General features: G+C 50.3%; 4 protein-coding genes and 1 non-coding gene across 12 annotated transcripts; 3 read left to right on the top strand and 2 right to left on the bottom strand.

Moving 5' to 3' along the window:
- Positions 1-36,946: 36,946 nt before the first annotated feature.
- On the bottom strand, positions 36,947-59,941 carry PYM1 (PYM homolog 1, exon junction complex associated factor). Of its 2 annotated transcripts, none has more exons than XM_055129351.1 (3): positions 59,777-59,941; positions 39,472-39,565; positions 36,947-37,866 (listed from the first exon to the last, which is right to left on the bottom strand). In XM_055129351.1, the coding sequence occupies exons 1-3, from the start codon at positions 59,811-59,813 to the stop codon at positions 37,383-37,385; spliced, it is 615 nt and encodes a 204-aa protein (XP_054985326.1). In that variant the 5' UTR covers positions 59,814-59,941; the 3' UTR covers positions 36,947-37,382. The 2 variants fall into 2 exon arrangements, with proteins under 2 accessions (XP_054985326.1, XP_012790616.2); XM_012935162.2 differs by lacking the exon at positions 59,777-59,941 and adding an exon at positions 59,150-59,395.
- Positions 59,942-63,139: 3,198 nt separating this feature from the next.
- On the top strand, positions 63,140-96,668 carry DGKA (diacylglycerol kinase alpha). 3 transcript variants are annotated; one of them, XM_055126391.1, is made up of 24 exons: positions 63,140-63,387; positions 72,090-72,234; positions 73,321-73,397; positions 73,728-73,860; positions 74,603-74,677; positions 75,125-75,174; positions 75,733-75,807; positions 76,002-76,121; positions 76,221-76,335; positions 78,032-78,120; positions 78,227-78,346; positions 78,515-78,613; positions 78,743-78,835; positions 79,292-79,365; positions 79,464-79,538; positions 80,343-80,428; positions 80,513-80,602; positions 93,145-93,305; positions 93,926-93,990; positions 94,223-94,313; positions 95,326-95,524; positions 95,788-95,908; positions 96,072-96,132; positions 96,379-96,668. In XM_055126391.1, the coding sequence occupies exons 2-24, from the start codon at positions 72,171-72,173 to the stop codon at positions 96,460-96,462; spliced, it is 2,217 nt and encodes a 738-aa protein (XP_054982366.1). In that variant the 5' UTR covers positions 63,140-63,387; positions 72,090-72,170; the 3' UTR covers positions 96,463-96,668. The 3 variants fall into 3 exon arrangements, with proteins under 3 accessions (XP_054982366.1, XP_054982367.1, XP_054982368.1); XM_055126392.1 differs by lacking the exon at positions 63,140-63,387 and adding an exon at positions 64,042-64,199; XM_055126393.1 differs by lacking the exons at positions 63,140-63,387; positions 72,090-72,234 and adding an exon at positions 64,064-64,199.
- Positions 68,695-68,799, top strand: LOC129402870 (U6 spliceosomal RNA). The gene has a single exon (XR_008628904.1). It is a non-coding gene; the product is annotated as a U6 spliceosomal RNA (small nuclear RNA).
- Positions 96,669-96,849: 181 nt separating the features above from the next.
- On the bottom strand, positions 96,850-111,121 carry PMEL (premelanosome protein). Of its 4 annotated transcripts, none has more exons than XM_055128284.1 (12): positions 111,046-111,121; positions 106,401-106,511; positions 105,756-105,902; positions 102,528-102,665; positions 102,035-102,199; positions 101,125-101,610; positions 100,765-100,866; positions 99,175-99,285; positions 98,672-98,756; positions 98,374-98,579; positions 98,201-98,312; positions 96,850-96,991 (listed from the first exon to the last, which is right to left on the bottom strand). In XM_055128284.1, exons 1-12 carry the CDS (start codon positions 111,119-111,121, stop codon positions 96,850-96,852), a joined length of 1,881 nt encoding a protein of 626 aa, XP_054984259.1. The 4 variants fall into 4 exon arrangements, with proteins under 4 accessions (XP_054984259.1, XP_004601646.2, XP_004601647.2 ...); XM_004601589.2 differs by having other exon boundaries at positions 100,765-101,209; positions 101,327-101,610; XM_004601590.3 differs by having other exon boundaries at positions 98,201-98,288; positions 100,765-101,209; positions 101,327-101,610.
- Positions 111,122-112,258: 1,137 nt separating this feature from the next.
- Positions 112,259-119,577, top strand: CDK2 (cyclin dependent kinase 2). Of its 2 annotated transcripts, XM_012934538.2 has the most exons (8): positions 112,259-112,583; positions 113,343-113,420; positions 113,521-113,641; positions 115,108-115,278; positions 116,617-116,718; positions 117,395-117,538; positions 117,843-118,046; positions 118,311-119,577. In XM_012934538.2, the coding sequence occupies exons 1-8, from the start codon at positions 112,468-112,470 to the stop codon at positions 118,413-118,415; spliced, it is 1,041 nt and encodes a 346-aa protein (XP_012789992.1). In that variant the 5' UTR covers positions 112,259-112,467; the 3' UTR covers positions 118,416-119,577. The 2 variants fall into 2 exon arrangements, with proteins under 2 accessions (XP_012789992.1, XP_004601649.1); XM_004601592.3 differs by lacking the exon at positions 117,395-117,538.
- Positions 119,578-120,810: the final 1,233 nt, after the last annotated feature.

Here is a 120,810-nt window from a genome sequence, read left to right as displayed (position 1 = left end):
TGGCTCTGCACTCAGGAATTACCCCTGGTGGTGCTCAGGGGACCATATGGGATGCTGGCAACTGAACCCGGGTTGGCCACATGCGAGGCAAACGCCCTACCCGCTGTGCTATCATTCCAGCCCCCAAACTTTTTTAATCAATATGTTTTGATTTGGGGGCCACAGCCCCGTATGAAACCCATTCTCTCACTCTCTGAGCTATCTCCTGGGCTTTTTTTTTTTTTTTTTTGCTTTTTGGGTCACATCTGGCAATGCACAGGGGTCACTCCTGGCTCTGCACTCAGGAATTACTCCTGGTGGTGCTCAGGGAACCATATGGGATGCTGGGAATTGAACCTGGGTCGGGCGCGTGCAAGGCAAACGCCCTACCCGCTGTGCTATCACTCCAGCCCCGTCTTTTTTGGCTTTTTTATGTTTTTTATGTTTGTTCTTTTTTTGTTGGGGGGCCACACTTGGTGCTGCTTGGGACCTATTCCTGACTCTGCACTCAGGGGTCACTCCTGGCAGGTCTTGGGACACCAGGGATCAAACCTATGTCAGCCACATGCAAGGCCAGTGCCCTACCCGCTGTCTATCACTCTGGCCTGAGAGTATTTTCTAATGTTCAGGGACTGGTCGGGAAGGTGGGGGGCGGGAATGGTATGGACGGAAGGCAAAGGCTTATCGGGGTCTGTAAGCTCGGGAGGCCCCAATCTCTAAACTGTCTCCCACCCCCCTGACAACCGCTTTTAACTCAGGAGGGGGTCTGGAAAGCCGCGCATCCTGTTATATAAAGGGCATGCCCGGGGTCCAAAACTGGAACTCGGAGGTGAGAAAAACCTTCCATTCGGTCCCAGTGAGGGGCCAGTCCAGCAGCAACCCAGAAAAAATGTGGGAGAGATGTGTTAGCCTCTGGCCTATTTTCCCCTCAAAGCCCTCGCTAGTCCGAGATAACTTTCCCTGGCTGAAGGGATTGAGTTCGCTGAGCTGTTACCCTGGAAACCTCTGTTTTTCAGAGCCAGAGGGCCACCCTCCGCCCCCGCCCCCAGCCCATACACACACACACACACACACACACACACACACACACACACACACACACACACACAGGCCTTTAATTAGTCATGAGTTCCTAGAAGCCAGATGGGAAGACACAGTCAGGCCTGTGTGCAGCTGGAATCAGTTTGTGACCAGGGAAAGGGGCGGGGCCTCGGGGATGGGCTCAGGGCCCGGAGCATTCTGTTCTCAGGATGCCCCAAACTTCCTCAACCCCCATCCCAAATACTTCCTGGCATTCCCACTCACCCCTTAGCCCTCTGACACGCACCCCTGCAGTCACTGGCCTGAAATGACTCAATGGACTCAATGGAGAGGACAAAAGCAAATCTAGAAGCTTGCCGTTCCCATCAAAGGGTGCAGGAGACAGACCATGAGGTCCCTCCCTTCTCCAGATCATGGGAGGGGGAAGTGTTCGGCTACTGGACTTCCCCTGGGAGAGTGCCAGGAGCTGCTGTGCTGGTGATGCCCAGGCTGGTTCTAACACCAGAGGGGTGCAGAAAGGCCCCATTCTCACGTCTGGAAGCGGCAGGGGTGTGGAGGAAAAGAACCGGGCTTTTTTTTTTCTTTCTTTCTTTTTGGGTCACACCCAGCAATGCACAGGGGTCACTCCTGGCTCTGCACTCAGGAATTACCCCTGGTGGGTGGTGCTCAGGGGACCCTATGGGATGCTGGGAATCGAACCTGGGTCGGCCACGTGCAAGGCAAACGCGCTACCCACTGTGCTATCGCTCCAGCCCCGAGAGTCAGGCTCTTCCAGCGTCTGGGTGGAGAGGAGAATAAAGTGTCTCACACCAGACAGCGTTGCTCCTCTGGGAACTGCAGCCTTTCACAAACACCAAAGCTAACCCTCCTAGCCTCCCCCACCCAGGGTGGTGGTGTGGGGCGGGCAGGCCTTCTACCCTCACCCTGAGCTCCAGACTTGTCCTAGGACTGTACCGGGGCTGCAAAGTCTGTCCTTGATTGGATTCGCTTTTTTTTTTTTCTGCTTTTTGGGTCACACCCAGCGATGCTCAGGGGTTACTCCTGGCTTTACACTCAGGAATTACCCCTGGCGGTGCTTGGGGGACCATATGGGATGCCGGGGATTGAACCCGGGTCGGCCGCGTGCAAGGCAAATGCCCTACCCGCTGTGCTATCGATCCGGCCCCGATTGGCTTCGCTTTGTGTTGGCAAAAGGGATTTTCGAGGGGGTGGGTGAGGGAAGAGGCCCAGGGCTGACTTGCCCTTTGGAAGGGTGTCCTGGCCAGAGCGAGGAAAGGGGACCTGGAGAAGGCCCCGTTCTGGTCCCCTGTGCAAGGCTGCCCTGACCGGAGGGGGCCTGTAGTCTCCGAACCCAATCTTTTTTTTTTTTTCCTTTTTGGGTCACACCCGGCGATGCTCAGGAGTTACTTCTGGCTCTGCACTCAGGAATTACCCTTGGCAGTGCTCAGGGGACCATATGGGATGCTGGGAATTGAACCCGGATTGGCCCCGTGCAAGGCAAACGCCCTACATGCTGTGCTGTCACTCCAGCCCTCTTTCTCTACTTTTGGGCATTATGGTCTGCAATACAAGTACTGAGAGATTATCACGTTTGGCCAGCCCTTGCCTCCTCACAGTTTAGTTTGTTTTGGTGTTTGATTTTGGGCCATACCCAGTGATACTCAGATACTGCTGGCTCTGCATTCAGGAATGACTCCTGGCGGGGCTTGGGGGCCCTCTGGGCTGCCAGGGATCGAGAGTAGTGCAAGGCAAGTGTCCTACCCGTGGTACTATTGCTCCAGCCCCTCTCAGATTTTTAATCCAGAAACTATTCCTAGCAGGGTGTGTGTGCCTCCTGTTGACCTTTGTAGTGCATACAGGTGTGTGTGTGTGTGTGTGTGTGTGTGTGTGTGTGTGTGTGTGTGTGTGTGTGTGTGCGCGCGCGGCTTTCATTTGGTTTGCTTTAGTAGTGCGAGGGAAGGAACCCTGAGCTGATAAGGCCAGATTGTGTGTATTGTTTTATTATAGGAGTGATACTTCCTTATTATACAAAATATACAAAAAGCCTAGGAAACCGAGGCATTGAGCAATAAACAGTGTCAGGCTCTGCTCGTTACTCAGGATCACCACTCTGCCCCCAGATCAGAGGAAGGGGAAGAGAAAGTGGGAGGCTGCCGGCCACCCTAGCTTGGCTCTGCCCAGCCCTGGTCCTAAATTGATACACACAAAAGGGATGCCAGGAATCCCAGGCTTAAAGCTTGCTTTGCCCGCCTGAGGGAGACCAGGCTGACCGCTAGCCCAAGTGCGACCCCTACAGCTCTGCCTGTTTGACAGCCCCAGCCTCACAACAGAATGCGGGGGGGCGGGGAGGCAGAGAGGGTGGGAAGGGCATGTCCTGGCACAGGGCCGGTCCGCAGCCTTCCACACGGTCCCCTGAGCACTGCCCGGCATGATCCCTGAGCACGGAGCAAAGGTTAATCCCTGAGCACGGTCAGATATGACACCCCCCCCAATGAACAAACATAAAAAGAAAGTGTGTGCTCCGCAGAGCACCACAACCACGTGTGAATGTACACCACAACTATGTCCCTGGGAAACACGCAGTCAAGTGTCCAAGTGCAGTGAGCAATGCGTGTGACCTCAGTCGTTACAGAAACAACCGTGACAACAAAGGAAAGGGGAGGGGGGAGAAGTTAGACGGTGATGGTGAGAGAAAAGTGCACTGGCAGGAAAGGGTTGAAAGGTCTTTGGGAAGGAAGAGCTGGAACAGGGTTAGGAGAAGAATCATCTGGGGGTCGGAGACTTAGTAGAATGGGGAAGGCACTTGCCTAACACTCGGCTGACCCAGGTTCGATCCCCGGCATCCCATATAGTCCCCCAAGTCGCACCCAGGAATGATCCCTGAGCACTTCCGGGTGTGGTCCCCTAGCTAAAAAATAAAAATTAAGAAAAGCTACCTGATAGTCTGCCACAAAGTTGTCACTGTCCCCTCACCACCCGTCTTTTTTTTTTTTTTTTTTTTGCTTTTTGAGTCACACCAAGGAATGCATGCACAGGGGTCACTCCTGGCTCTGCACTCGGGAATCACCCCTGGCAGTGCTCACTCAGGTGACCATATGGGATGCTGGGAATCGAACCAGGGTTGGCCAAGTGAAAGGCAAATGCCCTACCCGCTGTGCTGTCTCTCCAGCCCCTCACCACCCGTCTTTCATGAAGTGACGGCTGTGGCAAGAAGAGAAGAGAAGCAAATGCAAAAGGCCTGTCAAATGTGAGTTGGAGGGCGTGGGACACCAAACCCCAGCTTGGATTAGGATCGTTTATTGAGGGACCCTTGAAGAGCTTGTTCTGACTAGAGAGAGTATGCTTGCAAGTACAAGGAACAAGTACTGGCGAAAGATCAGCCCTTTGGGGTCTAGGAGATAGTATAGAAGATAAGGCGCTTGCCTTGCATGCAGCCAACCCAGGTTCAATCCCCGGAACCCCATATGGCCCCCTGAGCCCTGCCAGGAGTTAAGTCCAGAGCACAGCAAGGAGTAACCCAAGAGTCAAAAAGAGAAAAACAAAAGATTAGTCCAAAGTATGCCCTAGTGCCACTCCTCTGACCTTTTATAACTTTCTTTCTTTGTTTTAGAGCCAGACCGGGCATACTCAGGGTTTACTCCTGGCTCTGCACTCAGAGATCATTCCTGGTGGCACTCAGGGGAGGGTGTGGGATCAAACCCAGGCTGGGCTGCTGGCAAGGCAAGTGCCCTCCCCTCTCTACTATCGCTCTGGCTCCTTATTTTTGCTGCTCCTCTGTCTTTATGGGGCTGGAGATAGTGCCGTGGGTAGGGCACTTGCCTTGCACACAGCCAGTCTGGGTTCGAGCCTGAGCACCACATACAACCCTTTGAGCCCTACAAGGTGTGTGTGATCCCTGAGCACGGTCAGGAGTAAGCCCTGAGCACCACTAGTTGTGGCCCCAAACCCAACCCTCCTCCCCCCCCCAAAAAAAAATGTAGCTGGATTCATGGGTTATGATTCATGGAAGTTCCAGAAGGTCAGAAGGATTCTTGTTCTTCGTTATCTGTAAACAGAGAGAGGCTGAATAATGCCCCGCAAACGTGTTCTTATCCCAGCAACCTAAGAGTATTATCTTCCAGGGTAAAACGGGCTTTGTTGGGGCGATTAAAGAATGGCTCCGCGAAGAGATTATCCTGGATTATGGCAGTGGATGGACTTAGGGTCATCAGAAGGGGAAGCAGGAGGATCAGAGAGGCAAGTCATGTCAGAAGTAGGGATTAGAATGAGGTGAAGTCATAAGCCAAGAAATGAAGCCGACCTCTAGAACTCTGTGGACTTCTGACCTTAAGATCCCCAGGATCATAATGCGCTGAGGTTTACACAGAGAAGCCACTATAGCTATGGCCACCTTTTAACAACGGGAATAGGAAACTACTACAAACACTTAGTTAGAAGAAATTCTCTCGTCTGCCTTTTCTGTCCCTCTTTCTTTTGCTTCAATGAGTTCAAATTGGCTTCTGCAACTGGCAGCCAGTGATCCTGAATTCATAAGAAAATTTCTATAGAAGCCAGAGAAATAATATGGGAGTTACAGAGCTTGCCTTACACACAGCGGACCCAGTTTGGTCCTTAGTACCCCTTATGGTCCCTTGAGCACTGCCAGGAGTGATTCCCTGAGCACTGAGTCAGGAGTAAGCCCTGAGCACCACCCAGTGCGGCCAAAAAACAAAAGAAAAGGAGAAAGAGATAATAAAAATATACTTCCTTTGATAAGAATTTACGGTTTTTTCCTCTTCTTTCTTTCTTTCTTCCTCCCTCCCTCCCTCCTTCCCTTTCTTTCATTCTTTCTTTCTTTCCTTTCTCTTTCTTCCTTCCTTCCTTCCTTCCTTTCTTTCTCTCTTTCTCTTTCTTTCTCTCTCTTTCTTTCTCTCTTTCTCTCTCTTTCTCTCTCTCTTTCTCTTCCTTCCTTCCTTCCTTCCTTCCCGAGGAGTGATTCCCGAGTGCAAAGCCAGGAGAAAGCCCTGGGCACTACTGGTTGTGGCCCAGAAGGAAAGAAAGAAAGAAAGAAAGAAAGAAAGAAAGAAAGAAAGAAAGAAAGAAAGAAAGAAAGAAAGAAAGAAAGAAAGAAAGAAGGAAGGAAGGAAGGAAGGAAGGAAGGAAGGAAGGAAGGAAGGAAGGAAGGAAGAAAGAAAGAAAGAAAGAAAGAAAGAAAGAAAGAAAGAAAGAAAGAAAGAAAGAAAAGAAAGAAAGAAAGAAAGAAAGAAGGGAGGGAGGGAGGGAGGGAGGGAGGAAGGGAGGGGGAGGGAAGGAGGGAGGGGGGGAGGGAGGGAGGGATGGGAAGAAATAAGAAGGAAGGAAGGAAGGAAGGAAGGAAGGAAGGAAGGAAGAAGAAGAAAGAAAAGAAAGAAAGAAAGAAAGAAAGAAAGAAAGAAAGAAAGAAAGAAAGAAAGAAAGAAAGAAAGAAAGAAAGAAAAGAAAGAAAGAAAGAAAGAAAGAAAGAAAGAAAGAAAGAAAGGGGGGGGCTGGAGCGATAGCACAGCGGGTAGGGCGTTTGCCTTGCACGCGGCCGACCCGGGTTCAAATCCCAGCATCCCATATGGTCCCCTGAGCAACGCCAGGAGTAATTCCTGAGTGTAGAGCCAGGAGTAACCCCTGTGCATCGCCAGGTGTGACCCAAAAACCAAAAAAAAATAAAAATAAAAAAAAAAGAAAGAAAGAAAGGAAGGAAGGAAGGAAGGGAGGGAGGGAGGGAGGGAGGAAGGAAGGAAAAGAAAGAAAGAAAGAAAGAAAGAAAGAAAGAAAGAAAGAAAGAAAGAAGAAGAAAGAAAGAAAGAAAGAAAGAAAGAAAGAAAGAAAGAAAGAAAGAAAGAAAGAAAGAAAGAAAGAAAGAAAGAAAGAAAGAAGGGAGGGAGGGAGGAAGGGAGGGGGAGGGAGGGAGGGAAGAAATAAGGAAGGAAGGAAGGAAGGAAGGAAGGAAGGAAGGAAGGAAGGAAGGAAGGAAGGAAGGAAGGAAGAAATTTATCCTACGGTATAGAAAAGAAAGTGGTAAAGACTTCCGACAGAATGTTCTGTTTAGGATTGTGTAATAGCCTACATCACTGCTTTTGATTTTTATTTTTGGTGTTTGAGTCACACCTGAAACTGTTTAGGGCCTACTCCTCACTCTGTGCTCAGGGATCACTCATGGCAACTCTGAGTACTATATAAGTTCTGGGAATCAAACCCAGGTTAGCCACATGCAAGGCAAGCACCCTACCCACTATATATTTTTTTTAATTTTGCTTTTTGGGTCACACCCAGTGATGCACAGGGGTTACTCCTGGCTCTGCACTCAGGAATTACTCCTGGCGGTGCTTGGGGGACCATATGGGATACTAGGGATTGAACCCGGGTTGGTCGTCGCAAGCAGGCAAATGCCATCCCCGCTGTATTATCACTCCCCCCTCCCCTCAACACTGCATTATCTTTCCAACCCAAGACACTACATTGTTTATTTAGTTTTGGACCACACCCAGTGATGTTCAGGGGCTCAGTCCTAGTGGTGCTTGGGGGACCATATGGGATGCCAGGGATCGAACTGGATCAGTCATAGACAAGACAAATGTCATACCTACAGTACTATCACTCCAGTCCCGATCCTACATGATTTAGGATAACCATCATTTTCAAATTGTTGGAAACAACCTAAGGGGGGGATAGTGTTTCGGTGAAATTAATATTAAAGCCTCTCTTTACTCGTCCTTTCCAATGGTGCCCCATTGGAGGCTCTTACAGGGTCAGGGGAACGAGACCTTAGAAGAGAGGCTTCTAAAATCTCAGGGCTAGGATGAATGGAGACGTTACTGAGCTCGAGAAAGTCAACGATCAACAGGATGATGATGATGATGATGATGATGATGATGAACATTAAAGCATGGCTATCCCTCTGCTTACCCTTTGTTGCATAACAAACTGCAAAACATTCGTGTGAAGAACAGTTTATTGTTTCTCCAATTCTGTGAGTTGGTCGGGTTCTTCTTTCCGCTGGCTGCGTCCCAATGGGAAACTGGCTGGCCCAGAAGTCCAAGATGACCTCAGGCGCTTATCTGGCCATAGTTATGGCTATTGACTGGCCGTCTTGGGTTCTCTCCACCTGGCCTCTTACACTGGTATTTCCCTTGGCAATTAAAGGAAGTTTGTCCTACAAGGGCCAAGTGGAAATTGCTGAAAGTTCTCTGGAAACGTGCACCCCAGACATCACACAAGATTACAAAACCAAGTCTCAGTTTTTGTTTTTTGTTTTTTAGGGACTAATCCCAGCAACTGGGAGAGCCTGGCAAGCTCCCCGTGGCGTATTCATAGGCCAAAACCAGTAACAGTGATGGGTCTCATTCCCCTGACCCTGAATGAGCCTCCAATGTGGCACCATTGGGAAGGACGAGTAAAGAGAGGCTGTTACTGCCTCCTGCCCAAACGAGACCCTGAGCGGTCGCCCATGAACAGCTCCTCCGCTCCTGAACAGCCATGATCCCAGCGCCACAGAAACCAATCTCGGAATGCAGTGGCTGCTGGCAGAAATACCTCTGGACTTAATATCAGAATCCCAAATCTGGGCGGCCACTTTCGAGACCGTGCAACATTATATGCTCTTTGTTACCAACAATAGAAAACATACAATCTAATGATGCCATTCCGACAGGTCTGACTGTGACAGGTCTGACTGTTGGAGGAAAAACTCCAAATAATGACAGTGAGTTTCCTGTTGAAAATTGAATGTAATCAAAGTAAGGAAAGAGTAAAGTGAAAATCATCTGCCACACAGGCAGAGGGGGAGTGGGAGGGGGGGTATGCTGGGGTTTTTGGTGGTGGAACATGTGCACTGGTGAAGGGATGGGTGTTTGAGCATAGTATGACTGAGACTCAATCCTAAGAGCCCTGCAACTGTTCTCACGGTGACTCAATTAAATAATAAATTAAAATAAAATAAAAGGCCAGCACGGACTTGAAAAAGTGAAAAGAGAGTTTTACTTCTGGATGGGAAGATGGCACAAAAAAATATTGCCCAGGAACACGAAGTGTAGGATGGGAGAAAGTTGTGACCATTATTTATTATGGAAGGGCCAACTTCCACTTGGCCCTTTTAGGACAAAATTTATTTATTTATTTATTTATTTATTTATTTATTTATTTATTTATTTATTTATTTGCTTTTTGGGTCACATCCACCAATGCACAGGGGTTACTCCTGGCTCGTGTACTCAGGAATTACTTCTAGCAGTGAACAGAGGACCATATGGGATGCTGGGAGTCGAACCCAGGTTGGCTGCTTGCAAGACAAACGCCCTACCCGCTGTGCTATTCCTCCAGCCCCAGTTGTGGCCATTTAAACAGCAAACCTCTGTGCCCAGTGAGCTGCCCTGCCCACTGTACTATTGATCTGGCCCTTGGTCAGATGTTTCTAAGTTTCTAAGATGTTTGATTTTTGTGAAAAATTTCACTGAGACCATGAAGGCTGTAGGAAAATTAGGCCTAGTGAGACTTAGGGAGAGATGAACTTGCCAAGAAGCTAGTAAGTTGTTTTTTTTTTCTTTCTGAGTCACACCCACCAATGCTCAGGGGTTACTCCTGGCTCTGAACTCAGGAATTACTCCTGGCAATGCTCAGGGGGCCATATAGGACACCAGGGATAAAACCTGGGTTGGCCGCATGCAAGGCAGACACCCTATCAGCTATACTATTGCTCCCTCCCCAAGTTTTAAACTTCAGAGTCCCTTACCTTCAAGAATCCCTTCCCTGAAGTAATCTGAAGTCCCCAAAGTAATCTAGTATCAAAAGTAAGTATTAAAAAAAATTTTTAAAAAAAGGGGGGGCTGGAGCCATAGCACAGCGGGTAGGGCGTTTGCCTTGCACGCAGCTGACTCAGGTTCAAATCCCAGCATCCCATATGGTCCCCTGAGCACCGCCAGGAGTAATTCCTGAGTGCAGAGCCAGGAGTAACCCCTGTGCATTGCCGGGTGTGACCCAAAAAGCAAAAAAAAAAAGTAAGTATTGTGCAGTGGGTAGGGCATTTGTCTTGCACGCAGCCGACCCGGGTTCAATTCCCAGCATCCCACATGGTTCCCCGAGCACCGCCAGGAGTAATTCTTGAGTACAGAGCCAGGAGTAAGCCCTGTGCATTGCCAGATGTGACCCAAAAAGCTTAAAAAAAAAAGAGTATTCTACTAAAGAGGTTTTTTCAAAATGCTTATATATCAAGCCCCATAAAATCTAGATCTGTCCTAAATCCCTTAACTCTATTGTATTCCTTCCATTTTGTTTCCTTGTTGCTGGGTTTTGGGGCCACCCTGATGGCGCCCAGGACTGACTCCTGGCTCTGTGTGCAGGGGTCACTCCTACAGGGACCATTTGTGATGCTGGGGATCAAGCCAGGGTCAACCCAAGCACCTTAATCCCTCTACTGTCTTCCTTCTGGAAGGAATATAACCCCTTATATTCCTTTTGTACTATGTTGTTGCCACACAAAAAAAGGCATCATCATCATCATCATCATCATCATCATCATCATCCCGTTGATCGTCGATTTTCTCAAGCAGTCTCAGTAATGTCTCCATCTGTTCTAGCTCTGAGATTTTAGAAGCCTCTCTTTACTCATCCTTCCCAACGGTGCCGCATTGGGGCTTTTTCAGGGTCAGGGGAATGAGACCCAGCATTGTTACTGGTTTTGGCATATGAATACGCCACAGGAAGCTTGCCAGGCTCTCCCATGTGGGCAGGAAACTCTCAGTAGCTTGCCAGGTTCTCTAAGAAGGAGAACTAGGCTATAAGATGTCCAAGCTTCTGGGAGCTTGGTTTTATAGTCTCTGGATGTTGGCCGTTGATGGGATTACACGGTGCCAAGGACAGTTTCTGGGTGTGACTGCCTAGCTACTGGAAAATAGGGGATCTGGGCGAAAGAGCCCAGTCCCGATCTGAGCAGGCCTGGAGATCTCAGCCCCAGGTCCCTCACACCTGGGTTCCTCTGCTGGTTCCTTCATGCGTGAGGCTCGTCTGAACTTGTCAGAGTCTCTTAAAAGTCTCTCAAAAGTACCTTATTAGGGGCCGGAGTGATAGCACAGCGGGTAGGGCATTTGCCTTGCACGCGGCCGACCCGGGTTCGATCCCCGGCATCCCATATGGTCCCCCAAGCACCGCTAGGAGTAATTCCTGAGTGTAACCCCTGAGCATCGCTGGGTTGTGACCCAAAAAGCAAAAAAAAAAAAAAAAGTACCTTATTAATTATTAGGTAGCCCTGAGATAGTACTTAAAGGTCAGAATAAATACTCAATTACTTCCTCTATTTACTATTTATCTTTTTTTTTTTTTTTTTGCCCCCTTGGAACTACTCAGAACTTGCACAAGGCACTGGAGATTAAGCTCAGGACTCAATAAAAACTGCTCCGGACACTTTCTAAACCACTGAGCCATTTTATGGGCAGCCTCATTGTGAATCTCTAAGGGCAGGGCTGTCAGGGTCACCTTGTCATTTGCCAACAGCACCAGGGTTTAAACTCAGGACCCTGACGGGCTGGAGAGATGACTCAAGAAGCGGGAACATGAGTAGCCACATGAGTAGTCCAGGGTTTGGAAGTTCCAAAGCCTGGAGCCCCAGGTTCAATCTCCAGCACCACACTGTCCCCCCGGAACCTCGAGGATTGTGCCTAGAGTGGCTCCTGAACAAAACAAACCAAGGAGGCTGGAGCTAGAGCTCAGAGGCGGAATTATGGCTTGTATGCCTAAGGTATGGGCTTCAATCCCTGATAACAAGTATGCATGTCTACGCATACATATATTATACACCATATATGTGTGCCTAGATGATAAACCAATAAATGGCTAGATTGTATATTCCACACCACCTTAACATCTAACAGCATTGACTGGTCATACTTATTTTTATATTTTATAATAGAATAATACAGCAGAGCCTGGCAAGCTCCCCAGGGCGTATTCAATATGCCAAAAACAGTAACCACAAGTCTCACAATGGAGATATTACTGGTGCCCACTCGAGCAAATCAATGAGCAACGGGACAACAGTAACAGTGACAGTGATAATAGAATCAACATAATTGGGAGGTTGGGAGGTACACTCAGCACTGCTCAGAGCTTACTCCTTGCTCTGCTCAGGGATCACTCATGGCAGAATTCAGGGGACCATACGAGGTACCAGTGATTAAACCTGGATCGTTTCCATGCACTCTACCTGCTGTGCTATCACTTCGACCCAGCAAGATTTATTTTTAATTTAAAAAGTCCTTCTTGGGGCTAGAGCAATAGCACAGCAGGTAGGGCATTTGCCTTGCATGTGGCCGACCCAGGTTCGATTCCCAGCATCCCATATGGTCCCCTGAGCACCGCCAGGGGTAATTCCTGAGTGCAGAGCCAGGAGTAAGCCCTGAGCATTGCCAGGTGTGGCTCCCCAAAAAAATAATTTAAAAAAAATTTTTTTCCCTAATGGTTAGTATCTCTCAACTCAGGTTGCTTTGAAGCAGACTCTGAGTCAGAAGTGTGTGCGCACAAGATCTACCGGAAGTGAGCTAAGCCCCGAACTTGTGAAACTGTTGGGAGAAGATGAGAGAGCAAGAACTGGGAACTGCCCTCTCAGATTTCACAATCCCCTGGGGAGCTCTGGAGCTGAAATAACCCTCCAGGAAAGTTCCAAACCCAGGCAAGGAAGCTAAGCCTTTCTCCCTCACCCCCACAAATCATTCTGACTAAACTTCCCACAGCCATACCATTCTGAACTATGAAACAGCAGTAAAATAGACATAGGATCTAGGTTGTCTTTCAAAGCAGGAAGAAGCAGCATAGAAGTCAGAAAAGGGGGCTGAAGCGATAGCCCAGCGGGGAGGGCATTTGCCTTGCATGCAGCCGAGCCCGGTTTAACTCCCAGCATCCCATATGGTCCCTCGAGCACCACCAGGAGTAATTCCTGAGTGCAGAGCCAGGAAGAACCCCTGTGCATCATTTTTTGGGTGTGACCCAAAAAGAAAAAAAATAGATAGAAAAGATGTAGCTCAGCAGGAGAGCACTCACCTTGCCATGTGTATTGAGGTTCTAGGTGTGAGCACAGCCCAAAAATATAATATAAATTAAGCTATTAGCATAATCACATAGTAAATCAGAGCAGAGTTAAACAAAGCCACCAATCAAAGAACAGCTACCAGACTCGAGAAGAAAAAGAGAGAAAAAGATAAAATTCGAGTGTGCCTAATTATGCCATCTTGGATCAATTGAGTGGCATTGAAATAAACAAAATCCCAGACCTATGTCATGCCTGAGAGTTGCGCATCCACACCAAAGGATGTGGGCCAGGTTTATCAACAATTTTTATATGCACTCCCATATGCTAAGGACCATGAGAGGCACAAGGTACATTTGGAAAAAAAAAAATAACTGTTTTATTTTTTGGAAGGGCCTTATCTGGCTGTGCTAAGGGATTACTCTTGGTGATCTTGGGGGACCATAAGGGGCGCTGGGATCAAACCCTGGTAGGCCGTGTGCAAGGCAGCACCCTCTCTGATGTATTATATCTCCACCCTGAAAAGAACCATTTCAGTTGAAAGATTCTGTGAAGAGTTTGATATTTTTGTTTGCTTGTTTCTGGGCCACACCTGGCTGTGCTCAGGGCTTAATTCCTAGCTCTTTGCTCAGGGGTCACTCCTGGCAAGCTCAGGGGACCCTCTGCGTGCTGGGGATGGAACCCGGGTCAGCTGCATGCAAGGCAAATGCCCTACCCCCTGCACGATCTCTTGAGCCCCCTGAACAGTTTGACATTGAGGTAACTTTTCACTGAGCTCTGATGGTTAAATACAACGTTTTAAAGATAAGTCTTATTGTGGTTTTTTGTTTGTTTGTTTGTTTGTTTTTGCTTTTTTGGGTCACACCCATCGATGCACAGGGGTTACTCCTGGCTCTGAACTCAGGAACTACCCCTGGCGGTGCTCAGGGGACCATATGGGATGCTGGGAATCGAACCCGGGTTGGTCGCTTACAAGGCAAACACCCTACCTACTGTGCTATCACTCCAGTCCCTTATTGTGTGTGTGTTTTTTTTAATTAAAACACAATTTTAAAAATCACAGCCAGCATGTGGCCCACCTAGGTTCAATCCCTGGCATCCCATATGGTCCTCCGAGCACCGCCAGGAATAATTTCTGAGTGCAGAGACAGGAGTAACCCCTGAACATCGCTGGGTGTGACTCAGAAAGCCAAAAACTAAAAATAAGAATCATGAATAGAGTGGTGTTTACCTTGCACATGACCAATTTGGGTTCAATCCCTGGTACCCCAAAGGGTCCCCTAAGTCCACCAGGAGTGATTTCTGAGTGCAAAGCCGGAGTAAGCCCCGATCACTGCCAGGTGTGGCCCAGAAAAAAAATGAAAAAATAAATATGCATGTTTACATACTAGGGTCTTATATCATACGCAAAAATAAATTTTATTTTATTTTATTGTTTGAGGGGAGGTTGGGCAGCATTCAGCAGTGCTCAGGAGTTACTCCTGACTGACTCGGCACTCAGAATTATTCCTGGCTGACAGGGAATCATGTGGGATCATGGGGATTAAACCTGGGAAACCCTCGTGAAAGACAAGCACCCTACCAACTGTGCTATCTCTCTAGCCCCGTTGCTCATCGATTTGCTCAAGTGGCACCAGTAACGTCTCCAAGTGAGACTTGTTGTTACTGTTTTTGGCATATCGAATACACCAGGGGTAGCTTGCCAGGCTCTGCCGTGCGAGCGAGATACTCTTGGTACCTTGCCGGGCTCTCTGAAAGGAGACAGAGGAATTGAACCTGGGTCAGCCTCATGCAAGGCAAACGCCCTGCCGGCTGTGCTATCGCTCCAGCCCACTAAAGTTAATTTTAAATCAGTTAAAAACGTGAGTGTAGGGTGAGAGAGATAGGACAGGAGGTAAAGCATTTGCCTTGCATATAGCTACATCAGCTCTGACTGATTCAAATCCTCCAGTACCACCTGAAAACAGTGCCAGGGGTCACTCCTGGAAACAAAGTCAGGAATAGCAGCTGCGTGACCCAAACTTTCCTCTTAAAAATATAAAAATTTGGGGGGCTGGAGCGATAGCACAGCGGGTAGGGCATTTGCCTTGACGCGGCCGACCCGAGTTCGAATCCCAGCATCCCATATGGTCCCCGGAGCACCGCCAGGGGTAATTCCTGAGTGCAGAGCCAGGAGTAACCCCTGTGCAGAGCCAGGTGTGACCCAAAAAGCAAAATAATAATAATAATAATAATAATAATTTGAAATAAAAAAAAAATAGGGGCTGGAGCGATAGCACAGCAGGTAGGGCATTTGCTTGCACATGGCCCACCCAGGTTCGATTCCCAGCATCCCATATGGTCCCTGAGCACCGCCAGGGGTAGTTGCTGAGTGCAGAGCCAGGAGTGACCCCTGATCATCACTGGGTGTGACCCAAAAAGCCAAAAAAAAAAAAAACCATTAAAACAACAAGAAGGGGCTGGAGCAATAGTACAGCGGGGAGGGCATTTGCCTTGCATGCGGCCGACCCAGGTTCGATTCCCAGCATCCCGTATGGTCCTCTGAGCACTGCCAGGGGTGATTCCTAAGTGCAGAGCCAGGAGTAACCCCTGTGCATTGCCAGGTGTGACCCAAAAAGAAAAAAAAAAAAAACCCTCAAAGGACTAGAGCACTAGTATCATGGATTGTGTGCCTTTTATTATGCCTTTGCCCACAGCCAGCCTGGATTCAATCCCCAGTATCCCATATGGTTCCCTGAGCACTGCCAGGAGTAATTCCTGAGTTCGGAGCCAGGAGAAACCCCTTAGCATCATTGGCTGTGACCTTAAAACAAACGAACAAAAACTTTCGAGGAGTCAGAGCGATAGTACAATGGGTAAGGTGCTTCTAACCCTGGTTCTATTCCCAGCACCATAGATGGTCTTCCCCACCCCACTGGGAGTAATCCCTGAGCACAGAGCCAGAAGTAAGCGCTGAGTACCATTGAGTAGGACCCATCGCACAAAAAAACAAAACCAAACTTGGATGCAAGACATGAAAGCACGAAGTATGTAGAGGGTAGCACGGCAACGCACTCTTCAACATTTCCCTTAGGGCTAACTTCACCGATTCGTGCCCAGCAGCAAGAGCAAAAATTGAACAAATGGGAGCCAGGGATGTCTGAGGGGTAGAGAGCAAACCTGGCACGTAAGAGGCCCTGGATTCGATTCCTAGTACCATAAAAAAAATTTTAGTTGAAAAATGGGGTAGTACATTAAGCTAAAATTTTCTGCAGAGTGAAAGAAAAACAGAAAGGCAATCTGCTAGGTGGGCGGAAGTTCTGTCATGCATTTGCTTCAGATATGTGAGGTCCTGGATTCCAGCCCCAGCACACACACACACACACACACACACACACACACACACACTCACACTCACACTCACACTCACGCACATACAGACCACTCACTGAATGGAGAAGTTACTGACACATTATACATCCAACAAGGAGTTACAACCCAAAACAAGAGAAGAATTAATATGATTTAACAACAAAAAGGCAAACAACCCAATTAAACACTGGCAGAGGGCCAGGAATGCAGCTCTGTGAGAGTATGCACTTTGCATATGTATGAGGACATGGATTCAATCCCAGCATCCCCACACACACACCACCACCACCACCACCAAAATGTGTGCAGAGGATCTAACTACGTACTTCTCCAAAGAAGACAGAGGTGGACAAGAAGCCCATGCAAAGATAATCTTCATCAAGGCTGAGGAGACGGCTAAAGGACCTTGCATGAGGAGACCCAGGTTCAATTCCCAGCATCACGAGGCCCCTGAGCGTCACTGGGTATGGTCCAAAAATTAAGATTAGAAATCATTCATCACCATTTATCATTTGTGGAATTCAGATTAAAGTCACAATGAGGGGTCCAGAGCACTAGTACACCCAGTGTTTCTCAGGGGTTACTCCTGGCTCTCTGAATTATCCCTGGGGGTGCTCGGGGGACCATATGGGGTGTTGGGGATTGAACCTATGTTGGCTGCATGCAAGGCAAGTGCCCTTTCCTTTGTACTCTCTCCATCCCAAAGATGATGATGATGATGATGATGATGATGATGATGATGATGATGATGATGATTTTGTTTTTTGGGTCACACTCGGTGATACACAGGGGTTACTCCTGGCTCTACACTCAGGAATTACCCCTGGTGGTGCTCAGGGGACCCTATGGGATGCTGGGAACCGAACCCGGGTCGGCCAGTGCAAGGCAAACGCCCTACCCACTGTGCTATCACTCCAGCCCCAAAGATTACCTTTTTTAAAACTTTATTTAAATTCCGTGGTTTTCAAAGTGAGTCATAATACAGTTGCTTCAGGAGCTTATTTCCAACACCAACCCCACCACCAGTCTGAGCTTCCTCCGCAAATGGCCCCATTTTCCAGCCTGCCCTCTTAGCAAGCACAAAATAATTTATTTTATATTGCTTGTTACAACAAAATGACTAAAAGGATTATCGAAAAATACTACAGGGGCTGGAGCGATAGCACAGCGGGTAGGTCATTAGCCTTGCATGCGGCCAACCCGGGTTTGATTCCCAGCATTTCATATGGTCCCCAGAGCACTGCCAAGGGTAATTCCTGAGACCAGAGCTAGGAGTGACCCCTGTGCATCACCGGGTGTGACCCAAAAAGCAAAAAAAAAGAAAAATACTGGGGCTGGAGCAATAGCACAGCAGGTAGGGTGTTTGCCTTGCACGCGGCCGACCCGGGTTCGATTCCCAGCATCCCATATGGCACCTTGAGCATCGCCAGGAGTGATTCCTGAGTGCAGAGCCAGGAGTAACCCCTGTGCAGAGCCAGGTGTGACCCAAAAAGAAAAAAAAAAAGAAAAATACTACAGTGAAAGAAAATTTGTGGAAGTTATGTCTCTCAATCGGATCCTTAAAGTCACTGGGGGTTTACGAATCTGTTTGTTGCTACTGGAGCCTTCTGTATTATTGTTTTTGTTTGAGCTTAGTTAGCTTCTATGCTATTTTCGCATCTGATTTGCTCTGTCCCTACTGGGCTACCAGTATTGTGAAATTAGAAAGTGCTGCAGCTGCATATGTGGCCGTGTGCTTCGGAAGGCCCAGAGTTGTAGAACCAGGTGGTGTGTTTCAGCAACTTGACTTGGCTGGCATTACTTGCAAGAAGACCTCTCAGACTTCTCAGACCAAGAATTTTTCTCCACTCGGTGCTTCTGCAGAGATCAGAGATGAAGCAGTGAAGTGGGGCCATTTGCATGGTCTGCACGTATGCGCGCGGTGTTGGTGTGGGGTGCAGGGGTGGCTGCTGGGACTCAGCCAACCCTGTTCCGGACGGCACCCCAGAGCTTGCAGTCCAAAGACCGGTGTACCTTTGAGTTTTGGTGACTTGCATCTCTTCCAAGATTCGTTTGGGAAGCTGGAGAGCCAGGCTGCTATTTTCCCAGAGATTACTTTTGTTTGTTTGTTTGTCTGTTTGTTTTGGACGGAGTGGCACCCAGACATGCTCAAGGGTTACTCCATCAGGAATAACTCTTGGCAGTGCTCAGGAATTTCTCTTGGCAGTGCTCAGGGGACCGTATGGGATGCCGGGGATCGAACTAGGGGTTGACAAGGTAAAAGTTCTACCTACTATAGGGGCCGGAGCGATAGCACAGCGGGTAGGGCGTTTGCCTTGCACTCGGCCGACCTGGGTTCGATCCCTGGCATCCCATATGGTCCCCCAAGCACTGCCAGGAGTAATTCCTGAGTGCAAAGCCAGGAGTAACCCCTGAGCATCGCTGGGTGTGACCCAAAAAGCAAAAAAAAAAAAAAAAAAAGTTCTACCTACTATACTGTTGCTCAGGCCCCCAGAGATTACATTTTGGAGAGGCTAAAACAGGGAAGATTTTGTGGGAGGAGGTACTGGAGAGAAAAATCAGTCCCTGGCACTGTACACGGTCCCCTGAGCTCAGAGCCTGGAGTAAGCCCCGAGCACTGCTGGGTGTGCCTCCCAACCAAAAATGCTTAAGGGGACAGGAGGAAGTACAATGGTCAGGGCACTGGCCTGGCAGACACCCAACCCCATTACATTCCTGGCACCGTAGGTTCTCAAACACCACTAGGTATGGTCCCGGAGGCCCCTAGTACTGCCCGTGTGGCCCGAGTACCCCCAGCACTACGGGACCAGAATAGCATCGCGTCCCTGACCCCTTACATTGATTTACTGTCCTGTTGGCCAAGAGTCACCGGTGGGGTCTCTAGCCCTCCTGAGCATTACTTGGGAGACACAACCGCCCCCCCACTACGCGCCACTCGGCTCAAATATATGCACCAAGGGACCTGGGGGTGACTCCATGGCCAAGTGCACCTGCTCTATACTCCAACGCTGTCAGTTTGGGCCCAGGCACAGCCCCACGTTCTCAGCACCTCTTGAAGTCCCTGTATACTAATATCGTCCTCTTTGAGGGTTAGGATTTCTGTCGTGTTTTGTTCTTTGGCATCACACCTGGAGGTTGCTCCAGGGGCAATTCCTGGCTCTGTGCTCAGGAATGGCCCTGGATGGATGGACGGTGCCTAGGGGACCACATGTGGTGCTGGACACTTGAGTCAGAGTCGCAACAAAGAGAGCTGCATGCTAGGCAGTGCCTTACTTACTGGACTATCTCTTCAGCATTCATGGGTTAGGGTTTCAGTATATGAATGGGGGAGATGGGAGGGAGAAACACAAACAATCTATACAGGTTGCTATAGCAACGGTGCTATTTGATAAAAATTCATCTATATTTGGATAGACAAAAGGAGATCACTAAGAATTCTGGTTCAATGAAACCATCAATGTTGGGGTTAAAGAATGTAAATCTTGGGGCTGGAGCAATAGCACAGCGGGTAGGGCATTTGCCTTGCACGCAGCCGACCTGGGTTCGATTCCCAGCATCCCATATGGTTCCTGAGCAGCAATACCAGGAATAATACCTGAGTGCAGAGCCAGAAGTAACCCCTGTGCATTGCCAGGTGTGACCCAAAAAGCAAAAAAAAAAGAGAGAGAGAGAATGTAAATTTTGTTGAAGATCAAAGTCTGTAGACTAGACTGGGAAAACTGGTGGTGGGAAAATCTAAGTGGAGATGAGTTAGCTGGTTTTGCAGTAGTTCAGAAAAGGACTAAATATCTACCAGGGTAAAGAATAAATAAGGATGGGGGCTGGAGAGGTAGTACAGCAGGTAGGATGCTTACCTTACCCGTGGTAGACCTGGGTTCAATCCCTGGCATCCCATATGGTCCACTGCGCACCGCCAGGAGTAATTCCTGAGTGCAGAACCAGGAGTAACCTCTTAGCACCGCTGAGTGTGGCCCAAAACCCAAAAATAAATAAATAAATAATGATTACCTTTTCTTTTTCTTTTTGGGTCACACCCGGCAGATGCTCAGGGGTTACTCCTGGCTCTGCACTCAGGAATCACTCCTGGCGGTGCTCAGGGGACCCTATGGGATACTGGGAATCGAACCCGAGTCAACCGCGTGCAAGGCAAACGCGCTACCTGCTGTGCTATCGTTCCAGCCCCAGGATTACCATTTTTTAAAAAGGGAAGCTGGAGAGACAGAACAGTGGGTCTAGTGCTCTCCTTGTACACAGTTGGCCTGGGTTCTATTTCTGGCACCCTTTATGGTTCCCTGAACCCTATCAGGAATAATCACTAAGCATAGAGCCAGGACTAAGTCCTGAGCGCACGTGCGCACACAGAGAGAGAGAGAGAGAGAGAGAGAGAGAGAGAGAGAGAGGTGGGAGAGAGAGAGAGAGAGAGAGAGGTGGGAGAGAGAGAGAGAGAGAGAGGTGGGAGAGAGAGAGACAGGGAGAGAGAGAGAGAGAGAGAGAGAGAGAGAGAGAGAGAGAGAGAGAGAGAGAGAGCCTTAGGCTCCTTTTTCAGTGTTTGTTTTTTAGATAAGAATTTGAAACCCCAGTATCCGAATAATCCAAATAGGATCTACTGGATAGACAGGTTTCAGAGATGACTGGTCAGAGAAAGTCTGGCAATTACTAGCACAGAGGTCAGTACTGAAGTCACAGAAACAAATGAGGTCACCAGGGGAAATGTGAATCCAACAGAATCATGCAGATTTCTTGGATGTTAGAGGGGTCCTATTCATCCTTCCAGAATCATCTCCACCGGATGTCTGTCTTGATCAGTTCTCTCCACCCCCGCAGTTGAGGTTGCCATTCTTCTTCACCTTCTTCACCGTCTTTTTTCCCTTTTTCTCTCTTGTTTCTTTTTCTCTTTTCTCTCTTTCCTTTTTTCCCTTTTCTTCATCTTCTTCACCTTCTCTCTTCTTCCTCTTCCTCCTCCTCTTCCTCCTCCTCCTCCTCCCCTTCCTCCCCCTCCTCACACTGTACCCAAGTCTCGTGCATATACAGGCTCTGTCACCAGCGTCACATTTCTGGACCTCAACCACAATCGTTGTTGAGTGTTTCCCTCTTTTTTCTAGAAAGAAAGTCTCAGAATTTATTTAACTCTGTGTTCTGGGGCCAAGAGACAGGCGAGCTGGCAGGCCCCTGCTTTGCATGCTCCCCCCTGGCTCCGTGACTGGCACCACACATGTTCCCGCCAGGAGCAATCCCTGAGCAGGGTCAGCACTCAGCCCTGACCACTGCTGGGTGTGACCTAAAAACAAAGAAATTTTTTTTTTTTTGCTTTTTGGGTCACACCCAGAGATGCTCTGGGGTTACTCCTGGCTCATATACTCAGGAATTACTCCTGGCAGAGCTTGGGGGACCATATGGGATGCCAGGGATTGAACCCGGGGTCGGCTGCGTGCAAGGCAAATGCCCTATCCGCTGTGCTATCACTCCGGCCCTGAAATTTTTTCTTTATATTCTCCTGGTCTATAGAAAACTCTTGAAAAAATGTTGCCATGGGGTCCAGAAGGTAGTACAGAGGTTAAGGCACCTGCCTTCGTGCCGCCAACCCTGGTCAGCTGGCAGTAGCCCCCGAGCACCAAGGATGTGACCCAGAAATCAAAGAAATAGAAACAGAAGCAGAATGCTGCATAAAATTCAACTCCCAGACTCATGCTTTCCTGGGGAAAAGAACTTTATTGTTTGTTTGTTGGTTGTTTTTTCCCACATGGCAGAGCCTGGCAAGCTACCTGTGGCGTATTCAATATGCCAAAAACAGTAACAACAAGTCTCACAATGGAGACGTTACTGGTGCCCGCTCGAGCAAAATCGATGAGCAACAGGATGACAGTGATGATGGTGACAGTGATACAGTTGGTTTTTATGGCCACACCCAGCAGTTACTCCAGTGGTTTCTCCAGTGCTCAGGGTTTACACTGGGCTCAACACTCAAGAATCACTCCTGGCAGTGCTGGGGTTTTGGGGGAACCATGCGGGATGCCGGGGTGGAGCCTGGGTCTACCGCATGCAAGGCAAATGCCCTAGGAGCTGTATTATCACTCCGGCCCGGGAAAGAACCTGTAGTATCTCCTCTCTCTCATTCTCTAAGCCACTTCTATTGCCCTCATTCTGTTGGTTATGCATTTGGGGGTGTAACCTCCATCGATGTCCCCCCAGTCAGCACCTTTGATCTCTAGGTGAAAACAGAAAAGCATTCCTAATCTCTTTGGTGAGAAAGAAATACTGACCAAAATGGTCCTTTCATTCCCCAATGTTCTTTTAAAAAAACTTTTAGGGGCTGGAGAGATAGCACAGTGGGTAGGGCATTTGCCTTGCATGCAGCCAACCCGGGTTTGATTCCCAGCATCCTATATGGTCCCCCAAGCACTGCCTGGAGTAATTCCTGAGTATATGAGCCAGGAGTAATCCCTGAGCCTCGCCGGGTGTGACCCAAAAAGCGAAAAAAAAATTTTTTTTTAATTTTGGGCACTGTGATTTACAAACTGTGTTTCATAGGATTTTATACTATTGCCAATGTTCAATCCTTGCAATTTCTAAAACTAGGTTTTTATGCCTGGGGATAGGAGGGAGATCTAGACAGACGCCCTCTCCTGGCAAACCTGGGAGGTGCCTGAAGAGAAAAGGTGAACTGTAAATTTAACTGCTCATTACAAGACGAGCCTGCTTCTGGGAATAGCATCGGCCCCTCACAGCACCACCTAGTGGACAATAAGAAACTAACATCTGGGGCTCTGAACCCATAAAGATCAATGACCAGTTCTAAACTAACTCACTTCTAAATCTCTGGAATCATTGTTACTGACACATTAGGAGGGAGTCATTTGCAAGAAGGAAAGAAATGAGGGTGCCGCCAGCAGTTCAATCTGTACCCACAGGGTGAGTGCATCAGCAACCTGATGGTGCCTTCAGACTTCCTCTTACCCCCAAATTGCCACTGTGCCCCTGGCCATACCCCAACAACTCGGAACCAACTTTCCCGAGAAATCAAACAGCCAAAAGTTAGGTATGTGGACGCCACAGCCACAAACCACTTCCAGCTCAGCTATACAAGCTCATTTATCTGCCTTACTTCAGAAACCCATAAATAAATCTCGAAAGAGATCAAAAGCCGCGGTTAATCTCAGACTTGCACAAGACTGAACAGGCCAAGGTAAATTGGAGGGGGGTGGTTCAGCCTGGTGCCCGCCCAAGCAGAGCCCTTGGCAGCCACTTGCTTCCACAATCCAAAATTGTCCCCACGCCCCGACCATATTCCACCATATCGGAATAGACCTCACTGATATATCATATGCTGAAAATTTGGGTATGCAGGTTTTGTGACTGACGTCTCCAGGTTTTCTAGAGGTTGGAATGGGCTACCTCTCCCACCTCCCTGTACTTTCAGAAGCCCTGGCAGTCATGTCCACAATCCAAAGCTGCCACCCAGTTATAAAAGCTACTCCAGCCTTACTGAACTCCCTGAACAAACACAATGACCTCTTAGTACCTGTCTTGCAAACCATAATGCACAAAAGGAGAGAGAGAAAGAAAAGTGCCTACCACAGAATCAAGCATGGAGGACTCGGGGGGCAGGGGTTTGGGGGATGACAGGAAGGAAAAGGGGGACATTGGTGGTGGAAAAGTACACTAGTCGAGGGATGGTTGTTGGATCATTGTATAACTGAAATTCAATCATGAACAACTTTGTAAAGGTCTGTCTCACGGATATTCAAGTAAAAAAAAATTTTAAAGAGAAGGGAAAAAGTGCCAAATAAATAGTGACATAGTGTCCACTGCAGAAAACAAAAGCAGGGAGGCTGGAGCGATAGTACAGTGGGTAGGGCGTTTACCTTGCATGCGGCCTACCCGGGTTCAATTCCCAGCATTCCATATGGTCCCCTGAGCACTTCCAGGGGTGATTTCTGAGTGCAGAGCCAGGAGTAACCCCTGTGCATAGCCAGGTGTGACCCAAAAAGAAAAAAAAAAGAAAAAAAGCAGGGGTTGGGAGATGACTCAAAGAGCTGCAGCACACTTTGCATAAAGGAAACTTGGGTTGGATCCCTTGCAAGTGACCCCAAACACAGCCAAAAAAAAAAAAACAAAGTGCATTGGGGAAGTAACTAAATTAATATCTTTTTATATCACCATATATCCAGGGACCAGAGGGAAGTGGAATACATTAACCATTCAATATTGATTTTATCAGTGACTTTGTGACTTTGAACCTCAATTTCCTGAAAACCAAGATAATGTATCTTACATCCTAAACCAAAACAGATACATATATTCATGTACCTGTATGTATATTTAAGATTATTACCACAGGCCAGAGAGATGGCACAGGGGATAAGGCTCTTATCTTTGTATGCGGCTGACCCTGGTTCAAATTCTGGCCACTGGGGTCAGAGTGATAGTACAGTGGGTAGGGCATTTGCCTTGTACAGAGCCAATCTGGGCTCAATATTCGGCATCCCATATGGTCCCCCAAGCACCCCCAGGAGTAATTTCTGAGTGCAGAGCCAGGAGTAACCCCTGAGCATTGCTAGGCGTAACACAAAAAGTAAAAAAAATAAAAAATAAAAAAATAATTGAGGGCTGGAGCAATAGCACAGCAGGGAGTGTGTTTGCCTTGCACGAGGCTGACCCAGATTTGAATCCCAGCATCCCATATGGTCCCCTGAGCACCGCCAGGGGTAATTCCTGAGTGAAGAGCCAGGAGTAGCCCCTGTGCATCGCCGGGTGTGACCCAAAAACAAACAAAAAAAAATTTTTTTTTGACTACTACATATGGTTCCCTGAGTACAGAGTCAGAAGTAAACCCTGAAGCACCACTGGGTATGGCCAAAAACAGACATATATATAGATATAGATATGCATATGTGTATATATATGTATATATGTACCATATATTTATATGGTACCAGAGCTTCAATTAGGGTACTTATAGAATAAGGTACTTTTTTTTTTCTTTTTGGGTCACACCTAGCGATGCACAGGGGTTACTCCTGGCACATGCACTCAGGAATTACCCCTGGCGGTGCTCAGGGGATCATATGGAATGCTGGGAATCGAACCTGGGTCAGCCACATGCAAGGCAAATGCCCTACCCACTGTGCTATCGCTCCAGTCCAAAAGTAGCACACATTAGTTTGGGTTTAACATATGTTTATAATCTCTTATACAAGGGCCTAAATGGCTCCATGATGAAACACAGCAGTCTTGACACATCTTCCTCTCATGGTGGTGGGAAGGTGCATGGGGGTGGGATTGGTGTTTGAATATTATCTGTAATAAACTATTGCAAACAACTTCATAAAAATAAAATAAATTAATTTTTCTTTTTTGGGGTCACACCTAGCAATGCTCAGGGGCTACTCGTGGCTCTGCACTCAGGAATTACTCCTGGCCATGCTCGGGGACCCGACCATATGGGATGTTGGGGATCGAACCTGGGTTGGCTGCATGCAAGGCAAACATCTAACCCGCTGTGCTATCACTCCAACCCCAAAATAAAATAATATTTTTTTAAATGCTGTACATCACTAATCATCAGGGAGGTGCAAATCAAAACGAGATATCATCTCACACCACAGAGACTGGCACACATCAAAAAGAATAACTAATGCTGGTGTGGATGCAGGGGAAAGGGACTCTCACTCACTGCTGGTAGGAACGCCAGTTGGCCCAGTCTTTCTAGAAAATGATATCTATATTTCTCAAAAAAAACTAAAAATTGAGTATCTATCTGACCAGCAATACCGATGCTGAAATATACCCTAGGGGCCCAAGAACACTGAAGAAAAGCCGTCTGCACATCTATGTTCATTGTAGCACTACTCACAATAGCCTGAACACAAAGACAGCCCATGGAATGGGAAAAATTATTTCCCCATTTGAATCTGGAAATGACCCAAGTGTGGAAAACAGATCAGTGGATAAAGAAACTACGATACATCTATACAATGGAACACGACACAGCTGTTAGGAAAAATAAAGTTATGAAATTTGTTTATACATGGATGGACCTGGAGAGTACCCGCCTGAGTGAAATGAGTCAGAGGGAGAGGGACCAGCATACAATGATTGCATCCTTTGCGGGATATAAAAAAAAAAAAAAATAGGGGCTGGAGCAATAGCACAGCGGGTAGGGCGTTTGCCTTGCATGCGACCGACCCGGGTTCGATTCCCAGAATCCCATATGGTCCCCTGAGCACTGCCAGGGGTAATTCTTAAGTGCAGAGCCAGGAGTAACCCCTGTGCATCACCAGGTGTGACCCAAAAAGCAAAAACAAACAAACAAACAAAAAACCCAAAGCATAGTATGTGAATAATACCCAAAGGTAGTAGAAACAAGGGCCAGGCCATGGTTGGAAGTTTGCCACAAAGCGGGAGGGGAGTACAGTTAGGACAGAGAATGGAGCACTGTGACAATGAGAGTTGGAGATGACCACTCCAGGGGCTGGAGAAATAGCACAGCGGGTAGGGCGTTTGCCTTGCACGCGGCCAACCCGGTTCAATTCCCAGCATCCCATATGGTCCCCTGAGCACCATCAGGGGTAATTTCTGAGTGCAGAGCCAGGAGGCCAGGAGTAACCCCTGTGCATCACCAGAGCCAAAAAGCAAAAAAAAAAAAAAAAAAAGGAAATGATCACTCCAGACGCAAACTAAGGGCTCAAAGGAGGTAAAGTGATATACATGATACCCTTTCAGTAACAGTATTGAAGACCACAGTACCTATAAAGAAAATGAGGGGCTGGAGAGATAGCACAGCGGGTAGGGCGTTTGCTTTGCACGCGGCCGACCCAGGTTAAAATCTCAGCATCCCATATGGTCCCCTGAGCACTGTCAGGAGTAATTCCTGAGTGCAGACACACTCAGGAGTAACCCCTGAGCTTCGCTGGGTGTGACCCAAAAAGCAAAAATAAAAAAAAAGAAAAAAGAAAATGAGAGAGAGAGAGAGAGAGAGAGAGAGAGAGAGAGAGAGAGAGAGAGAAAAAGAGGAAAAGTGTCTGCCACAGAGCCACAGAGGCAGGCTTCGGCTTCAGGGATGGGCTGGGAGTGGGGGTGGGGGTGGACTGGAAGGAAACTGAGGAAATCAGTGATGGGAAATGTACATTGGTGAAGGGATGGATGTTGGAACGTTGTATGACTGACAACTTTGGACTGAGTATGGACAACTTTGTAACTGAGCATCTCATGGTGATCAAATTACAAATTTTAACAATCTTTTAAAATGAAAAATTAAAATTAAGAAAAGAGTAAGGTGCTTGGGGCTGGAGTGATAGCACAGCAGGTAGGGCGTTTGCCTTGCACGCGGCCGACCCGGGTTCGGTTCCCAGCATCCCATATGGTCCCCTGAGCACTGCCAGGGGTAATTCCTGAGTGCAGAACCAGGAGTGACTCCTGAACATCTCTGGGTGTGACCCAAAAAGCAAAAAATAAATGAATAAATGAATAAATAAATAAATAAAAAGAGTAAGGTGCTTACCTTGCAAGTGGCCAACTCCACTTCGATTTTTCGCACCCAGTTCAATCTTCTTGCACTGCATATGGTTCCCCAGACACTATCAGGAGGGCCCCTGAGTATAGAGTTAGGACCAAGCCCTAAGTACAGTGGGTGTAACTCAAAATCCTTCACCTCCCAATAATGTATATATATTGCAGATTTTCAGAAGAATGTTAGTTTTATGTATGAGTTGAGAGCTACCAGAGAGATAGAACAGTCTGTGGGGCACTTTCCCTGCATGCAGCCTACCTGGGTCTGACCCCTGTTACTCCATAAGATACCCCGAGTCCCGCTACGTATGATCCCTAAGCCGAGTCTTCAGTACTATCAGATGTTCCCTCACCCCACCAAAAAAAGAGTCACTGTCACTGTCACTGTCATTCCGTTGCTCATGCATTTGCTCGAGCAGGTATCAGTAACATCTCCATTTTTTTTTTTTAAGACTTGTTACTGATTTTGGCATATCAAATACACCACGGGTAGCTTGCCAGGCTCTGCTGTGTGGGCGAGATACTCTCGGTAGCTTGCTGGGCTCTCCGAGAGGCGCGGAGGAATCAAACCTGGATCGGCCATGTGCAAGGCAAACGCCCTACCGCTGTGCTACCAAAAAGAGACAGCAAATATTTTCCTTCATTAAGTCTCTATTTTCTTTCTTTTTCTTTTTCTTTTTTTTGGCTTTTCGGGTCACACTTGGCAATGCACAGGGGTTACTCCTGGTCTGCACTCAGGAATAACTCCTGGCAGTGCTCAGGGGACCATATGGGATGCTGGGAATGGAACCTGGGTCAGCTGCATATAAGGCAAACGCCCTCCCTGCTGTGCTATCGCTCCAGCCCAAGTCTCTGTTTTCTATTCAAGAAATAGCACTCGTCATGACCTTCTAAATTAATTTTCATGGCTTATTTTTTTTGGAAGGGGTCATACCAGGCAGGGCTCAGGAACTACTCCCAGCTCTCTGTTCTGGGGTTATTCCCAGCAGTAACTGGGATCGATCCCAGGCCTTAGGCATGCAAAGTATGTTCTCAACCCATAGAGCTGCCTCCCAGGTCCCACGTATATTCATCTTTATATCAAGTGGCTAACACTGATTTTATGTTAAAAAAAAAAAGTATGTGGCAGCAAAACGTAGAGCAAATTCACCAGTTTTATTTTTTATATTTTTAATTTTAATTTTATTTTTATAAAGTTGTTCACAATAAGGACTGGAGCGATAGCACAGCGGGAAGGGCATTTGCCTGGCAAGCGGCTGACCTGGGTTCAATTCCTCCATCCCTCTCCGAGAGCCCAGCAAGCTACTGAGAGTATCTTCCTCACATGTTCTAAAATGTATTCACAGGGGCCTGGAGAGATAGGATAGTGGGTAGGGTGCTTGACTTGCATACAACCACCCAAGTTCAGTCTCCAGCACCACATATGGTTCCCCGAGCCTAGGCACAGAGCCAGGAGGAAGCCCTGAGCACCACGGAGTATGATCCAAAAACCACTGTCGCTGTCACTGTCATCCCATAGCTCATCGATTTGCTCGAGCGGACACCAGTGACGTCTCCATTTTGAGACTTGTGGTTACTGTTTTTGGCATATCGAACATGCCACAGGTAGCTTGCCAGGCTCTGCCGTGCGGGCGGGATACTCTCGGTAGCTTGCGGGGCTCTCCGAGAGGGGCGGAGGAATCGAACCCAGGTCGGCTGCATGCAAGGCAAACGCCCTGCCGCTGTGCTATCACTCCAGCCCTCCAAAAACCAAACAAACTGAAATTTATTTACAGGGCCTGAGCCATAGTACGGGGGTACTTTTCTTGTACCCTTCCAACCCCAGTCAAATCCCTGGTACTCCATACGGTCCCCCAAATACCACCACGGGTCACTCCTGAGTACAAAGCCAGGAATAGCCCCTGAGCACTACTGGGTATGGTCCCAGAACCAAAAAAAGTAAAAATAAAATGTATTCAGAACTGTATCCCTCCAAACTAACAGAACAACTTTTTTTTTTTTTTTTTTTTGCTTTTTGGGTCACACCCGGTGATGCACAGGGGTTACTCCTGGCTGTGCACTCAGGAATTACTCCTGGTGGTGCTGGGGGACCATATAGGATGCTGGGAATTGAATCCGGGTCGGCCGCGTGCGAGGCAAATGCCCTCCCCGCTGTGCTATCGCTCCAGCCTCCAAAACAACTTTTTTCCTTACTCCTGGCTCAGGGATCACTTCTGGCAGAGCTCAAAGGACCATATCTAGTGCTTGGAATCCAATTGCCTTTGACAGCATGCAAGGTAATTGCCGTAACCTCTGTACTATCTCTCTGGTCCTTTTGTTTGGTTTTTGTCCCTGGAGCACACAGGGTGAGGTACTCAGGGCTTCCTCCTGACTCTGTGCTCTGGGTTCACTCCCAGTGTTGCTCAGGGGGCCACAGGAAGTGCCAGGGATCAAACCCGGGTCAGCTGCATGAAAAGCAAGTGCCCTGCCCTGCTGACTTACCTTTACACTCCCCACTCCCCTATATTTTATATAAAATCTTTGTAATTATATAGAATTTCTGCCTAAGGAAACTTAAAAAAATTTATTTTAATGAATAATCGTGAGATAGTTATAGACTTACAAATTTTCACAATTATGCTTCAAACAATATTCAAGTACCCATTCCTCTACCAGTGCCTATTCTCCACCACCAATGTTCCCAGCATCCCTCCCGCCACCCCCATCCCTGCATAAGGAAACTTGAACTATGATTTCACCGTGAAATGCCCGGTCAAATCCTCATTAACCACTCACCTGCACAGTCACTGTCACTGTCACTGTCATCCCATAGCTCACTGATTTGCTCGAGCGGGCACCAGTAATGTCTCTCATTGTGAGACTTATTGTTACTGTTTTTGGCATATCGAATACACCATGGGTAGCTTGCCAGGCTCTGCCATGCGGGCGGGATACTCTCGGTAGCTTGCCGGGCTCTCCGAGAGGGACAAAGGAATCGAACCCGGGTCAGCCATGTGCAAGGCGAATGCCCTACCACTGTGCTATCGCTCCAGCCCAGACCACAAATTATTCATCTTCTATTTCTCTACAAATTATTGTGGCCTCATTTATCCAAGCAAGTATTTGAGAATTTACCACACAGGGCACAGGGATATCATGATCAACAGTTCCTGGCTCAAGAACCACTAATATAATGAGGAGGAAGGTTCACCAATAAACCAGCATGGTAACACAAGCCTAGATGCAGAGTGCTAAGGAAGCAAGTTTAGAGAAGGCCTAAACCAGTATTGGAGGATAGCAGAAATCTTCCCAAAGAGCACAGTATTTAAGTTGAGATTCAAAGGCTAAGAGCTGATTGTGGAGAGGAGGTCGGAAAGTATATCCCAGGAGAGAGGGACTGTATGGTAGGTACGGTATGGTACAGCTTTCCATGTGACTGATGCAGGTTCAACCAACAGCACTCTTTCTTTTTTTAAAAAAAAAAAAAAACTTTTTTTTTTTTCCTTTTTAGATCACACCCAGAGATGCACAGGGATCACTCCTGGCTATGAACTCAGAAATTACCCCTGGCGGTGCTCGGAGGACCATATGAGATGCTGGGAATCGAACCTAGATTGGCCATGTGCAAGGCAAACGCCCTTCCCGCTGTGCTATCGCTCCAACCCCCCCAACAGCACTCTTTTTTTTTTTTTTTTTATAGTTTATTTTTAATTAGTGAGTCAACGTGAGGGTACAGTTACAGATTTATACATTTTTGTGCTCATGTTTCTCCCTTACAGAGTTTGATAACCCATCCCTTCACCAGTGCCCATTCTCCACCACCAGTAAACCCAACATCCCACCCCCCCTTCCCAGTCCCGTCTCCCCCCACCCCACCCTGCCACTATGGCAGGGAATTCCCTTTTGTTCTCTCTCTCTGGTTAGGTGTTGTGGTTTGCAATAAAGGTGTTGAGTGGCCATTGCGTTCAGTCTCTAGTCTATATTTGGCCCGCATCATCTTTCCCCCACATGACCAACAACCACATTTTACTTGCTGTTCCCTTCTCTGAGTTGCCCAGAATGAGAGAACAGCCTCCAAGCCATGGTGACAACCTCCTGGTACTTATTTCTACTATTCTTGGGTGTTCGTCTTATAGTCTATTATTCTATATTCCACAGATGAGTGCAATCTTTCTATGTCTGTCTCTCTCTTTCTGACTCATTTCACTTAGCATGATACTTTCCATGTAGATCCACTTATATGCAAACGTCATGACCTCATTTTTTCTAACAGCTGCATAGTATTCCATTGTATATATGTACCAGAGTTTCTTCAACCAGTTATCTGTTCTAGGGCACTCGGGTTTTTTCCAGATTCTGGCTATTGTAAACAGTGCTGCGGTGAACATATAAGTGCATATGTCACTTCGACTATACTTTTTGGCTTTTCTGGGATATATTCCCAGCAGTGGTATTGCTGGGTCAAATGGGAGCTCAACCTCAAGTTTTTTGAGAGTCGTCCATACTGTTTTCCAAAAGGGCTGAACTAGCCGGCATTCCCACCAGCAGTGTAGAAGGGTCCCTTTCTCCCCACATCCTCTCCAACAGCGCCCAACAGCACTCTTAATGGTCCTCTGAGCCCTCCAGGATTGATCCTGGAGCACAGGACCAGGAAGGCATCCTGAGTGTAGCCTTCCTGTAGTGTAGCCATCCTCTGGGTGTAGCCCCAAAACAAAGCCAAAAGAAAGTATTCCAGACAGGGCTAGTGAGATGACTCAAAGGGCCAGAGCACATGCTCTGCATGCAGAAGGCCCGACTCAAGCCTCAGCGCCGCATGCTCCTTTGACCACCACTGTGTGTGCGTGTGGCCCAAAAGCAAACAGAAAATTTTAATCCAAAGCACAGAGGGATTGTACAGTGGGTAGCGCACCTGCCTTGCATGTGGCTGACCTGGGTCTGATCCTTGACACCCCATACGGTCCCCTGAGCACCTCCAGGAGTGATTCCTGAGCACATAGTTGGGAAAAAGCCTTGAGCACTGCTAGGTATGGCAAAAACCCAAACAAACAAAAAACCTGAAAAAAGAGTATTCCAAAGGGACCAGCGTTGGCACAAAAGACGGAAGCTTCAGTTCAGTATAGGACTGTGCTGCAGTTTGATTCAAGTCGAGGAATGGCTAGAAATGAAGCAGGTTGTGTGAGACTTTATGAGTCAGCCCTTAAGAACTTGGAACTCCTGGGGCTGGAGCGATAGCACAGCCGGTAGCGCGTTTGCCTTGCACGCGGCCAACCTCGGTTCAATTCCCAGCATCCCATAGCGTGCCCCGAGCACTGCCAGGAGTAATTCCTGAGTGCATGAGCCAGGAGTAACCCTTGTGCATCGCTGAGTGTGACCCAAAAAGCAAAAAAAAGAACAAAAAAAAAAAGAACTTGGAACTCCCTAGACAGTTCATGACAGCAGACTCCTCCCCACTCTGCTGATCCCTACAGTGGTAGATGGCTACAAAGATGTGGGAAGGGTATGAAGATCACAGGATAAGCAAACTCTAAGTGATGCCGCTTTGACTATAAAATTGTCTTCCTATATCATCTTCCTGCCCCACATGACATGTTGGAGTAGTAGTTGATAAGATAAAATGTCAAGAGTTCTCTTAGTGAAGAAGTTCCCTTAGTGAAGATTATCTTTAAGATCTGAAGAGATGGGCCGGAGCGATAGCACAGCGGGTAGGGCGTTTGCCTAGCATGGGGCCGACCCGGGTTCGATCCCCGGCATCCCATATGGTCCCCCAAGCACCGCCAGGAGTAATTCCTGAGTGCAAAGCCAGGAATAACCCCTGTGCATCGCTGGGTGTGACCCAAAAAGCAAAAAAAAAAAAAAAAAAAAAAAAAGATCTGAAGAGATACTTATGCAAAGACAGATAGCCTATATACATTAAAAAAATTGGGGCTGGAGAGATAGCACAGCGGGTAGGGCGTTTGCGTTGCACGCGGCCGACCCGGGTTCAAATCCCAGCATCCCATATGGTCCCCTGAGCACCGCCAGGGGTAATTCCTGAGTGTAGAACCAGGAGTAACCACTGTGCATTGCTGGGTATGACCCAGAAAGAAAAAAAAAAATATATATATATATATATATTTTTTTTCTTTTTGGGTCACACCTGGCTCTGCACAGGGGACCATATGGGATGCTGGGAATCGAACCCGGGTCGGCCTCGTGCAAGGCAAACGCCCTACCCACTGTGCTATCGCTCTAGCCCCCGATAATAAAAAAAATTTTTTTAAATGCTCATCAGGGTCAGAGAGATAGCTCACTTCCACTGCAGGAGGCCTGAGCTGGGTTCTATTTCTACCCCACTGGTTCTTAATGCACCACTGGGAGGGATCCCTGAGCACAGAGCCAGGAGTCACCCCCATGCAATGCCAGTGTGGCCTAAATAACAACAACAACAAAGGAAAAAGTGCTCATTATCTTTTATCAGAAAAATGAGTCAAAACTAAGATGAAATATCATCTTGGGCTACTATGGCCCAAAACCCAAATATTAGTAAATATAAAATTTCTTGGACCCAGAGAGGTAGGGCACTTGCCTCGCACATGACAAACCCAGAAGTGGTGTCCAGCATCCCATACAACCACCCAAGCTTCACCAGGAGTGATCCATGAGTGCAGCACTCATGGAGTAAGTGTGAGCATCACTGGGCATGACCCCCACCACCCCATAGAAACAGAAGAGTTATGTACCACTAAGCTCATGGCAGTGATATTAACAACACTCGACTTTTATTTTATTTGGGGCCACACCGAGCAGGGCTCAGGGTTTACTCCTTCTGTGCTCGGGGATCATTCCCCTGGGGAAGTCCAGGGGATCATATATGGTACTAGGGACTGAACTGGGGTCAGCCACATGCAAGGTAAATGTCTGACCTCCTATATTATCGCACTGGCCCAATAATTCAGATTTGGAAAAAATCCAAGTGGAGGGGCTGGAGCGATAGCACAGCGGGTAGGGCGTTTGCCTTGCATGCGGCCAACCCAGCTTCGATTCCCAGCATTCCATAGGGTCCCCTGAGCACCGCCAGGGGTAATTCCTGAGTGCAGAGCCAGGAGTGACCCCTGTGCATTGCTGGGTGTGATCCAAAAAGAAAAAAAAAATCCAAGTGGGAGGATAAACTGTCTATAAATACAATGGAACAATACCCAGTTGTAAGAATAAAATACTATACTTTGTGGGGGCCAGTATGATATCACAGAGGTTGGGCTTACATGTGGCCAACCCGGGTTCAATCCCTGGCACTCCATGAGGTGCCCTGAGCACCGCCAGGAGTAATTCCTGAGTGCAGGGTCAGGAGTATCCCCGAAGCATCGCCAGGTGTAACTTGAAAAGCCAAAAATAAAGAAAAACTGCAATTTGCAACAGCATAAATGGAGCTGTAGCCTGTTGTGCTAAGTGAAGCAAGTCAGAAATGGCAAATACCAAATTACCAAATTATTCCAGTCACATGTGGGGCATAAATTAATAAAGCAAAGGAACAGAGAAAATCAACTCCAATCTGTCTTGGATTCTGACCGAGATCCTGAGGTCTCCAGGGGGAAGAGCCCTGGAAACACAGAGGCTGGAGAGATATAGGTACTCTGGACTTCCACAATGAAGTAAACCAATGTTTCCTCAGCTAAAATATGATATTGAGCCAAAAAGATAGTACCAAGGGTAAGGTACTTGCCTTGCACATGGCTAAGTCTGATTCAATCTCTGGCACCATGCATGGTTGGCCACCAGCAGTGATCCCTGAGCACAGAGCCAGGAGCAAGTCCTGAGCACTTCTAGGTGTGAGCACCTCCCCAATTATTTTCAAAAGTAGCACAGAGGGGGGCTGGAGCAATAGCACAGCAGGTAGGGCGTTTGCCTTGCACTCGGCCAACCTGGGTTCAAATCCCAGCATCCCATATGGTCCCCTGAGCACTGCCAGGAGTAATTTCTGAGTGTAAAACCAGGAGTAACCCCTGTACGTCACCGGGTGTGACCCAAAAAGAAAAAAAAAAAAGTACCACAAGGAGTCCAGAGTGATTCACAAAGGGTAAGGTGCTTGCCTTGCCTTGCATGTGGCAGACCTGGGTTTGATCTTTGGCATCCCATTTGGAGCCCCGAGATCCACTAGGAGTGATTCCCAAGTGCAAAGCCAGGAGTAATATTTGGGAGGTAGCCCCAAAACAAACAAAAGTATAGGTATGTACATTCGTGTATCATCAGCAGTGGTCCCAAAGTCCTTGGGCACTGAGAGCGAGGGTCCCCCTTACTTGAAAACAATAGCACAGAGAAGGGGATATTTAGAGCCTGATACCTTGCGGCATGATGACAATGTGTAAAAACCAACATGTCAAATTAACTTGGTTCCAGAGATTTATGCAATACTCTGTTCAACAAAATCTGAGCAAACATAAATTCATTTTGCTAATTTGCTAATTAAACACTGCAAATGTTTAAAAATAAAAGACGGGGTTTGGGCTGGAGCAATAACACAGCGGGTAGGGCGTTTGCCTTGCACGAGGCCGACCAGGGTTCGATTCCCAGCATCCCATATGGTCCCCTGAGCACCGCCAGGAGTAATTCCTGAGTGAGAGCCAGGAGTAACCCCTGTGCATTGCTGGTGTGACCCAAAACAGAAAAAAAAAAAAAAGACCGTGTTGGAGAGAGAGAGTACGGCGTGTTAAGACACTTGCCTTGCACACGGCCAACCCAAGTTCAATCCCTGGCACCCCATGTGAGGAGTGATCCCTGAACACAGAGCCAAGAATAAGCCCTGAGCACCACCAGGTGTGACCCAAAAATAAGACAAAAGGTGACAGGGGACAGGAAGAGGGCTCTGGAGTGAAGGCTTTCCATCAAAGTGCCCTTGGGTTTGATCCCTGGCACCATCCAGTCCCTTGAGCATTATGGAAAAAGCTCCTGAGCACTGTAGGCTAGCTGTGGTCTCAAAGCAACAACCAAAGACTGAGAGGAGTATTACTTTTGACATTGGTCTTCCTGTGGCAAACTAATAGAAATAAATCACCTGTAGGGAGCTAAAAAGATAGAAAACCCACACAGATATGTTGTCACTTGAATTTATTCTGTTCTTAAAAAAAAGAAGAAGAAAAAAAAAAGAGGGATGGGGGAATAACCCAGAAACACTGAACAGGAACCGCGCCTCGTCCAGGGCGCGGGCGGGCTGCCCCTCTCAGCGCCAGTTCTCCGAGGAACTTCCCACCCACCCGACTCGCTTTGCAACAAGACACCCGAATCAGCAGCAGAGGTACCTGGGGTAGTCACTGAGCGTTTGAACACTTGGAACGGGACGGGGGAGAGTCCCAGACGCGGGCGTCGGGACGGGAACGGAAGGACTGCGGGCGCGTCTGGGCCGCGGAGGTCGGGGCCGGGGCCCCCTGACCGCGGTGGCGCCCCCCTGACCGCGGCTGCCCGCGCTCCCCGGGGCCTCCCCGGGAGCCCCACGGTTTGTTCTGCGGTCCGTGCCCCTGTCCGCGCGGGCTCAGAGGCCGAGCTCCAGGTCCTCGAGCTCCTCCTCCAGTGCTCTCCGCCGGGCCAGCTTCTCCAGCTGCTCGCGGCTGGGCTGGCTCACCTCCCCGGCCTGGATCCGCTGCTGCAGCTCCTCCACCTGCCGCAGCTTCTTCTTCAGGTTCTTGATCTTCTTGGCCTTCTCCGTGGACGCGGCGGGGTCGGCCGGGTCGGGGGCGGCCGTTGGCGCGGCCCGGGCCCCCTGCGGGGCGGCGGGGAGCGGGGCGGTCTCCCCCAGGGACACCTTCTCCAGAGTCCGGCTCAGGGCCTCCGCCTCCCCCTTCTCCTGCTGCTGCCGTCGCTTCTCCTTCCGCTTCAGGTTGCGCTTGGCTGTCTTGGAGAGACCCGCTTCGCCCGCCTCGGGCCTGGAAGGGGCGACAGGTGCGGTGGCCTCGGGGCTCAGCCCCGGGGGCAGTTCCGGTTTACTCTTGAAGAACTTCACATACTTGTTCTCATACCTGCGGGGAACAGGAGGGGTCAACAGGCTGACTCGCCGATGCACCCCAGCCCTTCCTGGCTTTGGGGGAGAAAGGCTCCAGGCAGAGCTGGAGGGTCTCTCGGGCAGGGCTCAGCGGACAATGCACAGGTACAGTCCTTTGAAAAGCCCCATCCTTGGGAGGGCGTTTGCCTTGCACGCGGCCAACCCAGGTCCAATTCCCAGCATCCCATAGGGTCCCCTGAGCACCGCCAAGAGTGATTCCTGAGTGCAGAGCCAGAAGAGTCGCTGTGCATTTCCAGGTGTGACCCAAAAAGCAAAAAAAAAAAGAAAAGCCCCATCCTTTCTCCCTTGATTTGGGGCCACACCTGGCGGTGCTCAGGGCTGACACCCTGCTCGGCACGCAGGGATCTTTCCCGCTGAGCATGGTGGGCCTGATGGGGTGCTGGGGGTCGGCCAGGACGGCCGTGTGCAAGGCAAGCGCACTACCCATTATGCTATCCTCTCGGCCCTGCCCTCATCCTTGTGTGTGTTGCGGGGAGAGGGGCACACCGAGTTGTGCTCGGCGCTTCCTCCTGGCTCGGCACTCAGGAATCACTCCTGGTGGTGCTCAGGAGACCCTGCCGTGGCTCAAACCCCGCCGCGTGCAAGGCGAGTGCCCCCCTCACTGTGTGTTCCTCTGACCTCCACCCCCAGCCTTTTTTTTTGCTTTTTGGGTCACACCCGGTGATGCACAGGGATTACTCCTGGCTCATGCACTCAGGAACCACCCCTGGCGGTGCTCAGGGGACCCTATGGGATGCTGGGATTCGAACCAGGGTCGGCCGCGTACAAGGCAAACGCCCTCCCCGCTGTGCTATCACTCCAGCCCCCATCCCCAGCCTTTCCTTAACCTTCCAAATCACTTCTCTTGTTTCCTTTCTCCTATGTTCCCTCTCTCTGAAGTCTGTGGGAGGGCCTCTAAGTCCCAAACGTCTGTACCTTGGGATGCCACTTGGAGATTCTGATGAACAGAGACAGAGACACAGGAGCCCCTGGCCACTCACTTGCCCCTTCTCGCCTTTCTCGGATGACAGCTTCTGCCTTTCAGTTCCCAAAGCCAGTTTCTTAAGTACAGTTTCTTTCCTTTTCTTGTCTAGTTTTCGGGGGGCAGGAGGGGCGACTATTTTGGGCCACACCATGCAGTGCTCAAGGTTCACTCCTGGCTCTGGGAACAGGGGCCACTCCTGGCAGTGGTGGGGGGATCATATGTGGTGCTGGGAACTGTACCAAGGTCAGCCATGTGCAAAGCTACTGCCTGCTCGGGGGACCCTATGGGATGCTGGGAATTAAACCCGGGCTGGCAGCATGCAAGGCAAACGCCCTACCCGCTGTGCCATTGCTCCAGCCCCTGTAGTATCTCTTTGGCCCATACATGTTCTTTTGCTCAGGACTTACTCCTGGCTCAATGCTCAGGGTCACTCTGTCTGGGCTCAAGGGACCGTAAGCGGTGCTGGGGGTTACACCCAGGTGGACCGCACACAAGACAAGCGCCCTGACTCCTGTACTATGCCTCTGGCCCCTACTCCGCGTGTCCATTCTTATGGCAGAGACCCCACTAAGCCCCTCCACAGGCCTAACCACGCACACTGGGACCTCCTCCTGGGGCACGTAGCCTTCTTTCACCCTCCGCTGCTTGCGCCAGGTACCGTCAGGCCGCTGTGTTGAGGCGATGTACTTGCCTGAAATGAGAGGATTAAAATGCAGCGTTACTCTCCCTACGATGATTAATGCATACAGCTTCCCTCAGCACCCAACCACCCAGCAAATGTGAACCCCAAGATACCCTTTCTCTTACTGACCTCGACCCCCTCATCTCTACTTATTGCCGATAAGCTGCAACTTGGATTTCTGCTTTTGGGAGGGGGCCAAATTCAGTGGTGCTCAGAGTTACTCCTGGATCTGAGTTCAGAGATCGCTCCTGGAAGTACTTGGAGACCACATGGGATGCCAGGGACGAAACCTGGGTACCCGCGAGCAAGGTAAATGCCTTACCTGCTGTACTATCTCTCTGGCCCCACAAGAGGAATAGCTTTCGAAGACACACAAGACAGGGGCTGGAGCGACAGCACAGCGGGTGGGGCATTTGCCTTGCACTCGGCCAACCGGGGTTCGATTCCCAGCATCCCATAGGGTCCCCCGAGCACCACCAGCAGTAATTCCTGAGTGCATGAGCCAGGAATAACCTCTGTGCATCTCTGGGTATGACCCAAAAAGAAAAAAAAAAAGACACACAAGACAGCCAGGGAGACGGCTCACGGGGTCGAGCACGTGCTTTGCAAGCAGGAGACCCAGGTTCAGGCTCTAGTGCAGTCCTGAGTACTGCTGGAAGTGACCCTTCCACACGAGTTGGATAGCCTGCTACTACTATATAGTGTGCCACACACACACACACACACACACACACACACACACACACAAACAGTAAAGGCCACTGGTTCTGAACACCTCTCCTTCCAAATTATTCCCTTCCATACATTTTTTCGGGGTGCAGAGAGGGGTTTCCTCAACGGTGTTCAGCCACCACCAAGGCCACACCCAGCGGTAAGGAGAAGCCGGATCTTCCACACCTTTTTTGCTTGGCGGGGTGGGGGGGGACACAGAGGGAGACGCTCGGGGCTTACTCCTGACTCTGTGCTCAGGGATCACTCCTGAGATCACCAAATGGGACTGCCATATGGGATGCTAATGGTCGGTCAGTCATGTGCAAAGCAAGTGTCCTACCCACTGTACTACTGTTCAGGCCTCAATTATTTTTGCAATAAACAACAATGTTTATTTGCTTTCTTTGCTGCATTGACATTTGGGGGACATGGGGGGTTGGGGCCATAAGCAGCAACGCTCAGGGTTGGTCCCAACAGTTTTCAGGGTGCCATTACAGTTCTGGATTTTGAACCCGTGTCAGCTACACGCAGAGCAAGCACCTTACCCCTGTACTCTCTCTCCAGCCCCTGGGTTTTCATTAGTCAGATGGTGCAAAAGATTTAGTGGCTCTTTAGGGACCAAAGCACTAGCACAGCGGGTAGTGTCTTTGCCTTGCATGCGATTGACCCGGGTTTGAACCCTAGCATCCCATATGGTCCCTGGAGCACCACAAGGAGTAATCCCTGAGTGCAGAGCCAGGATTAACCTCTGAACATCGCCGTGTGTGGCCCCCAAACAAGAAGTTTTAGTGGCTCTTTAGCACTCGTGAGGGCACACAGGTGATAGCTATTGAGCTCCTCACTGCCACACACTTGCAGGAAATAATGCAGCTTTCGCTGAAAAATATCCTTGGTGGGGACCCAGGGAGATAAGAGAGTAGGGAAGGCATTTATTTGCCTTGCACACAGCTGAGCTGGGTTTGATCCCCAGCACTACATACGGTTTTCTGAGCCTCACTAGAAGCGGACCCCTGGGCCTGGAGTCAGAAGTAAGCCTTGGGCCCAAAATAAAACCAACAAGCAAAGAAATATCCTTAACGGGGGCTGGAGAGCTATACAGGGTCAGGGCACATGTACAGGTAGCAGCCAGCTCTGCTCCCTGATTGAGTGCTGTCAGATCGCTAGGCTGGAGTCTATTTATAGAGAACTGACAGCAGAGGGGCCCAGATTTATGTTGGGAAATAGGCATCTGGGTTGAAAGTTTAAAAATGTGTCCAGGGATGGGGGCCAGAGCGATAGCACAGCTGGTAGGGCGTTTGCCTTGCACGCGGCCGACCCGGGTTCGATCCCCGGCATCCCATATGATCCCCCAAGCATGCTAAGAATAATTCCTGAGTGCAAAGCCAGGAGTAACCCCTGAGCATCGCTGGGTGTGACCTCCCCCCAAAAAAAGCAAAAAAAAAAAAATGTGTTCAGGGGCTGGAGTGATAGCACAGCGAGTAGGGTGTTTGCCTTGCATGCTGCTGACCCGGGTTTGAGTCCCAGCATCCCATAGGGTCCCCTGAGCACCGCCAGGGGTAATTCCTGAGTGCATGAGCCAGGAGTGACCCCTGTGCATCGCTGGGTATGACTCAAAAAGAAAAAAAAAAAGTGCCCAACACTTAGACTGCCCCAACATTAAGGTCATGGAATTCGAGACTGGAGAGGCAGTACATGGTTGACCTGATCAATCCCAGGACCCCATACGGTCCTCAGGCACTGCCAAGAGTGACCCCTGAGTGCAGAGCCAAGAGTAAGCCCTAAACACCGCCTGGGGTGCCCCCCCCCACACACACACACACAAAGTGCAAACAAAAGAAATTCAGGAATTTCAAACTTACATAATGAATAAGAGAACAGACTGAAGGTGTTGTTTGCTTAAGTTTTACAATACAGAGACAAGAACAGAAACTGAAGAATGAAAATAAAAAAACATTAGAGGCTTCATGGAGGTAGGTCTGAGATTAGGGCTTTAAGAAAAGTTGAACTAATGTACATGAAAGGGCACTGGAGTGGATTCTAAATAGAAGCTCGCTCTGAACAGAATGTTAGACACGACAAGGCAGGCGGCAGCCTCAGGGGGCAATGAAGAGCGCAGACCAGCCGAGCCAAGTTGCTGGTACGGAGGAAGGAGGAGGTAGTGTTCAGATCTTGAAATGCCAGTTAAAAGAATTTAGTATCTGGCTCATAGTGATGTAGGCAGGTAGATAGAGAAAGGTCCTTGGCAATGAAAATTGAGATTTAACAGTCTCTGAGAAGGAGACTCTGAAGACTTGCAGATTCAAGAAAACAAAAGACCCAGAGGAAACCATCAGCAGACCCTGAGGATAATGGACCCTCCCCAGGAGGTTCCCCAAAGAAGGCCATCACCACTCCCAACCTCCCTGGTAACCTTAGCAACAAACTTTTACCTGGAAAGAAACCCCATGTGGGTGGAGGCAGGTTGAAGAAACCCTATAAAAGACACCTTGAACAAAGGAAGGGCACGCATATGCTGCCTGAGCCCATGTGCTGCTTGTGCCCACGTGGCCGAGCACATGTGGTGCCCGAGCACATGTGTCGCCCGCATCTCCCCCTTGAGATGTGTACTTTTATGCTTTCATACTTTTGTGTCTAAAGCTTGATTATGAGGGGCTGGAGCAATAGCACAGCGGGTGGGGCGTTTGCCTTGCACGCAGCCGACCCGGGTTCTAATCCCAGCATCCCATATGGTCCCCTGAGCACCGCCAGGGGTAATTCCTGAGTGAAGAGCCAGGAGTAACTCCTGTGCATCGCCGGGTGTGACCCAAAAACCAAAAAAAAAAAAAAAAAAAGCTTGGTTATGTGTAGGGGCTTCCTCCACCCTTGGAGAAGCCCGCGTTCTCTCTTGAGCACGTTACTCCTACTGTTTTTTCTTTTCCACTTATCCCTTCCTCCTTCCTATTTATTTTTCTAAATAAAATCTGTTACTTCGCTGCTTGTCTACTCCTGAAATTCTTTTCCTCGAGCGAGACAAGAACCCAGTAACCCTGGGTCCCAGGTGGTAGAGCGGTTGGAGAGAAAGTGACCGTCTTTCTCCTCCCCGCTTCACGTAAGTCACCCGTGGGGCCCACCGACATCAATAGGATTCATTCAAAACTATTTGTCAAGTGAAGAGATTTTTTTTTTTTAATCAAAAGTAGTGTTTTAGGGGCTGGAGCAATAGCACAGCGGAGAGGGCATTTGCCTTGCGCACGACCGACCCAGGTTTGATTCCCAGCATATCATATGGTCCCCCGAGCACCACCAGGAGTAACCCCTATGCATTGCCTGGTGTGACCCCCAAAAACAACAACAACAAAAAGTAGTGTTTTAAGGAAACTAATCTGGCTCAATTAAGTGGTGAATTTGGAAGGAAGAGCATCGAAAGCGAGGAATTCAGTTAGAAAAGAAAGACTGCAATAATTCTGGAAGAGAAACAGAACTGGCTGAAGCAGTGAGACTGGAAAAATGATACATGCCAGAAATATAATCAATGAGTCAACCACAAATCCTTGATCATTCACTGTCAAAGGAACACACTTAGTTCTGGCAAACTCAATCATAAGAATTTAGCATAAGGAAACATTTTTTAACAGGACAAAAGCAAAACAGAAACAGAGACAATCATGTGAAAATATAGTATCAACTATCATAAATAGTTAGAAACTAAAACAAAATTTATATTCAGGTACACGATTTACACTCCACCCACTATAAATGATAATTATGACCAGAGAGATGGCTCAAAGGCCTGACACATGCCTGAGTGAAATCTCTTTGACCAGGTAATTTCCCTTTGATGGAGGACAAAGTGTCTGTTATAACCTTTAAAAGAGCAGGAGTTAGGGCCAGAGCAAAAGTATAGTGGGTCTGCTGAAAAGAAAGCATTTGGCAATTTGTTTTCCATTGCTGAGAATGAAGAGATATGAGGTCGACTTTAGGGGGTAGAAACTCCAAATCAATAATAGTGAATTTTTTGTTTAAATATTGAATGTAATCAAAGTAAAGTGAAAGTAAAGTGAAATTTACCAGTTACACATGCGGGGTGGGGGGCTGGGGAGGTGGGGGGAAGGGGGGAGGTATATCGTGATTCTTGGTGGTGGAATATGTGCACTGGTGAAGGGATGGGTGTTTGAGCATTGTATAACTGAGACTTTAACCTGAAAGCTTTGTAACTTTCCACATGGTGAATCAATAAAAGAATCAAGCCTCAGGGCTGGAGAGATAGCACAGCGGGTAGGGCGTTTGCCTTGCACGCGGCCGACCCGGGTCCAAATCCCAGCATCCCATATGGTCCCCTGAGCATGGCCAGGGGTAATTCCTGAGTGCAGAGCCAGGAGTAAGCCCTGTGCATTGCCAGGTGTGACCCAGAAAGCAAAAAAAAAAAAAAAAAAAAAAAGAATCAAGCCTCAAAAAAAAAAAAAGTATAGTGGGCAGGGAGTTTGCTTTGTATGAAACCAATCAGGGTTCGATCTCTGGCACCACCGATGGTTCCAGAGCTGGGAGTGATCCCTGGACACAGAGCCAGGGGTAAACCCTGAGTACCTCCGGGTGTGGCACAGAAACAAAAACACCCCTCCCAGCCCCCCCCACCCCCCCCCAAAAAAAAATAGCAGGACTAGGCAGTCAGTCAAAGGTGAGAGCTGGGTTTAAAGAATGGGAAAAACAAATAGTTCAAACACAGAGAACAAAGAGGCAAAGGGACAATCAGATTAGTCATGCTTTTTCTTAAAATGGTCCAGGGTTCCTGCTGCCCTCGGGCTATTTTCGAGGATGGATTCACACACAAAAGGCCTTTCTGACCCAATTCTAGCTTTCTCACTTTCTACTCCAGCCAGGAAACACAGTCACAAATCTCAACTGACCTAGATCTCACCCAATTCTCTAGGCCATTGTGCTTTTGCCTCTGTTGGCTTGCAACAGACTGGCTTGGGCACTCCAAGAAAGGCGGGCAGCAAAGAGACAAAACTATGGGAACAGCATGTGCCTTGCGTAAGGCTGGCCCTGGGTGGATCCCTGAGCCCCCACCAGGAGAGACCCCCTTCGTGCCAAGCCAAGAGTAAGCCCTGAGCACAATCGAATGTGGCCCCAAAGCAAAAAGAGGAGACAGGACGGGCGGACGGGGGAGGAGAAGAATGATCCCAGAAAACTGATCCTGGTCATTTCCTCAAGTGGAAACAGTGCCAGGAAATTATTCTAGGAAAGAAGAAGCAGGACAGTGCTATGCCACAGAGATCAATAGAATTTTAAGAGAAGGCGATTGATAGTATTAATACTGCAGAGAGATTATCGAAAAGGAGAACTGAGAAGAAAAAGGCTACTGGTTTCCAGGGCAATCTGGAAGTGCCAATTACTTCCAAGAATACAACCTCAGAGAAGCAGAAGGGTCAGAAGCCAGACTATGCATTACTTAAACCCAACAATCGTTAACAGAAGGCATCCAAGAGAAGAGTGCTATGCTAGGGTTACAAGGCATGAGTAAGAATGGTAACTTTCAGTGGAGCTGGAGCAATAGCACAGTGGGTAGGGTGTTTGCCTTGCACGCGGCCGACCCAGGTTCGATTCCCAGCATCCCATATGGTCCCCTCAGCACCACCAGGGGTAATTCCTGAGTGCAGAGCCAGGAGTAACCCCTGTGCATCGCCACGTGTGACCCAAAAAGAAAAAGCAAAAAAAAAAAAAAAGTAACTTTTGGGGCTGGAGCGATAGCACAGCGGGTAGGGCTTTTGCCTTGCATGCAGTCGACCTGGGTTCAATTCCCAGCATCCATAGGGTCCCCTGAGAACCGCCAGGAGTAATTCCTGAGTGCAGAGCCAGGAGTAACCCCTATGCATCGCTGGGTGTGACCCAAAAAGCAAAAAAAAAAAAAAATTAAGAGGGGCTGGAGCAATAGCATAGCAGATAGGGTGTTTGTCTTGCATGCGGCCGACCAGGGTTTGATTCCCAGCATTCCATAGGGTTCCCTGAGCACCGCCAGGCGTAATTCCTGAGTGCGGAGCCAGGAGTAACCCCTGTGCATCGCCACGTGTGACCCAAAAAGCAAAAGCAAAAAAAAAAGGTAATTTTCCAATCTGACCCACATCCTGCAGCCTTGGCCACACCAGCGGCCCCACTTCACAGCTAGTCTCAGGAAAGAGGCTAAGCCGATGTGACTCCCAGGTACGACAGTCTTCGGACTGAAGACTCTGGGGGCCCCTCCGGAGTGGGGCAGGTAGGCCAAGTCCCACCTCACACAGAAGCTGTCATATAAATGACCCAGCTTCACTGCCTCGTAGCTGGTATCGGAAGTGACACCAAGCAGACGAAACCCCGACACCAGGTCTCCAGGCTGAAAACTCTGGGGCCTTCTTGGATGGGTCAGCACGGAGGCAGGTGGCCTCCTCCGACCCCAGGCCCCAGCGGTCACAGCCCCCACCATGTAAAGGGCCCAGCTGCACAGCCTCACAACCAATGTGGGGAGACATGTCAAGAAACACAGCTGCATCGGGCCCTCCTCGGCAAGGAGGAGGAACTGTCCCAGTTCTACAGACCCTCCGATGCCTGAGGCCTGAGCGACACCTCACCGCCAGATTCTACAAGACCGACAGCCCAGGAGGAGTACAGCAAATTAGATGGGGGAGTTGCACGGGAGCGGAAACAGTGACACAGCAGGCTCCACTGGCACCCAGCAGCACAGGAAAGCCTCAGACAGTGACTTTAATATGTGAATGCAACAACTTTCACTGATTTTTATTGAACTAATTTTTGCTAATTCACTTACCATTTTGTTGTCTACAAGCAATATAAAATAAACAATTTTGTGCATGCCAAAGGGGTTGGGGGGTGGAAAACTGGGCACAGTGGTGGAAGGAAGATCACAATGGTGGCAGTATTGGTGATGGAACACTGAATACTCAAAACAAGTGTAGCATGAACAATTTCATAAACCAGTGTTTTTTTGTTTTGTTTTTTCTTTTGTTTTGCTTTTTGGGTAACACCCGGCAATGCACAGGGGTTACTCCTGGCTTTGCACTCAGGAATTACTCCTGGCAGTGCTCGGGGGACCATATGGAATGCTGGGAATCAAACCTCGGTTGGCCTCTTGCAAGGCAAACGCCCTACCTGCTATACTATGGCTCCAGCCCCACAAGAGTTTTAAATAAAATTTGAAAAAATGGTAACTTTAAAGTATAAGAGGGCAAACAAGTTAGGCAATCAAAAAATAAGACCAAAACAAAAATGCCAGGTCTAATATTGATAAAAAGATCTCAAATAATAATACTTTACAGGGGAAGATGACAGGAAATAAGAACAAGTTCAGGGAAGTGGTGTGAAAGATTAGGTAGTAGTTGTTTTTACAACAAAGAACAAATCATGGGGCTGGAGCGATAGCACAGCGAGTAGGGCATTTGCCTTGCCCATGGCCGACCAGGGTTCGATTCCCAGCATCCCATATGGTCCCCTGAGCACCACCAGGAGTAATTCCTGAGTGCAGAGCCAGGAGTATCCCCTGTGCATCTCTGGGTATAACCCAAAAAGAAAAAAAAAAAAAACTAGTAAGCATAACTAGAAGCAGAAAATTCAGTATGTTAATAATTATTAGAAGGAGGCTGAAGTGGAGGTAGGACATTTGCCCTACACACGGTGAAACAGAATTCAATCGCCAACATCACATTTATCTCCGCCCCCCCCCATCCCCACCCCATGAGCCTTCCAGGAGTGATCCCTGAGCGAAGAGCACCACCAGGGGCAAAAAAAAAAAAAAAAAAAGAAGAAGATTAGGAGGGCCAAAGAAATAGTACGGAGATTAAGTCACCTGCCTTGCATGCAGCTGCCAGTTTCATCCCTGACACTATGTGTGGGTCCCTGAGCCGGCCAGGAATCACCAATCACCTCTGAGAAGAGTCGGGAGTAAGCCCTGAGCACTGCTGGGTGTGGGAACAACCCTACCACACACTCCCCACCCAGCCAAAGGAAAAAAAAAATGACCAGATGTGCATTTCTTTTCTTTCCTGGCTAGATTACACCAGGAACTTTATACACACTGCCTCACTTTACCATCTACAGTTGGCGAAATAGTCATCAAGAGGACCAACAGATGCCCAAGACGGCAAAGGCAGCATCTGCAATCTGCACTCAGTTCTGATGCCCAAGTTTACACATCAGCACGCTGATATTCCACCTCTTACCTATCATAGCCCAGTTTCAGCGAGCACTTAGGCTGAATCAAACATTTTTAACGATGCACTACAGAACATGGTTTGTGCGCACATCACATAGTAACTTCAGAGGTCTGAAAGACAGCTCAACAAGTTGGAGAACATTGTATTATTGTTATACAACATATAATTCATTATACAGTATTTTGGTTTTATATGCAGGAGGTCCAGGTTCAATCACCCTGGCACTCCCAAGCACGCCTCAGAGTCCCAGTCTGAGTAGCTCCCTGAGACCCACAAGGTATGGCTGACAAACAAATAGAAATAAATCGTATCTTGGGGCTGGAGTGATAGCACAGCAGGTAGGGCGTTTGCCTTGTATGCGGCCAACCCAGGTTTGATTCCCAGCATCCCATATGGTCCCGAGTAGCCAGGAGTAACACCTGTGCATTGCCGGGTGTGACCCAAAAAGCAAAAAAAAAAAAAAAAAAGAAAGAAAAAGAAAAGAAATAAATCGTATCTTGAACTTAGGAGTGAATGGCTCGGGCTAAAGAGATAGTACAGGCAGCAAAGTGTTTGCCTTGCATTCAACCAACCCCATTAGATCCTGCCACCACCTATGTTTCCTGAGCACCACTGGAATGGTCCTTGAGCAGGGCAAGAAGCCCTGAGAACCAAGAAGTGTGGCCCAAAACCAAAAAAAAAGGGGGGGGATGGGCTAGGGAGGCAGTAAGTATTAGGTGTTAGATTGCTTGCCTTGCATGTGACGACCCAGTATAAGTTCCTGGAACCCAAAGCACCACCAGGAGTGGCCCCTGAGCCCAGAGCCATATGTGGCTCTTAAACACTGTGGAGAGCCTCCACGGACCGTGCTTTGTACACAACACCTGTTTCTTGTTAATTGCACCGTGCTTGAAAACAACTCCTAATAAGGAAATGGGATATCCAAGAGCTGTAACTAGCCTATCAGCTGCAGACACTTGGGCATAAACAAGCAGGAGAGGGATAAAAGGGGGGAAGTCACCTCGTTAGAGGTTCCTCCTCCTTCGTCCCTCGTTTCTCCTCTTGCCTCGTTTCCCCTCCTTCCCAATGCATGAGAAGGTCTCTGAATAAATCGCTGCAAGGAGAATCTCCGGGTTGCGTGTTTCTTCACTGTTCGAAGCGGCACGCGACAAAACACCACGGGATATGCGCCCCATCCAAACAGTAAGTCAACCCCACAGTAATTATTGGAAATATAAATTATGGAAATATTAAGGCCAGGGATGCGGTTCAGTGATAGAGCACATGCCTAAAGTATATGATTCAATCCCCAGCAGTGACCAAAAGAAAACAAACAAAAAAAAATCAATCACAAAATATTTTATCTATCAAAGCTGAATTTTTGTCTTGTGTTTTTTTTTTTTTTTGGGCCAATGCTGCTCAGGGCTTACTCGTGGCTCTGTGGCTCAGGGATCACACCTGGCAGGACTTGAGGTACCTCATGTGACACTGGGTCAGCCATGTAAAAGGCAAGTGCCCTACCCAAATACAATCGATTCCCTGAAACTTTCATTTTCCAGTATGAGAATGCCAATGCCAATGAAAGGTAACATAGCAAGCGTGCCGTGCAAAAGACCAAGCCTGGTTCAATCCCCAGCACCAACAGAAACTCTGTAGGCACCACCGGGAGTGATTTCTAAGCACAGAACCAAGAGAAAATCCTGAGCACTGCAAGGTGTGGCCTCCAAACACAAACAAACCCAAAAAAAGGTGGAGAGGGAAAGGGATGACTCAGCGGGAGAGCATTTTGTGAGCTCTAGATTTGATTCCTAGCACCCTAGGGTCTACCCCATCCCTCAGCCAACACTGCCAGTTAGAACCCCAAGACAAGACAATGTGGAGAAACTAGGGTATGCGTATCTCACAGATAATTTCTTTTTCCGCTTTTTGAGTCACACCTTGCGATGCACAGGGGTTACTCCTGGCTCTGCACTCAGGAATTACTCGTGGCAGTGCTCAGGGGACCATATGGGATGCTGGGAATAGGACCTGGGTCAGCTACGCCAAGGCAAACGCCCTCCCCGCTATGCTATTGCTCCAGCCCCACTCTCACAGATTATTCTTAAAAAGCCTTTAGAATTTATTCAATACGGAGAAATTCTTTGCAAGATAATATGCCAACACTTTTAGTCTATTTAAGATGCATAGATATTTAATGCATACATATCTTTATAATTAAAGTAGGCGTCTTATTAAAATGTTTCTTACGGTTCAGTCTAATCTATCACTTTTTTCTCTACTTGACAATCACTGTCCTTTGACTATGTTTGCACCAGCCCCATTTAAAGTAACCATTAATGGGGCTGGAGCGATAGCACAGTGGGTAGGGCGTTTGCCTTGCAGGAGGCAGACCCGGGTTCAATCCTCAGCATTTCACATGGTCCCCTGCACACGTCCAGGAGTATCCTGAGTGCAGAGAGAGGAGTTTGGGTGTGGCCCCAAACCAAAAATAATTCTATTAACAGGTTTACATGAAAAATATACATATATATATTTAACAGGATTTACATGGGGAAAAAAATCCACTAGATAAGTTTGGGAATTCTGGATTAAATTAAAAAAAATGTTTTTCCTTTTGTTTTTTGGGGTCACACCCTGAGGTTACTCGGGTCTTACTCTGGGTTCTGCACTCAGGTATATCCAGCCCTAAAAAAATATTTTTGTTGGTTTTATAGTGTTTCCAAATTTGACCACAACAATCTTTATTCTAGCTATAGTAAACTCACAGGACTCAGTGTTTTAAGGATCATACTTGGGAAATAAGGAATTCAGTATGGCCCAATATGTTAAAATAGATGTTATTTCTGTGCACAGAATAGAAGGCTAAAAGGAGGTCTGAGCAACATATTGTACAGCGGGCAGGGAACTTGCCTTGCACGTGACTAACCTGGGTTTGATTTCAGACACCTCATAAGGTTCCCCCAGTCCTGAGCACACCAAGTGTGGCCCAAAAAACAAAACAAAACGGGAAAAACAGCAAAAAGGAAATGTCACAAGAGCTATTTTTGAGTTTTGGAGTTACAAAATACATGTGGTCTATATTTTTACTATGTAAATATTTTCCAATTTTTTTTACAACATCAATTAATGATATAATACAAAATAAATACTGTGCCTTCCAATCCAGTAATTCTATTTCTAGGAAGTCTATCCTAAACAGGTAAGCATATGGCTCCTGAGCACTGCCAAGAGTGATGCCTCAACATAAAGCCAGGAATAAGCACTGAGCAAAGTGAGTGTGGCCTAACTATTCCCCTCGCCGCCCCCCCAAAAAATAACCCTAGGATTTGATTCCTCCATCCCTCTCGGAGAGCCCGGCAAGCTACCAAGAATATCTCGCCCACATGGCAGAGCCTGGCAAGCTACCGATGGTGTATTCGATACGCCAAAAACAGTAACAACTCTTACAATGGAGACGTTACTGGTGCCCGCTGGAGCAAATCGATGAACAATGGGACTGCAGTGCAGTAGAGTGGTTAAAGTGCTGTGACACCAGTACCCCAGCGTCCTGGACACAGCCAGGAACAATCCCAGAGCTCAAAGACAGAAACTGACCCTGACCAGACACTACATCCTCCCCCAAAAGGAAAGAATCCTAAATGTAGGCAAAGACTTATGTAAGGAACATTCACAACATTCTTACAACAAAAATCCTGGAAGGAATCTAAATATCCAGTAACAAAAGCAAGCCAAGAGAGGGTTGATGCCCAAACAACAAGACACTGTCAAGTATTTCGTTTTTGTGTGCAAGGAACCCAGGAACTCTTTCTGGAAGGCATGTGACTCCCGTACAGCCATACACCCAGCGCTGTGAAGTATGGTATAAGATGTTTTCAAAGAGTTTTTTAGTATCAGTGAAAAATATTTCTCATCAAGTTAAGGAAAAGGCAAAGCAAATGTATGTGTTATTGTCTGGTTCAGAGTGTTTTTCAGGCGTGCTGTCAAGCCTGTTCTCCCTTGAACAGGTACCTCATGTGCTTGTCTCGCTGTATCTTTGCTTTTTCCACTCTGGAGAAGCCTGTGTTTTCTCTTAAACACGTACTTCTCTCTTTCTCTACCCTCACATCTCCTAAACAAATTTTGTTTAATAAAAACTATCTTGCTTCACAAAAACATTTTTGAAACGCACAGAAAAAAAAATTAAGGTCACCAAAATATATGCCAAATTTAATAGTGAACTTAGGAACAGTAATTTACTAACAGTGGAACTCCAATGAACAGAGAGAACGGAAACAGAACAACTCTTTCAGAGACAAGAAAACCTAGAATTTTATCAGGCACTTTGAAGGACCCAAGTCCTATGTTTGATTTTTTGCATATAATCTTTTCTAGTCTTGCCCGCACGCCTGACTGTCTTCCCCGGGGCCCCTCGGAGGGGATGGGCTCCAGCTTCCCTCCCCACCCCGAGCAGAGCTCCCGGCGGCCGAAGACCACCGGAACCTAGCCACAGCCATGCTCAAGGCCCCTCTCCACAGGCCTCATGCATGAAGGTACCGGCAGAGGAACCCAGGTGTGTGTAATCCCATCAACAGCCAACATCCAGAGACTTAAAAGCAAGCTCCCAGAAGCGGTATCTTATAACCTACTTCTCCCTCTGGGAGAAACTCGCAAGCTACTAAGAGTTCCTGTCCACATGGACAGCCTTGCAAGCTTCCCATGTGTATTCATATGCCAAAGCCAGTAACAACTGGATCTCATTCCCCTGACCCTGAAAGAGCCTCCAATGCAGCATTGTTGGGAAGGCCGAGTGGAGAGAGGCTTCTAAGATCTCAGGGAAAGGACGAATGGAGAGATTACTGAGCCCGCTCGAGAAATTGATGATCAATGGGATTTCGTGATTGTGAATCTTTTCTGTGCAACACAATAATCCTTACATAATAGTAGAAATTATAGAACCATTTGCTGGGCACTTTCTATGTGCCAAGGATGCATTTTGGTCTTAAATTGTCACTAAAATCTTTTACCACTGAATTATTATACCAATTTCTTTTCTTTTTTAATATTTTTTGTTTTTGTTTTGGGATCACACAACCAAAAATAAATGAAATTCACTGGAAGGGGCCAGACAGAACACAAAAGAGCAAACAAAAAGGTATTTTCACTATGGGGAGGTAGGAGGCAGGAGGGAACATGAGGGGGAAAGAAGTGAAAGACGATGCAAGAACAACACTCAACAAGCAACAAAAACACCTCATGCTCACAGTATGGTCTGGACCATCCTCCAATGAGAGAAACAAGGACTGGGGTTAGGGCGATAATATAGCAGGCAGAACACTCGCCTTGCATAGGGCAACCTGGGTTTAATCCACAGCATCCTTTATGCTCGGATCCCCAGGACCACCAGGGGTAATTCCTGAGTGCCAAGCCAGAAGTAAACCCTGAGCATTGGGGATGTGGCTGCTCCCCGCCAAATAAAACAAGGACTCTTCGGAGAAGTGGCTGATTTTAATATTTGGCTGAGAAATATAAACCTAACACATCCTTAAGATTCCTTAAAGGAAAGATTAATAAAACAAACACCTAAAATCACAGGAATGAGGCAAAGGGACCTGGGGTTCCCAATGTCCGATGATGGAACACCTGAGCAATAAATTAATAAATAATAGTTTTATGTTATAAGTTTTTTTTTTCTTTTTGGGTCATACCCGGCGATGCACAGGGGTTACTCCTGGCTCATGCACTCAGGAATTACTCCTGGCGGTGCTCGGGGGACCATAGGGGATGCTGGGAATCGAACCCGTCTCTGCCACGTGCAAGGCAAACGCCCTACCCGCTGTGCTATTACTCCAGCCCCTGTAAGCTTTATATTATAAGCATTATGATCCAAAATGCTTACAGATATAAGTAATGGACTGATAACTGGGAGATTGAGCGAGAGTGACAGTACACTGGGTGGGGCCATGCCTTGCATGTGACGGACCCTGATTCTATCCCCAGCATCTCATATGGTCCCCATACACTTTCAGGAGTGATTCCTGAGCGCCCCTGACCATCACCGAGTGCAGTCCAAAAAGGGAAAAGAAGAAAAGAAACCTGAGGCTGTGGCTGTGGCCATTGACTGAGAACTTGTCCTGCAAGCGTGAGGCCCTGGGTTTAATTCTGGCACTACACGGTCCTGAGTACTGCAAGGAGCAATGCCAGAACACAAAGCCTGGGGTGGCGCCCAAGCACTGCAGGGTGTGGGCCCCTGAAATCAGTGAACTCTAGGCTATCAGTACTGCTTTGTTAATTTCAATAACAACACCATAGTGGGCTGCAGCGACAGCACAGCGGGTAGGGCGTTTGCCTTGCACGTGGCCGACCCGGGTTTGATTCCTTCGTCCCTCTCGTAGAGCCTGGCAAGCTACTGAGAGTATCCCGCCCACACAGCAGAGCCTGGCAAGCTCCCCATGGCATATTCGATATGCCAAAAACAGTGCAAGTCTCACGATGGAGACATTACTGGTGCCCACTCGAGCAAATCGATGAGCAACGGGATGACAGTGATAGTGACCAACACCACAGTAGAACCAGAGAGATAACACAAAGGTTTACCTAAAGGGTTTATTTACCTCCATAAACCCCATGGACCACATAAGTTACTCAGGCACCACCAGGAGTGACCCCCTGAACACAGTCAGTAGGAGCACCTGCGTACTAATGGTTGTAGTTCCAAAATGAAATATATATATAAAAAAAACAAAAATCACCCTAAAAAACCCAAACCATAGTAATGTTAATAATGATGTTAAGGGGCTGGGAGTGATAGCACAGCGAGTAGGGCGTGCCTTGTACGCAGCCGACCCTGGTTCGATTCCCAGCATCCCATATGGTCCCCTGAGCACTGCCAGGAGTAACCCCTGTGCATCACCAGGTGTGACCCAAAAAGGAAGGAAAAAAAAATGATGTTAAAGTATATGGGAATTAGCTGTATCATCATCTCAATTCTTTTACTTAATAAAGATAAAGATGTTTAAATTTAAATATATCATTGATAATTGGTTATAATTTTAACTTAAATATATTTAAACATCTATATTTAACATGGCTGGAGCAATAGTACAGCAGTTGGGCATTTGCCTTTCACGAGGCCGACCCGTGTTCGATTCCTCCGCCCCTCTCGGAGAGCCCGGCAAGTTACCAAGAGTATCGAGCCCGCTCGGCAGAGCCTGGCAAGCTACCCGTGCATATTGGATATGCCAAAAACAGTAACAATAAGTCTCTCAATGAGAGACGTTACTGGTGCCTGCTCGAACAAATTGATGAGCAACGGGATGACAGTTACAGTATATTTAACATATTCAAGAATAAAATCTAGGGGACCAGGGAGATAGTTTAAGGAGTTGGAACATACACCTTATATGTAGAAGTTTCCAGGTTCAATCCCAGGCATACCACATGGTTTCTGGAGCACTGCCAGCAGTTTCCCCCAGGTACGATTAGTGTGGTCCCAAACCAAAAACAAAACATAAAACAACAAAAAAACAATTCATTCTGCCTGGTGTCCAAGTACAACCAGGAACCCTTAAGCCTTACGAGGGAAGCAGCCAGTGGGATGAGAACCTAGATGGAAACCATTGCTGGGTTTTGGGGTGCTTGGTTTCATTTTGGGGTCACACTCAGCAGTGCTCAAGGATTACTCCTAGTGAGGTTTGGCAAACCAGGCCTGCCGTGTGCATGGCAAGCACACTACTTGCTATACCATCTTTCCAGCCCGAGAACCTAGACAAAAACCGGGGTATGGCCCAAACTCCCCTGGAAGTAATAAAAATAAAATCTATTTACATTTTTAGAAAGAGGTGCACTAACTCTGCATCAAAACCATAAACGTTGGGGCCAGCGCCATAGTACAGCAGGTAGGGCACTTGTCTTGCATGTGGCCGACCTGGGTTCAAGCCCTGGCATCCTATATGGTCCCCTGCACCTGCCAGGAATGATCCCTGAGCACAGAGCCAGGAGCAAGCCCTGGGCCGCCAGGTGTGCCCCCAAAAGAAAAGAAACAAAACCCATAAATGTCAGAGTTGAAAAGAGATAAACCCAGTACGATGCGTGCTTTACATCCAAACCCGCCTGGTACCTTAGCCCCCAGCACCCTTCACGGTCCCCTAACCTTTGCCAGAAATGATTCCCGAGCAAAGGTCCAGGAGGAAGCCCTGAACACCACCCAAAACAAAGCAAAACCAACAAAAACCAGCAACATTATTCTAGTCACATTACCTAAATTGCAATAAACTTTTTAAAATTAGGGCTTCAGAGACAGAACAGAACCAAGGTACTCGTCTTGCATGCGGCTGACCCAGGTTTGATGCCCCGCACTGCTCAGTCCCTGAGCATCGTCAGGAGAGACCCCAGAGCAAAGTCGGAGCAGCCCCCAAGCACCACCAGGTGTAGCCTAAAGCCCACCCCACCCTCGCCAATTTTTTTTTAGAATAAAACTTAGATGGCCCGGAGTGACAGTATGGTGGGCAGGACGCTTGCCTTGCATGTGGCTGATGTGAGTTTGATTTCCAGCATCCCATATGACCCCCGAGCCCCTCCAGGAACGATCTGGAAAATGATCTGCAGAACCAGGGGTAAGCCCTGAGCACTGCTGAGTCTGCCCCCAAAACAAAAATAGTTATTTTTTAAAACATTTTTAAAATATAGTAAGATACAAGAGTCAGAGAAATAGTTCAGTAGGCAAAGCTCTCAACACAGCTAAGCCAGGCTTAACCCCCAGACCCACATATAGGTCCCCCAAACACCACCAGGAGTAATTCTGGGGTGCAAGGCCTGGAATAACACTGAGCACTGCGGAGCTGACCCTCCAAAGTAAGCATACCTGAGGCCCCATGGAGACGCCTTAAAGGCCTGGAGCATGTGATTTCAATGCTGAAGTCCAGCATCTACCAGCAGTACTGCATGTTTTCCCTAGAACCACAAGGAGTGACCCCTGGAGCACTGAGCTGAGAGCACCACTGAGCGGGCCCCAAAACCCAAATACATTTGTATCTGACATAAGTAATATCTCCCCCCAAAAAAAAAATTCAGTTGCTTTAATCAAGAAGTTATGGGGGCTGGAGCAATAGCACAGTGGGTAGGGCGTTTGCCTTGTACATAGCCAACCCGGGTTCGATTCCCAGCATCCCATAGGGTCCCCTGAGCACCACCAGGGGGTAATTCCTGAGTGCAGAGCCAGGAGTAACCCCTGTACATTGCCAGGTGTGACCCAAAAAAGCAAAAAAAAAAAAAAGTTATGAGTATACACTACGTAGGGAGTATGTCGAAAGAACTGACATAATATTTTCAAATCACACATTAAAAGGAGTTAGGCATTGGTATGTTAGTACAAGGGATATGGTGGTTGCCTTGTATGCAACTGACTCCAGGATCGTATATGGTCCCCAAAGCCCAGAGCAAGAAGGAAGCCCTGAGCATTGCTGTGTGAGAACCCAAAAGCAAAAAGAAAAGAGAGAGAGAGAACCTACTGATCAGAAGGCAGTGGAGAGGTTTTACAGACCACTGTAAAATATAAGTTAGGAGTGCTGTCATTACAAAGGAGAGGTAACACTGAACGCAGCAAAGAAACATAAACAGCATATTTTGGAAACAGGCCATAGGAGGCCAGGAACGGTTTACGTGGTGGTGCGCATATGCACTGCATGGCCCTCAGACTACCTCTGGGTATGGCCCTGGTGGCCCCTGGAACAAAAGCACAAAAAACAAACCAGATGTGCCACGGCACAAACAGCGTTACATCTACAGAATACACAAAACACAACGAGACTACAAAACACGGAACATCCACACAACATGTTATAAGTTGCTCTGATACACGCCGTCTTATCTAACCACCACTGGGCAGATACTCCTGTGCACCTTTTTCTGAAGAGATCAGGCTGGGCTAAAATTCACAAGGAGCATCCTGACTCTCGGTCTTCAGCACTTAAACCTCACACACACAGGGGACAAACACTACAGCATCGCAGTCAAGGCAGGCGATGCTCTAGCCTGAAAGAATCCTGTGTCCTATCGAGGGGGTCCCAGGGGCCACTGCACATCTTCCTGTGTGCTTCTCCCACCTGAGACACCTCAACACCCATCACCCTCTGCAGAGAAAGGGGAGCAGGGGGGACGGCAGGACGGAGGAAATAAAAATGCAAAGGTGTACCATCAGGTTCGTCTTCCCTTCACACCTCTGGACCTCAGTGACACTCCCCCCCACCCAGTGAGGATGAGGCAGCGAGTGGTAGAGCACTAGGTAGCGATGAGAGGGTCTTGGCTTCGAGAAAAGTCACGAAAGCGGGGCCGGGGTGGGACAGAGAGCAGAGACAGCCAAGGCATGGGGGAGGGGACCGAGGGGAGGGGAGGCGCTGCAAGGAACAGAGAGTCGTGCAGGAGTCTCCGGGACCGGAGAACCCACAAGACACCAGGGAGCCCCAACTGCTGGAGAAACGCTAACGACCTGCGAGGGTCCTGGGGCAGGGCCCGGCGCTGAAGGACCCCAGGGTTTGGATGACCGGAAGCAGAGGACCCCCCCCCCCACATACACGACGCCAGAAGGGGGCGCAGGTGACACCCCGGAGGAGAGAATGAATGGGAGAGGCGGTTCGGAGGGCGGGGCAAAGGAGGGGCCCCGGGATGGGCGGGGCACAGACCCCTTTCCAAGTCCAAACCCCTGCCCCGAGAGCCCGGGGAGCAGCGACTCCGCGCCTGCAGCACTCACCGCCGGTCTCGTCAGTTACATAGGGAGTCGCCATCTTGAAAACGCAAAGCACTTCCGGCGTGAGCGGGCTGGGGTCCCGCCCCCCTCCCCACCGGAAGTGGAGTCCCGCTCGCAGCCAGCCACCATTTTATTCTTAAAGCGAGCGTACACCCTTTGCTGGACGGAGGTAGCGCCGGAGGAAGCAGAGGGGGGAGGGCGGGCCGAGACGGAGAACGGGAATAAAAATAGAAGCTTCGGGCGCTGGTACCGGCCCTCGGCACCAGCTGCGTCCGTCGAGCGGTCCTCGGGCGGCGCGAGAAGTTCCGAGGCGCAGCCTCTCACCCCACAAGCATTCCTCGCCTCCCGGGCCCGCGAGGGGAAGGGGTCCCACCTGCACCCGGGAAGTGGGGCTGATCGGCGAGGGCGGGGGCTGCCTCGCTGGCGCCCGGCCGGGCCCCCCCCGACCCCGGAGCAGTTGGGGCGGAGCGGGCCGGCTCCGGGCGCGCCGCGTCGCCGGGAAGCCCCCAACTCCCCCCTCTCGCTCTGCGAAGCGCGCGCCGCGGGCCCGCGAGCCCCCCCCGGAGCCCCCCTCGGGACGGAGACCCGCGAGAGAGGCGTGCAGGGCGGCGGGCGCTGCCGGGCGGTCACCTGTCCCCGCGGCCTCCGAGTGGACGGCGGCTTCCATGGCCGAGGAGGAAGGGCCGGGCCGGGCCGCGCGGGGCGGGCAGCAGCCGGGCCTGGCCCTGCCCCCGGGGCGGCCCCAGGGATTCGGGCGGCGGAGTGACGACGGCCGACTCGGCGCTGGCCTTCGCCCCCGGAGGCCTCCGCGGCCCGGCCCCGGGGTCAGAGGGCAGCGCGGACACGGCTCGGGTTCGGATGACCCGGGGCCGCCCGCGCGGACGCCGAGGAGCCGGAGCCGGGCAGCTGGCCAGCGATCCCGGCCGCGGCGGCCCTGCCCTGCCCTGCCCTGCCCGCGCCTCCCTGCGCTTAGCAGGACCCGCCGTGCTTCCTCCCCCGCCGCTCGTGGTTCCTGCGGGGCGAAATCCTGCTAAACCCGTTTCCCCTGGAGCCTGGGAGGGGCCGGCCGCGGGCTCCTCTCCCCGGGCGTCGGCTTTGCCCTGCCCTGCCCCGACCCCAGTTTTTGCTCGAGCCACTCATTGAGCTTCCGAAACCCCGGCTCTGGCTTAGGTTAACGTCCCCCAGGACCGCTAGAGCCGGTGCCCACCTCCGACACACGAGTCTCCGTGCCTCCTTTGTGGAACAGAAACTCAGGCGGCTTAACGGGCCGGCGCCGCTTTCACCTGCAAGAGACCTGGAACCCTGTATGATCCTCCAGCACCCACGCGAGCCCCCAGCACCTCCAGGAGCCGGGGGTGACCCCTGGAGCACCGCACTGTGGCCCCCACGCAAAATATATATATATATATATATATATATATATATATATAGCATCAAAGCTTTCTGAGGTCACAACTTTCTTCCCATTTTTCACCTTCAATAAACCCACCAGAGGTGCAACTTCTAACTTCTTAAAAATAGTTACTTAAAACTTGGGGCTGGAGCGATAGCACAGCGAGTAGGGCGTCTGCCTTGCACGCGGCCAACCCGGGTTCGATTCCCAGCATCCCATAGGGTCCCCTGAGCACCGCCAGGAGTAATTCCTGAGTGCAGAGCCAGGAGTGACCCCTGAGCATCGCCGGGTGTGACCCAAAAGCAAAAAAAAAAAAAAAATGTGCAAAAGATAGTACAGTGCCAGGAGGCTTGCCTTGCAAGCCACTGAAATTGCATATGTCCTGCATACTGCAAGGAGTGATCGTGTAGCACAAAGCCAGGGGTGAACCCTACGCTTGGTCAGGTGTTGCCCAACAAACAAAACAAACTGTTGTGTAAGGGCCAGGAGATAGTAGAGCACTTTGGTTGATCCCCGGCACTGATATGGTCCCCTGAGCACCCCCAGGAGTGACTCCTGAGCACAGAGCCAGGAGTAAACCCTGCATACCGCTGGATGTAACCCCCAAACAAAGCCCCATCCCCCCCAAAAAAAACAACTTGAGGTGCGTTGAGTGCAAAGGTACTGCCCTCCAAAACTCACTGGCTGCCCTTCAGCCCTGCCTTGTTCCTGCTAGTGAATTAGTGGTGCGAGTGTGGCAAGCTTTGGTCTTGACCGTGAAAATGAGGAAGACAGGTGCTGGGGGCAGCTCCATGCGCCTTTCTATAAGCCGGCATCCTAAGGTGGCCCCGATTGACCGCCTACTCAAGACCCCTCCCAGTGTGCCCAAGACATCCTGCCTGAGCCCTGGGGTTGACAGGAAGTGAAACTCAATTGACTGCCTAGCAGACCTACCTAGGACCCAGCCCTCTGTCCCGGATGTGCCCCCCCCCCCACTACCCTGAGGAGGAAGAGAGGAAAGACGAGGCCGGGGAGAACAGGCTGTTGTTTTTTCCTTTCCTTTTGTTCATTGTGGTTTCTTTCTTTCTGATTTTTATGATGTGGTTGATTAAAGAAATGAGCACCTGGAACCCTAGGCATTATGCGCCTCCTCAGATGTTTCTTGGCCCTTCTTCTCCCCACCCCCATCAATAACTGACGAGGGGCCTGATGGAGCAAAGGTCATAAAGACGCAAGGGAGATAGAACTTGGCTGACTACCATTTTTCTTAATTAGAGAACACCTCCGCGCTCACCTTTGAAGTCTTGAAAAATGCCTTCAACGGTGCGTCTTGAACTTCATATAGGGATATATCCAAGGATGAGGGAGTGGGGGCCACGGGGCCACGCGTAGGGAGTGTCACGGAGTCTTTGCAAGGGCTGAGACTGGAGCGATAATACAGCAGAGAGGCTGCTTGCCTTCAGCAGGGCTGACCTGGGCCTCGATCCCTGGCATCCCACATGGTTTCCTGAGCACCACCAGGAGTGATTCCTGCGTGCAGAGCCAGGAGTAAACCCTGAGCATTTCTGGGTGTGGCCCCCAAACAAAACAAACTTAGAATCAGGAGCCAGACTGATAGTACAGGCGGGGTAGGATGAACCAGGTTCAGTGTCGAGTCAGGTTCCCCAAGCACTGCCTGAAGTGATACCTGAACTCGGGAGTAAGTCCTGAGCACTACTTGGCATAGAACCCAAAAACAAATAGAAAAATAAAAATAAGGGGCTGGAGCGATAGCACAGCGGGTAGGGCGTTTGCCTTGCACGCGGTCGACCTGGGTTCGATTCCCAGCATCCCACAGGGTCCCCCGAGCACCGCCAAGGGTAATTCATGAGTGTAGAGCCAGGAGTGAACCCTGAGCATTGCTGGGTATGACCCAAAAAGAAAAAAAATAATGATAATAAAAATAAAATCAGTCTTGGATATCTAGATGAGGATTTCAGGCATAGAAAAATTCCTGAAGTGGGGTTAGGGGCCTTGCTCTTGTATTTTATGTTTGTTTTGGATAACTTGAAGTGGAGAGGCTTTTTGATCGCATAAACGAACACAGTGCCTCTCTTTGGCAGTCCCCAAGCTGGGCAATTTCTTTGGCTTGTAGAACTAAGTACAGGACGTGGTATACAACAGGCCTTGAGAGTGTTAATTAACTGTATGACTAAGGAGGTCATATAGGAAGAGAAGGTTGAAGTCTGAGGAGGGGCGGGGGCCTGGTCTTTTTAAGACTGGGTGGGAGACAGGAACAGAGAGACAGGCCCTCTCCAAGCCCTGCCTCAGATCTCCAGCTCATATACAACAACAATATTTCCAAACCTTATTTGGAAGCTGTATTTCTCATTAAAATGGAGGAGGCTCTCCAAACAAACATTACTTGAAACCATCAGAAACGACTTCTGTCCCCCTGTTTCCACTAGAGGGCCTCCTGCATTCATTCCTTCACTCCGACCACCCCCAGAAGTATGCCTGTGTGTGTTGGTGTGTGCATGTGTGTGTGTGCGCGCGTAGGCACACAAGACAACATACCCACGTAACTTTTCTAGTGCGAGCTCTCCCCTCCCAGCCTCTCACTAACAGATGAAAAGAGCAAGATCCCAAGAACTGAACCTTTGTTTCTGTGCCCTACTTGGATGAAGAGGGTTACACAGAGGTGGGGTGGGGCCAGAGAGCAGGGTGCTGGGTCCCCAGTTCCCGCCAGTAAGGCTGCAGGCATCTGGCCCTGCCTCTCTCTCCCAGCCTCACCGCCTTCCATGCCGCCCCTGAGACCTTTGACAACTCCAGGACAGCTTTGGGACCGGAAGCACTGAAAGGTGTCTTCTGCTTCGCAGCTGGCCACCAGGTAAAGGGGGATTGGAGGGGAAAGAGAAAGGATGGACAAGTCCGGGTGCCCTTTGCACCTCCCCTCCGCCCCCGAACTGAGGGAAGGATTTGAGTCCCCAGAGCAGGGAGCAATCCAGCAAAAACTGTCTCAAGTCTGGCTTTCAGGGAGGCCGAGGTGGACAGACTCTTTCAAGAGTGTCAAGGAGGTTGGCGCCCAAGGTGGGCAGGCAGTGGAGGGGTCCCAGATGTAGCTTCTGGGTCGTGGGACCTGGCTGCCGTGGGGTCTTCTAGGTAAGAATTTAGTTCACGGTGCCTGGACAGGAGCTGGGGGTGGAAGCCCTCCTTCCTGGGCGGGCAATATTTCAGAGAGGGTGAGACGTTGGCTGGGTGGGCAAGACCCAAGCGTCCCCCCCACGCAACCCCCGCGGGCCCGCCCCTATCTTGGCCTCGCAGGGCTGCAGGAGGGAGAGTTGGAGAGTGATTTGGAAAGAGGGGCGCGCAGACAGTAACGGGGTGTCCCCGGAGCGCTGGAGGAGGGGCGGCGGGCCCAGACGGACCAGAGCGTCCGAACGGCTCCCAGGAGGAGCGGGGGAGCTCGGGTGTCTGGGGGCGTTGGAGACAGGGCGGGGGCGGGGGCGCCTCTCCAGACTGGCAAGTCCCCGTGCTGGGGGCGCGGGGTGCGGGCGCGGGCGGGCGGGCTGGAGGGGCGGGCAGCTGTGTCGTCAGGAGCGGGGCGGCCCTGGCGGCCTGGCCCGTCCCCTCCAAGCCCAGCTCGGGCTCCAGCTCCCGCGCCGGCGCTGCAGCTCGGACCGCGCGCCCTCGCCACGCAAGGTAGAGACCCCGCGCGCCCCCCGCCGTGTCCCGCGCGCGCCGCCCGAGCGGGAGGTGCCGGGGCCGCGGGCAGGGTCCCCCCTCGCGGGCTGGGGGAGGCGGCGGGCCGGGGAGGAGGAAGCGTGACAGCTGGAGCCGGTAGCTAGCTAGGCTGGCGCCAGGATGCGGGGGGCAGCGGGAGGGCTGGGCCAGAAGCGCAGAGCGGCGTCGGCGCCCCCCCGGCCCGCCCCGGCCCATCCCCGCGGTCCCTCGCGCGCACCGGGCGGCCGGCGACCTGGCTGGTCGGGACCCGAGTCGCAGGACGGTCGTTTTCGAAGCCCCGCAGCGCTGCACGGAGGGTCGGGGGTGCTTGTTCGGCCTCCCGCTCCCCAGCGTCCCACCTCAAGCCTTCCCGCACCTGCCACCGGGAAGTTTCTAAAAGTGTCTGGGCCACGCCGCCACTTCATTCACCTTTCAATGGGGGAGGAGGACGGGGAGTGGAATGCTTCTCTCCCGGGCAAGAAATGCAAATATCACCGGGCATCTCCGTAGCCTCCAAACAAACCCCCAAACCATGCCAACATTTCCACTTCCTCTTGTACTACACAATGACACTCCCCGTTCCCTCCTGGACAACACCCGCCGCGTCAGGCCGCACCTCCTTCTGCAGTCTCCGTGGGGGCCACACAGAATTTGAGGCTTTAAGTAAGTCCAAGGGGTCTGTCTGGGGGGCCCCAGGCGAGGACTAGCAGAGATGGTCAGGCCTCCCCGTTTCCTCTTTGGGAAAGAGGGGCCCGTCCCGGGGTGGCTAAGGGATTCCGAAGGCCAGGCTATCCCGGCCGGGCTATCAGAGAAGAGTGAATGCCTCTTGGGTTTCCTGCCGGTCTAGCCTAACATCGTGGGGAGCGGGCATAGCTGATTCCTGAGTAATGGTAAACTTGAATAACTAGGAATGTGAGCAATGAATGTTGAAGTGAGAAGGGAAACTGTAAAGGTTAGCATTGGCTTTGGAAATTCTATTTATCTATATAGATTGACACTCGTTTTTTTGCATTTGAGCTTAAAAACAAAATCCAGGCCAGGAATGTAGCTCGGTGGCAGAGTACGTATCTCACACGTGTGTGGCTCTGGATTCAATCCCTGGCATCCCACATACATGCACCAATTTAAAACAATAAAAATAAAAACAAGTCTAGAGGGCCAGGGAGAAAGCTCAAAAGACTAGAGCACATGGTTTTTTGTTTTGTTTTGGAGCCACACCTGGCGGTGCTCAGAGCTTAATCCTGGCTTTGCACTCAGGGATCTCGCTCAGGGATCGGTCCTGGGGGTGCCAGGGATCAAACCTAACTCAGCGTGTGCAAGCAAGTACCCAACCAGCTGTACTATCTCGCGGTCCCTGGAGCACATGTTTTGCATACTGGAAACCCCAAATCAAAAGTCAGTCCTCAGCACCACGTGGTCCCCTGCATACTGCCTTGGGTGATCCCTGAACGCGGAGCCAGGAATAGTCCCTGAGCACAGCCAGGTGTGAGGGCCGCCCCCCAAAAAAAGAAAGACAAAACAAAACCACTACGATTCAGTGGAACTGAGGACAGGATGTTTAGACTCGGGTTGTGCCCTTCAAAGCGTTTTTGCATTCTCTCTTTCTCTCAGGGCCCCAGTTTCCTCTGCAAAAATATGAGAGCCTCCCAGCCCTGCTTGCTGCTCTGGGATTCTCTCCCTTTTGTGAACTTCTGACTTTCTTCCCCAAGTTGGTTGGAGTGGCAGGGAAGCCAGAGGGGGAAGGGAAGGATGAGTCACAAATAGCTGGCAGGCAGCGAGCAGACCCCACCCTCCTAGCCCTGGCATTTACCGCCTGCTGCCCGGACTAGCCCAGGTTGTAGCCTGAGGCTTGGGGCGGAATGGAGGACGAATTGGACTTGTGCCTGGACTTTATGGTCCCCCAACCCTGACGTTTACCGCCTTTCAGCAACTGGGAAGGCAAACTTTCGTGGAAAGGACGTCAAGGCAGTTGAAAAGGGGGCCCTCGTATCCCAAATCTCAGCCCGGGTTTATGTCCTGGGATGTGGAAACCATGTGTATCAGCTCATCACCCGCCCAGAGGCAAAGTGCAGGTTGATACAATGCACCTGTGCTAGAGATGTGACACTGGTTGGGGAGGTGGGGGGGAGGTGGGGGTGGGAGGCAGCGTGGAGGTCCCTAGAAAATATCCCTTCTGGGGGCAAAGGCATCATTTTTCTGATCTCCACAAGTGCTTCTCTAGGTCTGATCATAACAGCAATAACAGTGGCTCATGGGTGAGTCTTCCCCTGTGCCCTGCAGCTTGCTAAGGATATTGCCTGACTGGCATTTCATCCCCATATTTTACTGACTTTTCTTTTTTTCTTTTGCTTTTTGGGGTCCCACCCGGCGAGGCACAGGGGTTCCTCCTGGCTCATGCACTCAGGAATTACTCCTGGTGGTGCTCAAGGGACCCTATGGGATGATGGGAATCGAACCCGGGTCGGCCGCGTGCAAGGCAAATGCCCTACCCTCTGTGCTGTCGCTCCAGCCCCTTTACTGACTTTTCTCAGTAATCATTTTACTGACTAGGAAACAGGCCTGGGGAGATAAAATAACAAACGCTAGAGCAAAATTTCTAATTCATACCAACCTAATTTAAATGTTTATTTGCTCTTTTTTCTTTAGTTCTTTCTTTGGGGGGGAAAAGGGGGCTTCACCTGGTGGTGCTCAGTGGACCATATGCTGGGAATAGAACACAGGCCTTCTACATGCAAAGTATGCACTCAACCCATTGAGCAATCTCCCCTTCCTTTTCTCTGGTTTTAGTGAAGTAAAATGATTTTACTTAGGATTTAAGAGAGAAAGGAGAAAAGAAAAAGAGAAAGAAGGGAACCCCATTAACTAAAAGGAATTATACACCCCGAGTTGGAATCCAGGCACTTACAAAGTGGATTGTGTCCAAACATGTCCAATGTCCCCCACCTCGATTTGGGGGCCACATCCGGCAGTGTTCAGGGGTTACTCCTGGCTCAATACTTAGGGACCACTCTTAGCAATGCTCGTGGGACCATATGTGATGCCAGGGATCGAGCCCAGGTTGGTCACATCAAATGTCCTACCTGCTGCACTATCGTTCTAAACCCTAATGTTCATTTTCTTAACCTCTGCTGTATGCTGTGTTTAAGATCTGACGGAGCAGAAAGTCTCCTTGTGAAAAAGGAATGAGGAGAGTGTCCTACTGTCTTTCCTGTCCATTGTCCCTTGTTTGTTCTCTTCCTGTCACTTTCTCTATCAGATTCCATTTCCTAGAACTTTGGAGCCATCTAAGAATCCCCAGAGGTACTCAGAGAGGCTAATTAAGCCATAGAGGCCTCATTACCCATAGGTCTATTATATATTAATTAGATCTGTCAGCAGCTGAAGTTGGATAATAGTCGTTGGAAAGGGTTAGATGGGGAGAGTCCTTTCTCCTAAATGTCAGTGCCCCAGAGCCACTTTCTCATTGTTGCCTGAGTGCTCTGTCATAGAAGATAGACTACCTAGAGGACTACCTAGAGGCGGGTAGCAACGCTGCTCCAAGGGCAGAGGGAGGCTACAGAAAACTTGTGCCATCAGAATCGAAATTCTTGTAGATTCTTGCTGCCTCCTTAAGCCTAACTCAACAACTTTTTTTTTTTTTTTTTTTTTTTGCTTTTTGGGTCACACCCGGCGATGCACAAGGGTTACTCCTGGCTCTGCACTCAGGAATCACCCCTGGCCATGCTCAGGGGACCATATGGGATGCTGGGAATCGAACCCAGGTCAACCGAGTGCAAGGCAAGCGCCCTACCCGTTGTGCTATTGCTCCAGCCCCCTAACTCAACAACTTTTAGATTAGTTGTCAGCAGAGAGCAGAAGGTTCAAGATTTGAATAGCATACCTCAGCACATGCTCTTTAGCATTTTTCCTCTGTTGAGTAAATACTCATTTAGCACCTACTTATTGTGTTCCAAAGTGTCATGTATCTCCCTGTCAGGATGAACGTACAGTATTCGATTAACCATATTTGGACTAACAGCAAAATATAACCCTTTGACTTTATACAGTCATTTTTACAGCCCTTTGGGAACATCTGTTGTGTGCAGGTCACTATTTTAGGTATTAGGAATACAGTGGGCTGGAGCGATAGATAGCACAGCGGGTAGGGCGTCTGCCTTGCACTCAGCCAATCCGGGTTCAGTTCCTCCACCCCTCTCGGAGAGCCCAGCAAGCTACCCAGAGTATCTGGCCCGCACGGCAGAGCCTGGCAAGCTACCCGTGGTGTATTTGATATGGCAAAAACAGTAACAACAAGTCTCACAATGGAGACGTTACTGGTGCCCGCTCGAGCAAATCAATAAGCAACAGGATGTCAGTGACAGTGACAGGAATACAGTGGTGAACAAGACTAACTTCCTGCTTGAGCCTAACATTTTGTTGGAAAGACAACTAGAAAACCAAGGAGCGAAAAGTCAGTGAAATAATTTCCACTTGTGCGCTTGCTTCAGCAGCACATAAGCTAAAGTTGGAATGTTACAGAGAAGATTAGCATGGCCCCCATACAAGAATGACAAAAATTCATTAGGCGTTCCACCTTGTTCAATAAAGCTTCGAAAAAAATAAAGCAATAGGACCTGGAGAGATAGCACAGCAGGGAGGGTGCTTCTTGCACATAGCTGACCCAACTCAATCCCCGAGACCCCATACGGTTCTGCAGAGCCCACCAGGAATGATCCTGAGCCAGGAATAATCCCTGAACACCGCCAACTGTGGCCCAAAAACAAACAAACATTTGAAAAGAAAGATAGGGAAAATAATAACAGTTGGAGCAATATTCATCAGTGGACAAGGTGCTTGCTTTGCATGCAGTTGACACAGTTCAATTCTCCACACCCGGTATGATTCCCCAAGCCCCTCCAGGAGTGATGATCGCTGAGTGTAGAGCCAAGAGCTAACCCCGAGCATCACCAGGTGTAGCACGCCTCCCCCCCCCACACACACCCCAAAACAAATTTTTTTTTTTTTGCTTTTTGGATCACACCCAGCATTGCTCAGGGGTTACTTGCTGCTCCTTGTTTTTTTGCTTTTTTGGTCACACCCCATGATGCACAGGGTTACTCCTGGCTCTACACTCAGGAATCACCCCTGGCCATGCTCAGGAGACCATATGGGATGCTGGGAATCGAACCCGGGTTGGTCGCGTGCAAGGCAAACACCCTACCCGCTGTGCTATGGCTCCAACCCCCTAATTCAACAACTTTTAGATTAGTTGTCAGCAGAGAGGCAGAAGGTTCAAGATTTGAACCGCATACCTCAGCACGTACTCTTTAGCATTATTCCTCTTGCAGGTGGTTGACCTGGGTTCAATCCCTAGTCCCACACTTGGTTCCCTGAGTCCTTCCAGGAGTGATTCCTCCACACAGAGCCAGGACTAAATCCCAAGCACTAACATGTGTGGTCCCCAAAAATTAAAAAAAAAAATTTTAAATAATGAAACAATAATAATTACCACTTGTGGCAAGTTCTAGGAGGAAACAAAGGAGGGTTCTGTGAAGAAGGAGTGGGGGCTAGTTTAGGATGGAGTGATCCGGGAAGGCCTCCCGCAGGAGCTGACATTTCCATTTGGGCCAGAAATCAGCGCTGAGTGGGGAGCAGGAACGCTGGTCAAGGCGGAAAGAACACTGAGTCTTGTGGCCCTGAACAGGGAAGAACGTGGAATGCGTGAAGGGACACGAGGGCCTTGACATTGGCAGGCAGTGTGAGAAGGGTACAGGCAGGGCCCTGCCTGCACTTCTTTTTTTTTTAACATCTCATTATTCACTGTCACTGTCACTGTCATCCCATTGCTCATCGATTTGCTCGAGCAGGTACCAGTAACATCTCCATGTGAGACTTTGTTACTGTGTTTTGGCATATCGGATACGCCACAAGTAGTTTGCCAGGCTCTACCATGTGGGCGAGATACTCTCGGTAGCTTGCTGGGCTCTCAAAGAGGGACATCTTATTATTATTGTTATTGAATCACAATGAGATAGTTACAAACTTTCATGATTTTCAGTCATACAACGATCGAGCACCCATCCATCCACCGCTGCGCATTTTCCACCATTAATGTCCCCAATATCTCTCCCGCCACCCCCACCCCATCCCACCCCATGCCTCTGTAGCAGGCACTTTGCCTGCACTTCTTATTAGAGGTTTGGCACCTCTTATTAGCTGCCTTGGAAAATCCCAGTCTCTTCCACTTCCATTTCCTCATTGATAGAAAGGCAGTACCCATTAATTACTTATCTTAAAGCCTTTGGTTAGACTTGTTATATAATAATAATAATTTTTGTTGTTTTTTGTTATTTTGGAGTCACACCCAGCCGTACTCAGGGCTTACTACTGTCTCTGTGTTCAGGGATCGCTCCTGGGAGTGCTCAGGAGACCGTGGGGTCCTGGGATCAAACACCAGTCTGCCTTGAGCAAGGCAAATGTTTTACCCACTGTACTTCTTTCCCGCCCCCTACAGTAATAATCTCTTTTTTTTCTTTTTTTAAATTTTTTAAATTTTCCTTGAATGGCCATGAGATACAGTCCTTCAGGAATAATCTCGGGAGCTTTATATGCCAGGTAGAATGCTAGGTACTTCATGAAGTGAGGTTATTTTCCTGTAGGTATCATTCTCCCTCCTGCACAGATGTCATTTATGTCATTTATCCAAATCACACAAATGACACAGGTCACATGCTTTCAGAGCGAAGAACGGAACCCAGATGGATTGATGGACTGATGGTAATTTAGTTTGACTCACAAACCTCGCTGCACCATCCCGTTCCTGTGAGAGGTTGCAGCTGATGGTGTTTGACTTCTCAAAGCCAGGCTGCCTCCAGCGCTTGGGACTGGGGCCTGGCCTGAGGTCCTAGCATGCGCCCACCGAGGGCTCCTCATCCCAGAACCAATAGCTGAGGCTCGGGGCACTTGCCTTGTGTGCATCCCACCCAGGTTTCATCCTCCGCATCCCATACAGTACCCTGAGCACCGCCAGGAGTGATCCCTGAGCCCAGAGCCAGGACTAAGCCCAGAACATCGCGGGGTGTGGCCCCCCGAGCAGAGCCCCCCAAAAAAGGCTGAGGCTTCCTGAACGCAGCCGCCCAGACGGGGTGGAAGGAAGACGCTGCAGTGAGCTCTCAGTGCAAACGCCTCTTCCCACTGGGAAGCCAAGCGGACCCTCGGAGCCCGCTTTCACATCTCCCCCCACCCCTGGGCCGCCTGGTCCTTCCCCAAGTGGACTTTGGGGTGGACCTTCCCAGAAGGCAGGCGTGGCGGCCCGGGCAGCCCGCGCTGGTTGCGTGCGGTGCGCGCGGGCGCGCGCGGGGGGCGTCAGAGGTCGTTGCGGGCGTGGGTGGCTTAGGCAGCGAGTGGGTGGCAGAGCCCCACGGTGGCTGGAGGCGGAGCGAGATGGGCTCGTGTCCCTGGGGCAGCCGTAGCACCAAGGCAGGGAGCAGCCCCTGGAGGGGAGCGGAGCGCGGGGAGGCGGGAGGAAGGCTAGAGGCCCGCGACAGACACTCCCACTCCCAGCTAGACGTGGGCAGCGGAAGGGGTGGGGGGTGGCGGCCCGGTCAGAGATGAACCAAGACGGGGAAGGCTCCAGACACGGAGGAGAGAGAGTCAGAGGTGACTCAGAGAGGACAGAGGCTGTCAGGAAGCGGTAAAGACCTAGGGGAGAGGAACAGGAGCCAAGGAGGAGCCTGCAGGGGTGGGGGGCGCGGGTCAGGGGCTACCCCTCGGGGACCAGAAAGGAGCAGAAATAAATCATAGGCGGACTGGAGAGGGAACCAAGCAGAAACAGAAGGGCTACAGCCGTGGCCTCTTCCCTCCACGCGTCCTTCTCGTCTCTTCCTCCAGACCAACTATTTTAAGAGGAGACCCAAGCGCCAGAAGTTCTACCTAGTGACCTTTGTGAAAATCCTTGAGAGGAAAGCTAAGATGGCCAAGGAGAGGGGCCTCATAAGCCCCAGTGATTTTGCTCAGCTGCAGGAATATATGGAATGTGAGTCTCTCCGCTCAGCGCCCCAGTTCCGCAGCCCTCACCCCAGACAATCTCTCCTCCTGATCCCCCGCTGCCCGTCACCCCCCACCTCAGCCCGGCTTTGCCCAGTCGGCTCCTGAGATCTCCAAGTGTCCAGGAAGGGAGGAGAGGGGCTGGGCAAGACACCTCGGGGTCTCACCTCTCTCCCCACCGTCTCTGGCTCTTGGTTTAACTCAGAGAAGAGAGGCCGTTGGGGCATGCCACTTGGGAAGATCTGAAGTATTGTTCTTTCTTGTTTCTTTCTGTTATTTCTTGTTTCTTATTGAAATTTCTTCTTCTTCTCCTTCTCCTTCTCCTTCTCCTTCTTCTTCTTCTTCTTCTTCTTCTTCTTCTTCTTCTTCTTCTTCTTCTTCTTCTTCTTCTCCTTCTCCTTCTCCTTCTTCTACTTCTCCTCCTCCTCCTCCTTCTTCTTCTCCTCTCCTCCTCCTCCTCCTCCTCCTCCTCCTTCTTCTTCTTCTTCTTCTTCTTCTTCTTCTTCTTCTTCTTCTTCTTCTTCTTCTTCTTCTCCTCCTCCTCCTCCTCTTCCTCCTCCTCCTCTCCCTCCTCCTCCTCCTTCTTCTTTTTCTTCTTCTTTTTGTTGAATCACCATGAGATACAGTTACAAAGCTTCCATGTTTAAGTCTCAGTCATACAATGATCAAATACCCAGCCCTCCACCAGTGCATATTTTCAACCACCAGTGTCCCCAGTATCCCCTCAGCCTTCCCAGCCCTCCCCCTGCCTCTATGGCAAACAGTTTCCCCCATACTCTCTCTCTCTATTTTTGGCGTTATGGTTTGCAATACAGATACTGAGAGGCTATCACATTTGGTCCTTTATCTACTTTAAGCACACATCTCCCATCCTAAATGATCCCTCCAACCATCATTGACTTAGTGATCCCTTCTCTGTTCCAGCTGCCTTCTCCCCCAGCACATGAGGTGGGTTGGAATTTCTTCTTTATCTCACTTGAACCTTTTTATATTTTCCCCGTTGGAGGTCTGGATGAGACTCTGCAACAGGAAGGGGAAGAATCTGATTCATGTTCTTCTCTCCTTCATACCCTAGACTCCACCCAAAAAGTCAGCGATGTCCTAAAGCTCTTTGAGGAAGGTGGAAAATTGGCGCATTATCTCCAAGGAGATGTGAGTGGCAACGGGTAACCCCCCTCCTGAAGTAACCCCTCCCATTTTTTTTTGGTTTTGCTTCTCCGTTGGGATTTTCTGCTCCCGATTTCCAGAGGTTTTTCTGGGCTTACCCCTTAGTATGTATTCCCATCAACTCACTGAAATCCTTTGTAATTGCAACTATTGCTTTTGGACAAAGCTAGAGACTCTGTTAACTCAGGATGTGGCTCCAGGAAGCCACACTGATGCCTTGGATGCTTCTGAGCCCAGCGCTTAATGTCTCTGCCCCCACTACTCGTGGTTCTTCATTACCCCAGCACCTCGGAGTAATGTGTGCTCTCATCACAGGCTATTCAGTATAAGGGATTCCAGGAATTCCTGAAAATCTATCTGGAGACGGATAATGTTCCTCATTACCTAAGCCTGGGACTGTTTCAGTCCTTCCGGACTTACCAACCCGAAGAAGAAAGTTTGGAGAAAGGTATGGTCCTAGAAGATGGGGACTGGGCTGGGCTCCGGTGAATGATCAAATTAGTGTGATTTGGGGGATAAGAGTTGAATTGAAGCACAGGCTGAGGGGAAGAGAAATGGGGGTAAGGGAGAAGAGCAGGCAGTCTGGTTAGAAACTGGAGGGAAGTGGCTGAGCAATAGCACAGCGGGTAGGGCGTTTGCCTTGCACGCGAACGACCCGGGTTCAATTCCCAGCATCCCATATGGTCCCTTGTTGCACTGCCAGGAGTAATTCCTGAGTGCAGAGCCAGAAGTAACCCCTGTGCATCACCAGGTGTGATCCAAATAGAAAAAAAAAGAAAAGAAAAGAAAAGAAAAGAAAACTGGAGGGAAGAGAGTTAAAGGGAAGATTGGAACAAAGGAAAGGAGTCAGAGTAGAGTGTGGCCCCATCTCAGATCTGCTAGCTATATTTTGGAGCCAAAAATATAGCAAAAACAATAGAGCATGTGATGTTGGGGATTGAACTGGCCACAGACCCTGCATGCCAGCTCTTGGAGTCGTCTTTCTGGTCCCTCGGCTGTCCTTTGTTTTATTTTGTTTTTGGGGTCACACCTGAATGTGTTCAGGGCTTATCCTGGCTCTGTGCTCAGGGATACACCCATGGCAATGCTCAGAGGACCAGAGATAGAACGTGGGTCGACCACATGCAAGGCAAGTGCCTTACCTGTTGTATGATTTTTTTCGGGCCTTCTTTTGTCTTTTTTATAACCAGATGTGGTATGCCTCAGTGACGTCTCCTGCTACTTCTCCCTTCTGGAAGGAGGTCGGCCAGAGGACAAATTAGAATGTGAGTTGCCTTCTGGACTGGGGAGTCATGGAAAGGTGAAGGGAGGGGTTGGGGGGGGGTGTTCGTAGACTTCCAACCTTCATTTTTTCAGGATCCTACAGGCTGGTAGGGCTAGCCAGAAGTGGGACCTGAGCCTGGACTCATTTCCTCTGTACTTCTGCTTCCTAATATCTAATGTCATACAGGTTGTCCCCTCTATTTTCATGTCTTTCGGTGGCCTGCAGTGTTCTTGGAGGGGGGGGAGTGTACTATTTTCCCTGTGAGGTTCACCTAACCTGTTCGCCCCCCTTTTGTTGGGACTGAGAAAGATCTTGGCCCCATCCCCACATTCTGGGCTCTTCGGACAAACAGTGTCTCCCGATCTCTTTGCTACCCTGATATTCTATTATGAATTTGGGGGAGGTATCCGTTACAAAAGGATTCTGACCCCTCTAAAATGCCCCACAGTTACCTTCAAGCTGTACGACACCGACAGGAATGGGATCCTGGACAGTTCGGTGAGTTGGGGTACCGGGGTGCTGGGCAAGGGAGCACGTGCCCATGTGTCTCTGCCCTCCTGTCCCAACTCTTCCAGGGATGGGGCTGGAGTGATAGCACAGCGGGTAGGGCGTTTGCCTTGCACGCGGCTGACCTGGGTTCGATTCCCAGCATCCCATATGGTCCCCTGAGCACCGCCAGGGGTAATTCCTGAGTGCAGAGCCAGGAGTGGCCCCTGTGCATTGCCAGGTGTGACCCCCCCCAAAAAAAGCCAACTCTTCCAGGGTCCTAAGACGCAGAGGGAAAAGTCGAGTCCTCTAGGACTCAACCTGGGAGTAGGCCTCAAGCTCTTGGCCCCTGAAAGAGGAGGCTGGAGACACGAATTGGGGTTGGGGGGGGGGGCAGGAGGGCCTTTGCAAACAGAGAAACACACAGAGACAATCATTTACTTGGTAGAGGCACCCGAGAGTGAGCAGTGGGTCTGGGGGTGGAACCTGGGAACCCTAATTTCTGGAGAAGAGTTTGGATGAGGTCATGAGGTAGGATATGGTGGTGGCTCTTACCCTGTTGGTCCCCAGGAGGTGGAAAAGATCATTGTACAGATGATGCGAGTGGCTGAGTACATGGACTGGGATGTGTCTGAGCTGCGGCCGGTGAGGCAGTTCTTCCTTCCTCATCCCTTTCCCCTGGTCGCTCCCATGTGGGACTTACCCCATTTCTGACGGGCACCCTGGTTCTCGTGGGCTCAGATGGCTGGACAGGGTGTCCTCCTGGGCTCTGGAGAGGTCCCAGACCCCAAGGACCCCCAGACTAGAAGTCACCTCTTTCACCCCCATCCTCTGCTCAGATCCTCCAGGAGATGATGAAAGAGATTGACTATGATGGCAGTGGTTCTGTCTCCCTGTCTGAGTGGCTCCGGGCTGGTGCCACCACAGTGCCCCTGCTGGTACTGCTGGGTCTGGAGATGGTGAGTCGGAGAGTCTTGAGGATGACAAAGTCGGCTGCCCTGGTTGTGACTCTCGAAGTGCTGAGACGCCTGCTGTATTCATCTGCTGTGTTCTTCTAGACCCTGAAAGACAATGGCCAGCACATGTGGAGATCCAGAAGGTTCCCCCGACCCGTCTACTGCAACCTGTGCGAGTCGAGCATCGGTCTCGGCAAGCAGGGGCTGAGCTGTAACCGTGAGTGATGGGGTCTGGGTGTGTGGGAGCCAAGGGTTGGTCCGTCCAGTTAGGAGTCTCTGAACTTAGAGGGACCTAAGTGACCTCAGAGACCTGGATGTGAGCCCTGGACTTTGCCACTGATAAGCTCTATGACTCTAAGAAAACCACAGAACTTTTTGCTTTTTCCTTTTTATTTATTTATTTATTTATTTATTGCTTTTTGGGTGACACCTGGTGATGCACAGGGGTTCCTCCTGGCTGTGCACTCAGGAATCACCCCCTGGTGGTGCTCAGGGGACCAAGTGGGATGCTGGGAATTGAACCTGGGTTAGCCGCATGCAAGGCAAACGCCCTACCCGCTGTGCTATCGCTCCAGCCCCTGATTTTTATTTTTGGATCACACCCGGCAATGCTCAGGAGTTACTCTTGGCTTTGCACTCAGGAATTACTCCTGGTGGTGTAGAAGGGTGCATGGGATGTCGGGGATTGAATCCTGGTCAGCCACGTGTAAGGCAAGCACCCTACCCACTATACTCTTGCTCCTGCACCAATACATAACTTTTTTGTTTTGTTTTGTTTGGGGTCCACCCCTGGCAGTGAGTGATCAGAGGCTTCTCCCGTCTCCATGCTCAGAGCTTACTCCTGGCTGTGCTCTGGAGACAGTGAGGTGCTGGGGATTGACCCCAGGGCTGCAGCATGCAAAACATACACTCCAGCCCATAGAACTACTTCAACTCTAACTCTAACTGTTTTGTTTTGTTTGGGGGCCATACCTGGCAGCGTTCAGGACTTACTTCTGGCTCTGTGCTTAGGGATCACTTCTAGTGGAGCTCCAGGGCCCATATGGGATGACAGGGATCAAACCCAGGCTGGCAGCAGGCAAGGCAAGAGCCCTAGCCTCTGTACTATTTCTCTGGCCCCAAACCATAACATCCTTAAGCCTTCATCTCGTCAACTGAACATGAACTGATTGTGTAGAAGAGTTAAATAACCACGCAAGAAAGGCGCTTTACAAACACAGTGTAGACACAAATTCTCCCTTCAAATAAAAGTTAGCTATTATTCTTGTTCTCTCTGGGCCTCCTTTTCTCGGTTCCTGGCATTCAGATGGCACAGAGGTAGGTGGGCAGCAGCAATTGTTCTTTTAGTGGAAAGAATGAGGAAAAGAGGGCTGGAGCAATAGCACAGTGGGTAGGGCGTTTGCCTTGCAAGCGGCCCAACCCGGGTTCGATTCCCAGCGTCCCATATGGTCCCCTAAGCACCGCCAGGAGTGATTCCTGAGTAATTGAGCCAGGAGTAACTCTTGTGCATCGCTGGGTGTGACCCAAAAACCAAAAAAAAAAAAAAAAAAAGAATGAGGAAAAGATCTGGGGCTTGAAGGCGAGCCCCCCCTTTATTTATTTATTTATTTATTTTTTGCTTTTTGGGTCACACCTGGCAATGCACAGGGGTTATTCCTGACTCATGCAGTCAGGATTTACCCCTGGTGGTGCTCAGGGGACCATATGGGATGCTGGGAATCGAACCCGGGTCGGCCGCGTGCAAGGCAAACACCCTCCCCTCTGTGCTATCGCTCCAGCCCCCTACACACACACACTTTTAATTCTTTCCCACACCCTCTCAGCAAAGGGTTCTGTCTTGTTTCGGTGCCAGGTGAGGAGGAAATAGGTGGCAGGGTTGCAACTAAGGCTCTGACCTTCTTCCCCTTGCCCAGTCTGTAAGTACGTCGTCCACGGCCACTGCGCCATGAAGGCCCGGCCCTGCGAAGTCAGCACCTACGCCAAGTCTAGGAAGGACATTGGTGTGAGTAGCCCCGTGGCCCCGCTCTCTCCTCCCACGCGCGGCCCTTAGCCTTCCCGGCGGGCCCTGATCAGAGCCCCTCAGACAAGAGCTTGCCTTGCTCCCCAAGGTGCAATCACACGTGTGGGTGCGCGGAGGCTGTGAGTCCGGCAAGTGTGACCGCTGCCAGAAGAAGATCCGGATATACCACGGTCTAGCCGGGCTGCATTGTGTGTGGTGCCACCTAGAGGTTGGTTGGGGAACTGTACCTCCTGTGTTCCTAGACAAACTGCCTTTCCCTCCGTTAGATTCTGGGGTTCCCTCCCTTTCGGCCACAGGGTCCCTGCTCCCAAGGAATCCACGTTGCCAAGCGACAGGACTCCCTCCATGATCTCTCCGTGCCCACCTTGCCTTTCAGATTCACGATGACTGCCTGCCAGCCATGGGCCAAGAGTGCGACTGCGGCCTGCTCCGTGATCACATCCTGCCTCCGTCGTCCATCTACCCCAGTGTGCTGGTGAGAGCCCGGGGCAGCGACTTGGGTGCTTCCTGGACAGACACCCACCCGCCATGCCAGACGGTTACGTCAGATGCCCCTGGGTAGGGAATCCCGCACCCCCTCCAGTTGCCCTCTCTCCCCTTCTAGGTGTCTGGAACAGAGCGTAAGAGCAACACCAATTTAAAGACAGACCTGAAGGCCAATGAAGATTTAAGTTTGAGCACCTTTGAAGCTCTCCGGGTACGAGACTCAGAGACTTGAGCTTTATGGGGGGCGGGGCTGGTTTCTTTTCACTGGAGCCCCCCCGGGAGGGAATGAAATGGGAGAGCCAGGGATGGTACCGCCCTCAAAAGAGCCTCACTGGTTAGGAGAGAGAGGTGAGCATCCCTGGGGACAGCCAGCTTCTCTCTCTCTCTTTTTTTTTTTTTTTTTTTGCTTTTTGGGTCACACCCGGCGATGCACAGGGCTTACTCCTGGCTCTGCACTCAGGAATTACTCCTGGCAGTGCTCTGCACTCAGGAATTACTCCTGGTGGTGCTCAGGGGACCCTATGGGATGCTGGGAATCGAACCCAGGTCAGCTGCGTGCAAGGCAGATGCCCTACCCACTGTGCTATCACTCCAGCCCCACCAGCTTCTCCCTTAACTAGACAAAAACGTTGCTTTCCTGAGCCCTGGTTTTCTTCCCCTGATCCAGATTAACCCTGTCTCAAACACACACCCGCTTCTGGTCTTTGTCAACCCCAAGAGTGGTGGGAAGCAGGGAGAGAGGTGAGAAAAGATTTACTGGCTTTTCCGAGACGAGACGGCGACGGGCTTGCTAGCTGCGTGTCATCCCCTGCCGTGACCCGTCTTTCTTCCCTCCCCAGGGTGCTGTGGAAATTCCAGTATCTGCTAAATCCTCGACAGGTCTTCAACCTCCTGAAGGAAGGTCCCGAGCCAGGGTGAGTGTAGGCCGAGGCTCCCCGCCACCATTCACCTGGGCCTGCTTAGGAGAGGGCAGGAGGACACCCGTATCGGAAGCCGGGGGGTCGGGGTTCAAACGACCAGTATTCAAGATGCAGCTTCTCTGGGGGCTGGAGCGATAGCACGGCGGGTAGGGCGTTTGCCTTGCACTCGGCCGACCCGGGTTCGATTCCCAGCATCCCATAGGGTCCCCTGAGCACCACCAGGAGTAATTCCTGAGTGCAGAGCCAGGAGTAACCCCTGTGCATTGCTGGGTGTGACCCAAAAAGAAAAAAAAAAAAAAGATGCAGCTTCTCCTGAGTGCAAAGCCAGGAGTAACCCTTGTGCATCACCGGATGTGACCCAAAAAGAAAAAAAAAAAGCCTAGAAATCTGATGGCCTCAAGATTATTGTCCTTCTTCATTTTTTTTTTTTTTTAGTTTTGTTTTGGGGCCATAAGACAATCAGACCAGAGCTTACTCAGGGATCACTCCCAGTGGGCTCAGGGAACCATATGGGATGCTGGGGATCAAACCTAGGTCAGCCACGTGCAAGGCAAGCATCCTACCCGCTATACTATTTTTTCAGCCCCTGTGGTTTGGATTTTGGCTTTTTGAATCACACCCTGTGGTGCTCGGGATTTCCTCCTGACTTTGTGCTCAGGGATCCCTCCTGATGTGGTTTGGTATGTGTGGTACGGGGGCTTGAACCCAGGTCAGCTTCATGCAAGGCAAGTGCCTGCCCCACTGTACTATCTCTCCGAGCCTGTCCTCCTCCATTTTCTCTCTCACCTTCTACCTCAGGCTCAGATTCTTCAGAGATGTTCCTAATTGCCGAATTTTGGTGTGTGGTGGAGATGGCACGGTGGGCTGGATTCTAGAAACCGTTGGTCAGTAAGGGAGAGGCCCCAGGGCAGGGTGTTGGGACACTGGCTCTCCAGACTGACTCTCTGTCTTCTCACCTGCGTCCCCAGACAAAGCCAACTTGCCTGTTTTGCCTCCTGTTGCTGTGCTGCCCCTGGGTACCGGAAATGATCTGGCCCGTTGCCTAAGATGGGGAGGAGGTGAGTGGTTAGAGATTGTTTCCCGTGCGGGTGGGGGCATTGGATAGGAAAGAAAAAGGGTCTCTAGTATGATTGGGGAAAAAACATTGGGGAGAAAAAGAGGCACAGATGGGTAGGTACCAAATTGGATTGTCAGAACGGAAGAATATTTTGGGAGAAGCAGCTAGGATCATCATCTAAACCCAGAAGGGTCAAGAAGGATAGCACTGGGACTGGAGCGATAGCACAGCGGGGAGGGCGTTTGCCTTGCACGCGGTCGACCTGGGCTCAATTCCCAGCTTCCCATAGGGTCCCCTGAGCACTGCCAGGGCTAATTCCTGAGTGTAGAGCCAGGAGTAACCCCTGTGCATCACCGGGTGTGACCCAAAAAGAGAAAAAAAAGATAGTACTCTTCCCTGGAAATCTAAAAATATTCTTGTTTTCCCAACCTTATGTTAGAGGGATGGAGTGATAGGACAGGGGCTAAGACACTTGTCTTGTATGTGGCTGACCCAGGTTCAGTCCCCAGCATCACTAGGAGTTACTCCTGAGCACCAAGTTGGGAATAGCCCCTACATATGACCAGGGTGGCCCAATAAACAGAGAGAGAGACAGAGACAGAGACAGAGACAGAGAGAGAGAGAGAGAGAGGGGGGGGGGGGGGAGAGAGAGAGAGAGAGAGAGAGAGAGGGAGGGAGAGAGAGAGGAGAGAGAGAGAGCACATTTGCATTGAGGTGTGGCGGTTGATAGATAAAGAAATCTGTGCGGGGCAGTTGCACCGGAAGCATCTTGGTGTTGATCCCGTTGGGTTCAGAGTCCAGCTCTAAGATCTTGCTGGAGATAATGGCACGGGAGTCTGCTAAGTAGGTGAGAGGCATCCTGCAGGAAAACGCGTGGGGTGAAAGCAGTCACCAATGCGGTGGCACCTCAGGCAGAGTGTGTCCTTCGTTGGCTGGCTCTGAGCAGAAGATGAAGAAGGGCAGAAGGATGGACTGGGTTGAACAGCGTTCAGATTACTGGGATCTAGAATGCTGTGTCAGGGCCAGAGCCATAGTTCGGAGGGTAGGGTACTTGCCCTGCACGTGGTCAACCCGGGTTCGAGTCTCAAAGTCCCATATGTTCCTCGAGTACCACGAGAAGTGATCCCTGAATACAGAGCCAGAGTAAGCCCCAAGCATCTCCTGCTATGCGCCCCCACCTTAAAATAAAACAAAAATTGAAAAGAGAATGCTGTATCACGGAGTCAAAGCACTAGAACAGCAGACGAGGTGCTGCCCGTGAATGCACCTGACCCGGATCAATCCCCAACACCACATATGGGTCCCCGAGCCCTGCCAGGAGCAATTCTTGAGCACAGAGTCAGAACAAGCCCTGCGCACTGGCAGGTGTGCCGCCCCGCCCCCAACAAAACAAAACCAAAGAGAATGTTGCAGTAGGGAGTTTTCTTTTAGTGGGGAGGAAGCCACACTCAGTCCCCCTTGCACCCAGTCGTGCTGGGGGGTGCTATTTCCGGCTCAGTGTTCAGTGGCTTCTCTGAGCAAGTCTCAGGGAGATCTCGCAGTGTCGGGGTTGAACCCAGGGCCTCTCTGTGCAAAGCCTGTGCCGGAGCCCTTTGAGCCATCGCCCCAGGCCCTGTGTGGAGGGTCTTTTAAACTCGATTCTGCTGTTGGGGCTGGAGAGATGGCCCAGCGGGTAAGGCTGATCTGAGTTTGAACCCCGACACCTCATATGGTCTTTCCAGCACCACCAGGAGTGGTTCCTGAGTGCAGAGCCAGGAGCAGCCCTGAGCATCGCCAGGTGTGGCCCCCCCCCCCAAAAAAAATCCCATAAATCTATTGTGCTTTATTATTTTGTTTTGTTTTGTTTTTTGTTTTTTGGATCACACCCAGCAATGCACAAGGGTTACTCCTGGCTCTGAACTCAGGAATTACCCCTGGCAGTGCTCAGGGGACCATATGGGATGCTTGGAATCGAACCTGGGTCGGCCTTGTGCAAGGCAAACGCCCTACCCACTGTGCTATTGCTCCAGCCCCAACTTCAGGCCCTTTGAAATGGTGTATTTTTTTTTTTTTGAAATCGTGTATTTGGAGTCTTCATGTATTCTGCAAGTGATTCTCATAGTAATTTCTGCTAATTCCACAGAATCACAAAAACAATGATAATATACATATGACTTTAATGAAAATTTCTGTCAATCTGAAAAAAATCCCTAAGTTTTGAAATCTATATTTCTAAATTTACAGTTTCCTAGAAACATACTAATATATACTCATGCATTTATTTATTTATTTATTTATTTTGGTTTTGAGGTCATATCGAAGAGGGCTCAGGGAGTACTCCCAATGATGTGCTCCGTAGATTAAACCCTTAGTGGAATGGAAGTTATTTATTTATTTTTCCAAGTTATAAAAATAATGCTTGTGATAAAAATCATTCAAAATTTTAGCTCTGGGGCTGGAGCAATAGCTCAGTGGGTAGGGCGTTTGCCTTGCACGTGGCCGACCTGGGTTCGATTCCCAGCATCCCATATGGTCCCCTGAGCACCGCCAGGAGTGATTCCTGAGTGCATGAGCCAGGAGTAACCCCTGAGCACCACCGGGTGTGACCCCCAAAAAAAATTTAGCTCCAAGGCCCGAGCAGGTAGGGCACTTGCCTTGCATGTGACCTGGCCAGGTTTGCTCCCCAGCACTGCGTGTGGTCCCCAAACCATACCAGGAGTGATAGTTCCAACAGGTAGTCCCAACTGTCAGTGCTCAGGAGATCATTTGGTGCCAGGGATGAAACCGGGCTGGCTAAATACAAGGCAAGCACCTTTAGTTTTTGTTTTTGTTTTTGTTTTTTTTGCTTTTTGGGTCACACCCAGCGATGCACAGGGGTTCCTCCTGGCTCATGCACTCAGGAATCACCCCTGGCAGTGCTCGGGGGACCATCTGGGCCGCTGTGCTATTGCTCCAGCCCCAAGGACATCCAACCTTGACATCTGTTCTCTCTCTCAGACTAAAGTGTATTTAAACAGTGAGCTAAGCTTAATTGATCATTCTCTCCGATTATCGTGTTGAGGTTTTGTTTTTTGTGGGTGCCATACCCTTTGATGCTCAGAGCCTACTCACAGCTCTCCACTCCTGGATCACTCCTGGCTGTACTTAAGGGACCAGATGAGGTTCGGATTATATTGGGGTGCCAGGGATCGAACCCAGGTCAGCCGCTACCCACTGTACTCTCTCTCTCCAGCCTGGAACAAAGTTAATCAGGGCTTTGGGTTTTTCAATTTTGGTTGTGTTCAGGGCTTACTCCTAACTCAGAATCATTCCCAGCATATGTGTTCCCAGGGACCATATGCGGTAGGAAGGCTCAAACCCGGGTCGGCTGGTGCAAGGCAAATTCCATACCTGTGGGACTATCTCTCCAGCCCCATTAGGTTTGAACTACTTCCCTTTCATTGCTATTGTTTGTGGTGGTGGTTTTTACAGCAATGACCAGAGGCCCACAATTGCCTTACTATGGTGATGTCATGGGTTTTTTGGTTGTTGTGTTGCTCATCAGAGCTTGCACACACTTGGTTAAGGTGATCTCAGAGGGTCAGAGTCCTTCAGCTGTGGTGGGCACACCGGTACTTCCCAGAGGTTCACTTCCTGGCGGTGGTGCTGACACATCTTGCAGCGGTGCCCACTGGGTGGTGCCTCTCTGTTGTGGTGTGACCACACGGCTGGCTGGCTGTGGTGTGACCAGAAATGGATTGCAGTGCCAGGGGTCATGGAGGGAAGAGCTGCCACGCTCTAAGAGCAGTGATGCCAGAATTACACGTGAACCTGTGCTAAGAAGTGGACCTGTGATCTTTTCTTGCAAAGCAGATCTCCTATGCCGCAGAGCTATCCCCTGGGCCCTCTCTCTGTCTCCTTTATTATTTTTATTTTATTTTAAAAAATTGGGTGAGGCCATACCCAGCTCTGCTCAGTACTTACTTCCTGGCTCTGCTCAGGAATCACCCCTGGTAGTATACCGAGTACCATATGGGATGCAGGGATCAAACCCAAGTTGACCATATGCAAGGGAAGCATCTTACCTGCTGTACTATCTCTCCAGCCCCTCCCAGACTCAGCTCTTAGTTTTGTTTTTGTCCTTTGTTTGTGGGGGATGGGAAGAGAGGATAGTTGAGCCATAATTGGAAGTGCTCAGGGGCTACTCTTAGCTCTCTGCTCAGGGACCACTCCTGGTCGTGCTCCAGGGAGCATATGTGGTACACGAGATCAAACTAAGATCAGCTGCGTGCTAGGCAAGTGTCTTACCCCCTGTACAATCTCTCTGGCACAGTTTCTCCGGCGTCCAGCTTTCAGCTTTCTGTAATAGCCCATACTATCTATTTTATTTTTGGGAGCCTCTCAAGAGATGCTGAGGAGGTGAGGAGGGGGCTGGAGTGATAGCACAGTGGGGAGGGCGTTTGCCTTGCACGAAGCTGACCCGGGTTCAATTCCCAGCATCCCATATGGTACCCTGAGCACCGCCAGGAGTAATTCCTGAGTGCATGAGCCAGGAGTAAACCACTGTGCCTCGCCAGGTGTGACCCAAAAAGCAAAAAAGAGGTGCTGAAGACCTCTTGGGACCCCACCAGTGATTCCAGGCCAACTGGGCCTTCAGTGCCAGGGCGTTGAGAATATGATGTTGATTGGGCCCTGCACTGCCGAGAAAACTGGCATCCCGCCCCAAACAAACATACGTACAACTTTCAAGCATATATACTGCACTGTTATGGAATTATTTTCATCAAATAATCTGCTTTGGAGGTCTTTTCGAATTTTTGTATAGATTTCCTTCTTCTTTTTTTTTTTTTCTTTTTTGGGTCACACTCAGAGATGCACAGAGATTACTCCTGGCTTTGCACTCAGGAATCACCCCTGGTGGTGCTTGGGGGACCATATGGGATTCTGGGAATCGAACCCAGGTTGGCAGCGTGCAAGGTGAACGCCCTACCCGCTGTGCTGTCGCTCCAGCCCTAGATTTCCTTCTGTTTTTTTTTTTTTTTTTTGCTTTTCGGGTCACACCCAGTGATGCACAGGGGCCATTCCTGGCTCATGCACTCAGGAATTACTCCTGGTGGTGCTGGGGGACCATATGGGATGCTGGGAATTGAACCCGGGTCAGCCGTGTGCAAGGCAAACGCCCTACCCGCTGTGCTATCATTACAGCCCCGCAGATTTCCTTCTTTATTCACTAATTTTACAGTAATAGTTCATGGCATAAATTTTCCATAAATTATATAATCTTCCCTTAGATCATTTAGAGGGTTTCCAGTGTTGACTGTTTTCAGGGGTCAGTTTGGGGGATTGAACTCAGGGTCCCAAACATGTGAGGCGTGTCTTACCACTGGCCCAAGTTTGCTGTTTCAGCTCACATTTTGTATGCTCATCTCTGCATGTGTATGATTCTTTCTGTAGGTGAAATTCTGAAAAGCAGAATTGCTGCATCAAAGGATACATTCTTATATAAGATGATAATATCTGATTAAAAATTTCCAGATTGCGGGGCTGGAGCGATAGCACAGCAGGTAGGGCATTTGCCTTGCACGCAGCCGACCCGGGGTTGATTCCCAGCATCCCATAGGTTCCCCAAGCACTGCCAGGAGTAATTCCTGAGTGCAGAGCCAGGAGTAACCCTTGAGCATTGCTGGGTGTGACCCAAAAAGCAAAAAAAAAAAATTCCAGATTGCCTTCCAAAAGTGAACTATCAGTTAATGTAAAAAAAGAAGAAAGAAAGAAAAATCAGTTAATGTTCAAACTAACAGCAAATAAAAGCACTAGCTTATTCATACTATCATTATGTTTGGCTTTCTCAAGCTCTTTATTCAATTTGATAGACAATAAAAAGTTAACTGATCATTTTGACACATAATTCTTTTTTTTAATCACCCCTCCATTGGCTGTTGTTGAGGCTGTTGTTGCAATGAATGGGTTGGGGTGGAGTGGGAGGGGTCACACATACATGACTGTGCTGCTCCTTTTTTTTTTTAATCGGGGGTCATACCTGTCAGTGCTCAGGAGTTACTTCTGGCTTTGTGCTCAGGAATTGCTCCTGGTGGCGTTCAGAGACCATATGGGATGCCGGGGCCCCCACAAGCAAGGCAAGTGCCCTACCCACTGTACTATCTCTCCAGCCCTATTGCTGTTCACATCTTTTTAAATTTTTTTTGGCTTCTTGGGTCACACCTGGCGATGCACAGGGGTTACTCCTGGTTCATGCACTCAGGAATTACTCCTGGCAGTGCTTGGGGGACCATATGGGATGCTAGGAATCGAATCCGGATTGGCCGCATGCAAAGCAAACGCCCTACCCGCTGTGCTATCACTCCAGCCCCCGCTGCTCACATCTTTTAATTGATGCTCTCCAGCCTGGTTCATCTGCTCACTGTGCTTGCCAGGAGTTGCGCTCTTAGTTGAGACCCACAAGTTATGGTGGGGATGTTTCCAGGAGGTCACTAAGGCCTCAAATACATGTTTGCCAGAGGTCATCCTCCCTGGGAATGGTGCTCACTTATCTTTTTAGTTGGTGTGTTCACCTGAATTATACCCCGTTTGTGAGACTTACTTCCGCCTGACAGTGATGCAGCCAAAAAGTTCTCGTGATGCTGGAGATCCCAGAGAGCAGAGCTACCAGGCTTAGACAACGGAAATGCCAGGGTCACACTTGGCAGATGTGGAGCACCAGGGATCTGGACTCATGTCCATGTGTTTGCAAGGCAGTTGCTCTAAATCACTGCGATAGGGGCTGGAGCGATAGCACAGCGGGTAGGGCGCTTGCCTTGCACACAGCCAACCTGGGTTCGATTCCCAGCATCCCATATGGTCCCCCAAGCACTGCCAGGAGTAATTCCTGAGTGCATGAACCAGGAGTAACCCCTGTGCATTGCCGGGTGTGACCTGAAAAGCAAAAAAAAAAAAGTTAAATCACTGCAATATTCCTCTGAACACTATAATTCTTTGCAAAAAAAAAAAAAGTTTTGTTGTTTTCTGATCTGGGGCCAACCTGGAGGTGCTCAAGACTTATTCTTGGCTCTGTGCTCAGGGATCACTCCTGGCAGGGCTTAGGGGACCACATGTGTTGCCAGGGACTGAACCTTGGCCTTGTGGCTTAACCTTTACAGTTCTTTCTTTCCTCCTCCTTTTCCTCCACCTCCTCCTCCTCTTCCTCCTTTCTTCTTTCTTCTTTTTTCTTTCTTCTTCCTTCTTCTTTTCTTCTTCATGTTTTTTTTCTTTTTTTTTTCTTTTGGGGTCATACCCAACGATGCACAGGGGTTACTTTTGGCTCTGCACTCAGAAATTACTCCTGGCGGTGCTCAGGGCACCATATGGGATGCTGGGAATCGAACCCGGGTCGGCCGCTTGCAAGGCAAACGCCCTACCCGCTGTGCTATCTCTCCAGCCCCTCATGTTTTGTTTTGTGTTTGGGCCCTGAGACAACCGTCCTACCCACTGCTCTATCACTGTTCCCAGAGCCTCACACATACACATAATTGTTCTGCTGAACTCCAGCTCCAGCTCCTTGTGACATCGAGCATCACTGATCTGCCATTTTTATCTCTGTGATGGGCTTATCCCCCACTTCTCTGTTGACTTCTCAAGTACAGTGACTTGTAAGCATTTTCTTTTTTCTCTTTGTGGGATTGGGGGCCATACCCTGCAGTTCTCAGCGACCATGCCAGGCAGTTTCCCAGGGAACCGTTACGCAGTGTTTGGGTTTGAGGCAGTATCAGAGCACAGCTACGGGCTGAACAAGCCCCTGTATCTCTGGCCTATTTCTTTGTCCCTGGCATTGTTTTCTATTTTTGTTTTGTTTGGGAGCCACTCCTGGCAGTGCTTGGGGGACCCTATGGGATGCCGGGGATTAAACCCGGGTCAGCCACGGGCAAGGCCATCGCCCTCCCCGCTGTGCTATGGCTCCAACCCTGACCCAGAGTTTTCCACCAGAATGCACTGTCTGGTCACAGGTTCTTGGGAATGGGGCGATTCACTTGCCACCGGCCCCACCTTGAATTTCAGGTGGCCACCGTCCAGTGGGACTGGAGCGATAGCACAGCGGGTAGGGCGTTTGCCTTGCACATGGCCGACCCAGGTTCAATTCCTTCATCCCTCTTGGAGAGCCCGGCAAGCTACTGAGAGTATCCCACCCGCACGCAGAGCCTGGCAAGCTACCCGTGGTGTATTCCATATGCCAAAAACAGTAACAACAAGTCTCACTTGGAGACGTTACTGGTGCCCGTTCAAGCAAATAGATGAACAACAGGATGACAGTGCTACAGTGACAGTGCTTGGGGGTCACACCCCAGCAGTGTTCAGGGATCAGTCCCTGCTCTGTGCTCTGGAGTGACCCCTGGCAGTGCTGGGGGCACCATGGCAGACCCTGGTCAGCCGCACTCCAGGGAAGTGTCTCACCCACTGTACTCTCCCTCCAACCTTGCCTTGCCTGATTTCGCTGTTACTGCAATGAAGGGAGTGTCGCACACATGGCTGGGTTATCCCCAAACTTGGCCAGAGTGCTCTGTGAGGACACACCCCTTAGTCGCATGCCCACATGCCCACGGGGTCGCGCTCTTTCACAGCGGACTCACACGTGTTCTCACTAGGGGTTGCCCGTGTGGCCCCACTGTGCTTGCACAGTTTTTAGTTGTGCTCACAGGAGCGGGCGTGGGGATCGCATCTCACCGTCGGGTTGCAGTGCTTAAGCACACCTGGCGGTATTGTGCCAGGTCTGGCATCGCTAGTGGATCCTGGGAGAGCCGCAGAGCCACAGTGAGCACTGCGGGCAGAGCAGTCAAACAGGCCTGTGACTGCAGGTCAGGAGCTTTGTGTTTGTTTGGTTCTTTTATTTGTTTTGTTTTTGATTTGGGGGCCACATCCTGCGGTGCTCAGGGCTTACACCTGGGGTCTGCTCACAGGGTTTATTCCTGGCAGGGCTCGGGGGTCCCTATCTGTTGCTCTGTACTATTGCTCCAGCTTGTCTTTTTATTTTTGAAGTATTTTATTTTATAATTGTTTTTATCAGTCTTTTTCTTTTTTGGTTCCTAGTTTTGCTTTTGGTTCTTTTTAAATTATGCTTTAGGGCTGAGTGTAATAGAGACGTTACTGGTGTCCGCTCGAGTCAATCGACGAACAACGGGATGACAGTGATACAGTGATGCTTTAGAAAGATTTTCGCCACTAATAGATTGCAAAAACATTCTCTCGTGTTTTCTTCTAGTATGAATTCTGTTTCCTTTGTGTGTGTATGTGTGTGTGTGTGTGTGTGTGTGTGTGTGCTCTTGTGCTATTTTAGGCCCTTTTTTGTTTTGTTTTGTTTTGCTTTTGTATTTTTTTGGCCACACCTGGTAGTACTTAGGGCTTATTACTGCTCTATGCACAGGAGTCCATCTGGGGTCAGTCTCAGACAAGACCTTAACCCCTGTACTACCTCCCTAGAGCCCCCCACCCCTTATTTGTGTTTTTTTTTTAATTTTATTGTTTGCTTTTATTTTATTTTATTTTTATAAACTAGTTCACAGCATCTGATTACATTTAATATTCAAACAGCAATCCCACCACTCTTACACCTTCCCACCATAGTTGGGATGTTTCCATGCCGAACCCCAACCCCTGCGCCAAAACAGAACTGAAATAATTTATTTTGTATTGTTTGTTATGAGTCAACCACTGAAAATGCTCCAAAAAACTTTCCTTACTTTACTTGTTTTTTATGGGGGCTACTACCCCCAGTGAAACCTTGAGGGCCCAGGACTACTTCCTGTGGTGCTTAGCGTGGGCGTGTGGGGCAGGTTTTTAGGTTGTTTTTTTTTCTTTTCTCCCCCCCCCCCTCATTTTTGGACCACATCTGGCAGTTATTGGGACTGACTCCTATCTCTGTGCTCAAGAAGCACTCCTGAGGTCCTGGGAGACCATATGAGGTGCCAGGGGTTGATTGAGCCAGGGTTAGCCTCATGCAAGACACGCGCGCTATCCACTGTACTATCTCTCTGGCCCCTGGGCTGACAGTTTGGTCCCCTTACCCAGAAATGTGCTGCCTGAGGCCGGCAGGCTTGTCGGGGTCAGGAGTGCGACTCGGGGCCTTGCGTGTTGGGCATGTACTCAACCACTTACACTCTCTCCCCACCACTCCAAGGCAGTTTGTTGTTCTTAAATTCTTCTTTTTACTTTTTTTATTCTGGGAGCTCTCCTAGAAGTGCTCAGGGACTACTTCCTGTAAGTTGCTCAGGGTCACTCTTGTTGGTGTTTGGGGCGCCCTGTGGTGCTGGGGGATTAAACCAAGACTTCCGCAGACAAAGCCTGCATTCCGGCACTTTGGGCCATCTTCCCAGACCTTTATGTTAAATTCTTTGACCTGTCTTGAATTTATTTTGGCATAAAGAGTTGTCTTCTCCATTCAGCATCATTTTTGGTTTTTGTGGGTTTTGGGGGGTCACACCTGACGATGCACAGGGGTTACTCCTGGCTCATGCACTCAGGAATTGCACCTGGCAGTGCAGTGCTCAGGGGACCATATGGGATGCTGGGAATTGAATCCAGGTCAGCTGCGTGCAAGACAAACACCCTGTGCTATGGCTCCAGCCTCTCAGCATCATTTTTTTTTTTTTTTTTTTTTTGCTTTTTGAGTCACAACCCAGCGATGCTCAGGGGTTACTCCTGGCTTTACACTCAGGAATTACTCCTGGCGGTGCTTGGGGGACCATATGGGATGCCGGGGATCGAACCCGGGTCGGCCACGTGCAAGGCAAACGCCCTACCCGCTGTGCTATCGCTCCAGCCCCTCTCAGCATCATTTTTGACCTTCCCCCCGCCCTTAAAGTGGCATTATATGGAGTCAGGGAGATGCTCGGTGGATTAGTCGACAGGCTTTGCATGAAGATGCCCTGAGTTCAATCCCCACCAACACATCGACTCCCGAGCACTGCCAGGAGCCACCCTTAAGCACAGAGCCAAGAGTAGCCCCTGGGCACCTCGAGGTGTGGCCCCCAAACAAACAAATGGAATTATGTACTGAATTCCCATATATACTTGAGTCTATTTCTACTGGGGGAGGGAGGTGTTGCACCACAAGCAGCTGTGCCCAGGGCTTACTCCTGGCTCTGTGCTCAGAGGTCACTCCTGGCTTGGGGCACCATATGCATTACCAGGGACCAAACTAGGGTTTGCCTATGGGCAAAGCAAGCGCCTGAACCTCTGTACTATCTGTCTGGCCGTATATCTGGGCATTATGCTCTTCACTCCTGAACTTATTCTGTCCCCTGTGTCACGCAGTGTAGACTCTTCACCCTCCTTGACAACATGACAACGTGGAGCAAAGGGTCAGCAAGGAGTTTACTGAAAACTGGCCCATGGGGGCAGGGCTGAGCACTTGCCCTGCAGATGGCCAGCCCCAGTTGGCTCCCCTGAGCTACGTATGATTCCTTGAACACTGCCTGCGGTCATTCCTGAGCACAGAGCCAGGAGTAGCCCCGCAGTCCCACCAGGTGTGGCTCCAACCTCCTGCACGCCCCTCCCCGCCAAAGAAAACGTTTGGTCCATAGGCCAGAGAGATGGATTAGTGGACTGAGTGTGCGCCCTGCATGCGGGGGTCCCAGAGTCCCCGTGTGGGGTTCCCATACCACATTCATCGAGACACTGCCGGGGTGACCCCCTGAGCACAGTCTGGGTATAGGCACTGAGCACTGTCGCATATTATCTTATTCTAGTTTCTTATTCTAGAAACTAGAATAAGAAAGAGAAAGAGGTCAGAGAGATAGGACAGCACATAAGGAGCTTGCCTTGCATATGGCTGAGCCAGGTTCTATTCCTAACACCCCATCTGGTCCCTAACCTACCAGGAGTGATCTCTGAGCACAGAGTCAGGAGTAAGCTCTGAGCACAACACCGGTTGTGGCTCAAAAATCAAAACAGAAGGGGACTGGAGCGATAGCACAGCGGGTAAGGCGTTTGCCTTGCACGAGGCTGACCCAGGTTTGAATCCCAGCATCCCATATGGTCCCCTAGCACGGCCAGGGGTAATTCCTGAGTGAAGAACCAGGAGTAACCTCTGTGCATCGCCAGTTGTGACCCAAAAAGCAAAAAAAAAAAATCAAAACAGAAAAAAAATCACTGTATCACTGTCATCCCATTGTTCGTTGATTTACTCGATTGGGCACCTGTAACATCTCTGTTACACTCAGCCCAGAGATTTTAGCAGCCTCTCCTTATTCGTCTTTCCCAATGATTGGAGGCTCTTTCAGGGTCAAGGGAATGAGACCTATCATTACTGTTTTGGGCATATTGAATACACCACGGGGAGCTTGCCAGGCTCTGCCGTGCGGGTGGGATACTCTCGGTAGCTAGCCGGGCTCTCCAAGAGGGATGTATGTATCTTTTACTTTGTATCTTTTAATCCACAGGAACTATGACCAAGTAGGCTGTCCTTTGGCTGGTAGGCACTGAGAAGGCCACCTGCAGAGAAACTCTCAGACTTTGTGGGAAAGGAGTTAAGGATTAAGAGCTTCCTTAGGACTCATGGATGAGTGCTCACTCACCTGTCTTCTCTTCCCTCCCTAGGGTATGAGGGACAGGATTTGTCGAAGATCCTCAAGGATATAGAGATGAGTAAGGTGGTATACATGGATCGATGGTCCGTGGAGGTGATACCCCAACACACGGAAGAAAAGAGTGACCCTGTGCCCTTCCAAATCATCAATAACTACTTTTCCATCGGTGTGGTCAGTGTTGTGGGGCCTGAGGGACGAGGGGGAAACTGAGGCTGAGAAGGCAGAGGGCGGAAGAGGGCAGAAGAGGAAGGTAGAGGTCGATGGGGCTGTGACACATGGAAATTGGGGATGGGTATAGGTGGGTAGAGAAAAGAACGTGGACGTTTGGGGCTGGAGCGATAGCACAGCGGGTAGGGCATTTGCCTTGCACGCAGCTGACCCAGGTTTGATTCCCAGCATCCCATATGGTCCCCCGAGCACCGCCGGGAGTAATTCCTGAATGCAGAGCCAGGAGTAACCCCTGTGCATGGCCGGGTGTGACCCAAAAAGCAAAAAAAAAAAAAAAAGAATATGGACGTTATTCCCAGACTGGGGTATTCCAGGGCTGGAGTGATAGCTCAGCAGATAAGGCATTTGCCTTGCATGCGGCTGACCCGGGTTCGATTCCCAGCATCCCATATGGTCCCCCCAGCACCACCAGGAGTAATTCCTGAGTGCAGAGCCAGGAGTAACCCCTGTGCATCTCTGGGTGTGACCCCAAAAAGAAAAAAGAAAGCCAGACTGGGGTGTTTGGGAGTTGTGTGCGAGGCTGGGACGCTGAACTCTCATCTGACATGCCCTGACCCCCTCAGGACGCCTCTATTGCGCACCGGTTCCATGCCATGCGAGAGAAATACCCGGAGAAGTTCAACAGCAGGTGAGGGGGCGGAGAGGGGATGCCGTGGGCATACACAAAGGCAGGGACCTGGCGGTGGCCAAGGTTGACTCCAAAGGACCCTGGCACGTGTGGGAACCCCTCCCCGGGACGCCCTGGTTGACCTTAGGACTGGAGCCAGGAAGTGGATGTCCACTGCGCTGCCCCTGGCCCAGCCCCACCAGCACTGTAACCTGTCATCTCTGTCTCGGGCCTCACGGTGGGGCCAACACAGAATGAAGAACAAGCTCTGGTACTTTGAATTCGCCACATCTGAGTCTATCTTCTCGACGTGCAAAGGGCTGGAGGAAGCTCTAACAATTGAGGTAGGGATCACAGAACACAACCGGTCATCCTTTCCGTTCCTTTCCTTCATTTTTTCCCTTGCTCTTTTGTGTCCTTTCTTTGTAGCTTTTGGGCCACTTCCAGCGGTGCTGGGGAGCCGTGCAGTGCCAGGGACTGAATTGGGGCCCCCGTGTGCAAAGCATGCACTCAGCCCGATGCACTATCCCCTCCGCCCTCTTTCTGTTTTATTTTATTTTATTTATTTATTTATTTATTTATTTGCCTTTTGGGTCACACCCGGCAATGCACAGAGGTTACTCCTGGCTCTGTACTCAGGAATCACCCTTGGCGGTGCTCAGGGGACAATATGGGATGCTGGGAATCGAACCCGGGTTGGCCGCGTGCAAGGCAAACACCCTACCTGCTGTGCTATTGCTCCAGCCCCATTGTTTTATTTTTTATATATATTAATTTTCTCCTTCATAGTGTTCAGTCGGAAATTTTTTTTTTTTTTTTTTTTTTTTTTTGCTTTTTGGGTCACACCCAGCGATGCTCAGGAGTTGCTCCTGGTTTTGCACTCAGGAACTACCCCTGGTGGTGCTTGGGTGACCATATGGGATGCTGGGAATCGAACCCGGGTTGGCCGCGTGCAAGGCAAACGCCCTACCCACTGTGCTATCGCTCCAGCCCATCAGTCGGAAATTTTTTATGTTCTTGAACCTTTGCTATCCCCAGTATCAGTCCTGATTGATTTCTCAAATCCTCAAGTTCCGAAGTCCCTATTTGAGGGCTAGACGGGTAGGGCGCTTGCCTTGCACGTGGCCAACCCGGGTTGCCCAGCATCCCATGTAACTCCTCTGGCATCAGCCGGGGCATCCCCCAAAAGCATCGCTGTGTGTGGCCCCCAAACAAAACCCCCAAAGTCCCTATTTCTCCCATCCCTTACGAAGCTCCCAGCATCCCTTCCCCGTTTGCCATGTGGTGGGAAGGTTCTTAGCCATGACGGTACCGCGAGGGGAGTGACCCGTGCCCTTCCGGCCCCTTCTTGCTCAGATCTGTGGGAAGCCCCTGGACCTGAGCCACCTCTCCCTAGAAGGCATAGCAGTGCTGAACATCCCCAGTACCCACGGCGGCTCCAACCTCTGGGGCGATACCAAGAAACCTCAAGGAGACACCCATGGGATCAACCAGGCCTTGGGCGCTACAGCGAAAGTCATCACTGACCCTGATATCCTGAAAACCTGCGTCCCAGGTGAGAGGAGCTGAGGGGGCAGGGCCAAGGGCAAAGGCGACTCTACTGTAAAACTCTGCTTCCGGGGCTGGAGCGATAGCACAGTGGGTAGGGCGTTTGCCTTGCACGCGGCTGACCCAGGTTCGATTCCCAGCATCCCATATGGTCCCCCTGAGCACCGCCAGGGGTAATTCCTGAGTGCAGAGCCAGGAGTAACCCCTGTGCACCACCGGGTGTGACCCCAAAAAAGAAAAAAAAAATCCAACTCCGCTTCCCCCCCTCAGACCTAAGTGACAAGCGGCTGGAAGTGGTGGGTCTGGAAGGTGCCATCGACATCGGCCAGATCTACACCAAGCTCAAGAGTGCGGGACATCGCCTGGCCAAGTGCTCCGAGATCACTTTCCAGTAAGAGAAACTCTGACCTGGCCTTTTTGGGGGGAGAGCAGGAGGGTCATGGGAGAGGAGGGGAGGGACTTTGACCCAGGAACCACAAATCTCGGAAGAGAGTTTTGGGGGGCGTGGCTAGGAAAGAAACCGCCACCAACCTGGCCTGGCTTCCTCCATCCAGCACCAGGAAAACCCTCCCCATGCAAATCGACGGAGAGCCCTGGATGCAGACGCCTTGTACGGTGAGTCGGTCTCTGCCTCGGGCTCCTGGGTCCTCTCTCTCCATCCCATTCCCTCGCTCTTCCCTCCCTCCCAGAAACCGGGAGGGAGGCCCACTGTGTACCATTGCTCCCGGATCCTGATGGCTCGGCCCTTTCCCTCCCCGGGATCCTGATTCCCACCCTGAGTCCCACAGATCTCTCCCCCCCCCCCCCCGACACCGCCCTTAGGCCGGGCCAAAGCCTCTGACCAGGCCCCTTCCCTTCCAGATCAAGATCACCCACAAGAACCAGATGCCCATGCTCGTGGGCCCACCCCCGCGCACCTCCAGTTTCTTCGGCTTCTTGTGCTGAGGGGGACCCCCGCGGCCTTGAACACACCTCTCTGTCCTTGGACTCGAGTCCCGAGGCTCCGCACCTTGCTACACACCCTCCCGGTCCTGCACCCCCACAGTATTTATTACCCCACACCGCACCGCTCTGCCCCGCTCATCTGTGTGCGCTACACACGTTGAAAGTGCCTCATCTAATAAAGGACCTTTCCCCTGCCCTCACTGGGATATTCGCTACGGAGTCCCGCCGCCTTCTTTTGTTGCCTCTCACATGGCATCGATGCTTCCAGACGCAAGCAAGAGACTACACCGACCCTGGGTTCTGGGCGTTTATTTCAGAGGACGGTCACCTGCAGCAGGAGACCTCGGCTGTCCGCCTGAAGTCCATCAGGGCACCCTGTGAGCCCGCTCAGACCCGCTGCCCCTGGAGGAGGGGGCTGTTCTCACCCGTGGGGCAAGAACGGAAGAACTGGGGCATCCGCAGCCAGTGGGTGGCGCGCTGCGTCAGGGGGGGCAGGGCGGGCGGGGCGCCCCGCTTCCTGAGTCTGCGCCTGGGATGGGGGGGTGGGGGGAAGGAAAAACTGGTTAGCAGTGGGCCAGGGCAGCCGTCAGTCCTCCACGAAGAGGACACACCCAGGGACTGGGGTGATAGCTCAGCGGGCAGGTAGGGCGTTTGCCTTGCACATGGCCGACCCGGGTTCGATTCCCAGCATCCCATATGATGCCCCGAGCACTGCCAGGAGTAATTCCTGAGTGCATGAGCCAGGAGTAACCCCTGAGCATCCCTGGGTGTGACCCAAAAAGCCTCCCCCCCAAAAGAAAAAAAAGAGGACACACCCATACACAGGGTCTACTTGGCTCTGGTCATAGCTCCCTCTCACTCCTCTCTTCCTCAAGTTCCTTTCCTCTTTTCAATGGGAACCTCTGCCTGTAAGACCCCCACCCCCACGAGCATCCCTGCTGTGAGGACCTGGGCACTCCTGGGAATTTTCCCTTTGCCTAGAGAACTCATTTCACCCATCTTCCTCGGCTCTTGATATTACTACTAATAATAGTTAACCACATAACCATTATTGCAAACCACATAACCATTATTGCACTCATTTGGGGGGATACCATCCTGGGCAGTGTTTGAGGGACTATGCAAAGCATAGTCACTCTCTCTCTCTCTCTCTCTCTCTCTCTCTCTCTCTCTCTCTCTCTCTCTCTGTGCCTCCCTCCCTCCTTCTCTTTCTCTCCATCCCTCCCTCTTTCTGAGCCATCTCCCACCCTTCTCACCCCTAGTGCCAGGGGCTTTACCTACCTACATTTCCTCTAAGCATTAAAGTCCTCTAGGACAGTTGCAAGTTTTCCTACTTGTCCGAGGCTCAGAAAGACTAACCTACCGGCCCCCGGGCTTATAAGCAAATCTGCAACCAGGCCTGTTTAAGTTCCACATGCAGCCTGCCCTGGAAACCGCGATTCTCCAAAGAAAGTAGGGGTTCCTGCTTCCTTTGAGGAAGAATTAGTGGGGATGAAGGAAGGAAGGAAGGAAGGAAGGAAGGGGCTGGAGCGATAGCACAGCGGGGTAGGGCGTTTGCCTTGCACGCGGCCAACCTGGGTTCGATTCCCAGCATCCCATATTGTCCCCTGAGCACCACCAGGAGTAATTCCTGAGTGCAGAGCCAGGGGTAACCCCTGTGCATTGCTGGGTGTGACCCAAAAAGCTAAAAAAAAAAGAAAGAAGGAAGGAAGCCCAAGACGGGTGATGGGGTCCTCACCTATAGATCACAGACGCAAGCACTATAGCCGTCAGCATCAGCACCATTACCAGGACCAGAGGGGCCTTCCCAGGGCCTGCTGTCTGGCCTGTGAGCAGAATCCCAGGAAGAGCTTCAGTTCCTGCCAGATAACCCCGCCCACTCCTCTTCCACACCCTTGTCCAGGTACCTACCAGGCATCACTAGCTGGGTGCTAACCATTGCCAGACTGTTGGCATCAGCCAAAGACACGTTGAGGCAGTAGGTCCCTGAGCCACCCATCAGGGCCTGATGCAGAACCAACTGGCAGGCTGGGCTGGGTGGCACGGGCTGGCACAGCCTCTGGGCGGGAGGCTGGCACCCTGGTGACGAGATATCCATGCAGGCTTCCTCCGGCAACCTAGGAGAGGTGACCATTGATGTCAGGTGGTCTGGGGCAGAGGGGAGCACCATAGGGGCAGGCAGCAGTCAGGGCAACCGGGGTCTACTTGCCCGCCTTGGCAGGACACAGTCAGCTCAAAGGCATCTCCGTCGCTGGAAGGCAGAGCCTGCAGGATCTCAGCGCTTTCAATGCCCTCTGCAAAGCGGCAAGAGTTTAAGCTGGGGGGCTGGAGCGATAGCACAGCGGGGAGGGCGTTTGCCTTGCACGCGGCCAACCTGGGTTCGAATCCCAGCATCCTATAGGGTCTCCTGAGCACCGCCAGGAGTAATTCCTGAATGCAGAGCCAGGAGTAACCCCTATGCATCGCCAGGTGTGACCCAAAAATTTTTTAAAAAAGGAGTTTAAGCTGGATTCTTCCACTAGGTCTCTCCCGAAAGGCTCATAAAAGGGGAAGCCTTAGGGGCCGCTTCCCCAGTTCCATCCCGGTCCCTTCAGGCGAAGACCCAGGCATTTGGGTATTCTTCTTGTGCATGTGAATAATCTTCCCCAGGTATGTGTCCACTGGACAGCCCCAGCCCCTCCCCCACCAACCTCCAAAGGAGGGAAAACTCACGGACAATGTCCAGGGTGAGGGAAAAGGAGCCGTATCGATAGAGAACACAATCCAGGGGGACTTGTCGCTTCACCAAGATTACAGCGTCTTCCAGCAGGGGGCGCTGGGAGTCTGGCAAGAGAGGGTTGAAGAGGCAAAGGCGAGAGAAATGACTCATCGGGATACTGGCCAAAGAAGGCCTAGTTTTCCCAGGGAGAGACAGAGCTAGAAGGTCCAGGCTGGGAATCAGACAAGACCGGGGAATCACATTTTAATTTTTAAATCCATCTGGCCCCGGGGCTGGAGCGATAGCACAGTGGGTAGGGTGTTTGACTTGCACACGGCCGACCCGGGTTCGAATTTCAGCATCCCATATGGTCCCCTGAGCACCGCCAGGAGTAATTCCTGAGTGCAGAGCCAGGAGTAACCCCTGTGCATCACCGGGTGTGACCCAAAAAGAAAAAAAAAATCCATCTGGCCCCTCCTGCCATGAGTTCATTTTAGAGATGAGGAACTGCTATGAAGTCACAGAGCTAGTTGAGGAGTTTTAAAAAATCCTGGAGGGAGGGGCTGGAGCAATAGCACAGCGGGTAGGGCGTTTGCCTTGCACGCGGCCAACCTGGGTTCGATTCCCAGCATCCCATATGGTCCCCTCAGCACCGCCAGGGGTGATTCCTGAGTGCATGAGCCAGGAGTAACCCCTGTGCATTGCCAGGTATGACCCAAAAAGCAAAAAAAAAAAAAAAAATCCTGGAGGGGCTGGAGCGATAGTATAGTGGGTAGGAGTTGTTTGCCTTGCAGGCGGCCAACCTGAGTTCAATCCCTGACATCCCATTTGGTCCCCCGAGCACCGCCAGGAGTAATTCCTGAGTGCAGAGCCAAGAGGAACCCCTGAGCATCGCTGGGTGTGGCCCGAAAAGCAAAAATAATAATAATAATAATAATTAAATAAATAAAATTAAAATCCCGGAGATGGACCAGAGCAATAGTGCAGAGAGTAGGACATTTGCCTTGTATGCGGTCCACCCAGTTTCAATCCCCGGCTCCCTATAAGGTCCCCTGAGCACCTCCAGGACTAACTCCTTAGCATCATGGGGTGTGGCCCCAAACAAAACAAAACAAAGAAAATGAAAATCTCAGAGTTGTAGCCCTTGGCTGAGCACCTGCCTTTGCAGTCGTGAGGCCACAAGTTGGATCATTCCCGACTTGTGCCATCATGATCCCAGCTCTGTTGGTGAACCCAGATATCACCTCAACCAAGCGTGTCAATGCTGCAATCAGGGGTGTGTGACTCCTAGACATTGCAACATCAGTGAGGAGGGGGGAAACATAGAATTAACAAATAAATAGGGGCCAGAGATATCGTACCGCAGACAGGGCGCTAGCCTTGCACTTGGCTGACCTGGGTTCAATTCTCAGCATCCCAAACGGTCCCCCAGAGTAATTACTGAGTGCAGAGCCAGAAATAACCCCTGAGCACTGCCGGGTGTGGCCCCCAAACAAAAACAAACAAACTGAAAAAATGGGGCGACATCTGGATCCTGGTAACTCCACCAGCTCTTTGGTAACATGCCTCACCTGGGTGAACCCCGTTCCTACCGGCCCTCTTACCTGTTACCGCCTCTGGAGACGTGAGCGTGGGACCCTCGCTCTCCGGACTGGGCACCTCCCCAGCCGTGGTCTCCCCCGACGCCGTCGTTAGGACCAGTGCAGCTGTGGCCCCCGAGGGCTCTGCAGTTTGCACTTCAGAAGTGGAACCTCCAGCCTCGGCCGTTGGCGCCGCTGCAGGTGTGGTACCAACAGCCTCTGAGGTTGGCCCTTGCCCAGGTGTGCTGCTGGTGCCCCCTGCCGTGGGCACCGGCACTGCAGTTGATACCTGAGCGGGCGGAGTACTGACAAGTCCTGCAGTTGGCCCTTCCCCAGCGGTGGTGCCAGGGGCCTCGCCAGTTGGCCCTCCCCCAGCGGTGGTGCCAGGGGCCTCCGCAGTTGGCACATTCCCAGCAGTGGTGCCAGGGGCCTCGCCAGTTGGCACATTCCCAGCGGTGGTGCCAGGGGCCTCGCCAGTTGGCCCTCCCCCAGCGGTGGTGCCAGGGGCCTCTCCAGTTGGCCCTCCCCCAGCGGTGGTGCCAGGGGCCTCGCCAGTGGGCACACTCCCAGCGGTGGTCCCTGGCACTGGGGAGGAGCCGCAGGGGGTGAGCGGGATGGCAGCCTGTAGCACCACCCGGGCCGTGACGGGGCCGGACTCCAGGTAGGTGTGAGTGACCGCAGGTGCCCGAGAGATCAGCGTGCCAGTGCTGTCTCCGAAGTCCCATGTGTAGGAGAGGTCAGCCTGAGCCAAATAGCCACTGGGGTCGTGGAGCTGGAGGGCAAAGGTCAGAGGCTGGTTTCTCAGGAAGCGCTGGCTCCCGCCGTCCAAGGCCTGCAGCTGGGACACGCTCACAGAGAAGGGGACCTGATCTGGGGTTGGGGGCAAAAATGGGGAGAAGAAATCAGGCCTGGGTCTCAGGGCGCCTTTATAACCACACCCTCCGGGCCCAAGCTGCTCCATTAGCGCCACCCCCCCATGCCTCTACCCTGGTCTTTGGGGTGTGCCCCTTCGAGGGGTTCCCACTTCCCCTCGACCTCTCCAATCAGGGGGAGCCACCCACCTGCTCCAGCCCCGAGTGTTTTTTTTTTTTTCTTTCTTTTTAGGTCACACCTGGCTCTGCACAGGGGTTATTCCTGGCTCTGCACTCAGGAATCACTCCTGGCGGTGCTCAGGGGACCATATGGGATGCTGGGAATTGAACCCGGGTTGGCCACGTGCAAGGCAAATGCCCTCCCCGCTGTGCTATTGCTCCAACACCCCCACCCCACGTGGTTTTGCTTCCTAAGTCCTGACCTGTGACGGTGAAGGCGGAGCGGGAGTAAGCCAGGGGCACGTAGCTCCGGCGGCCCCGGCGGTGGTAGACGGTCACTTCCATGACGTGTGAGCCTAACGCTACGTGTGCCCCCGTCCCGATGCTCAGTCCTGACTCCGGGCCTCCCAGAACCTGCCAGTACTGGCCTGCAGAGAGGGAGGAGGCTGCCAGTGAGGGGGGCGGGATGAGACACGGCCGAAGAAAGAGGACGGTGATTCCAGAAGGTGTTTACCAAGGGGGTGGCCTGGGGGGCATGAAACGAGGCCCGCATGTGGGATTCCCCGGATACAAGACTAAGGCTGCATGAATGACCTCGCAGAGATGGGGAGGGGTCAGGAGGCGCCAAGGGGAAGCGGACGGCGGGGGGGGGCTGAGAGAGCTTAAGGGGGTGCAACGAAAGAGAAAGGCGGTTCAGGTAGGACAGGGTGACTCCAAGTGCAGATGACAGACAGGCCAGCGCAGTGAGTCCCTCACCCCACGTTTTCCAGACATAAACGAAGCTTCTCTTCTGAGACCGAGGGCCAGAAGGGCAGGGCCCCCCATCAGGGAAGACGCAGGCGTCATCATCGGGGTCTTGAGGATATACCGGCTGTCCCCCCCACACTTGGCTTCCTGAAAATCAGACAGAATGACCCTTAAACCCCAGCACACCTTCTTCTAGACCAAAACTCTCTCTCTCTTTTTTTTTTTTTTTGCTTTTTGGGTCACACCCATTGATGCACAGGGGTTCCTCCTGGCTCTGCACTCAGGAATTACTCCTGGTGGTGCTCAGGGGGCCATATGGGATGCTGGGAATCGAACCCGGGTCGCCTGCATGCAAGGCAAACGCCCTCCCCGCTGTGCTCAAGCCCCAGCCCCAGACCAAAACTCTTAACATGATGCCCAGGGAGAGGGTCTGGGAATACTCCTCACCCACAAAGTTCATTTCCCAAAATGCAGGTAACCGTCTTGGGGTGGCAGTAAGGGGAATGGGGGAATATCGTACCGAGAAAGATTCCTGTGCATGCCCATATATAAGAAAGATACTTGGGGCTGGAGCCATAGCACAGTGGGTAGGGCATTTGCCTTGCATGTGGCCAACCCGGGTTTGATTCCCAGCATCCCATATGAGCACCTTAGGGGTAATTCCTGAGTGCAGAGCCAGGAGTGACCCCTGTGTGTGTGACATCAGGTGTGACCCCCCCAAAAAAAAAGCAAAAAAAAAGAAAGATACTGAAAAGCTATGTATAAGAATATTTTAAATGGCTTTATCAAACTAGTGGAACAGGTTTGGTTTTTTTTTTTTAATGAAAAGTTTTATTGGAGAGTAAAAGGGAAAGTAAAAGAAACTCCCCAGCTAGGGAGGAACTTAGTACAGGACTAAGTTAGTGGCACAGAAATTAAAAACAACAGTTAAGGGGCGGGAGCAACAGCACATCGGGTAGGGTGTTTGCCTTGCACACGGCTGGCCTGGGTTCAATTCCCAGCATCCCCTATGGTCCCCCGAGCACCACCAGGAGTGATTCCTGAGTGCATGAACCAGGAGTAACACCTGTGCATTGCTGCATGTGACCCAAAAAGCAAAAAAAAAAAACAAAAACAAAAAAAAAAACAAGAGTTAAGAGGGGTTGGGGAGATACAGTGGGTAGGGTGCTTGCCTTGCACATGGCCGACCCAGTTTGATCTGTGGCACCTCATATGATAGCCCAAGCCTAGTAGGTGTGATCCCTGACTTCAGAGCCAGCAGTAAGCCCTGAGCACTGCCAGTGTGACCCAAAAACCAAAATAAGTCAAATGTCAGGGTGAGGTAAATGGCTCCAAGAGCTGAGAGCAAAGCATAGCCCTTTGATTTTTGTTTGTTTGTTTGTTTGTTTTTGCGTCACACCCGGCAATGCACAGGGGTTCCTCATGGCTCTGAACTCAGGAATTACTCCTGGCGGTGCTCAGGGGACCATATGAGATGCTGGGAATCGAACCCAGGTCGGTCACGCGCAAGGCAAACACCCTACTCTCTGTGCTATCGCTCCAGCCCCAAAGCATAGCCCTTTGGACGCCTCTAGGAGTGACCCCTGATCACGAAGCCAGGAGGGGCTCCAGAGCACTGGTGGGGGCCCAACACAAAATCAATCAAAACAAAACAGATAAACTACTGGAGCTAGAGAGATAGTACAGGGATCAAGGTGCTTACCTTGCATGAGACCAACCCCAATTTCTCCTTGATTTGTGTGTGTGTGTGTGTGTGTGTGTGTGTGTGTGTGTGTGTGTGTGTGTGTGATGCCTAGCAGTGCTCAGGGCTTACTCCTGGCTCTATATTCAAGGATCACTCCTGTCAGGGATTAGGGCACCATATGGGGTGCTGTGGGTGGAACCTGGGTTGACTGCGTGCAAAGCAAATTCCCTACCCTGGGGCCGGAGTGATAGCACAGCGGGTAGGGCGTTTGCCTTGCACGCAGCCTTCCCAAGTTCGATCCCTGGCATCCCATAGGGTCCCCCAAGCACTGCTAGGAGTAATTCCTGAGTGCAAAGCCAGGAGTAACCCCTGAGCATCGCTGGGTGTGACCCAAAAAGAAAAAAAAAAAGCAAATTCCCTACCCTCTGTACTATTGCTTTGACCCCAGACCAACCCCAATTTGATCCCTGACATCATATGTAATTCCCCAATCACTGCTAGAGTGACCCCTGAGTACAGAGTCAGGAGTGCTCCCTGAGCACAGTCAAGTTTGAGCCCAAAACCAAATTTAACAAATAGATAACAGCTAGGGCAAACATCATGCTAAATTCTTTCTATATTGTCACATTTTAATCCTGTCACAGTTTTTGAATGCCATCACCCCCGATCCACAAGTGAGGCAATGAAAGCACAGAACATTCAAGTTAACTTGTGCCCAGGGTCACTTACCAATCTGTCACTGTCACTATCAATGTCACCCCGTTGTTCATCAATTTGTTCAAGCGGGCACCAGTAATGTCTCCATTGTGAGGCTTGTTGTTACTGTTTTTGGCATATCGATACACCAAGGGTAGCTTGCCAGGCTCTGCGTGCGGGTGGGATACTCTCGGTAGCTTGCCGGGCTCTCCGAGAGGGGCGGAGGAATCGAACCTGGGTCGGCTGCATGTAAGGCAAACATCCTAACTGCTGTGCTATAGCTCCAGCCCCACTTACCAATACTCAGTTTAAATCTAAGTTTGTCTAACCTCTAGGTCCACTGGATTGCGCTATCAACCATTTGGGGGGCTTTTTATTTTCTTTCTTTTTTTGGGGAGGTACACTCCCTCTACTATTATTTTTTTTCTTTATCTTTGTCTTTACAATGACATAAATCATTTGAAAAAGAAAGTGAGGGAGGGAGGAAGGAAGGGAGGGAAGGAGGAAGAGAGGGAGGGAAGGAAAGAAGGAAGAAAAAGGAAGGAAAGACAAAAATGGAAAAGAAAAGATAGGAAGGAAGGAGGGAAGGAAGGGAGGAAGGAAGGAAGGAAGGAAGGAGGGAAGGAAGGAAGGGAGGAGGGAAGGGAGGGAGGAAGGAGGGAGGGAAGGAAGGAAGGAAGGAAGGAAGGAAGGAAGGAAGGAAGGAAGGAAGGAAGGAAGGAAGGAAGGAAGGAAGGGAGGGAGGGAGGGAGGAAGGAAGGGAGAGAGGGAGGAAGGAAGGGAGAGAGGGAGGAAGAACAGGAAGAAGAGCTCACTGGTGATATCAGGGGGTCCAAGCCTTAAGAGCAAGTACTCACCATTGATGACGGAGTCATTGGCCCAGGTGACCTGCCCATCCACCAGCACCTTTTGGCTCTCAGGGAAGAGCAGAGCAATAGAGAAGGAGGCATTTGCCCCGATCAGTGTAGGCCCATCATTACTGACCTTCAGGGAAACTGGGCCACCTAGAAGGGCAACCGTGTTAGTGGTGACTCCTGGCTCCCCCGTCCATGTATACCTTGCCCCTTCCTGCCCCCACCCCTAGCCCCAGCCTCTTTATTTTTGGGGGGGGTCACACCCAGCGATGTTCAGGGGTTACTCCTGGCTCTGCACTCAGGAATTACTCCTGGTGGTGCTCAGAGGACCATATGGGATGCCAGGGACTGAACCCGGGTCGGCCACATGCAAGGCAAATGCCCTATCTGCAGTACTATCACTCCAGCCCCCTTTCTTTTGATTTTGGGCCACACCCAGAGATGCTCCTGGCTTTGTACTCAGGAATCACTCCTGGTAGTGCTCGGGAGACCACGTGGGATGCTGGGGATTCAACCCATGTTGACCATGTGCAAGGCAAGAACCCTCTCCACTGTACTATCACTCCAGCCTCTCACCCCTACCCCTCTTCTGTGCTCCTCTCCCCATTCTATTCCCACTGTCTTCCCTAGAAATTGCCCGATTCCTACCTCTCCAGCAGTCACGCGCTTGGCTTTCTGTCCACTCTGGATACAGCTGCTTGTTCCAGGATTTAGCTCTGAACTGCCTTGAGACGCCAAACCGGTCCTTGCTTCTGGATCCTGGAAGGAAAGATCCATGGGGGCCTGTGGTTTCCTCAGGCAGTCACACTACCCCATGTCACCTCACTGACTTATTTTGAGGGGTGGGTGTTAATTAATTTTTTGGTTTTGTTTTGAGTTATTTATTATTATTGTTATTGTTATTATTATTTGCTTTTGGGGTCTCACCTGGAGATGCACAGGGGTTATTCCTGGCTCTGCACTCAGGAATTACTCCTGGCAGTGCTCAGAGGATCATATGGGATGCTGGGAATCGAACCCGGGTTGACCACGTGCAAGGCAAATACCCTACCCGCTGTGCTATCGCTCCAGCCCCATTGAGTTATTTATTATTAATTTAAATTGGCTTTGGTTTTGTTTTCCACACCTGGCAGAGTTCAAGACTTATTTCCTGCTAAGTACTTAGGAATCTCTCACTCCCGGAGGGGCTCAGGGGACCAAATGGGGTGTGGGGGATTGAATTTAGGTCTGCCGTGTGCAAGGCAAACATCCTACCAGTAGCCCTATTGTTCTAGTCCTGGGATTTTTTGTGTGTGTGTGAAAAATGACAGAATAAGCAGATCCGTTGCAGGGACAGGTGGAAGGGTTTCATGAGTTGCTGGCTGGTTGGTGAAGGCACCACAGCACGAGTAGATGTCGAAGGCATGGGAGCACAGGACACACAGGGGATGACGTGCCATGTGGCTTGACGCATGGTCTGCAAGCTGAGGCCAAGAAGATGGTTTGGGGACTTGCAGTGCCAGGCAAGAATTTAGTCTTTGTCCTGTAGACAAGGCCACCTCAGAAGCTTTATTTTGTTTGTTTCATTTTATTGAGATATGATTCACACACCATAAAAATTATCCTTCAGAAATTCTTGTTAGTTTTACTTTTTTTTTTTCTGAGTGGGGAACGCCCTGCTGTGTTCAGGGGTTATTCTTGGCCCTGTACTCAGGGATCACTCCTGGCAGGGCTCGGGGGACTGTATGGGATGTCAGGGATCAAAGCCAGGTCAGCCATGCGAGGCCAAATGCCCTACCCGCTCTACAGGTGCTCTGGCCCCCAGACAGAACTATTGTAACTGATTAAAAGAGAAGCCTGGGGGTTGGGGAAATAGCACAGCGGGGAGGGTGTTTGCCTTGCATGCGGCTGACCCGGGTTCGATTCCCAGCATCCCATAGGGTCCTCTGAGCACTGCCAGCGGGTAATTCCTGAGAGCAGAGGCAGGAGTAACCCTGTGCATCGCCAGGTGGGACCCAAAAACGAAAAAAAAAAAAAAAGGACAAAAAAATAAATTAAATAAATAATAAAATAAAAGAGGAGCCTGCAGAAGGGTGTGCGGCGTCTCTCCACGTGCCCTCAGGCAGATGCAACAGCATCAGGCTTTGCCATATTTGTTTTATTCATCCTTGGTAGTTGCTTTCTGTGTTTTGGCTGATGTATTTTAAAGTTAATCCCACTTTTTTTTTTTTTTTTTGCTTTTTGGGTCACACCTGGCGATGCACAGGGGTTACTCCTGACTCTGCACTCAGGAATTACCCCTGGAGGTGCTCAGGGGACCCTATGGGATGCTGGGAATCGAACCCGGGTCAGCCGCGTGCAAGGCAAACGCCCTACCCGCTGTGCCATTGCTCCAGCCCCGATCCCACATATCTTGGGCAGGGGGCAGTTTCTATTGTTTGTCTAGAGTTGTTGTTTTCTTTGTTTTTCATTTTAGGGCTACACAAAGCAGTGCTCAGGGACTCGAGAATCATTCTTAGCAGTGCTCAGGGGACCGAATGCGATGCTGTGAATTTGGAGCTGGGTCAGCCACATGTAAGACAAACACCTTACCTGCTGTACTATCTGGCCAGCAGATAGTACATCTTATTCAGCTTGTATTTACAAAAAATATGAATATTTTCTTGAAAATGCAAAATGTCAGGCCAGGTGGCTCCCAGGGCTAGAGCACATGCTTTATTGCAGGGGTTTGGTGAGAGCCCCAGCACTGCATGACCCCCGAGCACCACCAGGGAACTAACCCCCAAGTACCATGCAGGAGACATAACCTGAGCACTACTGGGTGTCCAAAAGAAACAAACAAACAAAAAAACAGGGTTGAGAGATTTCTCAGTGGACTGAGTGTATGCAAAACGTGCTTTGTATGCAGGAGGCTAAGGTTTAATGCCTAGTACCATATGTTACCCCAATCACCATAGGATATGCCCCCCCCCAAATAAAAATAAATAAATAAAAAGAAAAATGTTATTTCACACTAGACAAAATTACTTAACACAGTCCATAACAATTATTATGAATGTCTAAATATTTTTTCCTTTGGTTTAAAACATCTACAGCGGGAGGGCATTTGCTTTGCACGCAGCCGACCTGGGTTCGATCCCCAGCATCCCATAGGGTCCCCCAAGCACGGCCAGGAGTAATTCCTGAGTGTATGAGCCAGGAGTGACCTCTGTGCATAGCCGGGTGTGACCCAAAAAGCAAAACAATAAAAATAAAAAAAAATAAAACATCTACACGCTTCTTTTGGTTTTGTTTTTTCTCAGGGGGCCACGACTGGCAATGCTCAGAGGTTATCCTTGAAATTACTCCTGGTGTTGCTCTGGGAGCCACATGGGAGGTCGAGGATCGAACCCAAGTCAGCCACATGCAAGGCAAACGCTTTACCTGCTGTACTATCTCTCCATCCTCACAACTACATACTTTTCTACATACACACAGAATGTTTCCAGAATATATTAAGGAGCATAGCAAAAAAAAAAGACTTAAAATTGAAACATGAATGAAAGAAGTCAGATCAAAAACTTCTTAGGAATCTGTGAGGCTTAGAAATATGAGAAAAAAATAGAAATATGAGAAGGGGCTAGAGCGATAGCACAGCAGGTAGGGCGTTTGCCTTGCACGGGGCCAACCCGGGTTCGATTCCCAGCATCCCATATGGTCCCCTGAGCACCGCCGGGGGTGATTCCTGAGTGCAGAGCCAGGAGTATCCCCTGTGCATCGCCAGGTGTGAACAACAAAAAAAAAAGTGAGAAGTCCAATGGAATACTATGCAGCTGTTAGAAAAGATGAAGTCATGAAATTTGCATATAGGTGAATTAACATGGGAAGTATCACATTAAGTGAAACGAGTCAGAAAGAGAGGGACAGACATAGAAAGATTGCACTCATTTGTGGAATATAAAGTAACAGAATGGGAGACTAAGACCCATGAATTGTAGAGATAAGGGCCAGGAGGATTACTCCCCACAGCTTGGAAGTTGGCCTCGAATGCTGGGGGAAAGGGCAGCTCAGATAGAGAAGGGACTACCAAGTAAAGGGTGCTAGGAGGGCCCATTTGGGATGGGAGATGCGGGCTGAAAGTAGACTATAGACTGAATATGATGGCCACTCAATACCTCTACTGCAAACCACAACACCCAAAAGGAGAGAGAAAGCAAAAGGGAATGCCCTGCCACAGAGGCGGGATGGGGTGGGGGTGGTGGGAGGGATGCTGGGACCACTGGTGGTGGAAAATGAGAGCACTGATGGAGGGATGCGTACTCGACCATTGTATGACTGAGATGCAAGCATGAAAGTCTGTAAGTTGAGTTAACTGTACCTCATGGTGATTCATTAATAAAAAAATTTAAAAAAGAAGAAATATATGAGAAGTCAGGTATGTAGCCCAGTAGGAGAGCACTTGCTTTGCATGTGTTTGGTCCTGGGTTCAATCCTTGCTTGGCACAGGAAAGGGAGGAAAGGAAAAGGAAGGGAAGAAAAGGGAAGGGAAGGGAGAGAGAAAAGAAAGAAGGGAAAAAGATCTGTAAGACTGCAGATACAGGAAGAGAAAAGAGGGCATGTCTATATTTCAGCACAGTGGAAAACTCTTCCATCCTTTCAGTGTGCTAGAAACGCAGTTGACTGCATTGGGGTGGGACCTGGGATCACGCACTGAGCATACCCCCACCAGAACAAGAGAATCACAAGACGTCCCACTCTTTCTCCAGCTCCCAACCCACCCTTCTCAGAGCAGCACGGGACATTCCAGACCCTTGAACCATCCCCACCCCCATCCCTCACTCTCATCACGAGGCCTCAATCCCCCCGAAGCCCTTTCATGTGATGCTCAGCTGAGAGCCCTCTGTCTGTCCCAGCTCCTGACAAAAAATCTCGGCTGTGTTCTGCCCGCCCCGTCTCAAAGAGGGAAAGTGGTATCTCCTTAGCCTTCTTATTTAACACCCAAAGTGGCATCTCCTTAGCCCTATTTAACACCACATTCTTGCACTCCCTACTTTAAAGACCCTATAACAGATCAGACACTTCCCAAAGGAGTCTTCACCTGCTTTGGAGCCCCTTCAGCGGACCTTAGACTAAGATCCACAACGGAGTTACGTTCAAGTTCAACCCCAGACCTCTTATGCGATGAGGAAGTGCAGGCGCCCGTGTCCACACTAAATTAAATGTGAGCAGGCTGTAGTGCTACCGGCATCTTCCATTAGGAGAGGCAAAGCCAGCACAAGTGTTCAACCCCATATTCACCTGTTCGTGCCCACGGCCCCCCCCCCCCCCAACTCACCTTCTGTGGCCACCATCGTCAGGACAGCACATAACACAGACACACACAGAAGGCATTTTCTCAGCACCAGATTCATCCTGTTTCTCAGTCCAGCCACCAAAGAAGCTGAGAGGCTGGACAAGCCCCTATATAAGAACGGGGTGCTTATTTGCATAACCCCTCCTCTTCTCTCTCCAGGAGAGGCCTGGGAGCAGCGGGAGCATTTGAGGGAGATAAAACAGACAAGGGACCGTACTTCCCAGTTTTCCTGCTACTCAGTGATTGCTTCCGGCTTCACCCACTGGATCACTCTCGACTTGATGCATCCCGCTTGGAAAGAAATGCCTGAAGGTGGGGCTGGAGTGATAGCACAGCGGGAAGGGCGTTTGCCTTGCACGCGACCGACCCAGGTTCAAATCCCAGCATCCCATATGGTCCCCTGAGCAACAGCAGGGGTGATTCCTGAGTGCATGAGCCAGGAGTGACCCCTGTGCATTGCTGGGTGTGACCTAAAAAAGCAAAAAAAAAAAAATGCCTGAAGGACAACTACAGAAATATACGTAATGCACATAATACACGGGAGAGTAATTAACGTGTAGCCAAGCTAGGAATCTTTCAGGTAGGCAATAAGAGAAACACTGCATACAAAAGCAGAGGAGAGAAGGACCAGAGAGATAAAACAGAGGCAGGGAGCTTGCGTCGCTTGCAACCTATCTGGGTTCGATCCCCGCACCCCATGGGATCCCCCGAGCCTGCCAGGATTGATGCTCTGAGTGCAGAGCCGATGTCCTCACTAGTAAGCCCTGAACACTGCTAGGTGAGGCCCCAAACAAAGATTAAAAAAAAAACAAAAACTGAGACACCCTATGGGGTAGGCTGAGAGATTGTCACGCGAGCTCATAAGCCCTTAGGAGATTCCCTTATGAGAAATTCCCTTAGGATTTTCCCAACTTCCCAGTTTCCAAATGAGGTTCCCTGGGCCAACGGGAATTTAATCCTTTTCCCTAGGGGTACGGTCTCAGGTCGGGAACTCGAGGCCTGATATGCTTGGCAGACGGTCATCAGCTTCGCCGTGGAAGCAGAATTTACACTCCGCGGCGCCACACAAGCGTGGGGCGGGGCCCTTTGCCGCCAGACGCGCCGGCCCGCCCCGCCCCCTCTGACGTCGACCAATAGCAAGGTCCGGGGGCGGAGCCAGGGAAACGCGGGAAGGAGGGGCGGGGCCTCTGGTGGCGGCCGGGAACTTGGGGGGGGAGGCGGCAACATTGTTTCAAGTTGGACAAATTGACAAGAGTGAGAGACAGACCGCGTTCCATCCCGACCTGGGGCGGCGGTGCTGGGCCTGGTCTCCCCCTCCTCCGCCCCTGAGAGCCGGGGCCCGCTTTCTGCAGGGTTCCCAGGCTCCCGCTCCAGGGCCGGGCTGACCCGACTCGCTAGCGCTTCATGGAGAACTTCCAAAAAGTGGAAAAGATCGGAGAGGGCACGTACGGAGTGGTGTACAAAGCCAAAAATAAGGTGACGGGAGAAGTGGTGGCGCTTAAAAAAATCCGCCTGGACACGTGAGTGGCCTCTGTACTCGGGACCCCTAACTGGGGAGGTCCTTGCGTGGCCCCCACCCCCACCCCCACCCTAACAGGCGGGTAGCCGTGCGGGGACCGGAAGGTAGCAGGGCGGGGCCTCTTTGAAGTGGAGAGGTGGGTTGGAGGACTGGGAAGGGTTTCCCGGTCGAGAGTGAAGGATCCGAGAGGTGGAAAGTCAGAGTAAACGTCCTCCGCGGAGCCTGGTGAGGCGTCCCCACGGTGCGGTCGGAGAGGGTCAGGGAGAGGCAGAAGGCCCTCTGAACCGGGGTCCGGGACTCCCCCAAAGAGGGGGTTTGTGGGACCTATCCGGTGAGGAGCTTTCTGAACGAAGAACCATCCTTACTGTCCCAACTCCACCCTCCTCTTAGAATTCTCTCTCTCTTAAAAAAAATAGAAAATGGCAGTTGAACTTCACTGGTCCCTCTAGGGAGGCTGCTGCTACGGCTCCTTTTAAAAAAAATGTTTGTCCTGTGGCCGTCTGATCCTTGCTTCACCCTTACCAGGACGCGTTACTTTCCTCCCCCTGGGGTGTGGGTGGATGGAAGTGGGGGTAAAAAGAGATCATGACATCCAAGTGTTCAAAAGCCACTCCTTATCAATCATGGATTAGCACTCTCTTCTCTCACTGTCCTAAGGGTTGTGTCACGTTAGGGGTCCTGAAGGGTGGGGAATAATGAACCGGCTGAAAAAGAATATTCGTAACCACATTCTCATTTTCACTTTACCAACCTCTCCAAGTGAGACAGAGGGTGTACCCAGTACTGCCATCAGGGAGATCTCGCTACTCAAGGAGCTCAACCACCCTAATATTGTCAAGTAAGTAGCTGGGAGGTGTACTGGCAGTAAAGGAGTTCTGTCTTCACAGTCTGGGCGTTTCTCTCCCTTACCTTCAACTCCCGAACCTCCCCTTCCCTAGGCTGCTAGATGTCATCCACACAGAAAATAAACTCTACTTGGTTTTTGAGTTTCTGCACCAGGACCTCAAGAAATTCATGGATGCCTCTGCTCTCACTGGAATTCCTCTTCCACTCATAAAGGTAATCCTTTTTCTCCTCTCTTCCCCATCTTGACTTGTTTTGAGAGAATCGAAGGCAGTCAGTTGAGACCGAGTAATGATTTGTGATCGTGGCTTTATTCCCAGTCCCTTAACACACACACACACACACACACACACACACACACACACACACACACACACACACACACTCATGCACCCTATCTTCTGTGGCTCTTTCACTGCTCATTATGCTTATTAACTCTTGGGCTGGGCAGGAGAATCAAAGAAATTAAAACTCTAGTGAGTCAACTTAGAAACTCTGGTGGAAGGTGGGATGAAACTTAGATAATGGAGCTGCTTGAAGGCTGGCATGAACTTGGTAGATTCCTTCAAAAGGCTCTTCTACTCCTTTGGTGGAAAAACAGGAAGTGAGTCTATGGTCTGTTTTAGTGTTGGGCTCCTTACTCATAGAGTTCCCTTCAAATCTATCACCTAATGTTTGGTTAGTCCATATTTATAAACACCTTCAATAGTATGCGCAAAATGTGAAAAAGTGAGGTGATATATGGATGGGGGAGATAGCTCAGGGGTTAGGAGCACATGTCCTGAGTTTTCTACTCTCTTGCCCTCTGCCCTCCTTCCCACCTCCGTCTCTGCACAGTAGTTTGGAGGCCCCCAGCACCTCTGGGCTGGAGCAGATGTGATCGGCTCAATGTTGCTGGGAATGGACCCTGTTCCTCCAGCATTGCTTGGAAAGCCCCTCTCGAAGGAAAAAAAAGAAAAGAGAGATGAAGTAGAAGAATAAGACTTGGTGGGAGAAATAGCTGGAAAATATATAATTATAATTTAATCTAGTAAAGGCTTTAGTTGAGGTTTTGGGTTGTTGTTGTTTGTTTGTTTATTTGTTTTGGGACCACACCTGGCAGTGCTCAGGAGTTACTCCTGGCTCTGCACTCAGGAATTACTCAGCAGCTCCACTTCCAGGGATGCCAGGGATCAAACTTGGGTTGGTTGCATGTAAGGAAGCGCCCTACCCTCTGTACTATCACTGCAACCCAGTAGTTGTAGGGGGATTTTTTTTTTTTTTGAGGAGATAGGGTTTTTTTTTTGTTTTTGTTTTTTTGCTTTTTGGATCACACCCAGCAATGCACAGGGGTTACTCCTGGCTCTGCACTCAGGAATTACTCCTGGCAGTGCTCAGGGAACCATATGGGATGCTGGGAATCGAACCTGGGTTGGCCGCGTGCAAGGCAAACGCCCTACCCGCTGTGCTATTGCTCCAGCCCTGAGATAGGGGTTTTGTTTAGGGCCACACTTGGTAGTACTCAGGGTTACTCCTGGACATTGCTCAGGGGATCAGATGCAGGAGATAGAACCAGGGTCGGATGTGTGTAAGGCAAGTGCCTTAACTCCTGTGTTATCATTTCTGGCCCATTTAATAGAGTTTTGAAAGCACAGAGACCCTGAACTATTCACTGGAGTGTCTGTTCTCTCTCTCCTTGTCAGAGCTATCTGTTCCAGCTGCTCCAGGGCCTCGCTTTCTGCCATTCTCATCGGGTCCTGCACCGAGACCTCAAGCCTCAGAATCTGCTCATCAATGCGGAGGGGTCCATCAAGCTCGCAGACTTTGGGCTAGCCAGAGCCTTTGGAGTCCCAGTTCGTACTTACACTCACGAGGTGAGTCCCTCTCTGTTTTTCTTCTCTTTTTTGCTTTTTGGGTCACACCTGGCAATGCACAGGGATTACTCCTGGCTCTGCATTCAGGAATCACCCCTTGCTGTGCTCAGGGGACCATATGGGATGCTGGGAATCGAACCCGGGTTGGCCGCGTGCAAGGCAAACGCCCTACCCGCTGTGCTATTGCTCCAGCCCCTCTGCTTTTCTTCTTGTAACTTCTACTAGTTGTTTAAAAGGATAGTTGCAAAGATAATCAAAATTTCTGGACTGCCCGTTCTCACTCAGATAATGGAAAGCATCTTTGACTCCCCAAGAGGTCTTAGAGAATACCCAGAGTTTATACTGTCGAGCTAGCTAAGCTTTAGAGATACCAAGCCAAGATAATTGTATGGCACTCTGTTAAAACGGTGACCACTGGCGCCGGGGAGATAGCCAATGAACAGAGTGTATACTTTGCATGATAAAGCCTGGATTCAAGCCTGAACACTGCATGGTTTCACTGGGCACTGCCAGGTGTGTCTAAAAATAGAATTAAATTCAAAAAATCCCTCACCTCAAGTTTTCCAGGAAGGGCACAAATTCAGTGATCAGAATAAATGTCCGCAGAGCCATGAGTGAGCTCGGCTAATTCTGGCTTGAGAAATTATACACAGGGAATGGAGAGGTGGTACGGCAAGTAGGGTGCTTGCCTTGCTCGTGGTCGACCTGGGCATCCCAGGTGATTCCCTGCACACCACTAGGAGTTACCCCATAGCCTTTTCCGGGGGTGACCCCAAAACAAGTTGTCTGCAGAACTAGAGTGGTAGTACAGCGGAGAGGGCGCTTGCCTTGCACATGGCCAACCTGGGTTCAAGCCCCAACATCCCGTGTGGTCCCCTAACACCACCAGGAGTATATTCCTGAGTGCAGAGCCAAGAGTAACCCCTAAGCACTGTAAGTGGGGTCCAAAAACAAAAGAAAAAGGGGAAAAATAAAGAAAAACTGTATGTAGGGGTCTGGAACAATAGAACAGTGTTTAGGGTGCTTGCCTTGCACATAGCTAACGCAGGTGCGATTCCCGGCATTCCCTATGGTTCCCTGAGCACTCCAGAAATGATCCCTGAGCACAGAGCCAGGAGTAAACCCTGAGCACCACTGAGTATGCATGTGTGTGTCTGCCCCCCCAAAAGAAAAAAAAATTGTATGCAGTCCTTTCACTGGCGGGAAAGGAGAGGGAGGGAAATGGGGAGTGAAAGAGGGGAGGAAAGTGTCTGTGAAGGGACTGTGAGTTGGAGCAGCGTCGGGGAGCCGAGATGGGGCCCACACGCCACCCCGTCCCTCCCTCCCCTTCCCCCCAAGGTGGTGACCCTCTGGTACCGAGCACCTGAAATCCTTCTGGGTTGCAAGTACTACTCCACAGCTGTGGACATCTGGAGCTTGGGCTGCATCTTCGCCGAGATGGTATGGCACCGTGCCCGAGTTTCACCCAGCCCCCTGCTCCCCAGACCCAAGAACAACAAGAGGGTTTCTTGCCTGGGGCTCATAGCCCTTCTGTCACCACCGGGTTCTTTCTCTAGGGTAGCGCCAAGGGAGGGGGTGGGGACGACACAGAGCTGCTGTTCCTGATGGCAATTCTGTGTCACAGATCCTCACGCAGCCTGGTTTCTAGTATCCCTAGACATGTCAAGCCCTGGGTCGAGTTCAAGTGCACCGGCCTCTCTTACAGCTTTGGTCTGCATGTATCTGACCTCCGGTCTTAGACTAGAGAGCCGGGAAGGTAGTGGCACCGTGTCCACTTTACCAACACCCTTTATTTCTCAAGGGACAGTCTTAGACCAGGTCCCCTCAACCTCTGGCTTTTCAGGTTGAAGGATCCCCAAGGCCCGGCCTTGCCTGGGAACTGTCATCCCTTTCAGCCCAGCAGAGGAGAGGGCTGAGTTTTCAAGACGAACTAGCAATGCTTTATGGTTCTTTTCCTGGGTTGTTAACGGGGGACTTGGAGATGATTAACCTATGTAATATACACACACACACGCACCCATATATATCTTTATATACGATATGCGTTACTCTCCCAGTATATTACCTTACAATTGCCCCTATTCCTCTCTCAATTCATCAAAAAATATTTGTTAAGCACCTAGTGTGTACCCAGCACCATGCTAAGTGCTGTGGGGAACACAGAAGAAATGGAAGACACAGTCTCTGCCCGCTGTGCTCCTATCTAGAAGTGGCTGCATCACAAGGAGGGGGTATGACCGCAGTGTCTACCCCACACCCCGTGAGTGGCTTGGGATCCCTTTGCCACATGTCAGTGGCACCCCAGACATTCGTCCCCCTCCCAGCCCCACCCAGCCTTGGGGATCTGGAAAGGCATGGTTGGGGGAAGGAAGGAGGGGGCAAGAAGCCAGATGAAGGGACTTCATTGTCTCTGGGCTGCGTGTGACTAACCCCATGAAAGGCCCCGGGAGGGAGTCATGGGGCCCTGCTGACCTTCCTCCGCCTGTGGGAACCGCAACTGTACAGGGGCGACTTCCGACTGACGTCAGCGCGGGTTTCGGCCTTTCCTCTGTGCCCACTTTCAGGTGACCCGCCGGGCCCTGTTCCCCGGAGATTCTGAGATTGACCAGCTCTTCCGAATCTTTCGGACTCTGGGCACACCAGATGAGGTGGTTTGGCCCGGAGTTACTTCGATGCCGGATTATAAGCCAAGTTTCCCCAAGTGGGCCCGCCAAGATTTTAGCAAAGTTGTGCCTCCCCTGGATGAAGATGGACAGAGCTTGTTATCGGTGAGAGGGGCGGCTGGGGTGGGGGTGGGAGGCACCCATCTCCTTAGGCACCTCCTCCTGGGCACGATGAAGAAGGATGAGCCCCTAGACTCCGGGTCTCAACACTTCCCTCATCCCTGCTTCTCTCCCCCTGCTGGCATAATGGCTCAGATATAGGGGGAGGGAAAGAGGGGTTTTGGGGTGCCAGGACTTGGTTTCTCGGACACCTGCTGCCCATCAGCTTACTATGCTATCACTGAAGTCAGCATACATCTCTTCCTCCAGCAAATGCTGCACTACGACCCCAACAAGCGGATTTCGGCAAAGGCAGCTCTGACCCACCCCTTCTTCCAGGACGTGACCAAGCCAGTACCCCATCTGCGGCTGTGATGTCTTTCCCCCGTACCCCCATGCCCTTTCTTCCCGTGGGGGCCTGATCTGGCTTGGAGCCCTCTGATCTTGTCTGGCTGCCTTAACACATTTTAGCCTCTTTACCAGACGACTCTGGGGAATACCAGGAGAGAGGAAATAGGTGAAAAAAAAATGGAAGGAAACTTGAGAAAGTCAAAGGAAGCTCAGATGCACTTAAGTCAGCCTACATTACTCTCTTCTCACATCTTAGTCAATGTGAGGAGGGTTGGTACTTAAACGGAAAAAGACTGACTCCCCTCTCCCCATCTAGGATTTGCCATGCTCAGCGGCCCTCAATCTTTCTCCCTACAATTAGAGGACAGAGACTCCAGTAGCTCTGGCCACTGGCTTAAAGCAAGAGGGCTAAGTCGGAACTTCTGAAAACCAAGAAAACAAAAGCACATGTAGGGGCTTGTTTGAAGGGATTAGGACTTTAAAAAAAGACCCAACCAATTTATACCTTAGCCTTAGTATTTCATCTTACCTAAGACCTTGCCTCAACGCAGTCTTGGTGGTCTCCCGTCAATCAGGGATACCCTCAGCACTACCAGATGGCCCCGAATGTGCAGTAGAAATGTGTTTTCTGGTCTTTGCTTTCTTGCCAAGCCCCTTTCACTGTTCCTCTTAAGGCCAAGGGGTGTCTGGGAAGCTCTGGGATAGGAATTAGACATCACTGAGTCCTTACAAGGCAAGTGAAAGTTTAAAATTTTTTTTTCTTTGAAAATTTTTATCCTTCAGGTGCTAGGGATCCAGGGATCCCGCGTTACCATCTTCCCCCGAAAGCAGCCCCAGGAGTGGAAGTTAGGGTTTAGACATGGGTTTGAGAATGCTTACACCTTTTTTTAGGGCTGTGTGGCTCAGCTGCGGGGGGGATGGGAGGGAGCATAGGGAAAAATATTTCTTTAAAAGAAGGATGAGCAATTATATTTATATTTCAGGTTATAGTAGTTTTTTTAATGGGAGTGGGTGGATTTGTTGCCATGCACACCATGGGGTTTTGTAATGCAAATGTTTAAAAAGAAAGAGTATTTTTTTCCATTTTTATGATTTTTTTGTCTCTCCCACCTTTTGTCCTTGAGTGTTCTTGCTCTTAACATTATTTGTGATTTAGTTTGTAATTCATTAAAAAAAAAAGAAAGTTCCTCATTTTACAGTTCATCTCTTTCCTACTCTATTTGCCAAACGAATGGTGCGAGAGGGCCTGAAGCACACAGGGCACTAGCCTTGCTGTGGCCAACCTGTTTCAATCCCCAGCACCCCCTGTGGTCCCTGAACCCCACCAGGAGTGATCCTTGAGTGCAGAGCCAGGAGTGGGCCCGGAGCATCACCGGGGATGGCCGTGTTGCCTCTCCCCGCTCTACCACCAAAAAAAAAAAAAAGTGCAAGACTGTGAATGTAGGGGCCAGTTAGATTGCAGGCAGGGTACTTGCCTTGCACTTGACCATCCTTGAATTCAGTCCCTGGCACCATGTATGATCCCCAGAGCTCCACCAGAAGTGTTCCCTGAGCAGAGTCAGAAATAAGCCCTAATGTGTGTGTGTGTGTGTGTGTGTGTGTGTGTGTGTCTGCGCACACTCGCACATGTGTATATCTATTATAAGAATGTGTATGTGGAGCTGGAGCAATAGCACAGCGGGTAGGGTGTTTGCCTTGCAAGCGGCCGACCCGGGTAAGATTCCCAGCATCCCATATGGTCCCCTGAACACCACCAGGAATGATTCCTGAGTGCAGAGCCAGGAGGAACCCCTGTGCATTGCCAGGTGTGACCCAAAAAGCAAAAAAAAAAAAAAAAAAAAAGAATGTGTATGTGATCATTTGTTTCATAGCCCCTTCCTAATCTGTTAGTCACCTTATCCCATCTTGGTCACTGTGATGCAATCGAAATCGTGCAAAGGTGGACAAAGTGAAAGCTACTGCTCCCATTTTACAGCTGGGAAGGTAAAGTCTATGTTTCCTAACTCACCTTTCCACAAACCTGCCTCTCCCTCCTCTGCCCACAGCACGCGTGCGCGCGCGCACACACACACACACACACACAAACCCCACGTACATACAAGATGACCGTTCCAGAATTTTAATATTAAGGGTTTAGGATCAGGAACATGGCTGAATAATGGGCTTAGAGGGAATCACCTTGACATTGCGGGTTGTTTTTTTTTCTTGGTCCATATCACAGCGAGGAGAGTTTTCTAAAGTTATATCATTCACATCTCTATAATGATTGAGGCTGTATCTCAATCATTAGAAACTATATTCATCATTAAGAAAAAATATTATGAAGAGGTTAGAGTTACTACTTGGGGTTCACAACGTCGTGCCCCAGCAAAAACCATGTTCAAACGTCTACACACCACCCGGAACATTTCTGTCTTCT

This window comes from Sorex araneus, chromosome 2 (assembly GCF_027595985.1).
Source record: "Sorex araneus isolate mSorAra2 chromosome 2, mSorAra2.pri, whole genome shotgun sequence".
NCBI classification, from domain to species: Eukaryota; Metazoa; Chordata; class Mammalia; order Eulipotyphla; family Soricidae; genus Sorex; species Sorex araneus.
This window is presented reverse-complemented; position numbering and strand designations above follow the sequence as displayed.

Coding starts and splice junctions, on each gene's coding strand:
- PYM1 (XM_055129351.1), bottom strand. CDS start 59,813: ATGGAAGCCGCCGTCCACTCGGAGGCCGCGGGGACAG. Junction 39,566..59,776: donor CTCGGAGGCCGCGGGGACAG/GTGACCGCCCGG, acceptor CTCTCATTTCAG/GCAAGTACATCGCCTCAACA. Junction 37,867..39,471: donor CCCCAGGAGGAGGTCCCAGT/GTGCGTGGTTAG, acceptor TGTTCCCCGCAG/GTATGAGAACAAGTATGTGA.
- DGKA (XM_055126391.1), top strand. CDS start 72,171: ATGGCCAAGGAGAGGGGCCTCATAAGCCCCAGTGATTTTGCTCAGCTG. Junction 72,235..73,320: donor GCTGCAGGAATATATGGAAT/GTGAGTCTCTCC, acceptor TTCATACCCTAG/ACTCCACCCAAAAAGTCAGC. Junction 95,525..95,787: donor CCTGAAAACCTGCGTCCCAG/GTGAGAGGAGCT, acceptor TCCCCCCCTCAG/ACCTAAGTGACAAGCGGCTG.
- PMEL (XM_004601589.2), bottom strand. CDS start 111,121: ATGAATCTGGTGCTGAGAAAATGCCTTCTGTGTGTGTCTGTGTTATGT. Junction 102,200..102,527: donor TTATGTCTGGAAAACGTGGG/GTGAGGGACTCA, acceptor CCCTCTCTGCAG/GCCAGTACTGGCAGGTTCTG. Junction 96,992..98,200: donor CTTGCGTCTGTGATCTATAG/GTGAGGACCCCA, acceptor CCCCCATCCCAG/GCGCAGACTCAGGAAGCGGG.
- CDK2 (XM_012934538.2), top strand. CDS start 112,468: ATGGAGAACTTCCAAAAAGTGGAAAAGATCGGAGAGGGCACGTACGGA. Junction 112,584..113,342: donor AAAAAAATCCGCCTGGACAC/GTGAGTGGCCTC, acceptor AACCTCTCCAAG/TGAGACAGAGGGTGTACCCA. Junction 118,047..118,310: donor ATGGACAGAGCTTGTTATCG/GTGAGAGGGGCG, acceptor CTCTTCCTCCAG/CAAATGCTGCACTACGACCC.